This window comes from Hydra viridissima, unplaced genomic scaffold (assembly GCF_058129835.1).
Source record: "Hydra viridissima isolate aposymbiotic clone 2 unplaced genomic scaffold, HvirCarnegie_v1 scaffold_9, whole genome shotgun sequence".
Taxonomy (NCBI): Eukaryota; Metazoa; Cnidaria; class Hydrozoa; order Anthoathecata; family Hydridae; genus Hydra; species Hydra viridissima.
The window spans coordinates 14,865,295-14,992,766 of NW_028324308.1; the positions used below are offsets into that span (position 1 = coordinate 14,865,295).

Genomic DNA, 127,472 nt, shown 5'->3' on the forward strand with positions numbered 1-127,472 from the left:
AACTATTTCATGAAAGTGCAAAAGAACTTTCCTTCCAACCTAATATCTATCGTAAATATTTAACATAATATATTGGTTGGTTGGAAAGTTTTAAAAGCCAAAGTGAAAGAGTGTAAATTTTTACTTGAAATTAGTTTCTTTATTCAATATAATCTCCCTCAACTTCAATACACTTATTCCAATGATCCTAAAATAATTTTATTCCATACTTGTAATGGTTTTCTGGAAGCTCTGCAAAAGACTGATCTACGGTTGAAATAGCTTCTTCATTTCAATGAAAAACGCTTTCTCTGAATGAATTTTTTCAAGTTTCTGAAAAGGCAGTAGTCCTTTGGAGCTAAATCTGGTGAATACGGTGGATGTTCAAGCAATTTGTACTTTAATTCATTTAATTTAGCCTTTGTCAAAACACTTGTGTGAGCACGTGCATTATCTTGATGAAAAATGATTTTTTTTCTTCGCTAAACCAGATTTTTTTTTCACGAATTTTAGCATCCAACTGATCCAAAATGTTACAATAATATTCAGAGTCAATTGTTTTACCTTTTTTCAAGATAATCAATAAAATCCCTTTTGCATTCAAAAAAATTGATACCATAACCTTTTTTGCCGATCGTCCTAACTTCACCTGCTTTGGAGCTGAACAACCATCCTCAGTCCATTGCAATCAGTTTGTTGTTGTTTCAATGTATGGTCATGGTGGTTAAATGTAGGTCAATGTAGGGTGGTAGATCCAAGTCTTATCCATAGCAATAAAACGATGCAAGAAATCGGTTTTGTTCTACTTAAAACGCTCCATATTACGCGGAGAAGTTTTTTTTTGGATCTAGTTTTTGTTGAATCGTTAACGAATGCAGCACTAAATTTCCAAACTGCTTTATCATTTGCAATAATTCATATAAAATATTAAGTGCACTTTCATCTGAGATACCTATGATATCAGCAATTTCACGCTTGGTTAAACTTGGATCTTCGATAACAAGATTATGTACTTGCTCAACGGTTTCTTGCGCTGTTGCAGGTTTTGGTCGTCCACTACGTGGTTCATTTTCAACGCTTGTACGACCACGTTTAAACTCTAAAAACTATCTATGTACAGTTTGAAATGAAGGACCAGATTTCAACCTTTATTTTTATTTGTTCGTGTGACAACTTTGACAAATAAGTTTTCAAGGTACAAGGTGGGGCAGCAAGAATGAGAATATCTTGAACAATTTTTTAAAATTATATTCTCGATTGTGTATAATAATATAATTTTTTCTTTTTCAGTGTGAAAGATTGAAAAATTAATTTCAAAAGTAGTTTTAATATTAGGATCAACTATGTTCAGTCAGGAAGTTAAAAGATAAAAAATGGCAGTCTTGTTTCTTATTGGAGTCAAAACTAGACGTTTTACAGAGACTGTTGGGGTGTCTATGAGCAGTGTCTACAATGTTAAGGGCCACAATTTCGTATTTCTAAAGTCTCTCAAAACCAAAGTATTGAAAAATCCTACGGAATCCATGGGAAAGTTATCCTGGAACATGAACGTTAGCCCACGGACCATAAGAAGGCCTGTGCATACTGATTTACAGCTAAGGTCATATACAAGGACCTTAAAACACCTTTTGGCCAAAAAGTTGAAATGCAGAAAACATGAAAAAGCCAAAAAATATTGCGTTACCTGAAGCTACATGGACCAACTATAAAAATCTGATGAAAAAATATTTACTGTTGATGTGGTTTTAAACCATCGCAACGATCGGTACATTGCTAAGTCACCTTCTGGTGTGAAAGGAATCTTTAGAACCAAGCACACAGCTTAAGTTATGGTTCTGGAAGTTGTGGCGTCTGATGGAAAAAAAATGCCTCTCCATTTTTTTCAACCTGTTGGAAAAGTGGGAGCTGTAGTTTGTTATAAGGTCCTAAGGTACAAAGTTTTGCCAAGACTGAAGGTGAACTACCCTAACGGGATAGTTATGTGTAGATTCAGGATGATGCTCCGCCTTACATTGCAAAAAAAGTGTAGAAATTCTGCACTTTTGACACTTTTGCAGACTTTTGGCCAACCACCTTCTGGCCTTCTGGCCCTGACTTGACTCCCCTGGACTATGGAATTTGGGGCAAATTGGACACTCAATCAAAAGAACATCCCATCTTCGTATCGATAATCTTAACCAAGTATTTAGATTAGTATAAGACAAAGTATCTAGGGGCTTCATTTTGAACAGTTGCAACGCCTTTAGATAGACAACATAGGTGCCCATATTTAGGGCCATTAAGAAACATTTAAAATGCTTCTTAATGCCCCTAAAAATATTTGTTAAAGATATATTTATGTCATTTGGTTGGTTATTGAAAATTAAATTATGTATACTGTTTTTGATTTTCTAAGTTTTGCTGCCCCACCCTGTATGTCATCCAAAATTGGTGCAGCACGGATGAGTTTAAAAACTTCTCATAAACTTCTTAAATAATTAGGCATTTAAAGAGAAAAGGTTTTTTGTTGCCATGGAAATTTAATAAAAACTGAATTAACTAGTTGTTCTAATTTTTTGTTTAGTTACTTCCAAAAGCACGAGGAGTAGTTCGTCTGTTGTACTTACGCGGAAAATAGGTCGGTACTCCGCTCCCCTTTTACAGTTGCTATCATGAACTGAGACACTCTCCTCGCTAGCTGACAAATTGTTTTAAATATTTCTTTTGTCTTACTTCATTACAATGGTTTTTTGAGATTGAGATTTGGTCAAGCTTTGTTCATATTTATCAGTAGGTATCAAGGAAAAAGAAGTTTTGAAAGCAACAACATCAAGCAGCGTCAAAACTCCTGCCAAAAAAAAGTAATTGCTTAAAATACAACTTTTTTTTTTGTCTCATGAAAATTTATTGAAATTTTTTCACTTCTTTTTTATTTTGTTCTATTTTTTCTTATCGTTTTAGTCCCTCAGTTACTTCGTCATCGTCTTCAAAGAAATAATACTTACATAATCTCATATTCTACGAACTGCAGACTATAGATTACGTCTACAGGAACTTCGAAAAACTTGTAGTCGGAACAATAAAAGCTTTTTGAAATATAGAACGGCAGAATTTAATAAAAATTTGTCGTTAAAACTTTTAAGTAGGTATTTCTCGCAATGGTTTTTGATCAAATCGACATATTAAGAAGTAAAAGAATATTTTTAGAGCATTTCAACTTAAGTTTGGTTTTCTGCGAAAAGTTTTAATTGATTGAGCCTCAAAAAAACTCAAAAAATGAGATTTTTAAAAAGTTATGGATTTAAAAATTTGTATAAAAATAATTTTAAGTGGAAAATTGTTCCTATATTAAAGTATTTTTGAACACTTTTTGTGTAATTTGCTTTACATGATAAAATGCTACTACTGCAAATAAAACGGTTACTTTAACTGTTGCACTTGCAGTCATTTTGCAGCATATCAATATGGTATCGAGCCTGTGAAATTGGAATTTATTTTATTTATATATTTACATTCAAAAACGCTTTGGAATGTGATTAAGTTTTTAAGAAACATAAAGATACTTCTGTTTGTGAAAAAAGGAATGTGTAAAATAATCCTATTCAAGCTTCTGCTATAACGTTCGTACTACTGTTTTCATCAGAATGTGGTAGATACTAGCGCGCTTCTCGCGTCTCTTGCGATATGCTTGTAGTTTTTCGTACTTTTTGTACTTTTTTAATTATTTTTTCTTTGACTTTGAACTTTCGGGAACATCATGTCAATAGTCTATTTAGCACATCTAAATATCAGACACTGCTTTAGCTTAGCAGCAATCCAACGACAAACCCCCTCGTCAGGCTACTTCTCCAAACCCGAAAAACGTTTTAGATCAGTAAAAGAGATATCTACTCGTTCCTTATCGCTCATCTACCACTTCGTACACAACTCATCCCGCTAAGCATCCAAAGAAAAAAACTCGATAAAAAAGGCACATATTCGATTTTCTTTGCATCATTCTTATTTTCTACTCGCAAACCGTCGTAGACTACTTTAGCGTCACTTTGCAGTATTACAGGACAGAATACAGTCAATTCAGCGCCTTACTTCTCCGCAACCACCTTGGCTAGCCTGAAGCTCGCAACGAACAAAACGTTGCAGTTCTACATCTTCTCTTCTCCTAAAAACTCTTCCCTACAAAAGTTTCATGTTCAACTTCATAAAAATATAAGTTCACAAAAAAAAACCGCTCAAACTATATTTAGAAATATTTTTTGTTAACACAAGGATACTACGTAACGTAAATTCTTTCTACCACTTGATAAGATTGCTTTCGCGTAATTCAATTACAATGCCTTATGATAATTTGAATTTTAAAACACGAAATTCTTACCCTCAGTTTCGATTTTACTTAGTTATAAAAGAAAGTTTGAGGCTTTTTTTTTTTTGAAGTCAAGGATACGAGACTTTTTTTAAGTTGTTCGTTAGTTTAGCAAGTATTGATTTGTTTCGAAATAAAATATTAAGAAATTAAACTATAGGTACCATTTTTTTTGGGCGATTTTTCCGAAAATTGGTGGAATTTCATGTTCTTAAGAGATCAATAATTCGAGAACGATACAAAACATCATCTGAAAAACCAAGAGCGTTTAAATCCTTAAATTAAGGGCTTTTCAAAAATATATAGTTGAGTCGTTTTTAAAGTTTTAAATTTTCGGTTGACCACAATAGTGGCTTAATTGACCACATTAGTGGCTTAATGTGTTTGTTTTATCTTTGTTTAAAAAAGGGTTTCTTATTTGGCCTATAGAATTAAATATTCCTTTTTTTGGACGGCTTTAATATTTGTTTGGTTAGCAGATTTTTTGGTTTTTGTTTTCTTATTTTTTATTTCATGGCGAGTAATGGTAAACTTAAAAGTGCTTTAGGAATAACCAATTTAGATTTAAACAACAATTTAAATTTAAGTTGTCGATAAGCTCTAGTTTGAATCATGAGGTACGAAGTGAGTTTTATGGATGAATATTTACATTTTTTTATTCACATGGGTTGTTTTGATTTTATTGGTTATTTTTAAAATCATTTTAATTTGTTGAATGGTGAACTTTAAAAGTGAAACTTAAATTTAAAAATATTTCTTCATATTTTAACTTAAGTTTTTGCTCGATTTTCTTACTTGATATACGAGATTTAGCTCTATTTTAAGTTTGGATTTTGCTGAGTACCTTTTACAGTTGGAGCGTTTTAATTTTTTTTTTTTATTGTTAACTTTGTTTGCTGTTTGAATTTTATTTATATTTATTTTAAAAATAAAAAAAAATCGCTTTGAAATTAAATTTAAAGAAAAATTTTACCAAATATTAAATCTTAAAGTGCGCGAAAGATTTGATCAGCACTGTAGAAGTCATTGTAAATTCATGCAATGGATTGATATCGTTACGAGATGACATAGCGGAATTGCTTACAAGAACCCTAGGTATGTTAATTGGATTTAAATTGGGTGATCAACTAACAAATGTGGGAACATAGAAAATTTCGCGAAGCTTTTTGCAAGTTTAAACGACACTGAAAAAAAAGGTTCATATGCACTTGTGAGTTTTTCAAATTTTAATGCAGGACGTTTTATTTTCCAACTTTGTTCTTTTTATAAGAACAAAATTAGAAAATAAAACATTCGTTGCATTCCGAAGTAGAATGATTGGATGAGGCCATACTAATCCTGATTTCAACAGTATTGTGTTTGGCTTCGGGGATTTCGCATTACTCTTTTTACAGCTTTTAGATACTTTTTGAAAGAAAAATTCAATAAAGTTCCACAATTTAAGCCCATTTCGGTTAAAAAGAGTAAATCAACTTTCCTACCGATTTATACAGGGATCGAGTTTGTCAAACAACCACGAGAGCAGAAGAAATATCAAAGTGTATGCGCATATCAAGAGAGAGAACAAGTTTTGATAACTGAGGTATAGATTGTTGGTAATAGTATGTGAAATGTTACTTCATTAGTGGCAGATCCGATTGGAATTTTTTTGTTGGAATTCTTCTGATTTAAAATATTATAAACTTTCTGAGCAACGTAAGTGTAAATCCGTGTCGGTTCACTAACTTTTATCTTGATACAAGTTCACTAAATCGACTTTTTAGAGGGCAAATGAATGTCCAAAAAACAAAACATGGAGAAAAACGAGTTGAAATGATCAAAACCATTTTTTAGAATACATAAATTATTTTGTGTTACAGCTAAATGATGGATATCATTTGTGATACATATCACAACTCTATCAGCCACCTAAGGTTACTTGCTTGTAAAAATATAATAAAAGATCAATTTCATGAAAGTGTGGACATTTGTTCTCTATACAGTCGATATGTTGAGAATTATTTAGATTACAAATTCAATTATAAAAATGCTTGCGTTATCTCTTAATTCCTGGAATAAACACTTTAAAAACTATTTACTCTAAGATAATTATTTGTCCGGAAATCGATTTTTAAACTGCACCAGAAAATATAAAGCGAATGAAAAGTGAATAATTTATAAAAATATTCTTCGTTTGACATTTTTTTTGCAACTTTTTTATTTTGAAGATCTGCTAATCGTCTTTGAGCGATCACTGTGAATAAGGCTAAAGGCCAAAGATCAATTTAAGATCAGTCTCCGCAAATAAAAAAGATAGGAAAAATAAAATTGCAAAGGCAGGCAATTTTTTATTCGATGACTATTTTACCGATTTACAGAACACAGTGTAATAAGATAGCCATATATCATACATGAAACACTGCAATGCGAACAGATTGCAAAAACGTTTGTGGCGTTTTTTGTTTGTTTGTTTTTTGTTTTTTTTTTGCGCTCTTTAAAGACCATATAAAATATAACCAGGCAACAAATAGCTGCACACTTTTCTCCGATTAGAAACTAGTTGTACTTTAAGGTCACGTCTTACCAAAAGCGTCAACGTGATTTAGTCCGTTGTGGAGAGTGTGTACTTTTTCGTTAGTAGAATCATTCAATATGGCTGAATTGTTCAAAAGATTCTTGTCGTTAGCTTGGAACATGTAATTCAGCGGAGATTGCTGTCCTAAGGAATTGATGCCGTTCTCTGAATGCATTTGTAGAGTATGCAAGTGTTGCATGGGGACTGTACCGGCGCCTGAGGATGTAGGCGGAAAACATTGTTGCTGTAGGTGCACCCACTCTTCCTATTTATGAAAATATCTTTAGATGAAATTAGCCCCACATGACACATTTTTACTCTTAAGAAAAAACGAAAATTTTGCATTACCTGTTTGCATTACTATTTGAAATCTTTTTATTAAAAAAAAAAAAAAAAAAAAAAAATAGGTTTATTAAATGTGTTCAATATTCTTCTTAAAAAAATCTTTGTTGCTATTGCAACAAGCAAATCAATCTTAGCTCGTTATAAAAGGTGACTATTCTAAATAGATTTGCAACATTTTGCATTACCTGTGCTTGCTCAGCGCGTGCTTGAGCGATTAATGCTTGTTGCTGACGGAGAAGTTCTTCTTCTGATATTCCCTGTAGATAAATTGCTTTACATCTTAGTCTAATATCAACATTTTCCACATCATCATTGCATTTTCATGCGTCTCATGGTGTTAATAAGTAAAAAGGTGTGCGAGTGCGCTTGTTTTATATAAATAGAACATGGAATATATATGAAGATGGAAATTGAAGCAATCAACAACTCACCTGATTTTTTAGTTTATTATTCTTCTTTCGAGTCTAAAAATTTGTAGTTTTTTTAAATCATTAACACAGCAAACAGTAAATAGACGTTTATCATTAATACAGCAAAAAATAAATAGACGTTTTATGTTGCGTAAATTTTGTGATAGTAATTGCAACCTTTACAGCAATGACGGGATATAAATAAACTGATTACCGAGAAAGTGTCGAGAATTTCATTACGAGATATCTTTCAGTATACCAATTACTATCAGTATTGCTAAAAGTGTTCGCAATCTTGCGAATAGTTTAGTGCGGAAGAAAAGTTTACGCAACATTTACGTCACATTTTGCAATCAAAGAAATAAAACAAAACTTTGGGCAAAGAAAAGTAACAGCAATTAAATGGAGAAACTCGTCATCAGCTAAAATATCATAATTTATTTTTAAGTGAGGGGCTGTTTATATGGAAAGCGGGCTGGCTCGGCAAACGAGCCAGCCCGTTTGCCGAGATATCGACGTCATCAATATTTTAACTTAATTTTATTTTGCGTTTATATGAATAAACGAGCTGGCCGGATAGCGATCCGGGCTAGTTCGTTTATTCATATAAACGCAAAATAAAATTAAGATGAAATAAGGACGACGTCGAGATCTCGGCAAACGAGCCAGCCCGCTTTCCATATAAATAGGCCCTTAAACTGTAAAATAATACAGACATTGAAAAACAGAAAACATTGCTAATATGTTAATAAAAATTTTCACGAGTCAAACTCAAACATTGCAGTTATTTTATGTTGATTTATTGCAGATGGATGATTTTGAACTCACTTCTGAAATGGCCACATGGTTATTAATCCGAGTGAAAAATATATATAACTAGTCCATGCTTTTTAAAAACTTGAGGAAGTAAATTTTTACATTTTGAATAACCAGGATTATATGGATTAATGTAAAACCATTTTTCAATCAGATTAAAAACGTAAATGAATTAACAACGATGCGCAATCTAAGTTGATTTCAAAGTATTTACATTAATTAAGCGGCAGCCTCTTCGTCCTTGTCAGTCTTCGTGTTTTTCTCCGATTACCCATTGAAGTGTTTATTTCATCACTTATTCTGAATACTTCATTTGCACCTTTTCTTTTGAATTGATGTACAATAGCGGACCCTTTTTGGAATAAATTGGATCTTTAGAGAATATAAATAATCCATGCCAAATTCCTTTCATCACATTCAAAGATTCATTTCTTTGAAAGTTAAATGATTCAAGCTTTTCTACCTCCACTGTCAACCCCCTGCTTTATTTTCTTTAAGAAATTATAGATTTATTGAGAAAGGAGAAGAAGCTTTAATACAATTTAAGACTCTTCTTGCCATAGACTCAATTAATCAGTCGCACATCTCAACTGGTACTCTAAACCAGATCTCTTTTACCAATTTTTTGAGCTGTTCCAGACTGGTAATTTGAACTTTTGCCAATTCACAGTCTATCCATTCCCAGATGTTCTCTATAGGGTTCAAATCAGGTGAGTATGGTGGTCAAGACATTGCTACAATACTGTTTTGTTCAAACCATTCCTTTGCATAATATGTACCAGTATGAGCTTTAGCGCTATCTTGCTGAACCTTTTAATCTTCATCTCTAAGCTCAAAATTATCTGGAATGAAGTTGTTTTCCAGGATATCTACATATAATCTAAAGATGATTCTATCGGAATATGTTTGGTACATACAAATACCTTGGTAATTAAAACATGACCAGATACCGATAGAGCCTCTGCTCTATTGTGATGTTGATCTAATATACCTCGAGTGGCACTTTTCATGAGCCATTCTTATAAGTGTAATATTAGATTTAGGGTTAATAAGTTCAAAATTACTTTCATCACTCCAAATTCACTTCTTTGCTTTTCATATGCAAGCCCAAATTTTTTATTTGTTCAAAGTTCTACGAACATGCTTTTGGAAATTGACATATTTCGGCCTGATTTCTTAGTAAGTTAGTCTAGGATCCTTTATAACCGACCTAAAATAGATGCTATCTTTTTGTCTAGTTGTTGCCAAAGGTCTATCAGACCTTGATTTCTCTCTGGTACCATGAAAAAGCTCATAATTAATCTTGGTGGTTCTGATGTTTTTTTCTGAAACTCCAATAAGTTCAGCTATTTTTCAATTGCTCTTGGTACCTTCTTCTTTTAGTTTTAATTTATAAATATATCAAAAATCACATCATTCAATTTTAAAAAAAAAAAAGAGTGAAAAGATTGGAGGTAATGAGGATACAAGGCTTTTTAAAAAGTGTGTCTAAACTTTTGAACAATGTAAGAAGTAGATAATTTAATAATATTTTAAGGAAATATTAACACATTGGATATAGCTTATTAAGAATCTAATTAATTTGTTTTAACTCTCTTATTTTAATTATAAATTAAATTGACTTATTACTTTATTGACTTTAATGAACTCATATATTGAAAATAATGAGTGAGTTTAAAGTTTTGAAAACTACTGTATAATCCACCACTCTTATTTGTTTGCAAAGCTAATCTGATTATGAAGTCTCAAGAATATTAATTACAATGTTTAAGTTTTGGGTTAAAGGATAAAAATAACCAGGAGTTACAATTAGAAGAGGAAATATACCAAACAAGCAAACAAAAAAGAGAGAAAACTCATTAAAGACACAAATTTAACTGGTGTTATGGAGGAGATTAACGAGTTTCAAATTTTCTTGGTGGTCTTTAGTTAGCCAAAAATTAAAAATACATTTTGTGGTAAATTAAATAAAAGTGACAAGTATATGTACCTGTGCTTGTGTTTTAAATTGCTGATAAACTCCTTCTACATCTTGGACATAGCTTTGAAAGCCGAGACTCTAAATGTAAATTTTGCCAGCAATGAACGCAATACAAGATCTTGTATAACCTCGAAGTATATCCCGCCTAAGTATAGAACTTTAATATGGGTCTCTAACATATAGTTGTAAAAATATGGATCTCAACTATATATATAACCTGATAATATAAATGTTGTTTAGCACATAAAGGTAAAACTATGATTCTAAGATCTAAAGTCCGATAATAATCCTAATATTTCAAATTATTAACTTGTAACTCATTATTATTTAATCATTTTGTTTATGTGTTAAAAGGAAAAAAAATCATATTTTATTCATACCTAAAAGGGATAAGAAATAACAGGTGTTCAATAAAAATTTTCACAAGAATTGAAGACAAAATAATTACCTTCTCCCAATTTTTTTTTATTTGCAATATTTTCTATTTTATTACAAGTATTATCTTTCTTTTAAATTTATACGACACTATATAATTTTTAGAATTTATTTCAAAAATGAGATCAAGCCAAGAAGAATTACAAAAGAGAATTTATGAATTCTATTTAGCAAATCAATCTAGTGGCAAAAAATTCACACAAGATCATTTTGAAGCAAAAAAGAAAAACCATCTAACATAATCAATCGGACTGAAACAAATTCTGAAAAAGTCAAAGGTAGTGGCCGTAAAGCAATAAAAATTAATCAAAAGAATATCAAGTGACTTAAGGACATCTTTGACCAACATGATAAACACAGAAACTCCTTTAAGCATAAAATATTGGCTAACTGCTAAGTTTGAGCAAGAGATTTTTGCTTTGCTGATAAAGGGGTGTCACAGCCCTGAGAGATCTAGCAATTAACCAATACATCTACTTAGAGCAATTGATCAGAAATTAACTGGTTCCTTTCATAGAAGAGAATCATTCTGATGACCAATATCTATTTTGGCCTGATCTGTCAAATCCCCATTAGGTCAAAACAATGGTTTTATATTTTGATGAGGAAAGTATCAATTATGTGACCAGAGCTGATAATCTGCCAAAGGTCCCAGAACTTTTTCCAATCGAGGATTTTTGAAATATTCTGAAAGGGATGGTCTACACAAACAATTGGCAAGCAAGAGATACTAACATACTAGAACAAATCATTGTTTCAACAAAATTGATATAGAGCTTGTAAGGCAATTTCAAGTCAGTTCATCCACAAATAGGAAGAGTCAAGACTAGTGGACTTATAGAAGACAATATTGAAATAAACGACTTAATACTTTATTTAATTTTTTTTTTTTTTTAATTTTTAGCTTAAATACTAAGGGAGTTTTGCCCCTTTTTATTTTTTGAAAATTTTTATTAAACACCCATTATACCATACAGTGGTGATCATAAAAATAGCACACCCCATGATATTTTCTTTTAATTGCATTTTATAGCATGATTCTACGTATTTAATTTCAATGGTATTTCTTATGATAAGTTAAAAGTTGGAATTGGCATTATTGCTTGGACATAAATACAACAATGTGATAATAAAAACTTTTGTTCTCAAATTTCATTGTGTGGATGTGCTCAATGAAATAGCATATTCTAGTGGAGAATCCCATCTATTGTTAAAAATTGGAGTTTTTCAATAAAATTCTTGAGAGAGAAATGGAACAAGGCATTGTAAATATTATTTGTTATGTACTAAAATTCATTTTTCTTATAGAAACTGAACATGGAGCAAAACAAAAATTGCTCTGTAGAAAAAATAGAAATAACTTTAAATGTTATCAGATGGATTTACCATTTCTCAAATTTTGCATCATAAACACTGAAAAATACAATACCACTGATGATAAAATTTGAAAGAAAAAATTGCCAAGAAAAGCCTCAACCCCATGTTTTCCATGGATCCTCAAATTGTTAGAATATCTGAAAATGATCCTTTTTTAACTTCTCATGAAATAAAAATCAAAATTGATGAACATGTAGTTGTATCAGCCCCAACCATTCATCATTGTTAACAAGTTCATACCTGCGTAATATAGCAAAGAAGAAACCCCTTGTTTCAAAACAAAATTGACTAAGTTTTGATGGGAATAAGTAATGATGGGAAAGTATACGTTAGGCATACTATGAAGCAAAAAAATAATCCATTGCATACTCTTAAGACGGTGAAGCAATATTAAGGCATACTCTTAGGATGGTGGGGTAATGTTAAGGTTTGGGGAGCTATGTCCTGGCATGGTATCAGTCTGCTGGTCAAAATTGATGGAAATTTGGATTAATATAAATATAAAGATATTTTAAAAAATGTAATGGAGTTGCATGCTGATGATAACCTACCTGTTACTTGGATTTTAATGCACAACATCAACTCAAAGCATACTGTGAGATCTGTAAAACCTTGGCTTAAAAAAAAATAAATTTAATGTTCTAGAATGACCTACCCAAAGTCCTGATCTGAATCAGATCGAGAATATATGGTACAATATTTAGGTAGCTTTATGAGATAAACCTCTAATTTTAATAAGTTTTGGGGGAAAATTCCAAAAGTCTGGAAGCCACTACTGTCCTACAATGTCAAAGGCTTGCTAACAGTATGCCACCAAGTTGTGCTGCACTATCAAAGAATTAAGGCTGCTCAGCAAAATATTAATGTTAGTTTTAATGCTTTGATACCTTTAAACATCTTTTTGTTAGATGTTCTATTTCTTTGATCACAACTTTTTGATGGATTTTGTTAACTTTTCAATAACCATAAAATTACTTCAGTTAAAAAAGATTTTTTTGGTTATGATTTATAATGAATAAATGGGAATTAATCAATTAATAAGCCAATTTAACAAATGATAATGACTTTCATAAAAAATAAATAAAGAAATAATATTACTTTTGTATTTGCCTAATAAATAAAGAAATTATATTGACTCTAATGAAGAAAATGTTAGGTGTAATATTTCTGTGATAACCACTGACTAAACAGTTTTGAAATTTGTAAAATTTTGATAATTTTTTTTTATTAGTTGTATAGCACAGAATATTATGTTTTCATATTTTTGTTAAAATAATCTTCATGCATTTGTTTTTTTGTTTTTTCTCTTAAATTTACTTATATACATTATTCTCTTGTTATTACATTACAATACTGTTAAAATACTACATTAAAATACTAAATTATAAAATTAAAAAAAAAAAAAGAAAATATTTCTTCAAAATAATAATTTTAAATCATATTGTTTCTCAATATCAGTACTTGATCAAGTCTTTGTTATGTAAGACACAATGCAAACAAAACTTGTGTGTTACGTTTGTGTAAACTTTTGAAATAAAATTATTCTGAGGATTCACTTTGAATACATTCTTTATGACAAAATGAACGATGGAAACAACATAGTAAAAACCAAAACAATAACACCTGTCTTCACTTTTTCTAATTAACTCTAACTTATAATTTAATTCTTGTTTTTGAAAACTATGCTTTACAATATTTATATTCTCAAGCAACAAAATGGTTATTAAATCAAACTAAATGAATCTAATATGTAAAAACACACCTCCAGAGCTGCTATAACGTGTTCTGGAGAGATAGTCTTCTTTGTCTGTTTATTACATATCTCATTCGCCTCTGATGCAATTAAATGAATGAACTCTTAAAAGAAAGATTTACAGATAAACATAAAAAACAAGACCCAATAAACAGTCTTATCTAAAATAATTTTTAACTTATTTTGATTGCAAAATCTTAGTGAATATCTGGATTTTTAGAGAAATTTTTTTAGAAGTGTAGTTCATCCAAAAAACCAATTTTTTTCAATTAGAAACTGATTTTCTCCATAAATTAATTTTAAAAAGTCAAATTTTTTATTAATATTTCATAAAAAAAAAACCCTTGCAAAATTAACATTACATGAAAAGAAAATCCTTGATTTCAAAGAATGTAAAAATATCAAACAAACTATTTATATCATAGAATATCTCTATCATATAATCAAAAAAAGAGAGAGAGACAGCAAGAACTTCATATAATTTGAAATCTACATAAATATATTTTGAATACATACTTTGAAATCTTACTTATCATTTAAATACATAATTTGAAATCTTACTATTAATGATTACCGAAAAAAATATTATAAATTAATATTAATGTTATCTTTAAACAATAAGAGATTCACAAATAAGAGTTAACATGGCATGTAACATAACTAAATAAACTAGAAGTTTAATGGAAAAATGATCAAGATTTTATGTTTCCTATGTGCTTTGAAAGAAGTAATTCATTTAGGGGAATCATAAATTTTATTTGCCTGGTGATTTTTTTTTCAGTAAGAAAAAAATTTCCACAAGTTGAAAATATTCTGTCCATTGCCCAGACTTAAAAAAATATTGGTTATAATAGCAGCGATTATATAGACACAATACAAGGTATTTGGGATTGAATATATGCTTACTAACATTTGTTATCAATGTTTCAGATTAGAACTCTTAAAGTTGTAAGCCAGTATAAGGAAGCACTTAGTAAATGTATTAAAAAGTGGAAGGCCAAAGTCCACCTAAGGGCTTTAATCATTCCTTCGCCTATTACACGTGTCAAATTGAACTTGGAGCAGGCAGACATGAAAACTTGATGGACAAATTTCTTTAAAAATATATCTTGGAAAGTTTGACCAAGTTTGTTTCCCTTAAAAGTCATGGATGTTTCAGTTTAAAATATCAGAGTCTGTACACTTCAAATTTAGGCTGTACACTTCAAATTTAGGCTGACCTGCCAGAATGGGTTTAAAGCGTCCAGTTCGCAGAAAAAGTACCCTAGAAATCTACTGAGAGCCATAGCAACTGAAGGCACACTTTTTAATAAATAGTAATCATTTGTAAACAAAATTTTTATAAATATACTTTATGATATTGATATGATATTGTATGATACTTTATAAATATCAAATTGTACAAATAGAGTAGAAATTTGTAGTTTTTTGTTTACATACATATTGAAAAAATAGTTTAAACAATTTTTCTTTAAAATTATGCAACCTCTAAAATCATTTAGTAGTCAAGTATTTTTAAAGCAGGACAGTGACAGAATATTTTTTTACTTCTAAATTAGAAACTGGATGCTTTAAGGCTTCCAAAATGTGAGCCATTAATAATTAAAATTTTTTTAGAATAGTTTTTTTTTCACTAGGGTATTATATGTTTGATCAAAATAAATAATTAGCAAAGTTGCGATATATAATACGCCATTTTGCAACTCACGGAATCATTACACAACAAAAAAACTTCAATTAAACCTGTGCAACAGTTAAGAACAAGTTCTCTTGCATCGTTTGAAACTCGTATAAATGGTACCATTTCCTTGATCATTTTGTTGACAGCCGCTAAATCAAATAAAAAGTTATTGCAATAATCATAATTAAAATTATATTTAAAGTATGATACATATGGTAATTTTGAAGTTATGGTTAGGTTTTTACAAGCACAAAAGTAGCGACTAATTGCTCATCAAAAAAAAGTAAAAATAATTCATCACCCTATTTGAAAATTATATAGTTTATAAGTTTGCATAGCCTTGTTTGATGAGTTTTAAATGAAACATTGGTATTGCTATAATAGTTATACTGTGTTGTATCTATAGTTTTGTAACCCTTTCTTGTTATCTTTTTTATAGAAAATTTGTTACCTTGTTAAATGGTTGGAAATGGTTTGTTTTGTAGGTTTATTAATTTTTCAAATAATTCTATTATTTGAAAAATTAACAAACCTACAAAACAAAACATTTGCAACCATTTAACAAGTTCATGTTTTTTTTAAACTATAATCAGACCTAGAAAAATAAAGAGACAAAAGAAGTTTTGGAGAAAACAAGATATTAAGTTCCATAGTGATGAGACAAAGAAACTGGCATGTACTGGATTTGATAGATATAGTACATGATGTGAAATGCGGTAGAAGTATGAAAGGGGAGCACTATGGTATAATTTCCATTCCAGAAAACAAATATGTTGATATGTAGTTCCAAAAAGAAATTGAGTTACTGATTTTGCCAATGAGAACCTACCAGTCTTAAAGGAAACAGAGTAAGTAGACACTTTTCAAGCAATAGTATGTGATGGAATAAACAACAATACCAGTAAGAACAATGGCATATTAGGAAAAATTGAAGAACAGTTGAGAAAACAACTACAATGACTGATTTGTCAATTACACATGAATGAATTACCATTTAGAAAATATTTTTCACATGTTGGACAAATGACAGGGCTTGCAATATCTGGTGTAATTGCTTAAGCAATTATTTTTAATCCAAAAGATATCCCATTTGTTGACTTTTTTCCATTTCTGGAAAGATGTTGATGTTCCTGATGATGGTCCATAAAGATCTTAGCACAGATCAGGGATATCTTTTGAAAGCATGTTTAACTGTGCAGGTAGGATGTGATTGAAGTCAGTACACACTATTTCTAGAGTGCACCCAGTTACCTGGGTAATATAAACCATGCTAAATGGCTCATGAAAGCTTAGTCTTACACTTGTATATCTCACAGACTAATCTAAATCTAAATCATTGCAGATCTAAATCTAGATCTAAATCATTGCAGAGACTAGTTAGTTTCATAATTAATGTCTATGGTCCTAAATGGTTTCACATAAAATGTCATAATTAGAGCATCCTGCCATCAGAAATCCCGTAAATGCGTAAATTCTGATGTGAGAAATAATTTATAAAGGTGACTCCGATGTGATGCCATGGTGAGGAATGGTATCACATCGGAGGTGCGATGTAGTCTGAGGCTGATGGGGAGAATTTCACGCACTCTCCGATATATTTCGAGATTTACGCATTATCGTTCGATATTTTCGTGTAATTTCACAATAAATCGTATTTAAAGTGTAAACTCGTAATATTGTGGTATTTGCGATGTATTTATCTATAATTACAAAATTTTCGGAAAAATTCAGCAAAATTTTGCAAGCCATCACAATCCATCTGAAAATATCGGAAAATAAAAAGATTAAATCACATCTGAGTCACCTTTATAAACTATTTCCCACATCGGAATATACGCATTTATGCAATTTCCGATGGCGGGATGCTCTAGCCGTAATAGATGTTAAGATGAGTAAAAAAGTTTCTTTTTTCTTATGAAACAGTGCCAACAACTCAACAAGCCAGATCAAGATATTGTGTTTCAAGTACTACAGAAGAACAGTTATTTTGCTCATCCTGAACATGTGTTGATAGATGCTATTTGTGATGATTTGGATGTTTGCAAGCAACCAATTAAAATTATAATCTCATCAAGACAGTGAGTGCAACCTAATGCTGTTTGCATTTTTGATAAAAATGACATCAATCTGCTGAAATATATTTTGACATGATTAATTGGGACAACTGCCAAGTAACACAGCCTCTTCTGCTGTCAAGTGTCCATCGATGACCTTAAGACATGTGAGCAACTTATTCCACCAAAATCTCTATGCCATTAACAAGCTGTTGAATGGACAATTAAAGATGTTTCAGCACCTGGTTTAAAATTCTATGGATATAAATCTTGACATAGCATGGTTGTAGATACCAAACCTATCAAGTGGATACCAAATCTCATTTCAAATAACAAGTACATCTTTCTTATTATTTGAATAGTTTGTCTGAACAGTGTTCTTAGCTAATTGTTATCGAAAAAGGTTTTTTGCTTTTTGCGCTCTCGTTTCTGGAGACTTAAAAACATGTTAGAATTTTAGTTAAAAACAGAGCAGAAAAATTTCAAAACAAATATTTTATTTGTTTTTTTGTTGCTTTCTTTTTTCAGAAATTTGTATACTTTTTTATAACTTTTTCAATTTTTAATAATCTATTTTACGTACTTTGTATTTAAAAGAGCATATAGTTAACAATAACATTTAGTTATGTTTAATTAATATTTAACTCTAATAAGTTGTTAAATTTATTACAACAAATAATTAAACAAATAAGAATTAAAACAAGTATTTATCTAAAAATATTACATATAAAAATAATAATTACATTTAAAACAATAAATATATATTACAATAATAAATTACATAATATTACAAATAATATAATAAATAATATAGTAAATAGTATGTAATAATTTAAAATCAAGTGCATTGCACAATTTTGTTTCAGCTACCAAGTTTTAATCCATTTTTAGAGTCACTCACATGTGCATACTATTTTTTTTATTTAAATGCATTTCTATACTCTCCACAATAATTTTAAAGCAAAAAATTAAGGTTATTTTAGCCTGTTTAACTTGTAGCATTACCTATATATTATATATTTATTCCTGTTTTCTATTACTTTGAAACAGTTGCACTATATTTATCACAAATGAATTTGCAAACTCATTTGATATCATACACTGTTATTTTGAAGTTCTTTTTATAACCTACCATATACATTTATTGCTTTTAGTAACTTACCAGGGACATTCGTCATCTCATATTTAATAAGCATTTTTTTAAACTAAAAATTTGTAACCTCATATAAAGCAATGCCAATACATCATACCAAGCAGATTGATATTTATTATTTATAAAATACAACTTAGATGCATGAGAAATGCATGGCTGCTTTTAATCTACCTATATGGGTATCTAGCACCATTTTATTTTTTGAAATAGATAGCTCTATGTAAATGTCAAGCTACTTAAGAATAGAAGGAATTTTATAAACCAAACAGAATTGAAGAATTAATCTAAAATTTTAAAACCTCTTGGTAAACTTAGATCGTCTTCAGGCTGTTGAGAGTTAGCTCCAGCAGCATTCGACGCTGAACTATCCGCCATTTTTGTTTTCCACTTAAGTTTTACATGGTACCTGCACTGAGCTATTGGGTTGAGTGATCGAGTAAAAGTACGCGGTTTGTAAATTTAATTTTCTTACAATTCTTATCACCAAAAGAAGTAACATTTTTCGCGAATACTATTTTTAGCGATGTTAAACACATTTTATTTTGCAAATCTTTAACTTTTGCTGAGTTTATAAATACAAAATATGATTCCTACTTTGCGCGAAAAATTATACGAGATAATTTTTTCTCTTCAAACTATTATTGAGATAATCATTTTTATCAGCAGATTTTTAAAGTTATGAGTAAATAGTGTCTTTTTAGATTTTAAAAAAAAATTATCAAAAAAGACATTATTTATTCGTATTTTACATCGTATTGGACTTTACTAATTGAAACCTAATTGAAACTTAATTGAAACCTAATTGCTAAAAGTTTGTTTTCCAGTAAGCGTCTGCGTCTCGGAATCATTTTCTCGAAATGAACCCGGGACGAGCGTAACGAGACGTGAAATTTCCCGGAAAAAAAATAACGAGACAAAGGAAAAAATTGTCCCGGAAAAAAATTATAAATCGGGGCAATAATTTTGTCTCGGAATTTTTGTAAATATAGTGTCCTTTTTTAAATAATGTTAAATTACAATGATCATTTATTTAAAAAGTAAAAACAGTTTTTTCATAAAAATATTATTTTATATTTTATGGTTAAAAGAAGTTAAAAATTTTAATAGAAATTTTCAAAGAAATCTAAAAAATGAGAGATTTTTATTTAGTAAAAATAGAGAACTTTTAATCTAAATTTAAGTCTATATTTACTTTTAAGATAATCTTTTAACTTTATATACTTCAAATGTATTGAATAAAAAAATCAGATTGATTTTTTTTGTTCAAGTTAGAAGAATTTTCTAAAATAATTAAGAATGTATACATACTTTTTTGTTTTAAATATCAGTTAAAAAATGTTCCACCGAGTACCAAGGAGATTTTTTTTTTTTACAGTTTATTACATTTTTACTTTTAGAATGTAAAGGGATTGCTGCGGTCACCTGCGGTATAGGAAGTTTTTGAAGAAATACAAATGAAAACCTTGTCTTCCGCCACTTTTTAATGGTGGTTTATTATATCAAAACAAATGAAAATGGCGGAAAACAAGTTTTTTTTGAGCTCATTGACATTTGTACTTCTTGAACTTGAGTTTTTTACTTGTACGACTTGTTTTAACATATCAAATATGGTTTCAAGGAACATATTTTTGTCATCATATGCTACTTAGAAATTTGTTAAAATGTTTTTATTTGAATAATGATTTAATATTCAAGAAGTACTATATATTTGAAATAGCATTACTTTACAACTTCAGTATTTCCTGTAATATACAAGTAACATTATTTACTTAAATATTACAAGAAACGTAATGTGATAATTGTTAAAGAAGTAATAACATAAAATGTTAAACAGTGTAAAGTGAAAAATTATATAAAGTACTCAAAAATGTTTATGATATATATTAATGATTTTAAAAACAACAACAACAAAAAGATTAGATCTTATCCCGAATATACGTGAATTAGGAGTGGATAAATTAAGATTATGGAAGGATTTACTTAATGAAATTAAATAAAACTGTAGAAATTAGCAAAGAGAACGTAAATTAAGGCTACTTTAGAAAACTAAAACAATGTGGTAGAAATTATGATTCTTTTAAAGAAAAAGAATACCAATGGCTTCAAGAAAATCTTATGACCAGTAAAAGTAGCCATTTTGGTTCTGGAAAACCCCATAAACAATGGGTGGTCTTTGGAGAGCAATGGAAAAGAGAAAAAATAAAAGAACTAGGTGTTGAACATCATGCTCTCTTGTTAGTCTCTGCAAAAAGTACACTTTTTAAAAAAACGTTTTATAGATCAAAAAAGTTAAAGACGCTTTGGATATTATGTAGATGTTATAACAATATCAGTAGTAGCAGCTGAAATAAATAATGGTAGTTTTGCTAGAAATTCATTATTAAAATTTCACATTAAGGATTAACAAGTATGCCTCGTTATGTCCCGTTAAAAAGATGTAAATTCCGGGAAATTGTAAAGCTTCTATTTTGTTCGGGACATCTCGTCTCAGAATCGTCCCGGATTTCGACTGAAAGTTGAAAATAGTATTTTTATCGCTAATCGGGACAAAGCTGTTAGGATCTTCACGTCTCGTCTTGAATAAAAAAATAACGAGACGCAGACGCTTATTTTCCAAAACTTGTTTTTCTTTCGTCACTGAATTTTTTTTACGCGCTATTTAAAACAAATTCAGTAACGAAGGAAACGTAAACTAAAGATTTATTATACGCGTGCACATCAAAACATGGACATCATTCAAACATTTACTCTAGCTTTATACAAAATTATTAAAAGATACTAAATCATATAAAAACTCAATTAGATGAAAACTTTAACTTGTAGCTCTGCCTGACGACTTGAGGTTTTGCTTTGAGCTGTTAACAAATATAATATATAAAATATACAAATGTAATAGCCTCCGTTTTACTGGATTCCATGTAGTAATATTCAGCTGTGAAAGAAGAGTTGGAGTATCATGGCTGTAAATAAGTAGTTCGTCAAACTGAAAAAAATTCTTTAAAAAGTCTGGTCTCTCTTTCTGAAGTATAAAACAATTGCGCTTTCCTATTAACCTAAAGCCTAATAATTTTAATGTTTTATTAGAAATTGCCAGTTAACTTACTAGAAATATGATATAATTAGATTGTCATCTTAGCAGGACGCGAACGTAATTTTTTAGTCATACACTCAGTGCCGGATTAAGGGCGTCTGGGGCCTCTAGGCACATTATGTTTGGGGCCCCCCTTATATACAATACATGAAATTATTTTTGTTCTACCCACTATCACTACTACTTTTGGGGCCCCTAGGCACGTGCCTAATCTGCCTAGAGGGTAATCCACCACTGCATTTACTCTACAAACCTGGATGAGTACACCCTGACTGTTGAGCCAATCACTTCACTCGCCATAACGAACCTCTTCACTCGCCATAACGAATTTCAGAGTGAAAAATAAAAACTCATTACGTAGTGTAACCAACTTTTTACTGATATTTTGAATAAAAAAGCTCCTCAAGGAAGTCTTTCACTTTTAACCTCTTTAATTTTTCCGTCTATCATGACAGAAGATGAGACAGAAGATGAGACAGAAGAATTAGCGAATAGAGTGATATCACTTTGTTATTTTTTACCTGATTCACCTGAATTACTTTACTGTAGCAAAAAACCGTCGAAATTCCTGTTAAAACATTTTTGTTGTTGATTGGAGGAAGACTAATCCAAGTATAAAAATCAAATTTCATTTTTCCAAAGAATATAGATTCAAAGCAAATTGCAGCAAATATCATAGGCAAATCAAGCGTTTTTCTGCTTCGTCCAAGATGCAACATTCCAAATGAACTGCTTAGCTTATGATCAAGCTATAAAAGTTTTTTTAACTATCTAGAAGCACCATTCTAGGGTACATCAATATAAAGTATTAATCTATATTCAGCTTTATAAGAGTGGCTGTAATCAACTTTAGACTTTAAAATTCCGCCAATGGTAAAAAGGCCTTTTCAAAGATATCAAACTAAATTTATCCAGTTCTTTTACGCTCTTAATATTCGACGGAGAAGAGTCTTGAAAACGAACAAGTTGAGGCCACAAATTAAGCGGACCGTTCTCATATGGTTCTTTTCGTTGAGGCCTTCATCAAAGTCACTTGACAAACATGGTTCACTCTAAAGTGTGGTTCAGTCATCCTAGAACTTATGGCCCTGGTTCCAGACAATGGTTCGTTATGGTTTTTTTTTAATGGTTTACTTTTTATTAGAATTATGTGTTTTGAATATGCCACTAAAATAAAAAGATAGACAGCATAAGTTTTTTTTAATCAAAACCAACTACCACATCAAATCTTGGTGTTAAATACGAAATAATTGTGATAGCCTTCTGTAATAGACTACTGTTTATTCAACATCGAATGTTCAAAATTGGAGTCTCTACTCTCTACACAACCTTTCTACACAACACATTAGCTCTAATGTTACAAAGGCAATCTAAAAAGCTGTATGGTAAAAACTGCTGGCATAGAAGTACCTTCAACTTAATTTGATACAATTGCTGTTTAATATCTAACAAAATTTCATATTTATATTCTGATATCATATTTATATTGATGATCATCAGTTTCTTAAAAAAAAAACAGTTTCATGAATGCAAACTTTTTTGTCAAGAATTCGTGTTATTGAAAAGTTATCATTTGCACCTGACTTAACTTTTTAATTTAATATAGTTTGATTACTGTATTTAAATTATAACATTTAAATTACAACATTTCTTTTAAATAAGTCATCATAGGAAACTTTGAATAGTAATCATCTTTTAACAAGCTATAGTAAACCACTTAACATAAATTTCTCATTCATTTGCCAATTAATTCCTTGTTTAATTAGGTTCCCCATTTTTATCTTAATAACTTTTCTTAGGAAAAGTTAATTGTATTTAAAAATAATTTTTCTAAAGTATTTTGATTTAATTTTTAACATCTATAACCTGCTGACTTTAAAAGGTGCAAAACTGAAATAGTACAATACAAAGTAGAGATCACAATAAAATTTTTGTGTAAAAATGTTCAACAATTCCATTCGAAGCTCTATCTTAAAACTTTTACATAACTTTAGAAAATTTTAGAAAAGTTTCAATGTGTAACAAATGCTGTTCTCACATAATCTAGTGTGTAGTTTCTATAATTGTTTTATCTACCAGAAAGACCATAATACATTAAATTTAATTCTGATTTCTATTTGTTACAAATTTAGTCGTGTATGCTCTAATGGACATGGTTTAATCAGAAAATATGGGCTAAATGTTTGCCGTCAGTGTTTTGGTGAATATGCTGCTGATATTGGTTTTAAAAAGGTATTTTATGCTTTAACATTCTTGGTTTTAGCATTCTGATTTCTGGTTTAGTTCTTGAAGTAAAACCTGTAGTGTACATTCCATGCTCTTAGGAAAAATGTGATACTAAACATTTGCTTTTTTTAATCCTATACATCCTTATTATGCCCTTTTCTTTTTTCTTTTTTTTTTTTTTTTTAATGATATTAAATCTTTGAAAGGGAAATTAGGTAGTGACGTTTTCTGTTACTCTTTGACTTTTTCTAAATATAGTTTATTTTAACCCTTGTTAGTTTTGTTGGTAGTTAGGATTTTCAAGAGGTTCTCAATAATTGGTGTGGAAAAGTTGAGGTGTTGGTTTTTTATAAAAAGGCTATGCTTCAGCCCAAGTTGTGCAGTTATTTAGAAGCTTAGAGTTAAAAAGAAAGTTTATAAATGATGTCCAGAAACACACAGCTCATATTTGACAAAAATTTGCCTAGTAAAGTTTACTTGTTAAAAATGTAAATCTCTTCTTGCTCTCTATCTAGAAATTTAAAGTTTGAAGAACAAAAATAGTGACATTCTGTTTTTATGTAAATGGTATAAAATAATAGCTTTGGTGTGAAAGTAGAAAGTAACACTTATTTGGTCTTTCTTTGTTGTTGTTTATTATAAGAATTTACATTAGAATTTTTATTTCTTATAAAATGTGCAGTATTGAATTTTATCAATGTCTTTGAATAAGGTTGTGATTTAACCCCATTATCATGGTGTTACTCCACTAGCATAGCTCATTAAAGGATTTGCACAAGCCACATGGTTCCAAAAGTATGATTAAATTAAACAAATGCCTGGGTGTAGAAAAACTAAGAATGTTAGGATGCCAAAGCTACTCCAATTTCAAATCTAATCCCATCAAGTTGATGAAGATGGCAAACAACGGCTTTCTCACAAACTAAAATGTGGTCAAATAGTTTCTCAAAAGCAAGTCCTAGTATACAAACCAAATGATACCTTGATATCTTGATGTAATGACACCTTGATCTGCAGGCTGTCAAGACCAAGAGTCTAAAGAAGGGAGTTTTTTTCTATTCTGAAGGGAGTTTTTTGTAGTTTCTGGTGTATTAGACAGATCATCACATCAGTTTTTAGTAACAATGTTTAGAGTTGTGTTATTAAGTGGCCAAAAAAAACTTGTTTTCACATGCTATCTTTAAACTTACTGTAACGACCCCTAAATTACTTAATTAGCTCTTTTTTTTTTTAAAGTTAAATATTAGAGATTTCAATCCCTGCTAGATTTATTTTAGCGTTGGCAGAAAATGATCTTTTAATAGTTTTTTTTTTTTCTTAAAAAAAAACTTACAATACTTTTACGATTAAAGCTTCTTTTTTTTTTTTTTTAAATCTTGTTTAGCATTATTTCTACTTTGAACTATTTTGAAACAGTAAAACGTTTATTCTATTTTTAGTACAAGTAATTGTGATTGAAGAACCATGGCTGTTGGGCAAAAGACTTCAAAATGCCATTTTATTTTTCTAAAGTAGAAGATATGATTGGCTTGATTAACTAAATAAATTGTTATTTATGACATTTTGCTCGTGCATTTATTAGTAAACAGTTAATAGAAGTTTGCTGCGTTCCCAAAAACATTTAGGTTCGATGGCTGGACTTTTATTAACCTCACTATCACTATTTAACGTGTTAAACTCACTGACGATCCAAAAATGACTAGTGCTTATTAAACCCAAAAACCATTAAAAATAAGTAATGGAAATTATATTAAGGTAAATTGGCTAAACTGACCAATATCTGGCCAAATCGTTCTTATAGTTTAAAAATAAAAATTCACGTAATGTTATAAATTAGTATATAAATAGGATATTTAGGGATGGATTTATTTCAGAAAAAATTTTAACAAAAAAACTTAATATGTTTAAGCATTAGTCTTTCAGATGCCAGTTAAAAAAACTTAAATTCTTAATTCTGGTTATCGGCTTGATCTAGGCATAATTTACAAATTATGTGCATTTAAACAAAAAATTTCAATAGCAGAAGTAACATTACATAAGCAAGAAACAAGAACATCAATACTCAATAGGGTGTCCAAAAATATTTGAATTTCAACTTGTAGTTTTCTCCCATTCTCCTTTACCCTAGAAATCCAAAAGTCAAAAAAATGTTTGTATCTGCATTAAAGTAGATGTAAATATTAGTTTTTGACAGAAATCGAGCAAATAATATATAGTGGAATAAAATATTTATTTAACAAGTAATTCATACGGTTTTAAGTTGTTTCTTTATCATCTCTTTTGTGAGCTTTTTTCTGTTGTCTCTTCCAGCTAGCATCACATTTTGCTTCATGTCCTCAGATTTGTGTGAGTTCACAAAATCTTGAATTAATCGAATGTTTCGCTCTGCACAATCATTGACACATACTGTTTTTCGCAAATGATATGAAACTTTTAAGACTAGGGGGTGTTTTGGTCCTCAACCCAACTCTCCACTTCAGTGGTGTCTGTCTGCAACCTTCAATAGAACCCAACTCTGGGCCCAACAAGATCAAACAGCTCAGTTGATTCTTGTATTGTTGGAAGTTGGGGTTTTCCGACCTTGAACTTTTTTGGCACATCAAACTTCAACAGTCTATTCAACATATTTACCTTTACTCCATAGTCTAAATTAGCATCAGCAAGAGCCAATAAAACCATCTCCTCAGTAAGATACCATGTGTGCCTTTGAATAGTTTTGAGTAGAGCATGTCCCAGCTCTGGATATTGCTCTTTAATATGAAACACTTCTTTAAAAGCGTTAAGATCATTGTTTGGAGCATTGTTAGTAAGATATGCTTTCAAAAACCATGGAGTATAGCAGATTCCAACAAAGAAAGAAGCAGTTCCACCATGGTTTTCTCTTCTTCATTCATGACTTTAGATATCTTTGAAGTCATTATGAGTTTAAGAAGATACAATGCATCTGCCATGAATCTTGCTTCATGGCAGGCTCCTGGTTGGTGAAGAAAGAAGTCAGGAACTTCTCCACCTAGGTAAAATACCACTAACTCACACAGCTCTTAGTAATCACCTCTAGAAAAAGTACCCAACGTAATGTTTCCTTTGAGAATTTTAATACTCAAAGGAATTTTTCTGTTCATGCATTTCTGCTGGAGCAAAGTATGTATTGATTTTCTGTTTCTCTGTTTCTTTTATCCTCAACAGTCATATATTTGTTCTTTGTTAATCATGGCTTTTTGATAGTTTTTGTCTAATTCTTCTGAAATATATTTTTTCCTTTTACCCTTTTGGTTTTTGTAGAAAAGCAAATCCTCATCTTTTGCATTCTTAGAACGAAGACGGTCAGAAGCAATCTTATCCTCAATATTAGGAACAGAAATATCAAAGAGACAGTTACGTTCCTCAATAAAATCCAATTGCATCTTTTCAAATCTAACTTCAGCTGAATTCCAGTTTAAACTGCGTAATTTTCGCATCTTTTTATACTTCTGATCTAGCTTTAGAATCTTTTCTCTTACAGAAGCTCCCTTCAATATGAAATCACCAAAACCAGCTTTTTTCCAGATTTCTATTACAGATGAAAAAATGCATCTTTTACTTGTTGAAGAGCAAGGTACATCTCTACAAAGTAAATCAAACCCTAAATGAGCTTGTGGACATGCAACCAGTTGCTTGGTTGGTTTGAATCTTGCAGATCTAAAATTAACAAAATGCATGAGCTAGATTTTAAAAAGGCAAACATGAGAAAATTCAATTCTTTTATTATTCTATCACCTTGTCGACCGGACATACTCCAGATGTCTCAATACACTGCCAACACATGGAAGTTGATTCTGTGGAAGCTCATTCAGTGGGTATTTAAGAAGGTAAATCAGCCATCTTGGGTTTTTCTGTATATTTTAGTAAATATTATTTCACAGTGATGAAGTTTGAAAAGAATATAACACAAATCTTTAACAAAAAGTTTTAAGAACAAATACAGCTCTATTTGAAATCTCAGCATGCACCAGACTGCATATTGCAAACTGCGTACACTCGTACTGTAAACTGCGTACACTCGTACTGTAAACTACGTACACTCGTACTGTAAACTGCGTATACTTGTAATATTAACTGTGTACACTTGTATGTGTTGTGTATACAGTAAAAACTGAATGCTTACTCCAATAAGCACAAGAAAATATTAAATGTAATGATCACAAGCTTTCTTACTAGGAGTAATATGCATATTGTAACAACAATTGGAATTTTAAAAATATTTATTAAATTTTCAAATTCTTCAATTTTTACATCTATCTCTTTTACAACTGTAAAACTAAAATTTTTTATATTTTTAGAATCAGGACATCAAGTAGAATGGGAAAAAGCACTAAGTAAAATTTTTTTGAAATTATGGGACACCCAAATATTCAAGTTAATATAAAAACTAAAGAAATTGTTTACAAAAAATACTTGTTTCAACGCAATTTTCGTTTTTTTTTATAACTTGAGTGGGATAAGTTATTTATATTAGAATGTGCATCTGCTGGAAAAGAAATCTTAAATGGAAAGGAATGACTTAAATGGAAAACTTTGATCGACACTTGAACTTGTTATTTCTATTTCATTCATGGCCCCATTTTTAGTGGTAATATTACCTGTAACTATTTTTTATTGAGAATGGGTTAAGAATGGCTGATATATGGTCAAGATAAAATATTAAAGAATGCTTTGTTGCTAAAGATATTGAAATAGAAAAGTCAACATCTGCTTCAATTGATAAATATTGCATTCTGCTGTTTCACAATGGTTGACAGATGCTTGAGGTTTCACAGATGAATGTTTCACAGATGCTTGAGGTAGGTCGCCTAAATTATCTAACAGGTTCTCATTGTTTTGAAAATTGAGTTCTATGTATAAAGAATTAGGCACGTAAGCTTCGTATGGGTAAATTCCACAAGCTCGATTTAATTTTATTTGGTGTAACAGAGTCATTCCAAGTCTGCTTCGTCCATCCACAAAAACTTTCTTTTGAAACTAGTGTGCCAGGAAAATTACTAATCAAATTTTCACATATTTTTCTGTAAGCTTTCTTGAGTGGGTCATATACTGCTCGATCATAAGGCTGAAGCCAGTTAGAAGTGTGAGCTGGCATTTCAAAAATATGTTACAATGTTATATTGTATTTTGTTTGCCAAAGCTACATCTAATAACTCTACAAAGTTGTGAGTTACGGCCGTCTAAGATAAGTAATTAAGATCTGTCAGAACCAATTTTTGGAAGAAATGATTTAGTAAACCAGAGAAATGCAATTCCCTACTTAGTACAACCACTGTCAGAAACACTGCATGTGTTTTTTCCGCTTTAATGTTGTCAGACATGACAAGTTTATGGGGCGATTTCGTGTATAAAAAGAGTTAAGTATATGTGATATTTAACTAAATTAAGAATATTTTACGCACATGTCGATGCAAAAGCAGATTTCACAAGCCCAACCATAACAAGAAATGCATTGAAGCCAGTATTCTGATGAACCCAACCATGTCACACCACGCACACAACAATGAGTAACTTTTTTGCTGTTGAGTTTATTAACATTCGATAAACTTGGTTCCAACGAATTTATCAACAATTTTAAAAACAAGCTGGAGAATTTCTTCTTCATTTCTTCTTCAGTATTTGATTAAAAGAGAATTTTCCTCTTCTTTGAGTCACTTGGTGGTATTGGATTGGAAAACACATCCAGAGGTTTCTTATTTTTTAGCTTCTCTTTTTTTTTTCTTTTTCCTTCAGCTTTTTAATGTTTTCAGCGCTTGTTATGTTTGCGGAATAAGGTTTTGTGTGAATTGGGTTTGAAACCTTTTTCGAAGATGGAATGATTTTTTCTTAGTAACGGGAAATTTACATCTCCTTACTAAGATTCATCATTAATTCGGAATGCTTCTCCTTTTTTATACTTGTGTTCTTTAACAGTATTACAAAATTGCCCCGCAATATTGTATTTCGACATTTAAAATATTCACCACACGCGGCAGTGAGATGATAACAGATTTATGAAAACTTACCTTAACAGTTATCGCCAAACTTCGTTTCAATCAATTTCACAAAGAAATATAAGAATGCCACAAGGAGAAAGAGTGACACGATAATTTCAATTAGTAACAGTAAACAGCAAATCATATTTAAAAGTTCCAACAACCAATAGAATTAATCACATTAAACAGCAAATTATATTTAAAAGTTTCAACAACCAATAGAATTAATCACATTAAACAGCAATTTATATTTAAAAGTTCCAACAACCAATAGAATTAATCAGCAACTATGATCAACCAACAGTCAGTAGATGATAATATAAAAGTAATAAAAATTACAGGTCAAATCTATTACAAAAGTAATAAAAATTACCCCTTTTACTCGCAATATCAAAAAGTGACGAAATTGCCCCGGTGCCTATACATACTAACGCATGCACATATAACACATAATAACTGCACAATTATAACCATGATCATTAATACACATTACACGGATAACACAATTTTCAAAATTACACACACACATAAAAACGTGTCATTTTGAAAGTTATAACCATTTTACATTTTAATAAATCTTAAAAATTATCTATGGCCAGGAGTAAATCTTTGGCAAGAAAGAAGACATTCGGTAGAAAATATATCTCAATTTTATGTTTAGAAGTTCAAAAATATATAGTTTTAATGAACATTATTCAAAACTAGCATAAATACACAACAGTTTTAACAACATTATATTCTTATTTTGTAACTTTTTTAAATTTATTACATTTTCAATTTTAAAAAGCAATAGGATTTGTAAGCCATTTTGTGAGCAAAAAGCTTTTGTGGTTAGTTGGCATAATGATCACGGGGCTAGTTGGCAATTTTTTTAAAACTATTTTGATGGTTAGCTTATCTGTTTTTTAAACAATTGAAATTGTTATCGTTCTTCTGTAATTGATATTAAAAAAGTTATTTAAGTGCAAATTTTGTTTAGGAAAAGATGATTTCGTATTTAAATTCTCGTTTTATGTTAGAAAAAAAAAAGATAAACATAAAATTAGCGATAGCCTTTAATGTCTTAAACTTTACCTAAACCAAAAATATAGACTACGATGTTTTAGTTTCTAATTATCAATATATCGATGAATTAATAGTTATCGATACATCGAGAAATAAATTATTGTCATATTACCGCATATTAAACGAATATTGAAAACAGTAAAAGTCTTCAAAAACTTCATTTGCTTTGTGAATTGAAATATTGCCTTTTTTGTAAACAGCCAAGACAGTTTGCACAAGGTATTTTCAATTTTCTATTTCTTGGTTTTTTACACTACTTTTTGATTTTATTTATGAACCTATTGTTGAAGAAAAATTTTGTTTCATTTTTCGTATTCCCGACTCAGCGTGAAGTTTTTTCTAACGCTTGAACTTCTATTTCACTTTTAAAAGAAAAACTACCAAAAATTATTTAATTTAAAAAAAGTTGACATTAAATAGCTGTACACAATAAATAAATAAAAAAAATCACGAGCCCCGACAAATAACTTTCACATTTTAATCTTATAAAGCTTTGAACGTGACTTACAGGAGAAATATACAAAAGAAATTTTTATGCTTAGCATCAAAGCGGTAATAAAAAAAATAAGATTCTTTTTAAAGAAAACCGTTGTTATACATTAGAAAACGCTAAAAAAAACAACTTGATTACTTTATAAATTTACTGATCAATATCTTCTTGATTCTTCAGTTCAAACTGACCAGGTAACGAGAATTCGTCGTTATCAATATTCTCGACTTTACTGTTTCGTATTCCATACAAGAAGTATACAAAGAAACCTGATAATTTAACATAAAATTAAAACGAATTAACATGCAAAATCTACCTTAAAAGACCAAACGTTAACCGGCATGCCTATATTTTAATTCAAACAATTCAACGTTTTTCCGGTAACAAAACTCGAATTAATGGTTTTAGACTTTAGAACCAGGCTCAGTTTTTTAAAGGAACAATAACTGTATTTGACTTTTGTTTGTTGAAAAAAGATAAAGCACAAGAAAAGAAACGAGAAACGAAAGGTGTACACTATTTTAAGGGTGACACCTGTTAGTCTCATGGTATATATTCTTTCTTGGGCGCTATAGTTAACTACATCAGACTGAAAAAAACAGTTAAGCTTAAATCAGCTTAAGTTATCAACATTCTAAGCTTCAAAGTCATAAAAAAACACAGATGATAAAATTTAAGCTGCAGTTATGAAAGAAAACTAACTTTGTTTTGCGTATCCCATCGTTTTATTATACTCTCAAAAAAAGCATGACGATTAGCGGTGGCCCTTTTTAAGAAATTTCTATTAGTATTATAAATAAAAGAGTATTTGTTGCCAATCATATGCAGATAACACTTTCTAGGATAATACTATGAATATAGTTAGATAAAAATGCAACATTTCTTTTCATAGTATTGAATTTCCTCAATCAATTATTCAGATACATATTTTGTTGTATATATTTTATTGTATATATATTTTGTTATATAAAAGTTCACATCATAGAATTTAATGTAAAAATTTAACAGTATCAATAAAAAGTTGTTTCCTTATGATTCTAACAACTTTATGACCAACAAAAATAGATAAAAAAAAAAAGAGGGAAAATTTTATACGTTTTATAAAAACTATCCCTCAAACTTTTTAAATTTTATAAAATGATGTGCCTAGGTACATAGTAAGAGCCACTGAAGCACCTACCTATAAAAAGCCAAATTCCAAAACGTATCCATGTAATTTTGCTCAACATTGACATCAAAAAACAGTTAAAAAAGAGGGCCATCACTGGAATCCATGGTATCAGTGGGACTCTAAAGACTAAATTATCTTTTGCTGTATCTCTTTTAAACAAATAAATGACAGTGACTACCAATGCAATTATGAATATTGATAAAAATAAAATAAACACCACATCCTTTCTGTTGACTTTGTGACGATAGAACGAAACAATGATGCATATTACCAGGAGCTCGATTACAATGAGAAGAACCGCAACATTGATAACTAAGGATGTGTTGTTCATGCTACAGCCAGCTTCAAAACAGTGTTTGTTAGGACTTTTCTTTTGACCTAAATTAAGATAATAAAACAGACTGTGAAAAAACATGAGAAGCTTGAATTAAATAAGAAAAGAAAAGAGAACTCTCTACCTTCATTAATTAGAAATTCACTTTCTTCATTATTATTAGATGATGATGTTAAATCATAATGTAAAATGATGACGCACACAACAACAAGGCTGTATGCCAGCAGGGTACCAATGGACATCATTTCAACAAGACCTGCTAGATCAATGACAGCAGCAAGAACACCTGAAAGATAAAAACAACACTTACATCAAGTGAAAACAGCACAAATATCAAGTGAAAACAGCACAAATATTAAGTGAAAACAGCACAAATATCAAGTGAAAACAGCACAAATATCATGTGAAAACAGCACAAATATCAAGTAAAAAATAGCACAAATATTCATGGAGCATTAAGTTAAAGATACTTTGATGAATGAAGATTTTGAAACTTACCTACAAAGACACCAGATACTATGGTAGATATAACTGGCACCTGTGTTTTTGGGTGAACTTTTGAAAGAAAATTAAATAGCAGTCCATCCTGTGACATAGAATAGAGCATGCGAGGTATCGGAATTATTGATACCATAAGCGAGCCTGTCAATAGAAATATGTGATAAATATGTTCAAAAAATCAAAATAATGAAATGTTCAAACTTTTTTAGTTTTAAAAGAAACAAGAAGCTATGATTCTTATTTATCTGTCTATGTCTATGTCTATAAGTTTACATTTAAATAGATAAGAAAAGTTTCTATAAAAAAAGAGAACTTTTTTATTTCAAAGACTATCTTCATCTAACTTGACTCTTAACACTTGTGAGCTTTTTTTTGTCAAAACAATATACCATTTATTAAAAATAACTTGAAACATTTTCATCTTCCAATATTTATTTTCTGAAGATTAAAAGACTTAATATTTCAACAGTTTCAAACTCAATTTATATTTTTAAATTTAATACATTTATGTTAAAAAAAAATACACGTTAAAAAAAAAAAAAGGGCTTCAAAGCTCATATTTGAGTTTAACAATCATGTTATTATTCGATTTTAAAATCCAAACAAGAAAAATAAAATTTAGGAATAAAATGGTCAATTGAAATTTAACCCCCTTGCCCCCCCCCCTTCCTCCAGCCTAGTTATGCAAAAAAAGTTTCTATGTTCAAGTAATATTTGTTTAACATTTGTGAGGTTAAAGCTAAATACCTATATAATTGATTTAATAAACTTTATTTGTAATATTAAATGTAACTGACATAGATTTGTGATAAAAGAGCCTATTAAGATGATGGGGTAGTAGACTAAGATCTTGTGCAATTATTTTTGACAATAACAATTAGACCATACAAAATAATTATGCAACATACTTGGTCCACGGACACCTTAACAACACAAAAAGTAACAGTCAGATTACAACTGTATGTCAAATATAAAAAAATCAGCTATTTTTTGTTTTTATTGGACTAGTCCAAAAACTACAAATGTACTTTTGTATTTCTTAACCTCAATAAAACAAGAATAAAAAGTTTTGCATTTACAATTACCTAGAAGTCCACATATTGCACCAATTGAAACAATGTATGTCATAAAATTTATTCCTTGCTGCTTAAAAGCTTCTGCAACTGCAGCTGACTCATCAAGATCTTTGTAGTTTACCATCAAAGTAACAACTCCGCTTACACCAAAGTAAGCAAGAAAACAAAACGCTGAGAAAAAAAAATAAAAAAAGATGTTACTCACAAACAATAACAAAAAAGACATGAAAAGAAACTCTTTGCAGAGCTGCACTTATTTTTGAACTATATTCATATTTCAACCTAAATGTAGAAACCAACATAACAAACAAACATTTTAAAATAAAATCAACATTTTTAAAAAAACTATAAGAAACTAATGAAAAAGTTAACAACTTAGGCAATCAATACTGAACTAAATATCACACCTCTGGAGAAACAACACCATAAATGAAGTATTTTTCATAAAGGTTTAAATGCCTAAATAATTATTAACCCTTATAATTAGTGCTTGCAATTCCAGAACTCCAAAATCCCTGGATTCAGGTTTTTTTTCATAATGGATTGAGTTGGTATCAACCTCAGGATTTTTGGATTAGTATTTTTATAAAATTCTCAAAAAATTTTAAAAATTTAAAAAGGAATTCTTGGGATTTATCACTTTTACTTTTAATAAAAAACTGCTACTTAAAAATTATTAGAAATTTTGTTTGATGCCAGGTCAGTTAGCTTATTTTTCTCACCCTAGTTTAACTATTATTGGATAATGACAGATTTTTGTTTGGATAAAATTTAAGCATTGGATTGTTAAATTGTAAAAGGTAAGTACAGTAATTTTAAAGGCAAGTAACTTTCTTATCAAATGTTTCTGCAAATATATATTTTTAAATTGATTATTAGATATATTAATTTATATATTTTATGACATTATACATATAAAAAAAATAAAAATTAAATAATCATGTTGTATACAGATTTTACAATTATAAATAATTCAGCTGTTTGTAAACATTTTCTATGGGATGAGAAAAACCAGAGCTGGACTGTAAAAATATTTTAAAAACTGGTAGTGGCTCAATAAGAGGTCTCCACATGTTATCAATCCATAACATTAAATTTGTAAGTCTGGATTTAAGCAACATTGTTGCTATAAAGATTGATGGAGCTAGTATCATGAAAAAAGATGGAAGGTTACTGATTGCTAATCAATAACTATATGCTTTCCTAACAGCATACAACAACAATAGAAGAAGATTTACTAGGCTACAATGATAAAATTAAAAGAACAACATCTTACAGAAAGGTTGAAGTTGGAAAACATATATCCCTAATAATGGACTGCAAGACAAGGTGAACAGCCTTTTATTAATGCATGAACAATTTTATCAAGTAAAAAATTGTATACAAAAAGCATTAATTGATATTTGCCCAAATCCAATTCCAAGATAATTCTATAGGTCTACCACATGGTGAAGTAATAACATTTTCAGCTCTAGTCCCTATAAAAGCAAATGTTGAAGCACTTTGTCATTGAGATGCTAGCTTGTATACAGCCAACATTGGTAGAAATTAGAATGCAGCTTTAGCGCTTTGTATCTAAGAACACCAAACTGATATAAGAGGACTTCAATGAAGGCTTTATAATGATCAAAGCAAAGTTCAAGTTGAGGGGAAATTAATTAGTTTTTTCTTCATTTAAATGTCAAAAAAGTTTGGCAGAATAGTTTCAAAGACTAAATGCTTTCAATCCTTCTGTAATACGAGCCATCACTTGCAACTGAAACAGTATTTTAAAACACTCCTTTGAGTATTGAAGTTGATTGTTAATATGGACAATCCCTAATTCACTCAGTTAGATATGATTCATATCAAAAATACAAAAAGAAATGACACATTATGATTATTTAGAAAGATCTCATTCATTTTTAATAATTATGAAACTGAAAAGTGGTGACATTTTCTTTCCACCAAACTATTCAGCATAAAAATTTGAAACTGGGCAATAAAACTTTGGACAACTTGATCTTCTTGAAATTCTTTTTCAAAACACAACAAAAACAATGTATTTCTTTACTTCTAAAATAAATCTCTTATGTTACCCTTACAGCAATCAATTGCCATTCATTTAATAAATATAAATTTGTTGTTTATTACGTTTATGTGGTTTACCTTACTGGTGGTAAAATTAATATATTATAAATAATATATAATATTTACCAAAATTTAACTAGCTTTATAGAAAAAATTCTTTAAAGCAACAACTTTTTATTACTTTTTTTAATTTGTAGACAAATTATATATAGTATTTATGTTAATATCATACAAATTATATAAATATATATAGTTGAAAGTTTCTTATAAGTAATAATACCATAAACTGTAACAAGAAGGTGAAAAAGAATGGTTGCATGTAAAAAAATTAAGAGCACACTTACTAATAGTACCAATCATACTGATTGGAATTGCTTTTGCAGGGTTTTTTGCTTCTTCTGAGACATTTGCTATGACATCAAATCCAATAAATGCAAAAAAGCATGTTGAAGCTCCAGCAATAATCCCGTCAAAGCCAAATGGAGTAAAGTTATTCCAATTCTCTACTTTAGCATAAAATATTCCCACTGAAATAACACAAGCAATGGTAGCTACATTTACAACTACACAGAAATTATTCAGTCGAGCAGAATTCTTCATGCCACATGATATGAATACTGTGAATATCATTACAACCACAAATGACAAAAAATCAATATAAGAACTCATGCCAGGAATTTTCACCTCACCAATAATAGCTAAAGTTTGATTCTTAATAATGCCACCAGCCAATGCATCTACATATGCAATTAACCCTCTAGCTACAACAGAAGCACCAATAATATACTCAAGCAACAAGTTCCAACCAATAAAAAAAGCCCAAAACTCTCCCATCGTAACATAACAATACACATATGCAGAACCCGCTTTAGGTATTCTGGCTGCAAATTCTGCATAACATAGTCCTGACAATATTGATGCAAAAGCAGCTATTAAAAAGGAAATAACAACAGCAGGACCAGTTTTGTTCTTTGCAACTTCACCGGTTAAGACATAAATGCCAGACCCAAGCGTTGAACCAATTCCAATTAATGTTAAATCTAATGTTGTTAAACACCGTTTAAGCGTCGTATCTTGATTGCTTGCAGAAAAATAAGTTTTTTTACGACTACATAAATTATGAAAGTTAATTAATGTTTTTTTTATCCACATACTTGATTGACTAAGTTTCTTGGTTAACCAATTTTATGACAACTTGGATACCTGACAAATTAAAATAAGTTAAAATTGAAATGTAATCATAGATAAACAAACTCAACAATTGTATGAGTTTGATGTATGTATGTATGTATGTATGTATGTATGTATGTATGTATGTATGTATGTATGTATGTATGTATGTATGTATGTATGTATGTATGTATGTATGTATGTATGTATGTATGTATGTATGTATGTATGTATGTATTCATGTATGTATGTATGTATGTATGTATGTATGTATGTATGTATGTATGTATGTATGTATGTATGTATGTATGTATGTATGTATGTATGTATGTATGTATGTATGTATGTATGTATGTATGTATGTATGTATGTATGTATGTATGTATGTATGTATGTATGCATACATGCATGTACTTTTTATGAAAATATTCCTAGAAAATTAAAATGAAACAAACTTTATAATAAAAAATTATCTTTCAATTTTGATTTAATTAACAAACATAATTATTTATGTTCTATATGACATTTGATTGACAGAGAAGCATAGATATCATAGATTATTTTGAGCTGTAAAAGTAGATTTAAAACTTTTATGAAGTTTACATTTATGAGACAAAACTTTTATAAAGATGTTCAAAATAGTGAGAAAAAAACAACCATAAAGCACACAATAAGTCATTTATAATATGGAATATAAACAAAATGTTTACAGCTGCAAATCATGTTTTATTAACGAGAAATAAAAAAAGTTGAATGGCTAACCATAGAATTTTATTTAACATCAAAGATTTTGGAATTGTTTATGCAAAAAATAATAATAATAATAAGTTGTAGCAAATCAAGATATTTAAGATGAAAAGAAAAGATAATGCGCTTTTATGTTTTAAAAAAAAAATTTCTCACATAAAATACAAAAAAACATTAAAAAATAAATTTTAATAAAAACAGAGAAAGAGAACAATTTTAAAGCATTTTGAGAAAACAAAAAAAGTAATGTAATACATATGAACAAATGAATTAACAAAGAAAGATCTTTGTAGATACCAATATAAACATCTTATAGTACATTACAATACATTACATGCCTAATGTTACGTCTATAGAATTAAAAACAAACACTTTTATGTATGTAAACAAGTAGTCTATCCAGTTTAGTTTGAATAGTCTGTTTTCATTATCTTAAGTGCAGATGAATGAAAACAGAACTTCTGTTAGGTTTATATGATTTTTGAAGTAGAAAAACAAACATTAAAAGGACATACATTTTGAATATGTTTAAATTTAAAGGATAATTTTAAGACTACCAATAAAGGCATTTGGCTTTTGACCTAACAGGGCTTAAAATAAGAAGACACAGTTTTCTTAAACTAAAACTATGTTTTATGACTCATGGAAAATTTTTTAAAAAAAAACATACAATATTTGTTTTCAAGGTTTTAAAAGTGATTATCATGGAAAGCAATAGTGAATTTGACTGATTTATAAAATGAAATTTTCATTTAAACTGACTGAATGACAAGGTGATGCAAAATAATTTTTGTAATGTAGTTCATGCTAAATTGTATTGCTTTAGCCAATATTTTGAAATCAGGAATTTGTAAAGTATTTATCACATTTTTTCTTTTTAAATAAGTTTTCTGTGACTTTTTTGTGCTACTGAAGCATGCTTATATCATGTGATAGCATCTTATCTTCTTTTGTTACTTTAAAAACATTAAAAAAAACATTAAAAATTTTATAATTTTATACATCAAAACATTAAAAAATTACATAAAACTTTAGTTAATTAAAGATTTTGAAATTATGAGGTACTAGATAAATTTCTATTTGCAACTAAATAATTTTTAGAGTTTGGTATTAATAATAAGATATTCAAACTTTGTAAATAATTATAGTAAATTTTGAACATTTAATATTTGGTAATTTTTATTTTTTACAAAAATTGAACACTTAAAAAAGCAGCCATAGAAAAATTCAAAAATGTCATTATATAAGTGTTGTTATATTGAAGTATTTCTAATAAGATTTTGTTATATTTCTAATTATAGTCTTCAATGCTACACACAAAGTATAGTACAGTTCTAAATGCTGAAAAACAAAGAAAACATAATAATAGGGTACCATCAAGAAGAAAATGAAACTTATCTTTTATCATATGCCCAAAATCATTCTAATTTATATATTATAATAGGTAAATTAGCTATTGATCAAATTAAATACTGAAATATTACAAAATATTGAAGTAAACTACAAGGCTTCTGAAATACTCCATTTTGACTGGGTTAGTAGTAGGTTAGACTGATTAGGGCTAGTTAACCTTTCATTCAGTAAAAATCTTATCATAGTTAATTTCACTGTTATCAACATCGTTGATCAATAACATTTTTAAATTCATTTTAATAAATTAACATTTAACAGCTTTTTCAATGGTTACCATCTTCTGTATCAGGTTGTGGATATTTTTACATGTGTTAAAACTTCACTCATTGGAAGCACTTCTTGCTTGGTTAAGATAATTTACTATTTCAAAAAACAAATTAAATGATCTATTTTTTGTCTAACTTAACTAGACTCAAGTTAAAACAGTTATCTTGAATTTTAAATGCATACATTTTAAAAATATGTGAGTTACTAAAGTTTATCATATAACAGATTTTTTAAAAAACATGGTATTAAAATTTATCATATAGTAATTATTTAACTATATATGGTTGAATAAGTATTAGTTTGTAGCTCCTTAACATATATTGAGTAGTTTACTCTTGCATTTGAATGAATTCTAAATGAAATCATCATAGGAGAACAAAAAATTTCGTGGTTAGGAATTGTGTTCGTTACCATTTAATTATCCCTTGTTTTCCTTCTTTTAACATTTTATAAGAAGATGAATCTTATCTTGATTTTATTAATCTTAGATTGTCATAAATGTTTGGTATCTCTCTTCCTACAGCCAGAAAGACATTTTAAATTATATACATATTGGGTTATATTGAATAAAATATATGTATGTGTTAAAAATAGGCTATGTCATATTTAAACTTTTCATAATGTAACCAAAATATAAAGTCAGCAAAACAATTATTTTAGTAAGTTCTTAATTATCTGATGAAAATCAATGATAAATCTAAATATTTTTTTGAGTTAAATTCTAAGCAAAGTTAGACCTAAATCTAAACGTTTTTCTTTAGGATTCAAAGAAAAACAAAAAAAACCTTACTACACTCCCACTACCATGCTTAGTCGATGCAGTGTAAATGTACCCTTTTAAACTTCTATCTGTTTCTGCAAATACGTTTTTTCAGGCGGCCTATGCGTATTCGTTTGCCTAAATCACTGCCCAAAAGCGGTAGCTTGCTTTATATGTTGTACATTTTTAAATTTACATAAAACATCAAAATTTTGTATTCAACGCTTTACCGTACACTAACTACATCGCATTTTGTTTACTTCCTGGTAGCCATTTTGGAGAACTAATCAAAGCAAGAAGCCGTTTGGTAAACAAAGTTAAGATATCGGAAAAACCTTTCAAGAAACGTTACACATTAATAAGCAATTTTAAAATTTGATAGAAAACTATTGTGATGGGGCAGTAGCAAACATTAAATGTTAGTAATTTTATTTGAGATAACTTGGTAAATGCTTAAATTATGTATGCAATTTCCAATTGTTTTATAAAATTTTATTGGAAAGGTCTGCACGGGTGGAAGTACCAAGTATAAGTCCTAATCATGATAATCTAAATTTGACTTATCTTATTTCATTTTTCAGATCAGCACATTTAAAATCTTCATCATTTTCATGTTAGTGTAATTAAATTGTTGCACTAGCTAAAAGGGTTTAAAATTTCAGTACTTGCCTACAATAGAACTTTTTATTGTTTTATACGGCCTTAGCCATTTTTGGCCTCAATAAGAAAGATGTTGTTAAGTAATCTTTTTTGATTACTTAGGTTGATCCGAGCTTAAATAGTATACAAACATTTAATCTCGAATCATTCAGTTGTAAAATGTATACAAAAATTTTTATTGTCTTTAAAACAGTTTGACGTCAGGGGTGGAAACAGCAACAGACTGCCGCACTATTCAGCGCTTTAAATATAGAAAAGGAAATATACTCATTAAAAGAAAGTCGTTCAATGTTTTGAAGTGATTTTTTCACACGTCATCTTGCATGAGATCTTAATCATTTCTTTTTATTCATTATCAAAAACATGTAAAAAGTTGACACAAAGTAAAAGTAACCACTTTGATAATAGACAAAAACTGCTGATGGCCTGTTTGACTTTAATATAATTAGCTAATTCTCTTTAAAATCTAGTAATCCAACAAAATGGACCTGGGTTCAATCCTGTAAATCTTTTCAAATTGGGTAATAATGCCTTGTTAAGTAGATTTTTCAGGTTTTTGAAGAGAACAACATTTGTTGTTGAGCTTTTCCATTTTTCAGTTGAATTCAGTTCCCATGTTTTGCCGGCAGCAACAAACTTTTATTCAAAAAAGATCCGTGTTCCAGTTGCTTTGTTGAGAGTTCAGAAAAAAAAAAGAGCTCAAAGAAGCTGTAAAAACAATTTGGTAGAATAAAAGTCAAGACGTTTAAAATTTGTTATTAAGGCCAAAGCAGGACCCACCAAATACTAAAATGTGATTTATCTTTATTTTCCTAAATGTAAAATTGTTGCCTCAATTCTTATTTTGCACTTAAAATTTATACCTAACTTTAGCAAATTATTTTTTATTTCCGCAATTTCACAGAAAGTATGAATTAAAGAATGCATCGACACATGGCTAAATTGCGAATTATCATTATTCGGGTTAACTGCAAAATTTTATCTTTGCTACTTGGTTCAAGCATTTTGTAAAACATGCCAACCTCACTGAGCATGAGTCTTTTCAATTATATCTAGATAGGCACAAGACTCATACTTTAAATCTAGAAATGATCAATTTACCTTGTTAATACAGTGTTGTCCTATTGTGTCTTCCACAGCATTGCAGTGATAGACTTCACCTTTTAGATATGGCTTTTATGAAACCTCTAACGACATATTTTATACAGAAGGGGCAGCGTCTGCAATCACTGCTGTGAATGGTTTAAAAGATTGCACCACTCAATTTTAATGTTTTGACAGAAAATGATTATGCTTCAGCACTTACAACTGGTTTTTCTCTGCAGTTAATGGTAGATAAAAATAAAGTACAAGAAGTACCTGAGCAACGAAAGCAAAGCACCTGAGAAACCATTACTCATCACACCATAGCAGATTCTAAAGATTGCAAAAGATGAGGTTTAGCTTCTAAGCTTCTACCCTCAGAGATTGTAACTCCAGTTGTTGCACAAGTTTTTAATCGACATTAACAAAATGTTTTAAATTTACGAAATCTTTTTGCGAATATATATGGATTTTTTTTTTCTTGTCTTATTTGAAATATTGGTAATAAATAAAAAGATTTTTTTAAATTTCAAAAACATAAAAAGCTCGGTAAAACAGGGTTTTTGGAAAAATGCTGTGTTTGAGTTACTATTTTGCGTAATGTTTTAGTAAAGGGGGCGGCATAAAAGTCGCTTTTGAAAGAAAAGAGATTATGGTTTTAGGGAAGGATCTAATTCTCTTCTAAAAAAAGGTATAAAAAAGATATTTATAAAAAGGTATAAAAAAGTTATTTGTAATGCCTATTAAAGCAATAACTGTTTCATACCAAACATAAAAATTAATTTTATCCTTTGAAAAAAACGTTTTTCGTACTTTTTCTAAAACCTTTTAGTACATTATTGTTATTGTTTTTTCTAAAACCTTTTAGTACATTATTGTTCTTGTTTTTCAGTTTTACAAAAATTATCAACAAAGGCATGACAAACGCCGAAATGATTTTATTAATATGATGATAATTTTAAATGTAACAATTATTGAAAGAAAAATTAAAGCCACCAAAAAAAAATTTAATGAAAGCAAAGACCACACTTTGTGAAAAGAAATTGATAAAATGCCTGATAAAAAATAGCAATATTCTGTGGTGAAGCGTCATACAAAGAAGCTAGCTAAAAACAATGCAAAAGCCATGTTATGTACAACTTACACTTACGGTTGTGATTACTATGCTTGATTATTTGTAATGGTAGTTTTTTTTATATATCTCCACGAGAGTGATCTGAAAACGGTTTTTAGTATGGTTAATAATAAGATGATACTTCAGAAAAACATATATGTAACTTGAAAACCTTTTGATTATGGCCCGTTTTATCCCACTCTTCTCTATATTGAAAATAATAGGACGAGATTTTACGTCGAACAAACTTAGGGCCTGTTTATATGGAAAGCTCTTTATATGGAAAGTCCGTTTGCCGAGATATCGACGTCGTCCTTATTGCAACTTAACTTTATTTTGCGTTTATATGAATAAACGAACTAGCCAGCTCGTTTATTCATATAAACGCAAAATAAAATTAAGTTAAAATATTGATGATGTTGATATCTCGGCAAACGGGCAGGATCGTTTGCCGAGCCAGCCCGCTTTCCATATAAACAGGCTCTTAGATTTCGTTTCTATCATAGCTTTTCATGCTGAAATATCTGCGGTATAATAGAAACAATTTCGGTATAAGACAATTAAGTCTTTTCAATATGATGAATGCAAAACGTGTACAATTGCGATTTTGTAAACAAAATATATTTTTGAAAGAATATGTTGCGATGACGAGAAAAGTGACACGAAAAAAGAAACTTCATGAGAAAATATGTTTCTTTTTCTGTTTCAACCCAGTGCAGTATTAACTGAGAATCATGAGATATATCCAAACGACCCACCAGAAGCGAAGTCCCCATTGGTTATTTGATAAAAAGTTAATGAATTACCAATTTTTATTATAAAAGTTAACACTATAAACATTTACAGGAAAGCTATTGGTGTGGCAGAAAAAACTGAGTTGGTTGGGTAATCATTACCTTTTTTTAGTTATGCGAAACTTGATGCCGAGTTGGAAAGTAATTGGGGAGATTAAAGCTTTTAAGCCACTTAATTACAACGTTAAAAAAGTTGTCGATATCGAGTTATTAAACTGGTTGACAGCTTTGAGCTATTTATAAGGAGCAAAGTTACTAAGAAAATAAACTACTTCTTTGACCTTCAAAAGTTTAAAGGTGTTTTTTAAAATTGGTATTTTCATTCTTTCAAATGGCTTCATTTTTTCATTCTTCACAACACAAACAAACTTTAGATTCTTGATGTTTTCCCGTGGAACAAAACAATTTTACAAGTCTAACGATTTTACAATGATAAGGAATAGAAAAGTCTAACATTATAATAAAATAAATCTATCTACCGAAATATTAAAAAAAAATTCTCAGCGAGAAATTTTAACAAACATGCACTAAGACCACTAATCATACAGGAAAAGAATTTGTGATGTATTTTTTAAAAATATAATATTTTAACAGCCGATGGATCAAAAATTTAAAAACCAAATAAAAAATTTTTCAGAGAGAACCTCTGCTATAGATTATACACAAAAAAATAATCCCTTGCTTGCAAACTATACAAAAATAAACCCACTTCAAAGTTAAAACATTGTAGCTTATGTGGAAAATCTTTAATGGTAAATATTGATTACGTGCAATATCACAGAACGTGTCACAAAACATCGCTACTTGATATATAAAATCCCAATATATAAATAATTTACAATCAAAAAATTAAATTATACGATCAAAATATTGTGAAATCAAATGAACACCAACGTAAAAAGGTTTGTGCCCTACTTTTATTAGGAATAGAAGGTAAAGTTTAAAGCAAAATTTGTGACTGGTGATAAAAAGGAGATTATATATAAAATATACATAATAAGTAAAAAGGAGAGGACTACTAAACAACACTATGAAAAAACCAAACGTATAACTTAGAAGAGAGATGAGCTAATTTCTCAAGATATTTTCTGCTCTTTTATTAGCACTTTCGATTCGTGTTTCGTTAGCCATTGCCTAAAAAATTAAAAGAAATAAAAGCTGAAACTTTGTTGGCTTCGTATTTTCCTTATCACCAGGGAGAAAGCAAAGTTAACATCAAATGAAATAAAATATTAAAAACCCATTAATTGAAGAAACATATCCTAGTCACCTTATCACCCAGTCTCCCTATCTGGACATTTTGTCGGTCCAATTCACTACCCATATCAATAGCCATGGACTTTAGATTAGTTAGGATTCCAGCAACTTGACTTTTCATTCGATGCAATTATTCAATAAAAATTGAAAGGTGATACAATTATTTAGTGAAAAAGAAAAAAACAAATGAAATTATATAGTGTTTTAAAAAAACCTAACAGAGATCAATGTAGGATCAAAAACGTAGAATATAAAAGATTAAATAAAAAAAAACAACATTATACCCAATATTTTCATCCATTTCATCTTCTCGTGCATCATTCGTTATACTAAACAAAAAAGTTCATAATCATAAAAACTTAGAAACTTCATAAATGTAAAAAGGTTTCAATCAAAAACAACCTTGGGTGTAATTTAACATAAAGATATTACAACTGAAAGTATGCCTGATACAAAATTTGCAGACAACAAACACAATTCATTACCATTTCTCCTATCAGCACTCATTAAAAAATACAACTTTTTACCGAGATATATATCCACTTGTAGCAGCACCATTGTTTGGAACTTTATTGTTTTTTGACTGTGTATCATTGTTAGTTGAATGTGGTTGATCTTTCCTTGTATAAGCTTTTCGATAAACATCAGAAGATTCAAAGTCAGCACGCCTTTGAGCAATACAAAAAACTTTTCATACACAGTATTCATTAGATTACAATAGAATTTATCGATATCTTAGATTACGGCCACATATACAACAATATTTAGCAATATCTTAGATATTTATACTTTAGCACCTTAAAATTCTTGGATTTATTAGTATTTTTTCAACAATTAATTATTCTTTTCATTTTTTTAGCTATTCATTTTAGAATATTCAGAATGTAAACAATACTAGAAGAAATGTGCACTATACACTTGCTGTTGTTTAATAAATCATGAATCAATATCATTTATATGTTTAGTTGAAACATTCATTTGTTCATTATTATCATCACTTAGATGCTCTAACTCTTTATTAGACACAGAACCTGAACTACTGTTGGTTCCATTTCTCAGCAAAGTTATTAGGCAAATAGAAAAATAAACTTAAATTTTTCTAAAGTTTAATTTTAGCTACTTTTAAACATTTCATTAGCTGAATCTTTTGATTGTCCAAAGCATGCCCAGTTAAAACATGGATAAGAGATGATAGACAATAAAAGAATTTAAAACTGAATTGATTGCTCATGGCAACAGTATTACTTAAAAATGTTTTTTTATCCAGTATAAATGAGAGGTCACACGCCCTCTGATTATCTTTAAAATATTAAGCCAATCATCTATAAACTCAATTTCTTTTTTAACTAAAGAGGAAAAGATTCTCTGAGTGTATTTTAAAGTATATTTTAAAATGAAATAAAGCAGTTCATTCTGTCTGTTTTAAAAATATATTGATCAAAAGAAACTTAAGATATTAAATTTAATGCTCCATTTATATATATATATATATATATATATATATATATATATATATATATATATATATATATATATATATATATATATATATATATATACACAAGCATACTCCAAAAAAAAAATTCTTGTTTATTTTATGGTACCATTTTGTTGGGTGACAATAATTATGTATAAAATAAAACTTGAGGTGGATTTAAGAATGTCTAGATGTTGCCAAGCACTTGGAATTTATGTTTATATTCAGATAGGACTAGCTCTTCGCAAGAATACCACAGATGTTTCTTTCACAAACAGCCATTTAAGAAATGCAGTCATTTATTTCACTGTATTGAACAATGGACTTCATCTAGATCATTCAACATTGCTAAAGAAAGAATCAGGACTGGAATTGCCTGATATCCCTTAGTGATTAAGACCTGAATTACAACAAACTAAATAATAAAACTTACTTCTTACAACTGCAAACACAAAGTCCACAAAACTTCTCAAGTCCAGTGAGATTTTTTTCAGCTTCCTTCATACCAGCATTAATATCATCTAAATTCTCTTCAATGCGATTTAACTTCTCACCTTGCTCATCCAAAGCAACCAATGTTTGTATACCAGTATCTTGAGTCTAATAAGTAATAAATAACTAAGCAACACATTTTAAAGTTACTTTGAATGATTTGAATTTGAGCTAAATGTTCTACAAGGAAATATAAACAACTTGTTTTTTACAAATGAATATTTATGCCACTATTGCTATTATTACTATTAAAGATAAAAACAAAATACCGCATATACTGTTATAAACGATTTTGAAATAAATTTGGCTAAAAGATATTTCCAGACTTATGGTCTCAGAGAAATAAAGCATGTAGATGTTTTAAAGATCATTTAATATACATTAAATATAAGTATTCAGTTGTTGGGGAGAGCAAAAACCTATAGGAATGAAAATCACATGACTTATAATTTAGCGTAAGATATTTGATAGTACTTAAACATAATGCTTTTTTATAATTTTAAATTTTTATAGACAGTTTTGAAATAGACAAACATATATAGCTATAATATAATAGTTTTTCATTTTATTACTTTAAAATATGTTTTAAAATACAACATTTCAGCTTATTTAGCACAATCTTTAAAATCGTTATCAAAACTAGTCCATAAAGACAACTCTTGGTGTTTAATAAAATGAAAAAATCTTACTTCCTCAGCCAGTAATAGCATTCTTCTAGTGCTTTCCAAAGACTGGAAAAAATAAATAAGAATTGACACACACAGGCTCGCATACACACCCATATATGTAAATTGTAAGATTTAAGTAGGTAAACAAATATACATGCACATAAACACACATAAACACACACACATATAGTAAGCATAAAAAGGTACCTCATTTGTTACTTCATCTGCCCTCCTTTGCATGCGCTGCAATTCCATTCTCATCTGTTCCTCTTCACTTGACATTTTTTTATGATAGTTTAACTCTTTTAACTTTTTTTAACTTGAGAAATACCAACTCAGTGAGGTTGACAGTTGCAATTCATTGACAAGGTCTTGGAACTATTAAATTCTAAACTTAAAAAACTCATAATTACTTTTACCACTAAATAAACCTGCTCATACACACAAAAAAAGTATGTAAGGCTAAAAAAAAAAAGATTACCAAAATTAAAATTGATAAAAGTTATCAAATCTTAAACAAGTGATTGAATAGAGTTGCAACATAAGTTCCAGGTACAAAAGCACAGGACAAATAAAAAGAGCTCCAAAATCGATTAAGACATTAAGTGAAATAGACCTTTAGTTATGTACAAATTTAAAGACCTTTGAAGACAAGGTTTAAAATTATTATTTTTTAGTTTATTAAACTCAAATATTGCAAAGAGAGATTATTTATAGATAAAAACATTGTCTTACTGAAGAATATGATGAGAACTGGGAAATCATAGCAAAAAAAAGTTGATGAAAAAAAAAAACCAAAATAAGATGGATCTCTAAAAGACCTTCAAATCAGTGAATAGGGATGAGGCTATCAGTTTGTAAATAAACCCATAAGAAGAGAACATGTTACATCCATCTCACTGAAAAGGAACTTAATTTTGAAGGAAAATCTAACCATAGGTATTAGCCTTATATGTATTTCTTATCTTTTGTCATATTTTAAAAATTATTCTTTAAGTTAACTATAATTTTAATACAAAATTTTAGCCATTTATTTAAATATTTTCGAAAACAACAAATACTATTTCATTCATAAGTGAAAAGGTTAAAAATAAATACTTCATGAATATTTGTATATCTCTTAATCCTTAACATATCTCTAAAAATTATTATTAAAAGTTATAGACGAGTTATTTCACTTATAGACAATAAAAATAGACTACCCTTTTTAAAAGTATAATGCGTAGAGATACGAAAAATACGGAGATATATTAGGGGATAGTTTTCTGATGTACTTTGCTAAGAAAAGCTGAAAAACGGAAACATCTTAACTTGACATCTTCACAAGTGAAACTGGACTGTGAAGCTAAACTGTGAAGCTAAACTGTGAAGTTAAGATAATTTCTTTTGGTTCTTCAGTTTTTCTAGTTTAGTAACGAAGAAACAACTTGATAAAATGATTTTAAATATTGTCTTATTTCCTCTTTTTTTAGAAAATAGTTATATTTTAAGCAAATCATGTGGTCGCTTTAGTAATAATAGACAAATTGCTGTCATTACTTAGTTAAATTTTAACGTTAAACTCCAAGTCGAACTCCTCCCTAGATCAGCCCACTGCCCTTACAAAATATCTCGAGCCCTTATAAAAGGCTTAAATAATAGAAAGGGTAAGGTTAAAATTTAATTGAGTTTGTCTTAGCGTAGATTTTTATTTTCCGCGGCAGGAAAACATTTTACCAGAAAGACAAACTTGCATAACAAGTTTAGAAATAAAATTTACACAAATTAATTGAAGGAACAAACAAAAAAATCTTAAAATCTTTTTTAAAAAAATCGACACCCTTTTTTGTTCTAAGGAGTAGCTCATGTAAGAAGTACTACAGAGAGGAAACCACCCTTTTCATTCGTTGCACATTTAAGTTGTACTACAGGGAGAAACTGTCAATCTTCCTTGAAAGTACTTTTAGTTCAATTTTTTTCGTTCACCAAAATTATTACTTCTATTCCTAAATGAATTAAATATATACAATCGATGTATCGATTAATCAATATTCAATAAAACTATTTGACCTGTCACGTTCTGGTGACGGATTAACAGTTAAGACGAAAATTGGGGGGGGGGGGGAGGGGAGGGTGGCTAAGAGAACATCATTTGTTTTAATTGCAATTTAAAGATTGTTATGCAAATTAAAATTTCTTGGTAAATTTTTTTACTTACTTTTGGCAAGGGCCCAACTTTAAATTGTTACGAACCGAAAACAAAAGACATCGTCGCCTATCCCGCTAGCTTCGCCACTGCTACGTCCATGTTGCTAAGTAACACTACTTAACGTGAATTTTTATTGACGATTTAAAACAATTCAAAATCTTTAAGTTTTCGTAATTAATTAAATAACAGTAGACAAGTAAATCGCTGATATAATGCATTTATATATATATATTTTTTACTTTCAGTAATTTGGCTTAATGAAACTTACAAACACGCATAAATGAGTAAATTTCTTCTTTTATATTCTTTAATCGAAAATAACTTGGAACATTGTGTCATAATTCAAGGAAAAATTAGTAAAGTAGCAAAGATTAGTCGAATATTCAGAAACAATGTAAAAAATGAGAAAACTCAATACAATCCCAAAGCAACACTTATTCAATTTTATAAGCATCAGCATTTGGTTTTTCGGTTTTTAACGAATATTAATAAAGTACAAAGATACATATATCAATCTTTTAATAAAAACCAAAGTTTCTGAACTTTGAACGTCTAATTATACAAGTTATTTTAAATTAAATTTTTTTTTTAAGTAACTTTACACAGAAGCTTTAACATTTTGTTCGTTAAAAGCTGCAAGACCAAACGCCGATACATACAATTTTAGCGATTTTAGAAAAACATTCTCGTTTTTTAATAAGACTTTTACAACTTACTAAAGACAGTATCGAAAGGAAGCATCAAAGCTACTTATATCCTCACTGTTGATAACTCCCCTCATTTTCTGTTTCCACCCATGCAAACAGTTCTAAAGTTATTAAGTTATGCTCTTTTGAAGCCTGCGAAACTTTTCTAAGAAAATTGAAATTTAAAATTCCAATATTTTTAGATAATTGAAAATTGTTTGTTAATTGAAATTACCAAGTGCTAAACAAGAAGCTCTACTAAATAAGACGCTCTCGTATACATCAAGCAACCATGATTTGTGAATAGCAAACATATAAGTAAGGTATGTTCAAGGGAGCCAGATTTTAAATTTTTTTAAATAAAACTTTTTTCTTTTTTTTTTTTTAACAAAATTTATAGAATATTTTCTGGAGTGCGAAAAATCCTGCAAATTGCTAAAATCAGATAATTTTCCTATCCTCCGAAAGTTATCCAGGCTTTGAGATCGGAGATGAGGTTTAGAGATAATACATATTAAAATAATCGAAACTGGGGTAATTTAAGACTTAAAAGCGAAACCAACAGTCACCTTATACTGGCTAAATACACGTATTGCATAACAGTCAGCAATTGAAAGATATTGTGGGTGGACCTCGTAAATTGTGGGCGAAACTACAATGCACAGAAAAAAGCACCCATACAAGTAGAAAGTGTCAGAGATTTTAAACGAGATAACTATCGTGACATATCAGGATATAATAATCAGTTTTTTAAATGGATTTATTATTGTCGCGTATTCTACTGCGAAGATTTCTATTGGTAGAATATTTATAAAATAACTTGGCAAAAAATTATAAAAAAAAAAATGGATAAAAAAAAGATAATTTAACAGTAATTTTGTTAATAAAAAAAAAAATCATATAAACTACGGACTATATTAAACGTAACTGATTCATATTTAAGATAATTGCTATATTGGACTTAGTTTTTAAAGAGAGAATCGAGTTAAATCTTTTTTTATAAGTTCAATTCAAAACGTTTAAGCATCAGCTAAACAATTTTTTAAACAACAGCATTGAAAAAAACAACAACATCGCCACACAAACAAAAAAGGCATTAACAAACACACCGTGTGTTCTTGGAGGTAAATGCAGTAGACAGCTAACTAGTACACGAAAAAAAATCAAGTAATCTGATTTCTTGTAAGTTTTACGATTTTGTGATCTTTTCATTTCATAAATGAATATTTTATCAAACTCTTCTTTAAACGTTGTTTTAGAAAATGATCGGTTTTAAATCCTTCGTGACCATAGCAACAATCCTTCATACATACAGTAGAGCAGAAGATGTACAAGAGGGTAGCGAACTGCTGAATTTTATAGAAAATAGTCAAAAGTGTATTTTAACTGGTTATGCGATGGAGATTTCCGTCCATGGATGTGCGGTTTCTACTTTAGATATGAACACGTGTATTGGTGCTTGTATGTCTACACACGCGCAATACGAAGTTTCACTCAATGAAGTAAATACATATAAGTTACAGCCAATAACGAGATGCTGTAAAGTAACAGAATATGAACTGGTGACAGTGGCATTGAAATGCGTTGAAAACAGTAGTTTTTACGAGAAATTACATCAAGTTCGTAGCGCCAAAAAATGTTCTTGCTTAAAGTGTGGTTGAGTGATGTATTTTTGATACATTTGATGTATTTAAAGAAATGAACACATAAAGTTTAATAAATAAAATTTATACCAACTTACAAATAAAATAAAAATGTAAATAGATAAAGAAGTTTAAAAAGCTTTCTCTTGATTTTTCATACTTTTTCAGGTTTTTCAGGTTTTTTCATACTTTTTCAGATAAGAATTATTTTTTACTAAGTCTTCCTATTTGTTTGCAATGAGTTTATTAATATGAAAGTTTTAAAACAAAAACCATTGTGATTATCAATAATATACAAAACAAAGGGCATCATGATTATAAACAATATTATTGTGAGTTGCTAACTATAAAATTTTTAAGATTTTTGAATTATTACATTCAAATAATTACAGTATCAGATGAATTATAACAACCTTAAACCTGATAAACATTTTACCATAATTTCATGTAATGAATAAGATTTCTTATAAATAATCGCCCCAAGGATATAATCTCATAAGGAAATAATCCCCCGAAAAAGAAAATTACTCTGACTTACTGTACTCTTCTTCCCCCTCCCCCTTATAACTTTCACTTATGAATGAAATAGTAACGCTATCTCCAAGCCTACCTCTAACATAAAATAGCGTAACCTAAAACCTAAATTTTAACAATTTTTTTTTTTTGTGAGCAACTTTTTACCAGGGGATTTGTTTACTTGTTGTTCAAATGTAGGACAAAATATTGGTTGTATTAAGTGAAAAATACAATCAAATTCGCTATGCTATTGATCGTCATTAGTGAACTGAAAATTTTGTTGCCTTTTAGATTTTTGTTAAACTTTGAATTTCAAACTCTGAAATATAAAAAAAATACCAATAAGGCATTCAACAGTTTCTTAACATCAAAATGTAACTAAAAATGAGCAAAAGTAATCACATTTTGATAAAGCTTAATAAAATGCAACAACAGTTGATATGTAAAATAGAATCAGTGCTTTTAACTTTCTTATAGGTAATTTATAGTCTTTTGTAAAGAAATTGCGATTGATGAGGTCTTTAATTTTTTCATGTTTTCATGTTTGTCTACATAAAGTAATTTGATGAATTTCGAAAAATTAACAAAGTTATTCGTTAGATTTAAAAATTTTAACGCTACAAAATTTTTAAGTCATTGTCTAGTATCCGGAATATAAATCAGATATATTATGTTCAGCTTGTAATAGGTTGAGTATGCTAAAAATTTCTAAAGATAAAAATTTCTAAAGAATGCAGTAAATATTGCTATGGATATGAACAACATAAAAAATTGGACAGCAACAAATCGTTATTATTTTTTGTGGGTTCAACCAATTGAATCTCTCTTTAAACGAAAACGTAATTATGAGGTTTAGTTAAACATTGTTTTCCATAACTTGGTAAGAAAAGTTTCAAATTGAAGTCGTGAACAAAACGAAAAATCAAAAAAAAAATCAAAAAAAATTGGTCAGACATAAAACCTATTACTATTCGAGATGATGAAACTTCAAGAAGATGATACTATCTAAAAGTTGATTTTTCGTAAATGCCACGACAAGAGTTTTACTCCAGACGTGATGTTGACAAATTGTTTTGTCAAGATTATCTTATCTGACGACCAATCTGTTGATGTGGCTCCGAAGCCCGACGTACGTCATAACCAAAACTTTAAAGAGCCAAAAGTACAAGAGATCAAGAGATGCCTTTTTAAGGCATCTCTTGATGCCTTAAAAACAAGAAACATTTGCCACTATATCAACAGTACAGTGCTCTTCAGTTATTCTGGCCTAAATTTATATCAATCCATTTCTCTAGGGATCCAATTTCTTGTTATGAACAAAACCAGGTGACACTCAAAAGTCCAACTAACACAACAGAACTCTAATGAGGTTACTCAGCTGCAACCAACATATAATCCTTCAAAAATAAGTTGACAGTAGCTATTAAAAATATTTTGTCAAAAGTTGTGCAAGGTCTGAAAGAAAGTATTCTCCATTTTTGTTCTTCTTTTTTTTTCTTTTTCAACTTAACAAATTAGGTGAAAATAAAAAAAAAATTGAAAATAATTGAAAAATAATTAGCCAAAAATAAAAGTTATATTTCAATCAACATCAAATTAGAAGTTGATTAATAACTGGAGTTATCTCATCACCTTATTCTTATAGATAGACGGAGGGGGCCTAGAGAAAATTTTGTTCAAATTTTTTTTGAATAACAAGGAGCTTGCTTATTCAATTTTTTTTTGAATAACAAGGAGCTTGCTTATTCAATTAAAAGAGCAACTAATCCGATGTTAACATCAGCAAACCTAAATAGTATCCCAACCACATAAAGGTCTGTATGCAATATTCCCTAAGATATTTCAAGTTGCAAACATTAAATGATGCATGGCTTGGACCCTTACACTACGAAATTTTTCTTATAAGTTGAAGAAAACATCACGTAACTTGAATATAACATCACGTATGTAAGTTGATCCGCAGATCTTAAAACAAAATTTCAGAACCAATGTCCTCACGACCTTTGAATTCCTCGTTAGTAATACTCCAAACTGGATTGGTATGACAAGGTTTTGCTTCAAATCTGACATGTGGATAAAACCATCTCCAATCAAATTCCTTACTGTATTTGCAAACGGTATGAAATGGCGGTATGTCTTTCATATAATAATTTTTTTTCTCAATTTTTTTCTCAAAACTTTCAGTTAGAATCCAGTATTTCAACATTTGTGTTGGATAAGCTCCGTGTAGAGCTAAATAATTTTGACAAATGTTTGATAACATAAACTTATCGCCCATAAATGCTGTTGCAGCGTGTATAACACGTTCGTTATCTAAAAAGTATGTGACATTTAGTTTACTGTCCTTAATCCATAAGGCTACTGCTTGATCTCCATACGGATGACATTGTAAAGTTGTGTTTAGCTTAGAAAGAGCTTCGTCTATTATATCTCGTGTTAAAATCATCCAACCTTCGTCTACTCTAACAACATGTTCACGACAATGAATGTATCCCCAATACAGACCTTTATCTGGTCTCTTTGGTAGTTCATACAAAAGACGATCCAGACATAAGAAGTAATCGTCATCAATTCGAAGGAAATATTTGTAACTGTATTGGCTAAACCAACTAACCATCCACACCAGACGCAACCCAAAATTATGTCCGCCTGAAAGAAAAAAAAAAGTTATATTAATATTTTAGGTCCAATAATAATGCTAACACACATACATAATCTGATTATGGGTATAAAGGAATTATTTTTCACAGTTGTGTTAATTTTATATGATACTTTTGCGTTATATATATAAGCAAGAATCACAATCGATCATACAGCAAAAACCCATCTATATACAAACCTTTAAACGGCATAAACACCATGTCTCCATTTATATCGTTTTCGATTTTTATTTTCGTTTTTGTATCGTTACTTGCACTATCGATAGAATCTGTAAAAAATTTGCACACTACAAGTTCTTCTCTTTCTGTGCAAATTTTCAACCAGCTAAAGCGAATGGCGCTTCTTCTGTTAAAATCGTTCAACTTACTCATAATACCAATGACCAGAATCTTTTCTTTAACTGCTTCTGAGTGATTAACACAAATTTCATCTCGATGTGACTCCGGATAGAGAATGAAACGAGTCATTACATAAAAGACTGCTAAAAATGTTATGGTTTTCGACAAACACCATTTCATTTTGTTTTATTTTAATTCGAGATTAAAATCAATGCATTTTAAACAAAACTCTTGAAATAATTCAGATAAAATAAAATAATATGTAATAATTTGTAATAAGGCAAAAAGAAAACTAAAATAGAAACTAACAGTTGCTTAGTTTTATCTTTTACAATTTTTACGTTTTTTAAAAAAGTCAACTTTCAGTTGAAAGAACCAAACAAAAGAGTTTTTTTTGTCTAACGTTCGACACTTAAAACATTTCTTTCTTATTCTTTTTGCTCCTTGGAAACAACGCTTTCAAACGTTTAAAGAGTTTTTCGACATTTAAAGTTCACGATTAAGTATGCAGAACTCGCGGAAAATACACTAATACGCAGGGCTCGCGGGAAAATACACTAATATGCAAGATTCACGAAAAAATACACTTACAGGATACCACTATCGGCAAATTGAAAAATTTGTTTCAATTTTACGATTGTTCATTCGTTTGATAAATTGTAATTTACAAACAATAGTTTAATTTAATACTCAGATTAACAAGCATGTAAAATATAACTTAGTAAATACAAAGTAGTAATACATTAATTACATTTCATAGAAAATTAATTTAGTGTTTGTAAAAATTATCTATTAGTTTAATATTTAAAAATGACTAATTTTTATTGAAATTAATATTGCAAATAACTTGTTGAAATTTCATTTTTGATGACAAGTTAATTAAAAAGCTCAATTTTTTATCAACCTACAAAAATCTATAAAACATGTTGAATTTTAGTAAATTTAATCTCCATTAACATTTGTGGGTTTATGGGGTAACGGTTATGGAAAACCATAAAAAAATTAAACTGAAAGTTATTCTAAAAAAGCTGTTATAAAAAAACAAAAGGGTTGGTTCTCTTCAAGAAATATTGTCAATAAATTTGCAAAACAGGCTTTTTAACTTGAGCCTTAATTATACGTAACTTTTTGACAAGTTCTGTTTTAAAGAAAATCTCCAATGCTTGTTGAAATTCACACTTCTTGATAAACCTATTACGTCATACTCGCAATATAAGTTTTTGAGAAACATTGTTAAACAATACGCGTTGTTCCTTAATATAAAAATGTAATTGTAAATCACATGATTATAAAGTTATTATCTGCTAAATTGTGCGTAGCTATAGGAGGGTCAGGTGGGGAGGGAAAAAGTTATCTTGAAAATCTCGATAAGTGGAGGGGCGGGTATTGAGGTTTCACCTCCAGGATGAGGATGTAAGAATGAACAAGTATACAATAATAATTATGAGGAGGACTCCTAGCGGGTTTCTTCACGAGCCTGCTCTTTAACATGTGAGCACAACTCTTACAAATATAAAAATGGTTATTGCAATATTTGTTGTATATATACAATAAACAATTGTTGTTAACTACAGTGTTAGCAACTTTAGTAAAAGGTAAACCCTCATTTGGGTCTTACGTAACAATGATATAACAATGTTAGTAATTAAAATTTGTACCAAACAATAATTCACTCTTTTCTTAACTTTTAAAAGTTTGTAAAACTTTTTGGTCTTATTAGAATTAAAAAGTTGAAAATATTGAGTTCGTGATATTTTTTGAACATGATAAAATTAACTTTGTTCTAATCTTAAGCTAGAAACAATAATTTATGGGTGAAAACAGTTTGAATTACAAATTATGAGTTTTTTTTTTTTAAAAAAAAACTATTAATTCTTGTTAATGTTCATTTTGTTGTAAAAACCACGAAAATCAAAAACATTTCTGATTGTTTCTATAGAAGTGAAATATTTGTAACAGAACGTTTATAGAACGTTTTATTTCGCGATGGCGAATAGGAACATAAAAGTCGTGATACTCATAGATTCAATGCCCTCGGTTTGTTATCAAACGTAAAACCCTATGGGATCTTTTTTTTTAAAAAAAGAAAAATTAGCATCGTTTACAAAATTTCATTCTAACGACTTAACAAGTTATACATCTTCAATGGGATTGGATTAGAGAATTTATTAGCATGCGTGCACTCAGCTATTTGTATGCACTAGTTATATGGATTAATCAAATTCAATTGCACCCTTAAGAGGTCTTGCTACGTTAAGCCAAATGAACATATTTTTTTCTATAGATGGGTTTGTTGCATCTCATAGAAATCAACTCGAGTCGGATTTGATTGATCTATTCATGCGATAAACGGTAGATATGATAAATGAAAGTAGACAGATTAATGCAGTTGGTTGTAAAAAAAAATCTTAAAACTAACTTCCTTTAATTAACTTTGCTGTGCTGGTCTCATGACACGAAACATTTTTAAAAAAATGATCGAAAATGCATTATTGATTACAAATAAATCTGTTAATTGTGTTTCATTGTATTAATTCCGATATTATCCGTGATACACGTTCACTTAAACAAAAAGATCTCTTTAAGATGAGTTAGGTTCCTTTGATGTGATTCAAAGATTATGCTCAGCGAAACCGTTAGTATTAACATGTTGACGCTAATAAGATTTTCGCTGCCGAAAGAACTTTGATGCATTACGCTTTTTTTTGGGAGATATATAAGTTTATATATCCTTTTACTAATAAAACAGGGGCGAAAAAACCAAATGCATAATAAAATGCCTCAGATCTCTGCTGGAAAACGTTTTTTGCGTTTGCAAAAACGTTTTTGTCTACATTTACATTATGGTTTATAAACTTAAGAAATACCATTTAAGAATAGCAGATGAGTATGACAAATTTTTGCTGATGTGGGAAAGAGGTTATCTACTACAATAGCCTGCTAATTGTTACAAGAATCTATTTTTATCTGATGGAGAAACAATTTGTCATATGTAAAAAGTGGCCTTACACATTTAACCATCAAACACCTAAGTCCAATAACAGAACTTAACAATGCCGAAAATACCAACTTCAAAAAAAAAATCAAAAAAGATAACACGTAATACAAACATCTTATTATAGTAATACGCAAAAATACTAGCTGATTAAAAAAAGGCACGATAATTATATAAGAGTATTTTAAGATTGTAAAATAAAGTCTTTTTTTGCATTTATTTACCTCCATTATATCTAATGCAACAATAACAAAAAGAAATTTATTAAATTTTAGCAATATGAAGCAAAATTTAGAATTAGTTGAACAAACAGGTTTAAAAAAACACTTTCTTTGTCTTTTTTTGTTAAACTTTATTTATATTTGTTTCCTGCTGACATTTTTTTCTTAATAAACGTATTTCAGCAGTTTGAGTGAATTAGAGAGGTTTAGCTCGTGCATTTTTACCGCTCCCCAGGGATTCTTTTGGATAATTACAACACTATACCCCTTGTAAAGACCGGAAACTGAGGAATCTTTTAGTGGGATGCGTTTATAAAATTTCCTTGCCTCAAGTGTCTGAGTTAGTAATTTCGTGAGACACTATCAGATGCTTATACTTCAGATTAACTATTATATATCTGCTAAACATATATAAATAACTCCATGTCATTTCTTATTGATGATATATTAAAAAAACCTTCCAAGAAAGACAATGATGAAACAAGTCTAAAAGATATACCCTACAAACTTACATCAGCAGGTTTGACATTTTAATTAAAAGAGTTAAATATTGCTCTGTATTAAATATCCTTTAAAATTATGTTGGTAAATATTTGTTCTATTTTTCATAAGAAGATTTTTTCTTTTCTTTTCAGACACTTGTGATTGGTCTGACGATAGTGATAACTACGGGGTTACAAAGAAAAGAAGAATTCTTTTCTCAAGACAGCAAACATGGCAGTTGGAAAAAAATTTTCAAATACGTCCTTATATGTCCGCACCTGAAAGAGAAGCTCTTGCTAGTAAAATTAATTTAACTCCGACTCAAATTAAAATTTGGTTCCAAAATCACAGGTAATTTAAAAAACTAATACTGAATCTATAATAAATACAACTAAAATAGTTAATAAACATAATAAAAATAATAATAAATAAGCAAAAACAGCAAGAGACATGTGAATGAGAAAAGATAAGAGAAAATATATTTTTTATTATTTTAGCATTTTTAACTAAAAAAAGCTTTTTCTATGCTTTTTGATATATCAGTTACATCAATGTTATATGCTAATCGCTTCTATTATTTTTCTATCTTTTTTTTGCATTTTTTTAAAACTGATATAGTTTCCTCTACTAAAGTAAATTACTCATTGCATTAAATAATTGCATGACGAATAAACTATGGGCGAACTCTTAGGTATTATTTGCAGTTTTGTAAAATTATCGCTAAACATGAAATTATTAAAAGAATAATTAAAAACCTTGACAACAAGTTATAAACAAATTTTTATCGATAAAGATAGAGATTTTTATCGATAAAGTTAGAGAGATTTTTATCGATAAAATAAAACTAGGATGCAGAAATTCTTGAGAGTAAAATTTTGTTATCATTTTGAGACGCAATTTTATGTTTTTTCAATAAGCTTTAGTTTAAGATTTTTAATGAATCATTTGGGAGATATGTTCTAAAAATATTCGTAAAAGGAAATATTCTGCACAGTATACAAACGTTGCTGCAAATAGATTTGAACTCTTCGTTCACTCGATGCGGGATCCTTGTTGACTGGCATTTAAACTAAAATTAAAACTAGCTTAGATATGAATTTCATTTAAACTTCACTCAGCTTCTTGGTAAGCTTTTCTTCAGCCTCAGCCTCTTGCATAAGTTTACAAACATGGCGATCAAGCCTAGTTACGTATAAGCTAGTGTAAATATTTAGTTCATGTAATTCTTATATACAGTTATTTGTTTCTATATAGTTATATATCTACTAAATGTCATTATTTGTTTCTCATAATCATGAGCCTTTATCACAAAACAAATATTTTAATTAAGATTGTCTTTAATTTTCTCTTTAACTTTATGCTTCTAAGGATCTCAAGCTCTCTATAATCTCAATCAGCCTTTAAGGAATCTTGTTAAGTATTATGTAATGGCTTGTATTACTAAAACGGATTTATTTCGCCTTTTATTAGCATAGTAATTTTTTTATTTTTTCAATTTTAGATACAAGATAAAAAAAGACATGAAAGACGTCTCAAAATCAGAGTGTAAGAGTTACGAACAAAATCATCAAACAGACTCATCTTACTTTGAAAAAATTAATCATAGCTCACTTCCTCTTTACAGCAAATATATATTTGAAGGGAAGTTTCTCTATGAACAATGTAAATTCAATGGTGAGTTAGAAAAGCGAGTTCAAGAACATCTACAAAAAAAATATTTCTTCTCTGAATTTTGTAATATGCCGGCAACTTGCGATAGGAGCGTGATAAACAACCAAATCAATAAAGTAACATATGACTGTCACCAACGTTACCCATATAACAAAGGGACACTTAACTGTTTCCATCTAATGAAATGTTACGAAAAAAGACACAGTTTTGAAAAGTATTTAACGAAGGCTCCATTTACATCACAAAATATTTTATTTAATTCATAGTACTCCCGAGTTTTTTAAATTTTAAATAGTCAATATCATTTTTTTTCTAATACTTATATTTATAATAATTTATTAAATTTTTTATAAACTTTAATTTTTCTGTGATCAATGAGTTGTTTATAACAAGTTTATTACTTGAACAAGCTATGCTGTTTTGGAATCTGAAGTAGAAACCAGTCCGAAATAATATCTGGACTGGTAGCTCTATATATCTTGCTATAATATTTAGAATTAAAATGAAAAATCGAATGGTAAAATTTATTTAAATACTAAATTACCATGAAGAAACGTTTAAAGAAAACTTAAAAAAAAGTTTTTGTTTTGTTTTGTTTTCAATATCTTCCATTAACATCACACAACGCTTAACAAATCTAAACAAATATATTCAATGCTTACATGTGGTTCCCAGTGGTTCGCATTGCGAAAATAATACAAGAAGGAGGATAGTTGTCTGAAACGGAGCGTTAATGAAAAAATTTAATGAATTTTTAAGTAACTTTTACCCTATCTTTGATGTTGCTTTTATCTAGCTGAGCTACAACCCACGCAGTGGCGCGCCACTGCGCAGTTTATACTCGATAAAAGCTTTCCATTTCTCTTTGAAGTTTTTTTAAAACTTGTTGGATTAAAAAGACCAGTATGTAAGTGTGTTGAGATTTTTTCTTATTTTGATAAATAAGACGTTGATTATGAACTGAAACAAAACTTCCTGATGAATCAACCCAAACCAGAAGTTGAATATGAACTGGAACTTCGCTACAAATCAACTCTTCGCGAAGTTGTTTTCGCTGTCAACCATAAAAAGAGTTGCCTTCATCGGAACAAAGACAGATTATAAGTGAAAAATTAAAATAAGTGAAATATTATAAGTGAAATATCTTTGTACTAAAGCAAAAGGATTTTTTTGTCATTTTTCTTTTCTTATACTTGACTCAATGAAAAATTAAAACTTAATCGTTGAATCGTTTGAAATCAAACATTTGAATGGTTTAAAAAAGTTTCTTGTCAGAGAATATTAAAAGATTTTAAAGATCAGTTACCGAATATGCTTTGGTCATTTAGTGTTAAACTCCAAAATTAAGTTTTTCCCAATAATTAAACTTTTGTGACACCAACGTGAAAAGGAAGCTTTTAAAGCAAATATTACGGACCACGACTTTGCATTTTGTTAATGCAAAGTCGTGGTCCGTAATATTTGCTTTAAAAGCTTCGTGACGTGCGCGATTAGAGAGGTCTAAATGTTGAATATGGAATTTTTTTTTTTTTTTTAACGATAAAAAAAAAAATTCCATATTCAACATTTAGACCTTTCTAATTGCGCACGTCAACATTGATACTGTCATCCAATGAAAACAACTTTCAAACAGTTAAAAATGCAAGAGTGAACCGTATTATCGTCAGCTTTGATGCGACCCAAAGAAAAGCAAAATCTTTTGATAAACATTTTACAATAATTAAACTTTTAAAAAATATGAAACTGATAGATCTAATCTGTCTAATCTGTTAAATTGATAAATCCAATCTGTGCAGGGTCTTATTTGACCCTGTAGAATATTTACAGCAAAACTCTTTTTTGGCTTTAACATATCGCTTTTTCAAAGGGATATTTCTGACATCTTTTAAAGAATTTTAAATATTATTAAACTAAATTTGATAAATATACTGTTAAAAGATGCTAAAAAAATTTAAAAACTTATTAATATTTTAAATTATTTTAAAAATGTTCATTATTGAACTTTACCTTGGCGTTTCTTAGAATATTCTTGTTCTTCAAGCTTCTAGATAGTTTTTTTTTTTTTTTCTTTTTTTTTTTTTTTGCGGCATCGTAAGAGCAAGACGTGTTTTTGAAAAAATTTTCAATATGGAAGTTACAATGAAAAATATTGAAAAACTAATAACCAACAAACTGGAAGAACAAAAAAAAGGTATTCTTAGTGAAACTATCAACCTTTTAAAAAAACAGGAAAAGATATTTAGCGATATCATAAGTGCAAATCTAAAAATATTAACAGATCGGCTTGACAAACTTGAAAACGAATTTAATAAAAGCAAATCGAATGTTAAAATAATTGAAAAAGACATCAACGATATAAAGGAAAGCATCAACTTTCAGGAAGAAAATTTCTTAAAAAAATTATCGGAAACAAACAGTCTGATGGCTAGCGAAATTAACAATTTAAAAAAAAAAAATATTGACCTTGAAAATCGTTCACGCCGTAATAACCTAAGGATTGATGGCTTATCTGAGCTGCCCATGGAATCTTGGAATGACTGTACAAAGAAAGTTAAAGATCTATTTAGAAATAAACTGGAAATCTCTGAAGACGTAATAATTGAAAGAGCTCACCGCATTGGAAAAATAAATGAAGATAACTCTCCAAGAACTATAATAATTAAACTACTAGACTTCCAAAATAAAAATAAAATCTTAACGCTATCAAAAAAACTCAAAGGAACCGGAATATTCATTAATGAAGACTACGCGAACGAAACGATGGAAATAAGAAAAAAGCTATGGGAAGATGTCAAAAGATTCCGAAAGGAAGGTAAATTTGCTATAATCAAATATGATAAAATATTCGTCAGAGATTTTCGTAAATAACTTTAATTTTAAAAAAGTACTTAATCGAGATATGTGAAATAGTTCTGTACATTTTTTATTATGCTAGCACGTTTTGATTTATCGCACTTTACGCTATGACTGACGCAAACATAAACAAAACAATAGATTTTGAAACGCTGCGTTTCAATGCCTTCGAAACTGCTAATAATATTTTACTAAACGATTTTTACGACTCTGATGCGCAAATTTTTCACAGAAATAATTTTGATTCGAAATATTTTGAAACTGAAACTTTTAAAATTGAACTCGAAACTTTAAAAAATAGTTTTACTGCAATACACATAAATATAAGAAGTATAAATAAAAATTTTGATAAACTAAAACACTTTCTAATAGATTGCAATTACTCATTTAGTATGATTTGCATAACCGAAACGTGGTGTTCTGATGAATTACTTCAAACGAACACAAATTTTCAAATTCCAAATTATAAACTAATATCTTTTGAAAGAAAAACAAATAAAAGGGGAGGAGGGATCGCAACGTATATCCGAAATAATCAAGTGTTTAAAGTAAGACAAGACCTCTCTATCTCTGATACTGATAGTGAAGTCTTTACTATTGAGATAACGGGTAATAAATCAAAAAGTATTATAATTTCCACTTGCTATAGACCTCCAGAAGGTGATATAAATAAATTTACAAATTTTTTTAATGAAATCTTTCTCAAAATAAATGATAAGGGAAAAAATATTTTCTTTATAGGGGATTTAAATATTAACAGTTTAAACTACAAAGAAAACGCTGATACTAAACTCTTTTTTGATAATCTGTTTCAATTGTGTATCCTCCCAATCATCAACAAACCTACCCGAGTAACCCCAACCTCCGTTTCTGCTATAGACAATATATTAACAAATACATTTCTAGAAACCTCTTTAAAAGCAGGAATTATCAAAACCGATATATCAGATCATTTTCCTATTTATTTTTCATTATCTCAAGATCTAAAAACCTTTAACAATACCAAAACCAAAATTTATAAAAGAAAAATCAATCAAATCTCTATCAAAAATTTTAAAGACTCGCTATCTATAGTAAATTGGGATGGAGTATATCAAGAATGTAACCTTGGACACACAAACTCCGCATACAATTTGTTTATTAATATTTTTCTAGACCACTACAATAAACATTTCCCTGTTGAAGAGAAAGAAATAAAGTTAAAACATTTAAACTGCCCATGGATAACTAACGGGATTAGAAAATCATCAAAAACAAAACAAAAATTATATATCAAGTTTTTAAAAAACAGAAATGAAACTAACTTAACTACATACAAGGAATACAAAAATCTGTTTGAAAAAATTAGAAAGAGTTCTAAAAAAATATATTATTCAAAACAACTACAAAAAAGCAAAGGTGATATTAAAAAAACCTGGAACATATTGAAAGAAATAATAGGTAAAAACCATACAAAATCAAATGATTTACCTGATAAAATTATCGTTAATGAAACTGAATATATCGACAAAAATTCTATCGCTGAAAACTTTAATAGCTTTTTTGCAAACATAGGCCCTAACATGGCTTCAAATATTCAATGCCCTGATATCTCCTTCGAAACCTATATCACAAACCAACATCTCTGTTTAAATATTTTCTCTGGACTAAACCATGAAGAACTAGAAATTGCAAAAAACTCACTTAAGACGTATAAGGCTCCTGGGATAGACGACATTTGTAGCTATATAGTTGTAAATGTGTTTTCAGTGATAAAACAACCAATATATGAAATATTTAAATCTTCAATTATTACAGGATCTGTACCGAATAAATTAAAAATAGCTAAGGTAATACCAATATTAAAAACCGGAGATTCATTTACACTAAATAACTACAGACCAATCTCAGTTCTACCTGTATTTTCAAAACTTTTGGAGAGAGTAATATACAATAAACTGTATAAATATCTAACAAATAACAAAATCCTAAATGAAAAACAGTTTGGCTTCCAAAAGCAACATTCAACCGAACACGCAATTCTAGATCTTATTAATAATATAAATAACTCCTTTGAAAACAAAAAATACGTCCTTGGAGTCTTTGTTGATTTATCTAAGGCGTTTGACACAGTAGATCACGCTATTTTAATTAGGAAAATGGAAAAATATGGGATAAAAGGTGTTGCACTAAACTGGTTCAAAAACTTTTTACTAGACAGAAAACAATGCGTTATTGCTCATAAAAAAAAAGCTTCAAAATTACTCAAAATAAAATACGGTGTCCCCCAAGGTTCCATTCTTGCACCTCTCTTGTTTTTAATATACATAAACGATCTTCCTAAAGCCTCGAGTAAATTGGATGTCATAATGTTCGCAGACGACACTAATTTATTTTATGCATCCTCATCCATGGCCTACTATATTACACGGCCGTATATGTTACATTTTAGAGGCCGATTCTAAGAGGCCTATTTATAAATAAGATGGCTGCGCAATTACAGAGAAAAAACATATCTCATGCGAAATAAATGTAATATTACGAGTACAAATAAAAAGTATTCACAGAAAACTGGCATTTTGTGTTTTCATACCAGCGATTTATGTATATATAAACATATATATCTATGTATATTATATATATTTGTGTCTAATATACATTTTTATATCTGTTAATAATACATTTAAATTGACAACAACATTGGGAATTTATAAAGAAATCACAGGTTAAGGTTTATGTTCTTTTATATATTTTATCCATTTCTATGTTTTATCTATTTATAATATTTGTTTGTTTTTTTAACTTTACTTTTGTCTCTGTCTACTTTTAAAACTTTTAACAGCATCTTTTCTTACAGTGGCATTGATAAGGTTCTGCTTATTGTTAAAAAAGATATTAATTATAATTTTAGAAGCAAAGTTAAAACCCCATTCTTTGTGTAAATCACAAGTAAAAGTAATTGTTGGGAAGTATTTTGATAAAACAAAGGTTGATACTTCTTTGACATTAGCCCCTTGTTTAGTTATTAAATTTGAAAGTTTATCTAAGACTGCAAAACATCCACATGTAAAATCTTTGAGTGAAAGTGAAGGTACAGTAAGACCACCTCTTGAAAGTAATTGTAGATATGGACAAATAACTATATTGTTTGTATCTGTAGCTAGCATAGATTTGCAATAACTGCATTTGCTTCTTTTTATCAATTTCTTAGCTATATAACCAGCAATTGTTGTTGCAACCTCTTCTGTATCAGGTAAGAGAGTTGATTCAGATATCTCATTTGAGTTTAAATCTAATATTTCCAGTAATTCTTTATTATTAGGGTTATTATGGTCTTTCTTTAGATCCTCTTTCCAAAAATTTACATTCTCCTTAATTAAAGACCGACATGCTAAAATAACTTCTGAATGTTGAACTTCTACTAAGCTTACTAGAAATCTCCCCCCACTCATCTGTCTATATTGTGAAAATCTACGCTCTATTGGGTCACTTTGAAGTCGTGAAGTGAGCACATACGAATATCCTTCTTCAATAAGCTCATCTATAAGTAAAGCTTGGGAACGCAGAGTTGTGATAAGAGCAGATGATGTTTGTTTTGATAGTGTAAAATATGGAGATTTCTGCCAAAGTTCAATCCAATTAGCAAGTTGCCTAAAAAAAGTTGTTTTACCATCATCACAAACAATTGCATTACCAAGTTTATTTGGACTAAATTGTTGTTTAGAATTTGAAATAGTCCACCATTTTTGAAAAATAGTAAGAAAACCAGAAATGTCTTTTCGTTCTGGAAAATAACTTTTAAAACTTGCAATTGTTGTTTCATCAAAAATGGACAGTGCAAGAGAAACATTTTGCTTTCTGTTACCAGGGTGAAGACTTTGATATGTGATTTTTGGAGCTTTTCTTAAATTACCCTGAAGTTGCTCATCTTTAGAATGTAGATGATGAAAATCTCCCCAAGTAATATAACCAGCTGGACAACTATAAGAATCATCCTTTATATTGTATGTGAACGATGGAAAGACAAATTTTTTACAGTGTAATAAATTATTTCTGATATTTTTAACTAAGTGAACACTATCATAAAATAAGTATATTTTATTATTCGGACTATCAGGATGATGAATAAACAAACTTGATTGGTTACCAAATTTAGAATGAAGTAAACTAAATGCAGTTACATTTGCTTGATGATTGTCAGTAACAATTCCTCGAATTTTAAAACCAGATAGAGAAAGAGAACTAATAGAATCTGATATTTGATCTGAAAGCCATTTACCACTTATAGTAACTTCAGGTATTGCTTTTATAATAAAAGGAATAGATTTTTTTAAACTAACTATCATAAATGCAACAACTCCTTTGTACAGAGTACCCTCGTCATTTGCACCCACATAAACACCACTACAATATTGTGCTTGTTTCTGAAGATAAAATTCATCTACAATTAGTATTATATCTTCATGTATTGAACCTTTCTCAAGCAGTATTTTAGCACCCTTTATTGCATCAACTCCACCTTGTTTTATTTTATTCAATAAAGAAATTGAAGGTAACGGAAAAAATTCAAGTAACATTTTATATGCTTGTTTAGATGTATATCTTAATAATAAAGCATGTCTAATCATATTGGCAGAATACTGTGGTTGACCCTTGGATTTATAGTATATTCGACTATTTATTTCATCAAGAAGCATATTTCTATTAGAAGAAGCAATGATTTTTATGTATGAAGCAAGATTCTCTAACATACTCAAACAAGTTAATTTGGCATTATGACCTTTAGTTAACCATGGAGGAAGTGGAACATTATTTCCTTTATATTGTAAAGCTACACATAAACAATTGTCAATTTTTATTGATTCAAGAATTAAAGGAAAATGTGTAATTGGATCAAATACTAAACTATAATAAATTATACAATTGAGATGTTTTTTAAATTCAAAGCCTTCTGGTGAATGTTTACTATTTAACATGTTCCAGTCAGTAATTTTATCATTTTTAGAAAAAGAACTAAGTTCATCTTCTTGATAAATCCGAGTTTTAGGTGGTCTTCTCATAGCAATAGGTGATGGTAGTGTGGAAGGACGTTTTAAGCACTCACTTGAAAAAATTTCAGGAATAGGATCCAAATTCCAATTTAACTTGCATTTTACACCACGGATAATGTACTTTTCATTAAAATGCTTTTCACACAAAACAGAGTTAGGTGAAGGCATCCAATCACTACGGTTTACAAAATGAACCCAATAATTTAGTAACTCTTCATTTTTTAAAGGAAAATGAAAAGAAGCAACTTTTTTATCTTCCAAAGAACTGATGTATCCAGTTTTACAACCATATGCAACACACTTGTTAACCATGATATGATTTAACTTTTTAAACTTTTATTAACTTTCTAAAATAGCTATATATATATATATATATATATATATATATATATATATATATATATATATATATATATATATATATATATATATATATCCTTTTTAAACCAATAATCTTATGCAAGTTTAATATTTTACACTTGCAATTTTACACTTTATCACTTGTAGTTGTGTCATTTACTTTTTTTGCGCAAATAGGCCTCTTAGAATCGGCCTCTAAAATCTTACATATACGGCCGTGTAATATAGTAGGCCATGCCTCATCTATTACAGAACTTTATGAAACTACAAATACTGAACTTGAAAAAATAAACAGTTGGTTAAAATCTAACAAATTATCGCTAAACACAGAAAAAACCAAATACATTCTTTTTCATCCTAACTTTATAAAAATACCTTCCGATTTACCTTCGTTAAATATAGATAATAAAGTAATAGAGAGAACCCGAGCAACTAAATTTCTAGGGATACTTATTGATGAGAACATCTCTTGGAAATCACATATAGATATTTTAAATACTAAAATATCAAAAAACATTGGTATCCTTTACAAAGCAAGTTCTATACTGTCTCCTGATAATTTAAAGTTCTTATACTTCTCGTTCATACAAAGCTACTACATATACGCTAATGTTGCATGGGCGAGTACACATAGATCCAAACTAACCACACTATATCGAAAACAAAAACATGCTGCAAGAATAGTTTTTAATAAGGATAGACTCTCGCATGCTGAGCCACTATTAAAAAATTTGAAAGCATTAAATGTATATCAAATCAATATATTCCAAAATTTGTTATTTATGCTCAAATATAAACTTGGACTTGTTCCTTCTCACTTTTCAAAGAATTTCTTTCAAAATAGCAACAATAGATACCATACTAGAGGAACGGGAAACTTCAAAGTACCTTTCCAAAAAACTACTCTCTCGCGCTTTTCTATTTCGTACCGTGGTCCTTGTCTATATAACAAATTATTATCCAAAAATACCCAACTGGAAAAATCGAATAACTTAAATACTCTGAAAACATTATTAAAAGATCTTATTTTAAACACTAACAACTTTATGAACTTTTATTAAGCCTAAAACATTCAAAACTATATATAAAACTAACTTTGTTCCGAAACCAATATCAACTCTAATAACTCTAAAAACTGTAAATAACTCAAAAACAAACAACAACAACAACAGTAATAAATTATATTATTTATCAACACTAATAAATAAATAAATTTTTATTTATCAACACTATATATTAAAAAACGACTTTATATTACCTATTTAGCAAATCGTGTACCTACTTATATTTATGTGTATTGTAATAAAATTAAAAAATTAAAAAAAAAAAAAAAAAAAAAAAAAAAAAAAAAAAAATTTTTTTTTTTTTTCTTTTTTTTTTTTTTTTTTTTCTTTTTTTTTGTTTTGTCTGCATTCTTTGTTTTTTGCATTTTTACTTTCATTCTGTCGAAACTGATGACATGATTTTTTAAATATAAATTTATTTTAAATTGAAGTATCCAAAAATATTAATAACGCAAAGCGGTTTCTTGATGACAAGACCATCGGTCTTCTGCAAGTTTCCCGCGTTCTTTGAAGTAATCTAACACTTTACAGTTTTATTTCATATAATATTTGTTATAACGTAATCTTGTGATTTTTAACTATACTTAAACTGTAAAGATTGTATTATATATTACGAGTTTATAAAGATTAAAGAACAAAAAAATAAAAAAAAAAAAAAAAAAAAAAAAAAAAAGATATCTATATCCCTCAAGCCTTTTAGGGACCTTGTTGACTCGATTGTTTTTGTAATCAAACTTCGACGTGTTTTAATCTGATCTGCTGTAATTTGTGTTCACATAACTTTCAAAGATTTGAATCCCTTGCCTGTAAATTTGGAATTGAAGTGATTTATGGGGACTCATTGGAAACATCAAGACTAAAACATCTTCTGAGTTGCTACAAACTGAGCCTATGATCAAATCTGTTGAACCTGTGTAATCTCTGATGATTCTCCCATTAAAATGTACACCAATGGGCTTAATAGCCTCCGTGATTTTTGCTTTTAAGTTAGTGACAGATCCTTTGTTCTGCAGTCTTAGATAGCACAACTTTGTTATTATTCAACCAGACTGCTACAGCGGATGCAGTTAAAGCAATTGTTTGATGGGGACTGATGCTCATACTAATGGCAGTTTTGGCAATTTTTGATAGAATATCCCTTGACACGATTAAATTCCGTTCAGGAGACTTCCTTCTGTGGAAGCTCAAAAACCATCATTATCTAAACTTAGTTCACTGCTTTTTGTGTTTGATGTCAAAGTTAATATAAATCTATAATATTTAAATATTATATATCGTATCTAGAAGATTAGCATTAACAAACCACGCAACCTCTTAATCTTAAATTTTAAGGCACAAAAAACACAGATAAGGTTTAGATACCATGTAATACCATACCAATAAAATTTCTGACAAAATTAAAATTACTGTTATTGCATGGAATTTAAAAAATTAATTTAAAATTATTATAATTGCATAGAAACTAAAAGAAGAGCTTTATTTAAAGGCATATTCAGGTAGGATGTAATAGATCAACTGTTTATAAATATATCAACGATGTTAACATGAAATTTTTTGTCAGTTTTCGTAAGAAAGGAAGTGGTCGTAAGCCTAAATTCAACATTAATAAACAAAAAATCTCTAAATCATCCAATCATAAACGGAAGATGCCATTCAGAGAATTCCAAAAAACTAGGATGTTCAAGATCAACAATAAAAAATATATCAAAAGATCTGAGAAAAAAATTCAATTTATACTCACTACGAACGGAATCAAAGCAACAATCTGAAAAATGATTTACAAAGGTTGTTACCATGCCCCTTGGAAATATTAAACCTGTTGACACCACTAACCTTGATTAATCAAATGAAATTTTTTTATTTGCTGCATTTTATAAGGATTAAAACAAATTGAACAACTTCTTTGAAACTTTTTATAGAGATGCTGAGATAAAAACAGTTATTATAGAGATGCTGAGAGATAAAAACGCGAAGACCGATTTTTTGTTCATGTTTGAAAAGAGTGTCGATGTTTGAGAAATCACAGGTAAATAACAGAACTTTTAAAATGATTTTGTCTCTTCACGTTGCTGCAATTTTAAGTTAGGTTTTCTCTCTAAATTGCACAAATATTTCTTTTACGATAAAAATCCATATTACTCTGCATACTAATTGTTTAAGTAGATGTAGCAAAGATTCCGTTTTCATAACTGCAAAAATATTTCTTTTACAATAAAAAAAATTTATACATTTCATTAGATAATTATATCACAGATAAAAAATTTATGCTTTAGCTAGAAAAATATATTCTGAATCAAAGATAAAAAAAAAAATAAATTATTCTGAATCTTCATCGACGACATGTTTGAACTTGCTTAGAATCTTTTATATCAATATTGGTTCGCGTGCATACATAAAATGCACATACGTCATAAAATGCACATACGTCATAAAATGCACATACGTCATAAATGCATACACAAACAATGATGAAAACTAATACCTTAAAGTCAATGAAAAGAGTTTGTAGAAAAAAAGAAAAATGAAATTTACAATACTTTATCTATTTTAGAAGAAAAACGTTGCCTGCATAAAAAAAGAAAATGTCAGGAGATAAAGTTTTTTAAACTTTCACCGCTATTATTATTATTTATTTTTTTTTTATTGTTTAATAACGCCATAAATTTAGTTATTACTTTGTAAGACCTGCAACAAAATTTCCGTTGTTCAACTGGTGCTCAGCTTTACTGTAGCGTATGCCATATGCAAAGTAAACCACGAGACCTGCAAATTTAATGTTTTTAAGAAATCTTAAGACATTAGTTGGCACCAAATTAATTCTATATTTAATAAGTAGACACTTACCTATTCCTAACCATACCACAAAACGTATCCACGTTAATACACTGAGCATCGACATCAAGTAAATATTGCAAAACAAAGCGAAGACTGGTATCCATGGCACTAGTGGCACTCGAAAACTTAAAGTGTTTTTACAAGGTTCTTTTGTTGACAAAAATATTGTTGTTGCAATCAAGGCAACACCAAGTACTGACAAACAAATAATAAAGCCAATATGTTTGTCAGAGATTTTATGACCAAAGAATGACAAGATGATACATATTCCTATTAGTTCAATTAGAAGTAGACTGACAATAATGTTAATTATCAAGGAGATGTTTTTTGTAGAGCATCCCCTGTCTAAACAAGATTCTGAACGGGAGGATACAGCGTTCTCTATAATCAAAAAAAAAAAAAAATTTTAACAGAGAATATAAAAGAAAAATGCTTCAAAAAATATTGCATTTTTAACAAAATCACTTTTTATGAATATAAAATGTTTACAAATCCAACACTTTAAACAATTTAACACTTTGTCTATTTTTCTTACATCTTGTAGCTCTTTTTATTTCTTATCAAATATTATTTTACATTTTCATGAGAATCTGCTATGTAAAACTTATGGAAATAAGTAGCAAACAAATGCTACTGGTTTCCATAAGCACATTCAAGCAAACACATAGGAAGTTATTCATCAAACTTCAAAAAAAAAAAAGATGAGTGGAGATCACAGACAGGGAGTATTAAACCTAATCAAGCCAGGTCCTTCTAAATCCACAAGAGAGGCAAACTTCAAATCTCCTACAATCTAGAAGAATGTAGTTACAAAAGAGTGGCCACTTTAAGATCAGTATCATTTAGTAGTTGATCATAAGATCATTACTTTGATTGCCACTGAGGTTGTTCAGTTTTGCTGATTCAAAAAAACTTAAAGAGATTTATGAACAGAAAATTTACCAAAACCCACAATAAAACATTCAATGACTTTCTTAAAAAAAAAAAACTCCCTCAACTCCACAAAAGGAGGGGAGGGGTTATGCATCAAGTCATGGAAAAAAAGCTCATGGACCTTAATCAGGTTACTATTACCACAAGACATCTAGGGCAAATGAGTCATGCATGTCTGTGACATTACATGTCTTACAAGACTATAAAAAAGTCCTAAAGAAATTCATATTGAAAGTGTGCATATTCAAAGAGTGACACACTGGTGTCAACATTTCAAAAAAAAGAAAAATACATAATAAACTGTGTTGTTGATCATCAAATATAGTATGTGCTCTAAACAACAGTGTGTCTTTAACAACAAATGAAGAAGGCTCTGTCACATGCAGAGATAAAAAAAACAACTCAACACTGCACTGCAAAGGTTGAGGGTACCCAAGAATTAAAAGGAGCTTTTCATAAAGCCAGCTTATTCACTACATTGTAAAATTGAAAGATGCTTGTTCCATGTAAGATGTGATTTATCTTGAAATACCCTTCACAGTAACCATTAGATGGAAAAGTCATTATGACAAGCTGCCTGCCATGCTTCATCTAAAAGAAGCTGAATAACACTGTACCTGCGGATAAATAGTTCACACTACTTGAAGATATTGTTCCAGAGATAAGATCAGTTAAAGAATTATCAGCTTTTTTATCGTCAGACACAGAGATTTGACATGACATTGAGCAAAGTGATGATAAAATTATCTAAAAACTAATTGACAACCACCCTACAACCAAAGAATACTTTTAGAATTCATCATAACCTGTCTTAAGCTCCAACAGTAATAATGCTGGTGATGACTGATGCTGATGATACAGAAATTGGGAGGAAGATGAGTATAGAGTTATCTTAGTGATGGAGAAGGATAAGCAAGAAACTCCTATCAGGCACTGGGAAGTCCAACTATGAAACTGGAAATGAACAAATACCAAAAAACAAGAAGACCTTAAAATGGAGGTAATACTGACACTATGGTATGCTGGAAATAGTATTCAACTGAACTGCTTATCCTTTCAAGTGTTGCAAGATCATGGCTGATAACTCCACTGATCTCTTTTTCATCTAAAAAGGGCATTTTGCATTTGGTTCTGGTCTGTCATCACTGTTTGTAGATACAATCTTGACAGTGACAAGGCAGATAAACATGTTCTTGTAATGCAGAGTTTATGAGAACCATGTCATAAAATGGCCAATGGACTCAGAAAGTGAAAGTAAGAGCAATATGGAACATGAAGCAGACTTGTCAGGGCCAACATTTGTAGAAGAGACTCCTCAAATACCAACAAAAATACAACAAAAGAAAAAACAACAAATCACAGATACCCAAAGTCTTCTAGATGTTATAAAAAAAAATATTAAACCTCCAAAAAGCTATCTTGTATTTTGTTTATAATAAACTTACAAATTCAAAATTTTATTCTTATTGATATCAAACATGACTATGCAACCATGTGATACCATATGATTCTTTTTATTATCAGTATCGTGCGGTATGGAATTTATACTTAATTGATAATTGAAAAGTTATTATCATTAGTATATAAGCAATACCACACCAAACAAGACTCTTTTAGTATTGGCTTACACAATTCCAATTATTTAATGCTTAAAAAAAAGTCCAAAGCTAATATTAATGTTTTGCCTGAATTAAGCAGAAAGAAATGTAAAAATCAGTGCAAGATTTGCAGCAAAATTCTTGACACAACTGAGTAGTTGCTTAGAGAAAATCAGAAAGATTGTTAATGTTTGCTGTTCAGATCAGGGAGCATATATGCTTTATGCAAATAACTTCTTAATTGAAGCTTAACAATAAATCAATATATACTCTAACTGAACATGATGATAAAATGGATTATGTTCTCTGCAATATAAATGATGGTGAATCTAATACCATTGACAATGATGATGAAGACAATGATGATGAAGAACATAATGACTTCAACAATAATATTTTACTAATCAAAAACGGAGTTGGCAGCAAAAAAAGTCACTGAGTAATACAGGTTAATACTTCAAAGATTTGCTTTTTTTCAAAGGAGCTCAAGAAAGTCATTTAGATTGATACTCAAAGAAGCCATGCAGTACATCAACCCTTGCTGAGATTCAACATGTTTAGTAATTCAAAATTTCAAGACAAACAGCTCAAAATTAGCAAATAGGGGCTAATAAATTGAAGCTGGTATGAGATACCTGGACTAGTTTATTATTGTACAAAAGTTCAATTAATTCTAATGCTTTTTCATAGTTGACTTGGTATATTATTCAGTGTTTAAGTAGTTGATGATAGTGATGCAAGACCCTGCATTAGTGTTGCTTTGTTGGAAACTTGTAGAGCAAATTATGTTTACTCTTTATCTTTAATCAACAAAGCATTGTATTCTTGCATCAGCGCAACTCCTTCCTCTACAGTGTCATTGACTATGCATAGCTCATGAACAACCACCTCTACCTGCAGGTCATCTGTATTTGTCCACCCAAGTTTCAGGATATGCTTCCAAGGAGTTTGGAATGGTGAATCTCAAAGAAAAGATGGATGATCTTTGCTTTAACAGGTAAGCTTTAACAGGTACAAATCATTGGCTGGAAGACAGCATAAAAACCATGACCTATACATATGCTCTAATACCAAACGCACAGACTTAAATCAAATATCTCCACAGCTGCATTCTTTTTTTCTATCAAAACAAGTAAGTTTTCTCATTTCTTCACTTGAGATCTCTCCTTCTTCAGCAAACAAACAACAACACCAGCCATTGAGCCTTACCTTCTTTTCTTTTTCTGTGCTATCAAGAATTCTCTGTGTTCTACAACTGTGGTCATGGCTAAGGCATCTTGATGCGTTATGTCAAATAGTTCATTAAATGTTTCCTTTAAAGCTTTCTTTGGCTACTTGGGTTGCCATCCTTCTTCCTTTAGTCTTTTAAAGACCTTCCCACTTTTCTAACAACTCTTCAAGCTGTTCAGTTATATGATTGATGCAACAATTTGGCCTTATCTCACAACTGAATAGTCTCATTTGTAGCATTAATAGCAGCATCATGCTTGATCTTTGCTGATTTCAATTGATGAAGGTAAATAGCCAAAATATCTCTAATGGAAACAACATTGTACTACAAAGAGCTTCCTTGGTTGAACCAATTATAAATACATCATTCTTGCTGTGAACTTGCCATAGCCTTAAAAAGAAGTAACAAGAAAATGATGTTGCACTCATCATGGTCATATACTTTAAACAACGTTAGCAAAATAAAATGTTTTTTTCTTTAACTAATGTCTACAAAAACTAATTAAAATAATTTTCAAAAATAGAGCTAATAACTAATCAAATTAATAAATCGAATTTAGCATTACCTGATGATTGAAGAAATGAATATATGAATGAAGCACTGCACCTTTTTCTCCTTGATTTAACATATTTTCATCTTACAACCACAATTAAGAAAATTAATTTTTTCAATGACTTCAGAATATTTTCAAACTTTAACAGCTTTGAGCATATCCTAGACATATTCTGATCATGAATTTCTTTTGCAGGAATTTTTTTAAAATTAAGTAGAATAGGATAGGAGAATGGGAGATAAAGAAAACAAATTTTTTTCTTCTTTTTTTGCTTGATCTCCATAAAACAAAAAGATTTTATTGGAGTGCTTATAGTCCAATTTTCAATGAGAATTAACAGCAACAAAGTTGTAACAAATATAAACAAATTTTTTCATATATTACATACAAACAATATTTTTTTTAGTAAAAGATTCAGTCCACTTATAGAATCCCAGAGTTGTAAAATTGCCAGGGAAGCACTAAGTCTTCATGAATATATTGGTAGGAAAAATTGTGTGAGTTATCAAGCATCAAGTTATGAGGTTTATTTAAAATTAGCAAAGCATAAGAGCTAAAAAAAAAAGTTGAACAATTACTGGTATGAAATGTGAGATTATCCCCCTCATGGCTTGAGTTGTTCAAAATTTTTGCAAGTTGTTTTTAGAGAAGCCTTCTCACAAGTAAAAGTCAGAAGAGATTTTTCTAGATTTGGCCTAATCTACAATCTATAATCGTTTTCACACTTGATTGTTGAAACATTTTATAAATTTTTGTTGTTAAGAACTTTAGATTTAATCAAAAAAAAAAAAAATTATTCTAAGTTTACTTTGCTTAAACTTATTTAAAAAAACACTGAGAAGCTGAACAAAATATAAATAAGCATAAATAAATTCTAGAAAACAAATTTTCACATGAATAATTATGTCATCATTTCTCAATAAATTTTTAAATTTGAGTATGATTAGCTCATTTTAATGACTGAAAATTTTTCAAAAAAAAAAAAAAAAAAAAAAATCAGCCGTATTTTTATTTGAGATAAGTTGGACACAAGTCAGCTAACACTAGTTGGGTTGGTGAAGATGAAAGTCCAAGAACTATAGTAAGATGCAACCAGCTTCAGCTGAAAAACATGTTCTACATCTTCTTCAAAACAACAGGTGTTGTTCATTTGGGTTATGGGTGATTCCAATGTGAAAACATCCAGGGCATGTAACCCTAAGTCTCAGATTTTGCTGATTTTTAAACCACTTAAAGATTTTAGTAAATTATGAACATCCTGAGAATTTTATCATCTATTTTCAATGGGCTCCTAAGATACAGCTATTTTAAGTTTGCTTCCAACCAACAAAAATCTGCCATTTTTAAAAATGGTTTTGGTCCTAGTTTCTGTTATATGAGTGTTGGAAAGCTGAAAATTTGTACCTTTACATATTTTGGGCCAACGAATCCAATGAAACAACTTAAAATATTTAAAAATGAAAAAAATGAACACAACACATAAAATGTAAATGTTTACCACAATTTTACTGGGGCGAGTCCAATTACAAAAATGCAGATGTAGCTTTTTTTTTTTTTTTTTTTTTTTTTTTTTTTTTTTTTTTTTTAGAATTTGTCCTGAATAGTTAAGTTATAGTTATTACAAAGAATTGGAGAGTGGTCTTTTCTAAAACGAAAATAAAAACATGGTCAAATCTACTTTTATTTAGTGCTTAAAAACAGATATTTTGATAAATTAAATGAGAAAAAAAAGGGTGTAATTTGACAGTTTTGTAACTGAAACTGTTTTGGCAACATCAAACTGTTCTTTTAGTTGTTGTTGACTAGCTGTTTCTGTTTTCTTTGTAATTTTATAGAATCTGATCCTAAAAAATCATAGTTTCAAAGGGGGAGATTATACAAATGCAGATGTATATCGCAAATTTAGTAGTTTTTTCCAGAGGTTGTATTAAATAGTTTAGTTAAAGAGTTATTACAAAGAATCAGATTGCGGCCTTAAAACAGAAATAAAAACATCTTCAAATATACTTAAATTTATTACTTATAAAACATAAGTTTCATATTTATCAAATTAAGACAAATAAACTTAAAAAAAAATAATTTAGGTTACAATGAATGTATTATACAGGCAGATTTTGCAGAGAACTATCAATTTGTTATACAAGATGAAATACAAAGTTATCATTGGAATAAACAACAATGTACACTACATCCTGTTGTTATATATTTTAAAAAATTTCTAAAACAAATATTCAGCATGAGTAGTTCTGTTTTTTTTAAGTGATGACAATGATCATGATACATGCTTTGTGTATGAATTTCAAAAGAAAATTGTAGAGTACATTAAAGAATATTTAGTTGGTATCAATAAAATTTGTTATTTTTCTGATGGATGTTTTGCTCATTATAAAAACTATAAAACCACAAGGAAGATTTCAAGATTACAGCTGAATGGGTATTTTTTTCAACCAGCCATGGAAAACCCACTTGTGATGGCATAGGTGGTACCATTAAAAGAATAACAAGAGCAAGTTTGCAAAGATCATTAGAAAACCAAATATAAACACAATCTTATTTTGTAAAATTACCAAAGAAGCAGTTAATTCAAGGTAATAGAAACTAAAGGAGCGATTGAAACAGGAAAAACTGTTCCAGGTACCAGAAGTTATCATCATTACATACCCATTTCAAAAATTGAAATTAGTTATAAAAGAACAAGTGAACATCAATGTGTTGACAGATTTATACTGTCAAAAACAGTAATGCCTGATGTTGTAATTGTACTAAATCTAAATGATTGTGTTGCATCCAAGTACGATTACTTTTGGTGGATAGGCATGGTTACAGAGATAGATATTACTACAAATGGTACTCAAATTAAGTTTATGCACCCTCATGGTCCTTCTCAAAACTTCATTTGGCCACAGAGAGATGATATCTGTTGGGTACTATTGTAGAGTTTAATTGCAGTAATCAAAGTCCCAATAACAAAATCAGGGAGAACATATAACATTGATGTGAATGATTATAACACTATAAATAATAAATATTTTTGAGTTTTTAATTCTTAAATTTTGTATATTACTATTGTTTCTTGAACTTCTTTCTAAGTGCTCTATTTGTTTTGGAGCCTTTTTTTTTTAAGTTTATTTGTCTTAATTTGATAAATATGAAACTTATGTTTTATAAGTAATAAATTTAAGTATATTTGAAGATGTTTTTATTTCTGTTTTAAGGCCGCAATCTGATTCTTTGTAATAACTTTTTAACTAAGCTACAGTGGAGAAAATAGAATTAGCCTCACCATGTACTGATCCAATATTTTGTAAATCTGTAAACAAGTTTGTGCGGTACATCTTTTGTATCCACACACATAATTATTGTTACAAACAACAACTTTTTAGATTATAATATAGTATAATTAAACTGCAGTACATTTGATAAAACCATAAAATTTATAATACTTGATATTTGCGGTAACAAATAGAATTAGCCTCATCAATAATTATTTTCAGTTTACTTGTATATTTTGATCTGGTGATACGCATTTGTAAGTTTTTTATTATTATTTGTAAGTTAAACAAAGACTGTGAAATCAGTGCTCATAAAGTTTTTAACATTTGGTTTTTGATACCTTAATTTGAAATGGGGCGTGGTAAGCGTTTAACGAATGAAGAATTAGCAGTAATCAAAGCATACAAAGATACAGGCTTATCTAATCGGGAAATTGCAAAGAAAATTAAAAGATTTCCAAAAGTGGTTAACAATTACTTCAAGATTGGCGTTAATTATGGAGCTTATAAGGGAAGTGGTGGGAAACGTAAAATTGATAATTGTACTAAACGAGTTATTGTACGTGGTGGTGCTGCTCAGCACATGACTGCATCTCAAATTTGTGCTGATTTACAATTACCTGTATCTGTTCAACGTGTGAGACAAATCTTACATGAAGATCCAAACACAGTTTGGAAAAAGCATAAACCAAAACCAAAACTTACTGCTCGTCATAAAAAAGTTAGATTACAATTTGCGAAAGAACACATGTCTTGGCAAGAAGAGTGGCATCAAGTTCTCTTTAGTGATGAAAAAAAGTTCAATCTAGATGGTCCTGATGGCTATCAATATTACTGGCACGATCTTCGAAAAGAGAAAGAAACTCGGATGAGTCGTAACTTTGGGGGTGGAAATGTAATGGTTTGGGGGGCTTTTTCCTTTGCTAGAAATCTTCCACTGGCATGGATTTCAACAAAAATGAATTCACAGGACTACATTGACTTATTAGAAATAAGTTTACTTGAACATGGTGAGGAATTGATGGGTGAAACTTTCACTTTCCAACAAGATAATGCTACTATCCATAATTCAAAGCTTACAAAAGCTTGGTTTAGAGAAAAAAATATTCACGTAATGGAATGGCCCGCACGTAGTCCAGATCTTAACCCAATTGAAAATCTATGGGGAATACTTTCTAGAAAGGTTTATGAAAATGGTAAGCAATTTGAATGCACCTTGGAGCTGAAAACTCATATCAGAGAAGCTTGGAATGAAATATCTATAGAAACTATCCAAAATCTTGTGACTAGTATGTCAAACCGCATATTTAAAGTTGTTAAAAATTCAGGAAGCAATACTAAATACTAAATGAGCGTAAAAACAAAATATTTTCTTTATTTTTTGTATATAACATAAATGAGGCTAATTCAATTTTCTCCACAAATTGAATACTTTAAATTTTTTTTCCATTTGTAATTAATTAAACATACCAATTTATAAACTTTTTAGTTGTAGTAGAAGTAATAAGAAATAAAGTAGATTTCATAATTGTTTCACTGCGATTTTTGTTAAATTAGAGCAAAAAATAAAGGTGAGGCTAATTCTATTTTCTCCGCTGTATTTAATACAGCCTCTGGAAAAAACTACTAAATTTGCGATATACATCTGCATTTGTATAATCTCCCCCTTTGAAACTATGATTTTTTAGGATCAGATTCTATAAAATTACAAAGAAAACAGAAACAGCTAGTCAACAACAACTAAAAGAACAGTTTGATGTTGCCAAAACAGTTTCAGTTACAAAACTGTCAAATTACACCCTTTTTTTTCTCATTTAATTTATCAAAATATCTGTTTTTAAGCACTAAATAAAAGTAGATTTGACCATGTTTTTATTTTCGTTTTAGAAAAGACCACTCTCCAATTCTTTGTAATAACTATAACTTAACTATTCAGGACAAATTCTAAAAAAAAAAAAAAAAAAAAAAAAAAAAAAAAAAAAAAAAAAAAAGCTACATCTGCATTTTTGTAATTGGACTCGCCCCAGTAAAATTGTGGTAAACATTTACATTTTATGTGTTGTGTTCATTTTTTTCATTTTTAAATATTTTAAGTTGTTTCATTGGATTCGTTGGCCCAAAATATGTAAAGGTACAAATTTTCAGCTTTCCAACACTCATATAACAGAAACTAGGACCAAAACCATTTTTAAAAATGGCAGATTTTTGTTGGTTGGAAGCAAACTTAAAATAGCTGTATCTTAGGAGCCCATTGAAAATAGATGATAAAATTCTCAGGATGTTCATAATTTACTAAAATCTTTAAGTGGTTTAAAAATCAGCAAAATCTGAGACTTAGGGTTACATGCCCTGGATGTTTTTACACAGAATCGCCCTTATGTTAAAAAGGGAGACACCATTACTAACAAATACTATCTAAAAAATTGTTTGAAACCTCTTATATGCAAAATAAATAAACAAAGACTTAAAACAAGCACTCAAAATTTCAAATTTCTCCATGATAATGCTCAACCCCATGTGAATCAAACCATCATAAATTGTCTAAACCAAGCTGGAATTACAATAATTTGCCACCCACCATACTCGCCAGACTTAGCTCCATCCAATTATTGGCTATTCCAGTTGATGAAAAAAAATCTTGATGATGATACTGACATCGAAAGTAAAAAAACTCCCATAACGAAGCTACTTCAAAGTATACCCAAAGAAGACTAAAAAAATGTTTGACAAATGACTTGAAAGGATGCAACTTTGTATAGATAGCGATGGACATTACTTTTAACATTTAATAAAACAAAATTTAAAAAAACTCTTCTTTTTTTTTTTATAGGGGAGTTCTACGAACTTTCTTAACGACCTAAAAATTACACAAAAATATAGTTAACTAAATAAAAAAAAGTAAACATTTTTTTTCTCCTCAAAAAAAAAGGTTGAAAAAAATTTCAACCTTTTTTTTGGAGAAAAAAAAAAAAGAAAGAAAGAAAAGAAAAAGATAGTTAAAGGATTAATATAAAAATATTTTATATGAAAATGTTAAAAAGAAAATATTATTTTCATAATTGATTTGAAAGTATTACACTCCAAAAAATGTAAGATTACCTTCCTCAATAAGCTCCTTTTCATCTTCTTCAACGTTGTCTGAAACTTCATAGCGCAACAGAACAACACACAAGACAACAATACTATAGGCTAACAAAGTACCAATAGATAACATTTCAACTAGTTCATTCAAATCAAAGATGGCTGCTAATATTGCTAAAAAAACATTTTGAAATAATTGAAATCAAATGATTGAAAACCATTTTGTTGGAAACTATTTGTTTCCAGTTAAAGCTGTGAATCTTGTGCAAATATTGTAACAGCTTCGTACAAATAGCAGTTGAGTATATTATAATTTGCCTTTAGACGCACCTACAAATATACCAGAGATTACAGTGGATATAACTGGAACCTGTGTTTTTGGATGAACTTTTGAAAAAAAATTAAACAGTAACCCATCTTGTGACATAGAATAAAGCATACGGGGTACAGGCATTAATGATACCAAGGTTGTACCTGAAAAAAAGATTGCAAATTTAATTAAAACTTGATATATACTATATATCCTTCACATAAATTAAAAATTTATATATTTTATAAATACTTGAATTTCTAATACAATTGAAACAATCTAATACAATTGTCTTCTTTCAAAAACCAATGTGCACTTATGAAATTTGGAAAAGAAATTTAGGACACAAACTATATTTGAGTAAGTTTTGTTAAGAACATTTTAACCTGTAATCTCTGTTCTATTTTGTGAGTACTGAGTGTTATATTTTGTGATTACTGCAGGTTCTTTTTTGTGATTACTGAATGTTTCATATAGTGAGTGCTGCGTGTTCTATTTTGTGAGTGCTGCGTGTTAGGAACATTTAAACCTGTAAGTTTCTATGTAATCTAATTTCAAAAAAAAAATACTGCTTTCTTTGCTTGAAAAATTTATAATTTTATAAGTAGGAAAATCTGGCTGAACCACTAAGTTTTAAAATCAGAAAAAAATCAAAACTGTTAAATAATGTACTTCATTATTCTTTTTTTTTTTTACCAGCTTGATGGGCAGCAAAACAGGGAAAATGAAAAACATTGACTACTTGTTGTCATCTTGCTTTCCAAGTAAACTTTCACAAGAGCTGATAACAAAACACATTGATGGTGTGTTAACAGTTATATTGATGATATCACTGTAAATGCTACTATTAGTTATACTTAAATTATTTATGAAAAGTTAAAATTTTGTCACAACATCTTTTTAATAGATTTTAGTTAGAGAATGGAGTTTACTATATAAATAAATCTATGTTGAAAAAATATTATTGAAATATGTTAAATGAATAAAAAAAACTCCAGAAAGATTTTGGGTAACATAATATTCACAATTCCATGTATTTTTTTAGTTATCCCATAAACTTCTTAATTATTGTTTTTTTTTTAACTAAGGGTCTGCGTATCATTTCATTTCCATATTGTGTCATCGTAATGATTATGACATAATATCATTATAAAAATTTTAACTGGTATTATAGTAAGTTTAAATCTTGATATAACTGGAACTCTTGTCATTTCAATGATTTTTTTTTCCGATATCATATTGGAATGATAACGATATGGAAATGAAACGATATGCAGACCTTTAATAGAAACCATATGCAGCTTTATAACTTGATACTAATTACATATGATTGGTTAACTTATTTTTATACCAATGATTGGTTAAGTCTTTTTTTAAACCTATGACTAGTTAACACATTTAATAAACTTGCTATATACTGTGGTGTGACCTAACAAAGTCCTATGCTTTAAGAAAGTCCTAATCTAAGAAATGACAAGTTTTGCATATATAAAATAAATATTTAGAGAAAAAAAAAATTAGTTACTTTAACTAACTAGATATCAAGTTAAGATAACTGATTTATTTCCCCCAAATGTTTATTTTACATATACAAAATTTGTCATTTCTTAAACTAAGACTTTATTAAAGCATAGGACTTTGTTAGGTCACACTAAGGTACTTTTTCAGTTTATTCCAATAATAATAATAATAATAATAATAATAATAATAATAATAATAATAATAATAATAATAATAATAATAATAATAATAATAATAATAATAATAATAATAATAATAATAATAATAATAATAATAATAATAATAATAATAATAATAATAATAATAATAATAATAATAATAATAATAATGATAATAATAATAATATAAATAATAATAATAGTAATATAAATAATAATAATAATAATAATAATACAGGCCTTCCCAGGAGAGGCGTGCGGTCGATCGTTTTGAGTGACCACGCATACATATATATTTTTTGAGAATTTGGCCACGGTTTTTTAGCATATATTAATGATGCATTTTTAAAAAGGCGCTGAAAAAACCTAACTAATTTGTCGTATTATTTTATTATTTTTATTCATAATTTATTTTTATTATTAATATAAAAATATGAACATAAAAATGATATATATATATATATATATATATATATATATATATATATATATATATATATATATATATATATATATATATATATATGTATATATATATATATATATATATATATATATGTATATATATATAAATTTTTTTTTCTTATTACAATTTTTTTTTCTTATGTCTAGTAAACATAAAAAAAAAATATATTTATTTATATTTATTATTTATTTATTTATATTATAATTATTTATAATATACTTTTAAGTGTTGATTTTTTCAGCGCCTTTTTAAAAATGCGTTATTTTAAATATATGCTAAAAAAGCGTGGCCGAGTTATCCAAAAAAAAAAAAATATCCGTGTTCACTCAAGGCGTGCGACCGCACGCCTCTCCTGGGAAGGCCTGATAACAATAATAATAATGATGATAATAATAATAATAATGATGATAATAATAATAATAATAACAACAACAACAACAATAATAATAATAATAATAATAATAATAATAATAATAATAATAATAATAATAATAATAATAATAATAATATTATTATTATAAGATCTTACCTAAAAGTCCAAATGTTGCACCAGTCCCAATAATATAACTCATAAATTTTATTCCACTTTGTCTAAAAGCCACAGCAACAGCTGCTGATTCATCAAGTTCTTTATAGTTAACCATTAAAGTTATTGTTCCACTAACTCCAAAGTAAGCAAGGAAGCAAAATGCTAAAAATTCAGTCACAATTAATTTCAACAGATTAAAAATAAACTCTAGTTGTATTTTGTAAAAGTAAAAGTATTTATCAGAAGGGAAGGGAAAGGAATGGAAAGAAGAAAAGAACTCCTCTCCTAGATCTCTCAATTCAATAATGATTGACTAAAATATTAAACATATTAACAAAATTTATTTCATTTTTATTTTTTTTGACTAAATGATGATTTAAACTGGCAACACACAACATTAACTATGAAAGTATATATATATATATATATATATATATATATATATATATATATATATATATATATATATATATATATACAATAATACATAAATTTAATAATATATTTAAAATAAACAACTCATTAATACCAATAAAGAAAATTAAATATCATACTTATAGTACCAATCATACTGATTGGAATTGCTTTTGCTGGGTTATGAGCTTCTTCTGATACATTTGCAATGACATCAAACCCAATGAAAGAGAAAAAGCATGTAGAGGCTCCAGCAATAATGCCTGAAACTCCATATGGTGCAAAATTACTCCAGTTATGCCCTTTTGCATAGAAAAGTCCCACAAGTATGACTCCAGAAATTGTGAGTATATTCATAGAAACACAAAAATTATTTAATCTGGCAGAGTTCTTCATTCCACATGATACAAATATTGTAAAGATTATTATAATGGCAAATGAGACAAAGTCTATATATGGACTTATACCAGGTACATTTATTTCACCAGTTATTTTTATTGTCTCATTTCTAATGACACCACCAGCTAAAGAGTCAACATATGCAACTAAACCTCTTGCCACAACAGCAGCACCGATGATATACTCAAGCAGCATGTTCCAGCCAATAACAAAAGCCCAAAACTCACCCATTGTAACATAGCAATACACATATGCGGAACCTGCTTTAGGTATTCTTGCTGCAAACTCAGCATAACATAGCCCTGATAAAATAGAAGCAAATCCAGCTATAAAAAAAGAAAGAATAATAGCAGGGCCAGTTTTATTCTTTGCAACATCTCCAGTTAGGATATAAATTCCAGATCCAAGAGTTGATCCAATTCCCATTAACGTCAAGTCAAATATAGATAAACATCGTTTAAGAGTTGTATCTTGGCTGCATGCAGACTCGAAGGTCTTTTTACGGTTACATGTTTTATAAAAAGAGACTAATGCATTTTTTATCACCATTTTGTTTGTTATGGTCCTAATAAAAGAAATAAAAATATATTCTATGACACCTTTTAAAAATGATTTAATAGACATTAGCCAATAGAATAACAAGATTCAGTGTCTAGATACCTGCTGCTATCAGTGAATCTGTCTTTAATCTTAAATCGTAACTGTGTTGTCTTTACAGTTCTTCATACAAACCATTACAATTAATGATTGATCACATAAAAAAGCAAAATTAATAATTCATATTATTTTACAATAATTTCCAATAAAAAAGCTTTTTTGCAAATAATATGCGACGTAAACACTTAAATAGATGGGTTTCCTTACAAAATAAGTAAAACAAAGTAAATATCATTAGAAAGCAGGCAAAATTTAGAATCCAAAAAAATAATTAAGAAAGTAAAAAACTTTATATATATATAGTTATTTATGTATATATAAATAACAAAAATATAAATATAAAATATCCGAGGCGCACATATGTGCCACAGGTCAGAAATTTAAGGTTTAAGTTTACTATCCGAGTACCCCAAAAATGTTAACAAATATAGTAAGTGGGGCATCTGGACACTTCATTTTCATATTTAGAAAAATCTGGGAGGTATCACATTTTTAGAAAATTGACATAGAAAATCTGCTAAAAAGTCATTATTTTCGTACTTAAAAAAACTAAATATACTGACAGAAAGTTGAAGTTTATTTAAAAAATGTTCATATACCAACTTTTCAAGGTCTTTAATTTAATATTTATACATAAACATTATTAGAATACACAAAGTTGGTCAAAAAAACATTTTTTATTAAATATATTTCTTTTTGACTACGCATTTTTATTTTTATTTTATTATAGATACCTAATATATAGAATCTATGGCTCCTCTGCTCTCTAAGGAGAAGAGAGAATACCATTTTAAAAGAAATCATGTACTTTTTCAAAAGATCATTTGCTGTTGCTGCCTTGAAAAGAACAACAAATGCGTTCCAGTTAATAAAAATTTGGAAGGTCTGGTTCAAGTTTTCTGTAAGCCTGAGTTTTCACTTAAAGTATTTGCCTACCCTACAGGATTATGCCCAGGTTGCAAGAAAAACTTGTATCTCTGTAAGGCTGGTAAAACTATTGCAGACACAGTTTCTTTAAAATGGAAAAGTTCTGATTTGTCTAGCTTGCAAACCTCTAGAGATTGCTCAGTATTATGCAGTATATGCAGTCAAGGAAGAAATAGATTATTAAATAAAAGTATGAAAAAGGGAACTAGAGCAACACTGAAACTTTGCCAAATATGTTTATGTGAAATTGCTAAAGGTAAACCCCACAAATGTTCCCCTTTAAAGAGTAGCACAAATCTTTCTGAGAGTATTTCTAAAATTTCTAAAAAAGTAAAAGAACAAGTAGCTTCTTCCCTTCTTAAAGAAATTTATTCTGATCAAGGGCAAAGTCTAGGAGCTCAAGCCATTCTCAGAACAGGTAAAATATTGTTAATAAAAATAGCTGTTATGTACGTTCTTAAAATAACAGTTTATATTATATTAAGGAGGTAAAAGTATTCATATTACACTCGGTACTCATAAAAAAGTGACCAGAGAAAGATTCCTTATAATGAAGTAGAAGTTTTGGTAAATACCTTAGGACTTAGTCAATTAAAGTCAAATGAAATGTTAAAAACTTTGAGGAGAAGCGGTGTAAAGTTTGAGTCAAACATGGAGAAAGCCCTGGATGAAAAAAGTAAACTACTTTCCAACTTTTATGTCATTGAATTATTAGGCTTTCAAGAAAAAGAAAATGATAATGACTATGCTACAGTGAAGAGACACTTGGTATATATTGAAGATATTACAGCATTTCTGGATTTTGTAATGAAATATCGAGGGCAGGTTCCACAAAAAACATTTGTAAAGGTTGGAATAGATTCAGGTATTTATATTTAATTTATTTAATTTATATTACTTATGATATTTTAATTATCGTCTTTTTGGAAACTTGTTTTAAAAAATATTATTTGTACATATTTATATACAAATATGTATGTGTGTAAGTATATATATATATAATAGGTGGAGGATCACTGAAAGTTATAGTAAATCTGTTTGATCCAACCAAGGACAGGACAGAAGATAGCAACTCCTTAGGATCATACTCAGGAGCAAATGCGTCACTTGTTTTAGCTTATTGTGAAAGGGTAAGTGAGAATCATTCTAACATGACAATGATTGTGGAAAGATTAAAGTTGCATGAATGCAAGTACTCATTGGCTTCTGACATAAAGTTAATCAACATATTGCTAGGAATTTCGGTGTGTTTGTTTTAAATAATTTTAAGATAATAAGACATATCATGGTAAAAACTATATTAGGAAAAGGTTTTTTTACCCTACAATATATTTATAAATTGAATTATAATATAAAATTTTAGGCTCATGGAGGAAAGTATGCTTGTGCATGATGTGAAGGTTCTTCAGAATTATTTGCTGGAGAGTTAAGAACATTTCAATCTTTGAATAATTACTATGAACTGTATTCATCTGCAGGATCTCCGGTGAAAAGAATGAAAGAATATAAGGTATAAATGAATATGGTATAGAATATAAGGTATAAATGAATATAAATAAATATATTGTAAATATTTTCGAAATTTATCATCCATTACCATTTTATCATTTTAAATAGGATAAAAAAAATTTATTTCCATATATTTAGAATGTCATTAATCCTTGTCTGCTTAAGATAGAAGACAAATCTCCAAGTATAATAAGAGAGATTCCATTACCAGAACTTCACCTTCTGATGGGATTTGTTAACCATGTGTTACAATCTATAAATTTGTTAACCATGTGTTAACAATCTATAAATCCAGGCCAAAGTTGCATTTACAATGCAACTTTGGCCTGGATTTATAGATTGGGTCAAGAGCATTGGATGCCTTCGAAAAGGTTACCATGGAGGAATATTTGAAGGAAACACATGTAGAGAGATACTTAAAAGTTGCGACAAACTTGAGTTGATAATGCCTGTTGAACTGTATCCTCTCTTAGAAACAATGAGAAAATTTAATAAGGTTGTTCATGGTGTCTTTGGCTATAAACTTGACCCAAACTATTCAATTTTAATTGAAAGTTTTACACAAAGCTATAAGGATGCGCAAGACTATTGCAGAGAGGTAATTGCTGTTTTCTTTACCCTTTGTATTTAAAACCAAGTTATTGATAAACATATTTATAGTAAGCTTTTTTAGTTTTTAGGTAAACAGCTCACGGTTACTTGGAAAGTACATGCTGTAACAGCACATCTGGAAACATATGTTGATTTGAGTGGCCTTTCCCTTGGGCAGTTTAATGAGCAGACATCTGAATCTTGCCATTCCAAGATGAAAAGTGTAATAAACAGGTTTGGAGTCTCACAGTACAGCAACAAACATAAGGAAAGAAGCAAAAGAATTGCTGAAGTGTTCAGTTCAAATAATTTATAAGTTATTGAACATTAATTGTACATGAAAACATAAAAATTATTGAAATCTTTAGTTAAAAAAATTTGTATATTTATTCAAAAAGACGTTATAAATATATTAGTACAAACAGTTTTTGAAATATTTTATTTATTATTTATTATATTATTATTATTTATATATATTAGGTTATTAGACATACAATACTAATATTTTACTATATTACAATACTAATAAATTATTTATATACTATCAATATGTTCTACTTTACTAAGCATACTATGTTCCTAATATTTAATATGTTCTAATACTATGTTCCTAATATTAACAATAATTATTTATATACTATCAATATGTTCTACTTTACTAAGCAAACTATGTTCCTAATATAATTCAAGCATATCTAAACCTTTTTCACCAACTTAGATATATCTAAGTGCTGTCTAATGAAGTTGATGTGTAAATACAAAATTTAAGAGCATAAAATCTTGGAATATAAAGTTATTTTATGGTAATTTTACTGTTCCGTCAATATATTTAGTTTTTTTAAGTACAAAAATAATGACTTTTTAGCAGATTTTCTATGTCAATTTTCTAAAAATGTGATACCTCCCAGATTTTTCTAAATATGAAAATGAAGTGTCCAGATGCCCCACTTACTATATTTGTTAACATTTTTGGGGTACTCGGATAGTAAACTTAAACCTTAAATTTCTGACCTGTGGTGCGCCTTCGGCACGAAAGGGTTAATGAAGTATTAGTTTGATGTAGAAGATATTATATATGCTGTTAATGTTTAAAGGAAGATAAAAATTCTGATTTTCATATTAACAGGTAGGGCTGGTAATAATAAAAAAGAAAAAATAAGATATATCTACAGTATAACTGTATTTCATTATAAAAAATACTCTAAATGAAATGAATTTAAATATTCACTTACAACACAATATCAGTTTGCCAAATTTTAGACGGTTGCTGAAGTCATGTGACTGTTGTACGATAGTTATTGATATTTTATATTGCTTCGGTCATTGACAAATATTTAAATTACTTGTTTAAAAATCAAATAAGGCTTATAGTGCAACTCGGCTCATACAAATAGTTATGCATCAAGAATGCTAAAGATATTGCTAGTCAGAAAGTTTTTCACTTTTCTAAATGTATATAAGGATATCGTATCTACCTTTGCAGGCTTATCGAGATGTAAACAAGGCCCAGGCCAATTAACTCTAGTGGGTCTCTAGAGCCCAGGGGCGTTCTTAGGGGAAGTTGGGGAGGGGGTTCTGGTTCTTATAAAAGTTTTTCACTTTTTGATGATTTTATTTAAGTCTTGAAACAACAGCTAGTTTAACAATAGTCACCTAGTTTAACAATAGTCACCTAGTTTAACAATAGTCACCTAGTTTAACAATAGTCACCTAGTAGGAAATTTGGGTGAGTTAGAGATTTAAGTAAGAATCAGCGTTTGGTTTTTCGATTTTAAACGAAAATAATGAATAAAGTGAAAAAAAATAATGTACAAATTTATTTGCACTTTATTCATTATTATTCGTTTCATTATTATTTCGTCACGGTAGTATTTGGTAGAGACCGCCGATTCGTTACTGTTTATCGGTTTGCGGATTGTGCACCGAATTATCTATGCTAAACGGTTCAAATTACTTACGGATTGATTTGATCCGAAAATAATGTATCGGAAAACAATTCGTTAAAATTTTTTCGGATTATTTTTTCGGATTGCAATCCGATTCGATACTTTCGGATCGGATTGCAATTCGAAAAACTTTTTTCGAATTGGAATCCGAACCGATATTATTTTTACGGATTTATACGGATTCAGAATAAAAATGCTTTTGAAATAAGATTCATTTTTATTCATTTATAATATTCAAATATACAATGAAACGAAATGATTTCCTTGTTAAGAAATAAAAAAAAGTCAAAATCACACTGAAAGTTAATCATTTTCCAAATTCATTTCCTGGCCACACAATGTCTTGAATTTTACTGAGTTGCTTAGTGTTTTTTTTCATATATACCAACATCTCAACCTTTGAGATTGAAAGATTGGTTCTTCTAGAGCTGTATATATTCCCTGCTGTTGAGAAAACTCTTTCAGATGTTGATGATGCAGCAGGTATACAGAGGTTTTTTCTGGCCAGCCTTGACATTATTGGGTAAATATACTGGTTTTGTTTCCAGAATTCCAGGACAGTTGTATTTGCTAGAACTGGTTTTGAATTCAAATACCCCTCAATTTCAGCAGAAATGGCTTTCTTGGTGGCATTTGGAAATAATTTCGATTATTTTAGTTTTTTCTTTACATTTGTCTTAACAAAAAATGATATTTTTGAGGCATGCATAAAGCTTTCAATAAAAGAACTAATTATTTAAAGGTTATTTGCCTTAATTGTTGAAATGAACGTAACAATTTTTCAAACTAGTTTTTATCTCTATTTCTATTTTTATTTCTGTTAATATTTAAGTAGAAGAAATATAACAATATAAATTTTATCGGACCAATCCACTAATTGAAGCAATCCGCAAAGCGAAATAATTTGCAAAGGAATTCGATCCACAAAAAAAAAAAAACCGCAAAAATTCAGTTTGAAATATTCTTAACTTTTAAATCAAAATAATATAATAATGGCTTACCGTAATAAATGTAAGTGAAGAATAGTAGACTTGATCTGTTGAACGAATTGTTGTAGGTTAAGATTTCCAAATAGGACTGATTGAAAATAAAAAAGAAATCCACTATTTATAGGACGCGCACATAATAAAAATGTAATTTATTGGACCACACCATTTAATGGTGACGCGATCGGATTGTAATTCGTATAATTCGCTAAGCGAACTAAAGTTAAATTGATTCGTAAAAATTTTTCGGATTAATAATCCGAACAGCAAAGAGAATCCGAAAAAAAAAAAAATCCGCTAGTGGTTCGTAAAAATTTTTCGGATTAATAATCCGAACAGCAAAGTGAATCCGCAAAAAAAAAATTCGCTTGTGGTCCGTAAATTAGTTTTCGGATTATTAATCCGAAAAATTTTTACGAACTGACTGTTTTAATCCGCAAAATAAGTCGGATTGGCTTTTTGCGGATTTTACGAATCGAATCGGCGGTGCCTAGTATTTGGCATTAATAACGCCCTCAATTTGAAGTATTTGTTCTAAACGATCACAAGAAAAGTGATCGTTTAGAACACTTTTCTATTGGTTGGTATGGTGTACCGGGGGTCTTCTCTTGCTTTTCGGACCTCTAACATACTTCATACGATAATCAAATAAAGTACAAATTTATTTTGTTAATCCTTTAAGATAAAATCAAGTTTTCTAAAGTTTATTAAAATAGATATCTTTATGCGTTTATAACATCCAGGTTTTTTAGTGTGACATGTTTTTACATAACATAAGGTTTGCAAGTTATCACAATTTTTTCTGAAATACTCTAACTTTTTGTATGTCTAAATATACAAATTCTTTTAAATTAGATTTATTTTAAATAACTTAAACAGAAATTTTTATTTTATTTGTTATTACTTGTTAAAAATCAAAAAACCAAACGCCGATGTAAATAAGTATTGACGAAACTTCTAAATAATGTTAAAACAAAAATTATTCAAAGGTTTTAATTGATTTTTTTGAAAAATGTTTTCTTAGAAAACAAAACTTTATTCCGTCACTTTTATTGCATTACTTTTATTACGGTGGCCTATGGAGAAAAGTTCTATTTGGAAAATTAGATAGCTAAAAATTCTTTGTTATTCACATTGATATGCTTTTATATCATGAATGAGAGCATGCATAAATCAAAAACGTCAAACAACACGGGAGGGATAGGGAGCACTTTTTGAAATTGGTCCTCCCTCACCCTTCCTAAGTAAAAACGAAATTAGGGGAGACCGGGGCTATTTGGCTACAGTTTTAGTTTTTGAGCTCTGTGCATTTCTGTGTGAAATTTTTTTAGGATATCAAACTGCACTTCAAAAGAATATGAATTTGGCAAGCATGTTCAAGTGTCAAACATTAAAAAAAAAGGGCCTCCAAAAAAGAAAAAAATATGTACCAACTTACTCCGGGCCGGGGTAAGTTGGTACATTTTTTTTTCCTTTTATATGGTGTGCCAACTTACTCTCAGGTTAAGTTGGCACACCTTATAAAAGGAGGCAAGTTTAGCAGCATTAAGCATATATTTCAAACGCATCTTTTATATGAAAAGTCTTGATGATTTTTATCCAACAATATTTTTTGACATTAACTTTTATTGCTCTTGAGTCGATCGAATAGACTTTCCCTCTATAAAAATAGCATCAACAACATTTTTTGTAACATTTTTAGAATTTACATGCCTGTCTACTTTTTTTTATAATTTCTCATGTCTGTAGGTCTGTAGTGTTGTATACCTTAAGTGAATTTACGGCTTATGCGAAAAGTTGTAAGTTGGCACATGTTGCCAACTAGCCCCACGATCATTGTGCCAACCAACCCCAAAAACATTTTGCTCACAAAATGGCCAAAAACGCGAAATATTGAGAAACACAAAATGTGGCTGGTTAGAGTGAACTATACAACACTTTCATCTATTTGAGTTTACTTGTAGTTAATGCTATTGCTTTTTAAAATTGAAAAAGTAATCAAGTTACAAAAATTACGAAATTAGTAAAAAAACACAAAAATCGCTATAACTTCTGTGCGCATGCGCATATAGCCGTAATACTACACTGAAAGATGTATTAGTTAAGTGGGAAGATTCCATGTGAATTTTGGAAATTTCTGGTGGAAACTTCCAAAGTTGAACGCAGTGTGTCAACTTACCCCTGTAGCCAACTAGCCCCGGTCTCCCCTACCACAAATTACGAGGAAAAGTCAAAAATTATATACACTTTCGTTTAATCAATATATTTAACAACAACAACAATTACAAAAAGTACAACATTTTTCTATATAACTACTTTGCTTTTCAACGCAGTTGTTCTATCAGTCAACAAGCTTTCATATCAAGCTTTCAGTCAACAAGCTTTCCTCTCGCCGAGGAGAATGTTTTTGGTTGGTCCTGCAACCATTGATGCATCGTTTTATTACACTTTCATCCATATACCATACTTAAGCAGTTATAAACCATTTTTTAACGCTCCAAAGGTATTATAGTTGGAAGGGGCGAGATCTGGGTTGTAGGGAGAGTGTTCCAGCACCTTAAGACCTATTTTCTTAATGATTTAAAGGGTGTGAGTAGCCATGTGTGGGCATGCATTGTCAGTAAACTGCCTTGAAACCCATCCCTGAGACTTTATGGAAGCCAAGTTCATTATAGATTATTTGAAAGGCAGAGTCAAGCGTCTTCAATAGTATCTCGCCATGATATTCCTTCTGACCTAACAAATAGGAAGACGGCTCTTTGTTCTTCCTTGGTGAAGCATCCATATTTACACTGTAACAACACAAAACTAACTGGCGCTATTAGTTTCAAATTTTTATCATGTGGCCACAACTACCAACTATTAACACGCCTACTTAGAACGCAGTTTGATAATGCTAAATATGTGCTCTAGTGAAAGTGCGTATAACTTGGCCTTGTGTATATTTATGTCACAATGTATATTAGCATTCCACGCCTTAATATCTCAACACATCACATTTCCCTCGTCATACTTTACTGTACCTCGCATACAACTTAATTTTCATGCAAGGTACTACAAACACGTATCGGCTCCGAGGAACATTTCTTTGATCATCACTTTTAAAAGAAACTGATTTTGATTCATCAGACCAGAGAATCTTTTTCCAAATTTCCAAAGGCATTAAAAAGTATTGTAAAGCAAATTGTAATCATCGGGCAAGTTTTCAAAACTCTTTTTTTTAGTCTCTCATTTAAATGTTTGATGGAAACATATTTTCTCATAACAAGATTTATCTCTTAAATAAAAACGTTGTTTAACAATATTTCTTTACATTTAAGTTTATTTTTACATTTTTTTAGTTAACCTTCAAAAAATCAATAGATCATGAATTGCATCTTTTTTTTTTTAGTTAAATAAAAATGATGTCAAAAAAATTACACTTCAACTTCATCAAGAGTATGAAAAGTATGCTGTTCGTATAGTTATGCCTATTTGTAAAAATTATAGTTAAATTAAATTAGATCTAGGCAAAATTTATATACATTTTTGTAAAAATAATCCTTTACCGTTTGATTTTTTCCTCACTCTGTTTACACGTGGGACATGCTCCCCATTTCATTCATTTTAGCAGTGACAAATAACAAATAAATACGTCCAATTGTTTTTAACAAATAAGTACGTCCTTTTGTTTTTTACAAAAGACATCGGTAGTCTTCCCGCTGACAATGTAATCACAGGAAAAAAAGAGAACTTTCATAGAAGATCGTATGATTATTAATCTTTTTTATCTATGTATTTTTGACAAAATAAATAACACAAACAACAAAATAACATATAACAGAAATAAATATTAATTCAATAAATATAGGATTTAAAAAATGGCGAATTTTTTTATTTGTGCGCAAATTTAAGGAAGAATGGCGTAAAATAATAACCTTTAAGTAAATTTAGAGTAAAAAAATGAAGAAAAAATAGACCAAGAATAGTTAAAAAATAAGTAAATTGTTCTAAAGTAGAAATTTGTTGCACTGGACGTTTATCTAATAATATAGATTTGAACATTTCAAAAGAACTTGCTTATTTTCACTTATGCAGGATTAGTAATTGTTATTAATTGATAGAAATACTCAGTTTAATGAAGTTTAAATTGCATGAATATTTGTACAAAAATCTGCATTCAAATGCTAAATGTAGGGTAATTCTCACAAAATAATTTGTATTACATTTTGTGAATTCGGGTAATCTTATTCACAAAATGTAATACAAATTATTTTGTGAGAACTTTACAAAACCGAGCACAATTTAACAATGTCTTCACATTTTTTTTTAGCTGTAAAATGAATTCTTTGTGGACTTTCATTTCATTAGACGAAAGGCTTTAAAACGAATATCATTCTTCACTGAAGACGTAGTGATTTTACAGCAACAAAACGTAAAATAATATTAAATAGGTGATGTTACTTGTAATATACTGCGTAGATGAAGAATTTTTGAAACCGATAAGAATTTTAGTAACCATATCAAAGGGAAAAAAGGGAAAAAAAAAAAGTTTGTATAAATGTTGTGCATTTAAAAAATTACTTCATTTAAAATCAACTTCTAGAAAGAAGCTGAGTACCAAAAAATGCCATTTACAGTCAACAGTTACCTTCTTTTATGTAAGCAAAAAATAACGCCAAGGTCAAAAATCGACTGTAATTCTGTGTATTTTATTTGCAAAGAAATTATTTGAGCGGTCATCACTTCAAAACTCTGACAATAAATTAAATCGCCGAATAAAATTACAATTTAAGAAAACAGTTCTTTAAAAAATAATATACTATATCCTTCAAGACGAGTTAATGGTTGTAAACAACGCTTAAACTAATAATAATAACGACAGCAACAACAACAAAAATAATAATAACAATAACAACAAAGGATCCCTTTTCCAGCGGCGCTTCATGACGTCCGCAAAATATTAAAAAAGAAAATTTGATTTCAATTTTGTTTGTAAAACGAGCGATATAACGCACATAAAACTATAACAACTTTAGCTATAAAAAAATTCTTCGCTATACTAGACCGGTAAAAGACTTTCGTCATTTTCATGATCACTGGAATCAATATCCGCTGCATTAGCCATACCCTAGAAAGAAATATAAATTGCATTGTTACTGTCATTCATTTACGACACAAGTTCCTAATTTTAAACTTACTTTATATGTGTTAGCTTGCTCTTGTCTTCTGCAAACATAATCGCACCCATCCTAAGATAAAATAAACAATTTTTCTTAAGTTACTACATATTCAAAGTTAATAATTCCTTTGATAGGAGTTAAGTTAACAATTAGATAGGAGTCAAGTTAACGATTCATTTGATAGGAGTAATTATTTAAATAAACTTATAAATTTAGTACACAAAAGGAGCGTAATAAACTTACGGCAGACGCATTTCCAACCTTCCTCCAGAAATTAAAGTTAGGGATCTGCTCATAGCCTTTTGCACCGACAATACATCGTCGGTAAATAAAGCCAAATACTAAATACGCAGCAGCTATGCTAATAAATCTATAATTACAAATAAAGTATGTTTATATTTATGTAAACATACTTTATTAATAAAAAAAAAAGCTCTAAAAAAGTAAATTAGCATTTAGAAAACTAGTAGTAAATGTTACAATAATTAAAGTAATTATTACAATATTTTAAGTAATTATTACAATAATTGCTGTTAGCTTTAAACTTGTTAAAGACAAAAAACAAGGAAACATGCAACTTACATGATACAAAATAATTAAAATAATTACTACAACTATTAAAGTAATTATTACAATAATTAAAGTAATTATTACAATAATTGCTGTTAGCTTTAAACTTGTTAAAGACAAAAACAAGAAAACACGCAACTTACATGATACAAAATATGGCACCTGCGCTTAGTTTGCTGGCTTTAACAAAGTTTGAACAAGCACCAGGATGATTGAACTCAAAAAGTATATAACATGGAGTGTCTGTATGAACATCTAAGTCCTTGGCACTGTAACGCCCTTCTTCAATAACCTTTAACACTGGTTTCTATAGGAATAATAACAAGCAATAGACTTTAGCAAAATTACAAAATTACAGTTGAAAATAAAACGTAAAAACTGATCACCAGCAAAAAATCTTATTGTAAAAACTTCACCACATGTGGGATCTTTTTAGATTTTTGTGAATGCTAAAACAATTTCATTCAGTAAATGACAAGAAGATTTAAACCTCTCCGTCTTCTTCACAACGTAGGATTACCCATGCATTTCTTTGTTTACCATTACAATGACCTTTTTCGTTATAGTTATCACCATGTTGATACTTCACCAACAAAACATCTTCTATAAAAAGTAAAAAGAATTTTGATATAAAAATTTTTTTACAACATTTTATAGATTTACCATTGTAGGTGGGCTCCTGGAGGGGTGGGCTCCTGGAAGGTTCTAACAAATACAATTTTCAGATTCATCACTTTACCTATCTTATTTTTCATTCTCTACAGAATTCTTATGTTACTTAATTTTTTCTAAAAGTCACAACCTACATTTTATTCAGTATGTTTATCAAATCAGTTTCTTACTCTCTTAACTTTATGAGAATCTTGCTAACTCGAACATAAGTGTCATAAATGTTGTTGGAGTGTTAGAGACAAACCATTTTGAGAAACTGAGTTTTTTAAATACTTTTTTTTAATTTGCTAATAAAACAAGTAGATTTACAACCAATTTGCTAATAAGTTATAAAACAAGTAGATTTACAACCAATTTGCTAATAAGTTATAAAACAAGTAGATTTACAACCAATTTTACTAATAAGTTATAAAACAAGTAGATTTACAACCAATTTTACTAATAAGTTATAAAACAAGTAGATTTACAACCAATTTGCTAATAAGTTATAAAACAAGTAGATTTACAACCAATTTTACTAATAAGTTATAAAACAAGTAGATTTACAACCAATTTTACTAATAAGTTATAAAACAAGTAGATTTACAACCAATTTGCTAATAAGTTATAAAACAAGTAGATTTACAACCAATTTTACTAATAAGTTATAAAACAAGTAGATTTACAACCAATTTGCTAATAAGTTATAAAACAAGTAGATTTACAACCAATTTTACTAATAAGTTATAAAACAAGTAGATTTACAACCAATTTGCTAATAAGTTATAAAACAAGTAGATTTACAACCAATTTTACTAATAAGTTATAAAACAAGTAGATTTACAACCAATTTGCTAATAAGTTATAAAACAAGTAGATTTACAACCAATTTGCTAATAAGTTATAAAACAAGTAGATTTACAACCAATTTTACTAATAAGTTATAAAACAAGTAGATTTACAACCAATTTTACTAATAAGTTATAAAACAAGTAGATTTACAACCAATTTGCTAATAAGTTATAAAACAAGTAGATTTACAACCAATTTTACTAATAAGTTATAAAACAAGTAGATTTACAACCAATTTTACTAATAAGTTATAAAACAAGTAGATTTACAACCAATTTGCTAATAAGTTATAAAACAAGTAGATTTACAACCAATTTTACTAATAAGTTATAAAACAAGTAGATTTACAACCAATTTTACTAATAAGTTATAAAACAAGTAGATTTACAACCAATTTGCTAATAAGTTATAAAACAAGTAGATTTACAACCAATTTTACTAATAAGTTATAAAACAAGTAGATTTACAACCAATTTTACTAATAAGTTATAAAACAAGTAGATTTACAACCAATTTGCTAATAAGTTATAAAACAAGTAGATTTACAACCAATTTTACTAATAAGTTATAAAACAAGTAGATTTACAACCAATTTTACTAATAAGTTATAAAACAAGTAGATTTACAACCAATTTGCTAATAAGTTATAAAACAAGTAGATTTACAACCAATTTTACTAATAAGTTATAAAACAAGTAGATTTACAACCAATTTTACTAATAAGTTATAAAACAAGTAGATTTACAACCAATTTGCTAATAAGTTATAAAACAAGTAGATTTACAACCAATTTTACTAATAAGTTATAAAACAAGTAGATTTACAACCAATTTTACTAATAAGTTATAAAACAAGTAGATTTACAACCAATTTGCTAATAAGTTATAAAACAAGTAGATTTACAACCAATTTTACTAATAAGTTATAAAACAAGTAGATTTACAACCAATTTTACTAATAAGTTATAAAACAAGTAGATTTACAACCAATTTGCTAATAAGTTATAAAACAAGTAGATTTACAACCAATTTTACTAATAAGTTATAAAACAAGTAGATTTACAACCAATTTGCTAATAAGTTATAAAACAAGTAGATTTACAACCAATTTTACTAATAAGTTATAAAACAAGTAGATTTACAACCAATTTGCTAATAAGTTATAAAACAAGTAGATTTACAACCAATTTTACTAATAAGTTATAAAACAAGTAGATTTACAACCAATTTTACTAATAAGTTATAAAACAAGTAGATTTACAACCAATTTGCTAATAAGTTATAAAACAAGTAGATTTACAACCAATTTTACTAATAAGTTATAAAACAAGTAGATTTACAACCAATTTTACTAATAAGTTATAAAACAAGTAGATTTACAACCAATTTGCTAATAAGTTATAAAACAAGTAGATTTACAACCAATTTTACTAATAAGTTATAAAACAAGTAGATTTACAACCAATTTTACTAATAAGTTATAAAACAAGTAGATTTACAACCAATTTGCTAATAAGTTATAAAACAAGTAGATTTACAACCAATTTTACTAATAAGTTATAAAACAAGTAGATTTACAACCAATTTTACTAATAAGTTATAAAACAAGTAGATTTACAACCAATTTGCTAATAAGTTATAAAACAAGTAGATTTACAACCAATTTTACTAATAAGTTATAAAACAAGTAGATTTACAACCAATTTTACTAATAAGTTATAAAACAAGTAGATTTACAACCAATTTGCTAATAAGTTATAAAACAAGTAGATTTACAACCAATTTTACTAATAAGTTATAAAACAAGTAGATTTACAACCAATTTGCTAATAAGTTATAAAACAAGTAGATTTACAACCAATTTTACTAATAAGTTATAAAACAAGTAGATTTACAACCAATTTGCTAATAAGTTATAAAACAAGTAGATTTACAACCAATTTTACTAATAAGTTATAAAACAAGTAGATTTACAACCAATTTGCTAATAAGTTATAAAACAAGTAGATTTACAACCAATTTTACTAATAAGTTATAAAACAAGTAGATTTACAACCAATTTTACTAATAAGTTATAAAACAAGTAGATTTACAACCAATTTGCTAATAAGTTATAAAACAAGTAGATTTACAACCAATTTTACTAATAAGTTATAAAACAAGTAGATTTACAACCAATTTGCTAATAAGTTATAAAACAAGTAGATTTACAACCAATTTTACTAATAAGTTATAAAACAAGTAGATTTACAACCAATTTGCTAATAAGTTATAAAACAAGTAGATTTACAACCAATTTTACTAATAAGTTATAAAACAAGTAGATTTACAACCAATTTTACTAATAAGTTATAAAACAAGTAGATTTACAACCAATTTGCTAATAAGTTATAAAACAAGTAGATTTACAACCAATTTTACTAATAAGTTATAAAACAAGTAGATTTACAACCAATTTTACTAATAAGTTATAAAACAAGTAGATTTACAACCAATTTGCTAATAAGTTATAAAACAAGTAGATTTACAACCAATTTTACTAATAAGTTATAAAACAAGTAGATTTACAACCAATTTTACTAATAAGTTATAAAACAAGTAGATTTACAACCAATTTGCTAATAAGTTATAAAACAAGTAGATTTACAACCAATTTTACTAATAAGTTATAAAACAAGTAGATTTACAACCAATTTTACTAATAAGTTATAAAACAAGTAGATTTACAACCAATTTGCTAATAAGTTATAAAACAAGTAGATTTACAACCAATTTGCTAATAAGTTATAAAACAAGTAGATTTACAACCAATTTTACTAATAAGTTATAAAACAAGTAGATTTACAACCAATTTTACTAATAAGTTATAAAACAAGTAGATTTACAACCAATTTGCTAATAAGTTATAAAACAAGTAGATTTACAACCAATTTTACTAATAAGTTATAAAACAAGTAGATTTACAACCAATTTTACTAATAAGTTATAAAACAAGTAGATTTACAACCAATTTGCTAATAAGTTATAAAACAAGTAGATTTACAACCAATTTTACTAATAAGTTATAAAACAAGTAGATTTACAACCAATTTTACTAATAAGTTATAAAACAAGTAGATTTACAACCAATTTGCTAATAAGTTATAAAACAAGTAGATTTACAACCAATTTGCTAATAAGTTATAAAACAAGTAGATTTACAACCAATTTGCTAATAAGTTATAAAACAAGTAGATTTACAACCAATTTTACTAATAAGTTATAAAACAAGTAGATTTACAACCAATTTGCTAATAAGTTATAAAACAAGTAGATTTACAACCAATTTTACTAATAAGTTATAAAACAAGTAGATTTACAACCAATTTTACTAATAAGTTATAAAACAAGTAGATTTACAACCAATTTGCTAATAAGTTATAAAACAAGTAGATTTACAACCAATTTTACTAATAAGTTATAAAACAAGTAGATTTACAACCAATTTTACTAATAAGTTATAAAACAAGTAGATTTACAACCAATTTGCTAATAAGTTATAAAACAAGTAGATTTACAACCAATTTGCTAATAAGTTATAAAACAAGTAGATTTACAACCAATTTTACTAATGTTTATATTACAATAATATTATAACTTTTACAATTTATCTAAACATAATTTAGCAATCATACTAATGATGCTAAAAATGATGATAATGATGTTTAATAAAAGGCAAGATTTATGAAGTCATCGCTTTAGTTTAAAAAAAAAACAAAAAACAAAAGTTGTGTAAAAATAAAACTTTATTTAGTTATTACATCCCTCTGGTAGTAGAAAGAAATTTTGAGATTACAGAATACCAAAAAACAAAGCTAAAAAGTGGTTCAAAGAAAAGTGATTCTTTTTCCCACTTAATAAAGGTAAACTTTTCGTGGAAGCACTTTTTGCTTAACTCTGTTCGGAAAAAAAAGACTTCTGTTATGCGTGTGCTCACTTGTTAGTGGAAAAAAGTAAAATTTCATTTCAATAAATTAGGAAGACTAAAAGGATGTTTCAAACGTGGTTCATCAGATTTTTAAAAGCAAAAATTTTTTCCCTCAGTTTTGTTTTTAGAAAGAACATAGATGAGGAAAAAAAAAGATTTATTAATGACTAGCTTTCAACCTATGGACTTCCCACACACACACACACACACACACACACACACACACACACACACACACACACACACACACACACACACACACACACACACACACACACACACACACACACACACACACACACACACACACACACATAAATGTACATAAATATAATTTGTTCCAATTTCTAAAACTGTTAACACAGACATCTTAAAAAGAATCTCAAATATTCTGCAAGATTAGGAAACAATTTTATTTTCAAACAAAACCATGATCCCAAGCATAAGGCATAGAAAACACAATGGTTCACTAAAAATGCTGCAGAAGTGATGGAATGACTAACACAGTTATCAGACTTAAAACTAATTGACCTTAAGTTTCAGAGTTATGACGTTTAGAAAAATGAAACCTTGGATGCTTGGGATCAAATTGATTCCATAAGAGACAAAAAAATTTGGTAAAATCAATACTAAGACATAGAAAAATAATTTTCTGCATGAACATTTTAAAACTAGTTATTCTGTCCCTTATTTCTTTTTGTTAAAATAATTATGATCTGAATTAAAATAAAGTTTATGTAAATATGATGCAATATCAAAATTAAAAGATTGCAAATAAAATCATTAAAATATTATACTAACCCTTATGATTTTAACATTTTTTCAAAAAAAAAAAAGTATGAACATATCTTTTACCATGTTTTTTTTTTAAAAAAAAATCTAAAAAACTTTTAGTCCATTTACTTTTTTGTGCACTGTATATGTATGTATGTATGTATGTATGTATGTATGTATGTATGTATGTATGTATGTATGTATGTATGTATGTATGTATGTATGTATGTATGTTAGAGCATCCCGCCATCGGAAATTGTGTAAATGCTTAAATTCCGATGAGAAATAGTTTATAAAGGTGACTGATATGATACGATGGTGAGGAATGGTAACACATTGGAGGTGCAATGCAGTCCAAGGCCGATGGGGAGAATTTCACACACTCTCACGCATCTTTGTACGATATTTTCGCATAATTTCACAATAAATCGTATTTACAGTGTAAATTAGTAATATTGTGATATTTCTGATGTATTTATCTATAATTACGAGGTTTTCGCAAAATTACAGCAAAATTTTGCAAGCCACCACAAACCATCAGAAAATATCAGTATAATTATTATTACATGTAAAAATTAACTTTATGTAAGTAATTTTTACATGTAATATGTTATTTTACTATGCTACTTTTTAAAAAATGAATTACTTTTAAATGTAAATATATTTGATAATTTAATCTAAGTTATGTAAAGTAATATTTGTTTAAAAGTAACTTTTTTACATCAAAGTAAGTAAAATCCAAATATGCACCTTTGCTTATAAACCAATGCATTGCCATTGTAAATATCGTACAAGATTCCTGCTGAGTCCGATGGCGGGATGCTCTAATAATTACTGACACACTAAATTACATAAAAGATTTAAATATAAAAACTTACCACCGCCAACCAAGATTGAGGAATTATCAATCTTGCCTATTATTTTTGTTGAATTCTTGACTCCATTGACTTCTGTTTGTATAACTGCAGGAGAGTTTATTTCACCACAAAAATTCAATTTATAACTATATTCTTCATTAGAATTGCCGCCTCGTAAATGTACATGAGTGGCAGTCAATCTAAAAAAAAAACTGCTCCCATAAAACTTTAACTTAGTAATTTAGAAATATAAGAATTTTCAGAAAGTAAGAAGAAATCTTTATCATCTAGGAAATTAAAGTAAATACTATCAGTTGAAAAGAAATTTTAACTCTTTCCACTAGTAAGTACCTTTTCTATTACAGATTTCTTATTACAGAAATTTAGAAAAACTAATTTACTAAGTGTAAACATAATGTAATGTAGAAAGAAAAGACCCCCAAAAAATATATGCACATAAACCAAGTTTGCTTGGTGAAATTGAAGATCACAGTCCTTCTAACAAAGTAGATAAAACTATAATAAAAGATATAGATACTATAGAAGATAAAATTGATTAATTAGAGCATTGTGGAAAAACAATCACAAGTATAAACAAAGATCTAATGTTTACTATTAATAAGTGTTGTTTGCATCACAGAAACATAATACATATGAAAGAACCTCTAGAAGAAACACAATTTTAAAAGGATTTAGCAAATATAAAACAATGAAACAGGCTATGAAACAATTCAGAGTCATTTACAAATAAATTTAAAGATATCAGCAACTCAATAACATAATTTAGTAATGGAATATTCAAACCTAATAAAACCACAGATAATGTTCATTATTGAGACTAATTTTGCTTTAAAACTCAAAGTTCTATTCATCATTTTTAGGGTGCACACAAACACCTTAATTCTCTTTTAAACAGATTTTTTTTGTATGAATTTGTTTCATTAGTTGAGAAATCTTAATGAGAAAAAGTTAGTGTAATTCTTTAGTTTTTGCAGCATCTTTCTGGCTTACAAAACTTCTTACCTGATTTGATTGACACACAGAAGTAGACATTCAGGGAGAAAGTTGTTGATGATACTTCAGACAGCCATAAATGCAGTCAATAGTGCAGGATCATCTTCATTCTATGTTGCTAATGAGCCTAGTTTAATATGTAGAGGCTCTTAATTACTATTTGACTTTTAAATAAACTGATAATCCATTTAAATCTTGATTGTAGACAAATGATATGTTAAAGATTTCTCTCTAAGCAATTAATTGTAATAATAAGGAAAGAATCAAAATTTGTTCCGCACAAATGAGCAATTTTTAATTTCAAAAACCTTTTAATAATTTCAAAATTTCTCCTAAAACTTTTTTTGTAAAAAGTTAGAACTACAGTAAATTGATTCTTCTGATGAGTTTGAATGAGTTTTCGAATTATAGGAGCTCAGTATTTACTTGTAAATCCTGACAGGACAGTAGAATTTATTCAAATTAAATGACTTTTTGAATTATAGGAGTTTGAATTATGTGAGTTCAACTGTATATTTAACCATTCCAAGGTAGATTTATAACCTTGGTAAGAATGGATTTCTATACATTTCAGATTTAAATCTTTTAACAAGAGCTTTGCTTTAATAAAACTAGGCATATTGAAAAGACATACAAGGATTAACAAACAATTTTTTAATATTTTTTAATCCTTGTTTCTCTCTTGATAATTATCAAATGGGACATTTAGTTATTTATTAAATTGGTTACTTTGGTTTGTTTACTTATGTAGATTTACATGCATTTGAGATCAAGACATGCTTACAAAGACATGCTTACAAATTAGGCTCCATTTAAATCAAGTTTAACCCCTCTTAGTTGATATTGACTTAATTTGTTTGGGGTTACATTTGGGTTTTTTAATGATAATAATGTGTTTGGGGTCCATTAGACTCCACAAAAGTAATTAAGGGTGATAACCTATTTGTACTCACATAATCATTGCTAAGTAGATTATAGCATTACATCCATCAAGAAATATATACATTCTAATGTGTTTTGTTATCAATTTAATATTGGAATCAGGTTAATTGTCTTCTTAAATTAGTCTTTTTAAAGTCAATAAAAATGAAAATTTGAGCCAAAACCAAAAAGTTGGCTTTTCACTTTTGGAAATTAATAATCTACTTGTTATTTCTTTGTTGCTAATCCAGGAACCATTGTTCATACCTATTATCTACCATTTTATTGTTTTGCTTACTGCTTTTGGACCATTTCTTTCTTGACTTTCACATCTTCAAAAAACCTTGTGTCACCTTATGTAACCTTGATACGAAATCTTAAATGTGACTAAATTTATGCAACTTTTTATAGAAAATGATCAAACTAACCTTAATTAATAAAACAGTTATAAATAATCATCAGTTTGAGAAGAAAAAAGGATGGAGATTAGTTTATAACTTTGTGTACCATCAATTAACAAAACCTTTCTTGATAAAAAAAAAAAAAAAAAAGTATTGAAATACTTGTTAGTGGCATAATGTGAAGAGAATTTTTTTTTAACCTGCACAGAATTTTTGTCAAGGATACAACACAAAACAAAATAATTAAATAATGATTAAAAACAAATAGAGAATGGAGTACAAACTCACTCATTATTATCTTTGCGCACAGCATTGAATCGCTCTATAATTTTATAATTGTGTCCTGCTTCTCCAATCCATAATGGACAAATTGTATTTGAAAGACAGTTATGAAGTAGTAGAATCAGGAAAAAAACGGAAAATTGATTCATATCTAATGTTAAAAAAACATGTATGTGTGAGTTTGTATATATATATATATATATATATATATATATATATATATATATATATATATATATATATATATATATATATATATATTACATTAGGCATTTTAATACAAACTCATACATACATTTTAACATTAGATGCATGCATAGTTTGTAGATACAAAAATATCAAATATGTAAGTGAACAAAAAATAAGTATTATTACTTACTTAAACTAGTTTACTTTAACTATTAATATGTATGAACAAACTGCTAGGTTAGAAAGTAGACAATCTTTAATTATACCAATCAATACCTATAGCTTTATTTGTTAATAGAACATGCACTACAATTTTCTATAGATTAGGTATAACCATTTACATTTAGTAGTTTGTACTATTTTCTACTTTATCTACTTAGTGTAAATAAATAAACTGTTTCAGTTTTATGTTTTTTTTATCAAAGTACTGCATTAGTCAGTGTATCTTTAACAATAGTTTTAGCTTCACTAATAAATTGGAATTTTAATTTACAATAATCTTTTCGCGGTCACAGATATTATGCAAATCCCAAACCCCTAATGTTTCACAATAAAAGCCCTTGAGATAATAGAAACCATTTCACCATCTTGTCATGTTAACATCAGCTGATGTCAATACTTCAAAAATGCTTAGATGGATTTATTTCTTGTTTTTTTTATTTTGCTGATTATGCTGTAATTGCGACATTCGTTATTAAAATAAATAGCATGCCTTGGGCAATTTTTATTTTTGTAAGTTAGATTTACCTTGGTACTGTAATTACCTTAATTCATTTCGTTCCTAGCGTTCGTTACCAGGATGGACAGCAAATCTTGAAAATTGAATTTTTTAAACCAAAACAGAAAAAGCCAATATCTTATCGGATTGTTAAATATTGACAAATTACAGTTGTAAATGATTCTATTTTAGATTACATTATGTAGTATTAATATTATAATATTAATGTTTATTAAACAAAACTTTTTAGGCCTTCGCATGAAAGGGTGATCAGGTACTATAGAATGCTGACCTAAATTTCAAGAAAAATTAATTTTTCTGATATTTAAGTTCAACCGGGCAGTTATTTGATTATGCTTTATAATTTGAGTAGGAAAACTCCTTTAGGAAATCATTGTTTTTTTCGTTATTGAGTTTTTCCTTCTATGCCATTCCTTCAAAGGCATTTGCTTTACCAAAGTTGATTGACTGTAAATAACAACATGACCTTATGATTTATATTTTTTTGTTGGTGAAAGTCTAGTATATAAAATAATAAAAACAAAATTTAGTTTTTCCAAATTGTTCTAAATCCAAAGTTGTGGATTTAGAACAATTTGGAGAATATTAGTCTATAAGGTAAATCAAGCGTTTTTCAATTTTATTAACATATCAAAAAATTTGAATCAATTTAATCTGGCCATCCAAGTGCTAAGGATGCGCCTTTATGATAAGTATTGAGATAACGGTGGTAATAAGTTTCTTAAGGTTTGCAAGTAGTTCGCGGTATCGTTAGAGCTTAAATTCCTTTTTTGCACAAAAAGGAATTGTTTCTGCTCTGGCGCATCATGTTATACTACCAAACCGTAACTTTAAATGTTAAAGGACCGTTAGTGCTGATAAATTTAGCTTTATACTCTCCCCCAGATATTGCGACTGCACTGGAATACTACGCTATGGTCACGACTACGCTGAAGTAAACTATGCTGATATTCCAACAAATATATCTCATGATAATACATTTATTAATTTATTTTTACATTTATATAATATATTTATATTTATGTCATATTACTTTATGATTTATATTATATTATATATTTATATTACATATTATTACTATTTTTACATTTGTATTTTTTAAATTTATCCCACGATGTGATACATTTATTCGAATAATTTTGGTAACAAACGTCGAAAGTAGAACGCTGTTTATTTTCGAATAAGCAATTGGTATTAACATGCGATCGCTAATTTTTTGCAGATTTAAAATGACAGAACCCCTTTTTTTTTACCAAAAATATAATAACAGTTTGATTTTTTCATTTATTGAATTAAAATTTTCAGGTTTTTTAGTGTTAGTTTTCTGTTTTTTTTTTGTGTTTTTTTTTCAACTGGAAGATGTTTTGTCTTTGAAAGCCGTTTTACAAATTTTATGTTTTTAAAAAGTTGATCGAGATTATTGCTTTACAATGACCCGATCTTCGGTAAGGCAACTTTCAGATATGTTTGGTGGGTTATCAGCTTTGCTACAAAACTAATCAGCTTTGCTACAAAAAAAAACGCGTTTCTCATAAAGGTACGAAACCAAGGTTAATTGAAATCGGTCAAAAATACGATTTGAAACCGAAACATAAGCGCCGATGCTTACTTTTTAAAATCCAAAAATCTTTAATCGAGGGACTTTCAGATAAGTATAGCGGTTATTAGTTTTTCTTAACCCAATATGATGTCGTTTGATCTGATTAGAACAAATATATATTATTTCATCTACTTTTCGGTATGAAAGATATTACTCTCTTCTTGATACACGCTTTTGAACAAACACATTCATTGATTCGAGGCTTTGCAGTCGGCCGATATTTTCCCTTAACAGGAGTTCAACATCTTCTAACATCGCTCAAATAGAGGTCTCACCGTCGGATTATGTTAGCAATGGTGTTTCTATGAATTTTTTGGTTTAAAAGTGTGAAACATGAACTGTTTGCGATCGGAACAATTTTCAGAATAAAATTCTTAAATTCTCTTATTTGTGGCTCTTGTATAGAAAACGTTTTCCAATAATTTAAATAAAAATATAACGAACTATGTTTTGAAGAGAGTTAAATTTAGGGATGGCGCTTTTACTTACTTTTTTTTTACTTACTCAAGTAAGTAAGCCTTTATGAAAAAGTAAATTGCGTATATAATTGTAAGCGTTTAAAAAAAACTTAAATTTACTTTTAAAAGTAATTTACTTTTCTAAAACAATTTTTATTTTGTAAAGAAAGGTGAATTTACTTTCAAATGTAAGTTAAATGTAAGTAGATTATATAAAAAAGTAATTTACATTTACATTTAAAATTGAGTTAGATGGAAAAGTAGTTTACTTTTACATTTTAAAGTTAATTACTTTTTTAAAACTGCATTACATAATATAATTTTACCTCGAAATGTAACTTACTTTTACATTTAAAAAGAATTTATTTTTAAAAAAATTATATTACAGTTAGAGTGCGCCAAGTTCCCGTATTTACGGGAACTACGGGAGCGGGATCCTGTTCCTGCTTTTGGTATTTAAAATACGGGAACGGGATCCTGTTCCCGTAATAAATAAAATACGGGAACAGGAAATTCCCGTTCCTGTTCCCGTACGTCATTCGATGTTACGGGGTTTTCCCGTAATTATTATATTATAATATATAATATATATATATTTATATATTATGATATAATATATATATATTATATATATATTATATATGTAATATATATATTTATATATTATATATATACATATTTATATATTTATATATTATAATATATATATTTATATATTATAATATAATATAAGAAATACGGGAAAAGCCGTATTTTTACAAGTTTCCCGCATTTTACCAAGTTTCCCGCTTTTTTACGGGATTCCCGCTATTTTATGATTTGCGCGCATATATTCCCGTTTATTTTAAGATTTTAAGATTTATGTTATAAATTTGGTACTAATACTAGGAACAAACTACTATAACTATAAGGTAAATATATATAAATATTATAATAATTTAAAATTATAATTAGGTTTAAGACCTAATTATAATTTTTTTAAGTAGTTTACTGTCTTCGTTTCTTTGCTAACTTTCTTCTTTTCTTTGCTAACTTTCTTCTTTTCCTTACTAACTTTCTTCTTTTCTTTACTAACTTTCTTCTTTTCTTTACTAACTTTCTTCGTTTCTTTACTAACTTTCTTCTTTTCTTTACTAATTTTTTCTTTTCTTTACTAATTTCTTCTTTTCTTTACTAACTTTCTTCTTTTCTTTACTAACTTCTTCTTTTCTTTACTAACTTTCGTCTTTTCTTTACTAACTTTCTTCTTTTCTTTACTAACTTTCTTCGTTTCTTTACTAACTTTCGTCTTTTCTTTACTAACTTCTTCTTTTCTTTACTAACTTTCTTCTTTTCTTTACTAATTTTCTTCTTTTCTTTACTAACTTTCTTCGTTTCTTTACTAACTTTCTTCTTTTCTTTACTAATTTCTTCTTTTCTTTACTAACTTTCGTCTTTTCTTTACTAACTTTCTTCATTTCTTTACTAATTTTTTCTTTTCTTTACTAACTTCTTCTTTTCTTTACTAACTTTCGTCTTTTCTTTACTAACTTTCTTCTTTTCTTTATTAACTTTTTTCTTTTCTTTACTAATTTCTTCTTTTCTTTGCTAACTTGCGTCTTTTCTTTACTAACTTTCTTCTTTTCTTTACTAACTTTCGTCTTTTCTTTACTAACTTTCTTCGTTTCTTTACTAACTTTCGTCTTTTCTTTACTAACTTCTTCTTTTCTTTACTAACTTTCTTCTTTTCTTTACTAACTTTCTTCTTTTCTTTACTAACTTTCTTCGTTTCTTTACTAACTTTCGTCTTTTCTTTACTAACTTTCTTCATTTCTTTACTAATTTTTTCTTTTCTTTACTAACTTCTTCTTTTCTTTACTAACTTTCGTCTTTTCTTTACTAACTTTCTTCTTTTCTTTATTAACTTTTTTCTTTTCTTTACTAATTTCTTCTTTTCTTTGCTAACTTGCGTCTTTTCTTTACTAACTTTCTTCATATCTTTGGTATCTTTCTTGTTAATTACCTTATTTTCCTTTGAATATAAGTTATTAGTTAGAATTAACCTTTTTTCCTTTTTTTTTTTTAGGTACATAGCTTTTATTAAAACTCCCCTGTGTGTCTTCTATGTTGTAAAAATCTTCTATGTTGTAAAAGTCTTCTATGTTGTTAAGTTAATAAATTTAAAAAATAAAAAAAAAAAATAAAAAAGAATCCAAAAAAAAACAAACACCTAAACCAAAATAAACCACAAAAAAAACAAACAAATTATATAACCAGGAAAAAAAAAGAAAAAAAAAAGCAGGAAAAAAAACCAGGAAATATTAGACGTTCCAGGTGAAAAACGGGAACAGGAACGGGATTTTCCCGTTCCCGCTTTTTAAAATACGGGAACGGGAATTCCCGTTCCCGTTTTTTTCCAAGTCCGGGAAATGAATCCCGTTCCCGGAAATTCCCGCTTTCGTTTCCCGGAAAACGGGAATTGTCACAGCCTAATTACAGTAATTGTAAAAAAAAAAAAGCATTTTAAAATACATTTTAAAAAAGTTACATGCAATCAAATGTAAATAAAATTTACTTATGTAATTAGTTTTCCTAAGTAGACATGTGTTATTTTATAACTAAAATGAAATGGCTATTCAAAGTAAATTACATAAAATTACTTTTGATTACTTAAGTTTACATTTTAAATAACTTTTAGTTACCATTAAAAGTAATCTATACTTAAAAAGTAAGTAAATTTACTTTTGGTCAACATTTTCTCTGAAAGGATATTGTATGAGAGAGTGAAATGCAGTGAAACAAAGCTTGCAGTAAAGCATAGTTATTTTAATTTGGGGCAACAACTGGTCTGAACGGATTTAGACTTTTTTTCCCTGTCACCTTTAAAATATCAATAATCGACTCCGATCCATGATTATATTGGCAATTAAAACCATTCCTAGCGCCGGAACAATTTCGCATTTGCTTTGAAACCATTGTTAGAAAAATTGAAAAATTTTACTAGTCTTAGGCTAGAACAATTATCTTTTTGAAAATTTTCAATGACGGAACGTACGGAATTCAGACGGTATCAAGAAAAATATCCTCCTGAAAAAACCTCCCAGGAAAAATGCCTAAATAGTTTTTTTTATATACTTAGATACGCTTTACTGTCATTTTATCTTTGTATCAGCTTTTTTCCTGATACCGCTTTTAATGTGTAAATTTTTAAATTTATTTGCTGCATTTTTATTTTTGTTTTATCGACAAATTTCTTTGGAATTAGTGCAGCGGAGTGTACATTTACATCGACTGATTGTTAGGGAGAACATGCACAAAATAGTACACACAACAACTGACGGTTAGGACTTGGGGGAGGCAATCTTTTCATTTAAACAAAAGCTTTTTGTTTTTTTTTTCTTTTTCTTTTATTTTTGGGGGAGGGGGGATTTTTTCCAGGGGAATTTTTTGTCAGGGAGATATTTGGGTGGGGTTCTCGGGTTTCTTTCTTAAACCAATTTAGAAATAGCCTAAACATAGTAGTAAGGAGAAAACGCATTTACCCTGGGAGACACCCGTTTAGGATGAAGAGATTCTTTGAAAGGCAAATTTATAAGTAGTTTTTTTTAAGGTTTTATGTATAAATGTTTTTATTATTTAAAATTTAAGGAGGGACACTAAAAAGAGTAAGGGCATATAAAAACAGATTATAATAAGGCTATTAAAACTGGCCAGCATTTTAGCTTTCTCGCCACATAAATAAATTTTTTGGAGAGATAACTATTATCATATCGACAAAATTATAATAGTTATCTCTCCAAAAAATCTCCTTTTAAAAATTTTCTTGTTCACTTATACCGGATAGTTTTCCAAAAATATCCCTCAAATATCGTCATTAAAAACCGCTTTATCAAATTCACAGGTAAAAAATATTGAAATTGTTTAATCTGTAACGCCGTTGAACGTTCGAGCTCTTTCCGTAACGGAATTACAATTATAAAGTTGAAGATTTTTTCTGTAAAGGTATATATATCTATATCTATATATATATATATATATATATATATATATATATATATATATATATATATATATATATATATATATATATATATATGTATATGTATGTATATATCATGTTTTGTTGGCGTGTAGAAAAAAATAATTTTTTGACAACCAATTTAGTAAGCGAAAAAATATCTGCTTCGAAAACTTTTTACTTATTCGGTTTCGGCCAAAATTTCTGTTCAAACCACTACCAAAATGACCCGAAACTTTTGTGAGGAGATTTTTTTTAAGTTTAGATAACTTGTTCTTAATTCAGTGTGATCATGACGTTTTCCTAATTGTAATCGTTTGTGGGTAAATCAATTTTTAATTACGACAGTTATAGCAATTTTAATTAAAATTACGTTACATAACTGATTCAAGTTACTATTCTCAAATCATTCCTTAGGCGAACTTCAAATATCAAAATTTTTTCACATGTTCTACTTTTTCTTTAAGTATGTTAGAAACTCGTTTTCGATCGTTTAATTACCTTATGTTCCATAAATCCAACTATTCTGTATGGGACTTCAAAGACATAAAAATGATTGAGGAAACTAATTAAATTAAATTACTATCAGGGTCTTTATTTACGATTTGAATCTGAGACTTCTCGTAAACAAGGCAAGCACCATATTAATTTTGTTTAAATTTTTCGACAACAATGACTGGAAAAAAAGACAAAAAAAGAAAATTATCTAAAAGACCTTTATTTGGAAAGCAAGACTTTATCAACATACATCGCCAGAAATGTTTGTCTTTATCTGAAACAAACACGCCAACTGTTGAAGCAAGACGTCTATCTGGTGACAATATTACATATTCAGGTATGTTTGTAAATTTTATTTAAATATTAAGATGAACTTGTGAATGAAAACAGAAAGGTCAAAGAAATTAAATGACCCAGAATAATTACTTGCTGTACAGTCATGTATTTGTATCAGCCTTTAATTTGCGTTGATACTTGAAATATGTTTTTATAAACTATTGTTTGTGCTGTAGGTTCGAACTCTGATACCGACGATGATCAAGTTATAAAATCAGTCCGTAAAATAAAAGCATTGCCAATTAAGACCCTATATTCATTTGTTGCCAACACAAATAAGTATGTTTGTTTGATGTGCCCGGAGAATGGAAACCTTGTGTGTGGGCCTGAAACAAATTTGCGAAAACATATTTTCCATGTTCATAAAAAATCTGAGTACCTTTACGATTCTCAAAAAAAATTACTCGTTCAAGATGAAATAGATGAAGCCGTAATAAATTACATTATTCAAGATGGCCGTCCTTTTAACGATTTTCATAAACCTGGTATGCAACGCCTTCTAAACATTCTTGCACCACTTTACAAACCGCCTCATCGAAAGACAATAGCAAAGCGATTGAGAAAGCAATACTATCAATACAAGAACAATCTTAAAGCTAAACTTAAGTCAGTTACCCATATTGCTCTAGCAACCGATTCGTGGAAAAATAGGGTTGGATCCTATTGGCTTTGCATAACAGCGCATTATTTAACAAAGAAGTTTAAATACAAATCAAATATAGTTTGCTTTCGTAAATTTTACGGAAGACAATTAAGTAGTAAACTTACAGCATTCGTGCAAAAAGAAATTACTAAACTTGAAATTGATACTAAAGTTATTTCAATAACAACAGACAATGCTGAAGACATTAAAAAGGCGATGGGATCTATAGCTTTACGGCTTTCATGCGTTTGTCATAACTTAAATCTCGTTTTAAATCATGGAATAAAGTTGTGGGCTAAACCATCACAGAGCTTATTAGATGGCACATCAGATATCGAAGAGGATCTTATTTATTACAATAACTACAATGAAAGCGATATCGAGTCTAATGAAAATATATCGTCGGACGAACAGCTTGAAATGTACGATGTAAACAATCAAGTAGAAAATGCGTGTACTTTTGAAACGGAAAACGTGAGCTCGGATGATGATAAAAGTAGCGAGGAGGAAGAAGCATCTACAGATAAAACTGTTAATCAGTTATTTAACTTTTCATCCATCATTTTATTTAGGTTAAGAAAAACTTTAGCTCTTGTTAAAAGGTCTTCAATATTGCAATCATTTGTTTTTGATGAGGTTAAGAAAGAGGAGCTAAAAATAAATAACTTATTGTCAGATTTTCATGTACGTTGGAACTCAACTTTTTTAATGATTAGTAAGATAATTAAAGCTAAAAATGTTTATAATAAAATTACTATAGATCCTGGTACTATCAATGGGTTAACAGAAAAACAAGTTAGTAAACTCAAGAAACTAAATCTGTTATCAGAAGATTGGAAGGTCCTAGAAATTTTACACTATAATATTGCGCCATTCTTTGAAGCAACTAAACTTCTCTCTACTAAAAATTTTCCAACACTTTCGTCGGCAAAATTTGTCCAAAACACGTTAATGAACTTTCTTTTAAATGAATCTTCAGCTAAATGTTTTCTATCGCAATCGTCTTCTTTGGTCGAGAAAGAAAACATGTTACGAAGCAGTCTTCTCAAGTTTATGAAGGTATACTTTATTGAAAAGATATCTCCAAAACAAAAGTTACAAACTTTACTGGCATGTTTCTTTGATCCGAGAACTAACGAATGTCTTACAGAAAAAGAATATCAGGAAGCAGAAAGTAAACTGTTGAAAACATTTTCGAATACAATGCTCCGACAATATCCTCGAAGGTCAACGTTTGTAAACACTTGTTTGCATAATGACCAAAATCAGCCGAGAAGTGGTTAGTTATAAAATATTATTTGTTTTTAAATTTAAATATATTTAAACTTATATAAATAATTTTTTAAAGTACTTTTGTAAAAAGATTTGCATATTGACAAATATTATTACTCATTTTCAAGATTCACCTGAACAGTCTGTGAACAACAAAAATTGATTCGCTAAACTTGCAACATTGTGCGGTGTCAATCTATGCATAGAAAAAACACAATCAAAGCGAAATATCAAAGAAGAGTTGTCTTTTTTCAATTACGCTTTAAAGCAAAAAAATTGGAAATTTGATGAATTTTGGTACAAATATGAAAAAGATATTCCAATGTTAGCTTCTAAAGCAAGAGTGTTTTGTACTTCGCCTGCTAGTTCGGTAGGGCCAGAATCCTCATTCAGTGTTGCTAACTTTATTCATCGAAAAGAAAAATGTAACATGAGCTCAAGAAACTTACGTCACTCAATGCTTCTTAAAGAGAAGATATGATTAAACTTACTTTAAAATTTGATATTTAATGTAACTCAGAATGGAAGTAATTCACTTATATAGTTTGTATTTTATATTTTTGATAATTTTTATATTTCACTTATGTAGTTTGTATTTCATATTTTTATATTATGATGATGTGGAAGAAATTTTATACATTTTATTATGAAATATGTCTTTTAAAAATGCCAATGCGGGGTTCGGCGATTTGACAAATCAAAAAAATTGTGCGATTACTTTAACACGTTATAGCGTTTGTTTTAACTATCAGTTGTTTGTTTTTTTTTTAATATATTATTTATGTAGTTCCTAAACATTTTAGCATTTGCAAACAGGGCCGTGGCTAGGCTCCCCCACACCCCAGCGATTTATGGGGCTGTTTTTTATTATAAGGAGCATTTTTTTTTTTAAAGTTGTATCTAATAATGGATATTTTTTGAAGATTTATTTGGCTATGATACTACGGGTTTATAAAATACGTTTCAAATGGGACTTAGCGATATGGTTAATTGCTGCCTTTTTCTTGCTTCAGCGATTGATTTCGTTTATATAATTGTACATTTTATTATATTCTTAAACAAAAGCAATCAAATCTTATTTGGCTCTTAATTTGCTTTTAAAGTGTCAAAATTTTAGTTGTAATTTGTTTTAAAACACTGACTAGTTTTTTGTTTTTGATTCAGACTTTTCATACAGTTAGACTAAATTGGTCTGCATTTTACAATCATTTTCTAAATTTCGAATTAATATTCAGCGTGGTTCTTGTTAATAGCGTTAAAGTGGTTGTTGTTATTCAGTGTGGTAGATAACAACAACCACGATGACCAAAATGAAAATTATTTGGGTGCAGAAGCTTTTACTAGAAAGTCTATCGGCCTCCGATGCCCCTGACGAAAATCGTTTTTAATCAAATAATTTATACTTGATTTATAATTTTTGCAAAACTTTTTGAAAGGTCCATGTCCCACACTAAACATATTTGATAATGCGTTAAACAAATTATGAAATATGTTTAGGGACGTAAGAGTTGATTAACGGCTTTAATTGAATTTTTTCAATAACTAAAGTTTTCACAAAGACGGAATATTTTATTTCCTAAATAGAATATATTTTTTGCGACAGAATTGCTTACTGTCATTATGAGGTTTTCTCTCTCCGCATAAAAATATACTTTTTGAAAAAATGTATTTTGCACTAATTAATCTTTAAATTGCTTAATAATGTAAAAACAAACGTTGAACTTTCTTCCATTTTTTCTGGCGACAGGAAGCGAAAATTTGCGCCCACCCCCACCCACCCCCCTTCCCTTTGGCGGCCGACGCCAGTTAAGAAGTGGAAACCACTGAAGGCAACCTTTTCATCTTTTTGCATACAAAATAGCTTCTGACGGCAACCGCCAGTGGTTTTCACCTTTTGGTTGGCGCCAGCCTCCAAAAAAAATTTCCAGCAGCGGCCGCCAATCGGAAGGCGGAAGCTACTGTAGGCAGAGGCAAAAACATTCTACCCGCAAAAATATTTTGGGAGGCGGACGGCAATTCTTTGCACCTCCAAAAAGCGTTCGTGTTTCGGCATAATCTTACTTTGCCGCCGGAAGGGATTATTAACGCTGATGCGTTATATCACCATAAAAATAATGTTTAATCAAAAAGCGCAATATAAAGGAAGTTTTCGAAAAAGTGCGCTCCATCGGAAAAGTGACGTAGTCAAGGATTGGCATGGATAGGAAGCAACCCACCGTGTTTATCAAACTTGCCCCTAATTTACAAATTACAAAACCTTATTTACAAATTACAAAACCCCTCCACAAAAACGGCCCGCATACATGCAGAATAATTCCTAACATTATAACCCAGAAGTACCCAGAAGCAGGCAATTCTCCTTAATACGCTGTTTTTCTTACCAATCAGTATGTTAATACAACATAAAATGACTTTGTTACTTGATAAAAGTAAATAAAATAACTTACTTTTTACTTACTAAGTAAAGTATAGTATTTCAATGAGAAAAATTTACATTTACTTGTAATGGTAACTATTTTTTCTTTCAAATAGTTTTTATTTAAGTTGCCTGTATTAATTTTTGTTACTTTTACGCATAAAAGTAATTTCATATTACGTAGCTGTATTCTCTTACTTTTTAAAGTAAATATGACTTTTTTAAAATCTTATATTTACGTAAGATCACTTTCTAAAATAATTTACTTTTACATGTAAAAAGTAAATTATATTTCGATACAAACTATTTGAATAAGTATAAATCTAAATTACTTTTTAAAGTAAATTACTTTCACACGGCTTACTTTTAAAAGTAATTTACAAAAAGTAAATAACTCTTTTATGTAAACTACTTTTACTTGCAATAAAAAAATAACGCATTTTTAATAAGTTTTTAATAAGTTACGCATTTTAAAATTAACTTTATGTAAGTAATTTTATATGTAATATAATGTTATTTTTTAAAAAATGAATTACTTTAAAATGTAAATATATTTCATAATTTAATCTAAGTTATGTAAAGTAATTTTTTTTTTACATCAAAATAAGTAAAAGTGCCATCCCTAGTTAAATTTGAGACAAGAATTAGTCAACTCTTAATTGAGTCAAGTTAATTACTTAAAAGCCAACACAAAAGCGTAGTGGTTATACTTTACTGAAGAGATAGCATTGGACTTAACGTTGAGTTCTATAGACCCCGTCTTTCAAATGTAACAGCCAGTATACAGGGCCACTAACGGTTAAAAGGTAAGTTCATACCTAATGAGTTATCATCAGGTCTGGACTTGCCTCTAAGTTTCTAATACTCTTCTATACTCACAGCTTGTTATTGGTGTTTCAGATATTCTAAGTTTAATGCAAGGTACTCTTCTCGTGTAGGTAGCCGTAAAAGTCCGCGTTGTTTTAAAGTTTTTAAAAGTCCGTTCGATAATACTTCTACCTTAAAAGAAGACATAGGAAACGGTTCGGCTCAGAGGATCTCGTACAAATAAGAAGATAAAGGAATGATAATATAATATATAAGAAGATACAGGAATAATAATATAAGATATAGCTTCGATTGTATCAGAAGATCTCACACAAATATGTAATGAGCTTTACCATAAGCAATTATTCTTAATTCTTTTACTCTTCACGTGTAAAAAAAAGGCTCGCAGTTAAAACTCTTATAGCCTAAAATAGGGACTACTTCTCTAAAAAGATTCAGTATGCTTCTTGTTTTATTTTATTGATTTTTGCCGTTTATTGAATAAAACTTAACGTCATTAGAGTTTCACCTTTCGCTGTTGATGCCTTGAATCTAATCAATCTTTAAAAAGTATTAACTATTTTAGCTGTTATTCGAGCTGAATTAGCAACTAGTGTATTATTTTCTTCAATAACAAACATCTTACTTACATTTTCTTTAAAGAAAGTTTATAATCAAAAAGGTTCCTGCATAACCACTTTTTAAAGGTAATAAAAAGGGTCCCCCACTTTTTTAAGCTTGACACAAATTTTTTTCCCAAAACGTTACAAAAATAAAGGTGAATTTTTTACATGTGCTGAGAGGAGTTATCAATTTTGTATGATTTCTTCGTTATCACTTTGGTACAGTCTGATACCTTTTAATAAACTTGAATCAACATCAAGTAAAAAATCAGGGTCTAGTTTACTAACTACTGATATTAACTTGTTTCCAGCATGAATTAGCTCATTTTTGTTTTCACTTCCTCCACAAGTGCAATCTTGGCCAATTAAAAGAACAAGTACCAAAAACGAAGTAATAAGTAATAATATAATGACGTTTTTTTAGTATCCATTTCTTTTCTTTTTTTTTTTTTTTTTTACACGCACTCTTTATCACATCAAATGCAAGCTTGCATGGAAAGGTTGATATACTATGTAAATTGAAAGCTGATTGGTTTACAAGATAACGAAATTCTCATAGTTCAAAGTATATATAACTCTACTTTTAGGGGATTTCAAAAGTAGCTTTTGATAATTTTAAACCAAAACCCTGTGATTCTTGGTATCATGTAAACCTTCCAAGGTAAGTCAGTATACATACAGCAGTAAACATTCAGCATAAATTACGTGAAACTAATTGCTATAAAAAAAAGGTTACGTGAAAAATTACGTGAAACTAATTGCTATAAAAAAAGGCTACGTGAAAAATTACGTGAAACTAATTGCTATAAAAAAAGGTTACGTGATAAATTACGTGAAACTAATTGCTATAAAAAAAGGCTAACACTCATTGAGAGTATACAAGAGCTAGATATTTTATTAAACGAATATTTCCTATAAATTCCCAAGCCTTTATCAAAATTGTGTAAATATAAATATATAATAGTAGTTTTTGATGTAAGTATGGTAATTGTTGCTGCCTTAACTCTAAGCAAAAATTTAAACTTTTGTAACCTTTTCAGTATATCAATTTTTATTACAAGCTGATTTTATTACAAACATGATTTTTACAAGCGTTTACGAGATAATAGCATTTCTATTCAAGGTACTGCAAAATTATACAATCATTTAGTAACATCTTTGAGTTATCGTTTGATCAGAACAATAACAAAGTTACTCTTCAAATGAGCTTTGAATTTGCTTCAAAATTTCCCCTGAATAAAGAATTTAAAACAGAAAACACTAAAGAAATCAAAAAGGTATGTTTAGATAAGTATGTAGTCATTCATGGCTTTCTGGAAATGAAGAATTGCTGTTAATGCTAGATTCAAATATGACCAAGGCTGCATTTCAACTTCACAAAAATGCTGCAATTGCGAAACAGTGTAACCTGTATCCTTAATTTAATACTATAAAATCATCAAAATTTTTTTTCTATGCTAACGAAATGATTTTTACTGACTTTTTACTGCGAATATACCACTGCTAAGCTAATGCGACCACACAGCACACAAACATTGCCAAGTTCAAATTGATTTTATATGTGTGATAAAACAGTGAGAATTGGTAGCTTTTTAATATAAAGCGGGCTTTGATAACTCTACTGGCCTAATCATATCCAAACAGAAAATCCCTGAATTAAAAAAAGAAGAGCCGTTGTTTGTAACTTGCTTTGTTCCACTTTGAACAATAACTGATATTGGAGAAACTGTTACTTGGAGCAACCCAAAACCTTTATCTATTTTACATTGTCGACCTTTAAAATTTAAATTTAAAAAAGAACCAGCTAATTTAATAATCAAAGAAACCATTTTGAAAGATGATATCTCTCACATTGTAAAAACTGGGGTTAAGTTTTCTTATGGCAAAGTCCACACTGTCTTATCAAATGTAACAAGTTCCAGTCAATTTAGTGGTATATGTGAATGTTCACCAAAAGATATGAACAATGTTGATAATAATACAAAACTTCCATATTCACTGGATGGACTGCAATACAGATTATTTACGCTTCATGCGTTTTAAACAACAAAAAGTCATAATACAAAACATATTCCAACAAAAAATGGGACTTGTTGTTGACTAACCGAAATATCGAACCGCGAAGATCTAGTCCTACATGTACTATTGTTATAACATACCTCAGAGTTATACATACATACATGCTTCAGAGTCTTCACAAGACTTTCATTCTTGGACAAGAAATAACAGGACGTCTGGTTTTGCCAATTTGTCAATTTAGCGAAGAAATAAAGAACTCTAATGTTGTAAGAAGCATTCGCGTAAAATTTCAAGAATGAAGGTTTGTGAAGGTGTTATGAAAAGACTTTTATAATCTGATCCAGTTATTTCATCCAATAGAAAGAATATTTCATGGATATAAAAAAAAAAAACTTTCTCCTGAATTTGTTTAAGTTCTTATTTGCGAGATAAAACCATTTCTTAATTTTTTTTTATGTAGTTTTTTAAGTTTTACATTTTATGTAGATTTTAAGGTCTTAGCAATAAATATGCAAGATGGGCGCTTGATGTTAACTTTTTATGGTTTGTATTCTTAAATTACAACAATTCTAATAAAAAAAACAACAAACAAACAAAAACAATAAAATAAATTTTGCACAAAACGAGATTTTAACCGGCTGCATAGTGTGTCATTTTAACAATCTAGAAGGAAAAAAATTCATTTTTTCAACTTGTTTCAAAGTGTTTATTTGTTTTGTATTCCGATAGCAGATAGTCCATAGTGTTTAGAAACCAAACTTGATTTTTTTGTAATTTGATGTAGCTACTAATTAATTCTTCTGAGTATGCGCTAATTTTTAAAGTCATAGAACGTAGTTTTGACAACAGTAATTCAATACTTTTAGTTATTGTAAAAGTTTCACTTCTGAAACTTCGTCTTTTATCGTTAATGTTTTCAGCTTTTAACGAAAATTCTTTTACAGATTTGTAGAATTCTTTTAAGAAAGTTAGTAATTTTATGTCAAGTCATAAAGATTTTT

At 28.8% G+C, this 127,472-nt stretch overlaps 14 protein-coding genes and 1 pseudogene across 30 annotated transcripts in view; 8 read left to right on the top strand and 7 right to left on the bottom strand.

Annotated features, from left to right (window-relative positions):
* The window catches only part of LOC145186011 (serine/threonine-protein phosphatase 4 regulatory subunit 4-like), a 17,359-nt gene extending 14,035 nt beyond the window's left edge, over positions 1–3,324 (top strand). For 7 of the 11 annotated variants that reach the window (XR_016455340.1, XM_090096955.1, XM_090096957.1 and 4 more), the window contains exons 23-25: positions 2,543–2,596; positions 2,750–2,819; positions 2,920–3,324. Coding sequence is in view for 8 of the 11 variants with exons in the window: in XM_090096955.1 (XP_089953081.1) it covers positions 2,543–2,596; positions 2,750–2,819; positions 2,920–2,956 (161 nt within the window). In the remaining 3 variants the exon portion in view is untranslated. The remainder of the gene's footprint in view (positions 1–2,542; positions 2,597–2,749; positions 2,820–2,919) is intronic. The other 4 variants (XR_016455341.1, XM_090096958.1, XM_090096952.1 and 1 more) reach the window with 2 other exon arrangements.
* Positions 3,325–6,625: 3,301 nt separating this feature from the next.
* On the bottom strand, positions 6,626–19,317 carry LOC145185813 (protein Dr1-like). The gene is made up of 7 exons (XM_090098390.1): positions 19,177–19,317; positions 15,733–15,819; positions 13,999–14,093; positions 10,434–10,502; positions 7,649–7,681; positions 7,403–7,474; positions 6,626–7,137 (listed from the first exon to the last, which is right to left on the bottom strand). Exons 1-7 carry the CDS (start codon positions 19,250–19,252, stop codon positions 6,871–6,873), a joined length of 699 nt encoding a protein of 232 aa, XP_089954516.1. The 5' UTR covers positions 19,253–19,317; the 3' UTR covers positions 6,626–6,870.
* A 3,594-nt stretch (positions 19,318–22,911) lies between these two features.
* On the top strand, positions 22,912–25,755 carry LOC145185405 (small ribosomal subunit protein uS14-like). The gene is made up of 3 exons (XM_090098409.1): positions 22,912–23,072; positions 24,101–24,200; positions 25,634–25,755. Exons 1-3 carry the CDS (start codon positions 23,011–23,013, stop codon positions 25,640–25,642), a joined length of 171 nt encoding a protein of 56 aa, XP_089954535.1. The 5' UTR covers positions 22,912–23,010; the 3' UTR covers positions 25,643–25,755.
* A 1,618-nt stretch (positions 25,756–27,373) lies between these two features.
* On the bottom strand, positions 27,374–29,407 carry LOC149884231 (uncharacterized). Its single transcript, XM_090098724.1, has 2 exons — positions 28,254–29,407; positions 27,374–28,210 (listed from the first exon to the last, which is right to left on the bottom strand). Exon 2 carries the CDS (start codon positions 27,890–27,892, stop codon positions 27,374–27,376), a length of 519 nt encoding a protein of 172 aa, XP_089954850.1. The 5' UTR covers positions 27,893–28,210; positions 28,254–29,407.
* Positions 29,408–31,642: 2,235 nt separating this feature from the next.
* LOC145186068 (high affinity cationic amino acid transporter 1-like) lies at positions 31,643–41,557 on the bottom strand. Of its 4 annotated transcripts, none has more exons than XM_090098397.1 (8): positions 41,285–41,557; positions 38,541–38,634; positions 37,242–38,100; positions 34,837–34,998; positions 33,749–33,892; positions 33,375–33,536; positions 32,926–33,294; positions 31,643–32,014 (listed from the first exon to the last, which is right to left on the bottom strand). In XM_090098397.1, exons 3-8 carry the CDS (start codon positions 38,047–38,049, stop codon positions 31,896–31,898), a joined length of 1,764 nt encoding a protein of 587 aa, XP_089954523.1. In that variant the 5' UTR covers positions 38,050–38,100; positions 38,541–38,634; positions 41,285–41,557; the 3' UTR covers positions 31,643–31,895. The 4 variants fall into 4 exon arrangements, with proteins under 4 accessions (XP_089954523.1, XP_089954524.1, XP_089954522.1 ...); XM_090098398.1 differs by lacking the exon at positions 38,541–38,634 and adding an exon at positions 40,906–41,011; XM_090098396.1 differs by lacking the exon at positions 38,541–38,634.
* A 3,717-nt stretch (positions 41,558–45,274) lies between these two features.
* LOC145186071 (synaptosomal-associated protein 25-like) lies at positions 45,275–50,304 on the bottom strand. The gene is made up of 7 exons (XM_090098408.1): positions 49,007–50,304; positions 48,821–48,862; positions 48,073–48,239; positions 46,690–46,830; positions 46,447–46,491; positions 46,176–46,275; positions 45,275–46,039 (listed from the first exon to the last, which is right to left on the bottom strand). Exons 1-7 carry the CDS (start codon positions 49,079–49,081, stop codon positions 45,974–45,976), a joined length of 636 nt encoding a protein of 211 aa, XP_089954534.1. The 5' UTR covers positions 49,082–50,304; the 3' UTR covers positions 45,275–45,973.
* Positions 50,305–54,124: 3,820 nt separating this feature from the next.
* On the bottom strand, positions 54,125–57,165 carry LOC145185718 (uncharacterized). Its single transcript, XM_090098403.1, has 2 exons — positions 56,672–57,165; positions 54,125–56,481 (listed from the first exon to the last, which is right to left on the bottom strand). Exons 1-2 carry the CDS (start codon positions 57,009–57,011, stop codon positions 55,799–55,801), a joined length of 1,023 nt encoding a protein of 340 aa, XP_089954529.1. The 5' UTR covers positions 57,012–57,165; the 3' UTR covers positions 54,125–55,798.
* Positions 57,166–60,371: 3,206 nt separating this feature from the next.
* LOC145185714 (uncharacterized) lies at positions 60,372–62,693 on the top strand. Its single transcript, XM_090098407.1, has 3 exons — positions 60,372–60,567; positions 60,683–60,881; positions 62,032–62,693. The coding sequence occupies exons 1-3, from the start codon at positions 60,471–60,473 to the stop codon at positions 62,465–62,467; spliced, it is 732 nt and encodes a 243-aa protein (XP_089954533.1). The 5' UTR covers positions 60,372–60,470; the 3' UTR covers positions 62,468–62,693.
* Positions 62,694–64,328: 1,635 nt separating this feature from the next.
* LOC149884232 (uncharacterized) lies at positions 64,329–66,083 on the top strand. Its single transcript, XM_090098406.1, has one exon. It carries the CDS (start codon positions 64,329–64,331, stop codon positions 65,067–65,069), a length of 741 nt encoding a protein of 246 aa, XP_089954532.1. The 3' UTR covers positions 65,070–66,083.
* On the top strand, positions 65,165–67,498 carry LOC149884233 (uncharacterized). Its single transcript, XM_090098394.1, has one exon. It carries the CDS (start codon positions 65,165–65,167, stop codon positions 67,496–67,498), a length of 2,334 nt encoding a protein of 777 aa, XP_089954520.1.
* Positions 67,499–73,688: 6,190 nt separating this feature from the next.
* On the bottom strand, positions 73,689–107,331 carry LOC145186069 (cationic amino acid transporter 4-like). 3 transcript variants are annotated; one of them, XM_090098402.1, is made up of 9 exons: positions 107,142–107,331; positions 89,469–89,649; positions 88,550–89,373; positions 87,996–88,157; positions 85,342–85,485; positions 85,030–85,185; positions 74,353–74,724; positions 74,184–74,271; positions 73,689–73,990 (listed from the first exon to the last, which is right to left on the bottom strand). In XM_090098402.1, the coding sequence occupies exons 3-9, from the start codon at positions 89,355–89,357 to the stop codon at positions 73,984–73,986; spliced, it is 1,737 nt and encodes a 578-aa protein (XP_089954528.1). In that variant the 5' UTR covers positions 89,358–89,373; positions 89,469–89,649; positions 107,142–107,331; the 3' UTR covers positions 73,689–73,983. The 3 variants fall into 3 exon arrangements, with proteins under 3 accessions (XP_089954528.1, XP_089954526.1, XP_089954527.1); XM_090098400.1 differs by lacking the exon at positions 107,142–107,331 and adding an exon at positions 93,725–94,001 and having other exon boundaries at positions 89,469–89,528; XM_090098401.1 differs by lacking the exon at positions 107,142–107,331 and adding an exon at positions 93,723–93,968 and having other exon boundaries at positions 89,469–89,561.
* LOC149884234 (uncharacterized) lies at positions 90,075–92,902 on the top strand (annotated as a pseudogene). Its single transcript, XR_016455832.1, has 7 exons — positions 90,075–90,810; positions 90,878–91,257; positions 91,398–91,636; positions 91,756–91,902; positions 92,040–92,144; positions 92,197–92,499; positions 92,575–92,902. The product of XR_016455832.1 is annotated as an uncharacterized LOC149884234 (transcript).
* Positions 100,088–111,797, bottom strand: LOC145185636 (cation-dependent mannose-6-phosphate receptor-like). The gene is made up of 8 exons (XM_090098405.1): positions 111,254–111,797; positions 110,881–111,025; positions 108,278–108,456; positions 101,647–101,759; positions 101,300–101,463; positions 100,830–100,956; positions 100,605–100,655; positions 100,088–100,534 (listed from the first exon to the last, which is right to left on the bottom strand). The coding sequence occupies exons 2-8, from the start codon at positions 111,021–111,023 to the stop codon at positions 100,466–100,468; spliced, it is 846 nt and encodes a 281-aa protein (XP_089954531.1). The 5' UTR covers positions 111,024–111,025; positions 111,254–111,797; the 3' UTR covers positions 100,088–100,465.
* A 6,166-nt stretch (positions 111,798–117,963) lies between these two features.
* LOC149884235 (uncharacterized) lies at positions 117,964–121,536 on the top strand. The gene is made up of 3 exons (XM_090098926.1): positions 117,964–118,692; positions 118,868–120,613; positions 120,735–121,536. The coding sequence occupies exons 1-3, from the start codon at positions 118,530–118,532 to the stop codon at positions 120,767–120,769; spliced, it is 1,944 nt and encodes a 647-aa protein (XP_089955052.1). The 5' UTR covers positions 117,964–118,529; the 3' UTR covers positions 120,770–121,536.
* A 3,352-nt stretch (positions 121,537–124,888) lies between these two features.
* Positions 124,889–127,472, top strand: part of LOC149884236 (uncharacterized) — a 6,760-nt gene continuing 4,176 nt past the window's right edge. The window contains exon 1 of the mRNA XM_090098389.1: positions 124,889–127,472. This exon is cut by the window's right edge and continues 1,376 nt beyond it. The gene's annotated coding sequence lies outside the window, so the exon portion shown is untranslated.

What these genes read in the sequence shown, in the direction of transcription:
- LOC145185714 (XM_090098407.1), top strand. Translation starts at nt 60,471, where the DNA reads ATGTCATTTCTTATTGATGATATATTAAAAAAACCTTCCAAGAAAGAC. An exon ending in CTACAAACTTACATCAGCAG is followed by an intron (nt 60,568 to 60,682) that starts GTTTGACATTTT and finishes TTTTCTTTTCAG; the next exon opens with ACACTTGTGATTGGTCTGAC. An exon ending in ATTTGGTTCCAAAATCACAG is followed by an intron (nt 60,882 to 62,031) that starts GTAATTTAAAAA and finishes TTTCAATTTTAG; the next exon opens with ATACAAGATAAAAAAAGACA.
- LOC145185718 (XM_090098403.1), bottom strand. Translation starts at nt 57,011, where the DNA reads ATGAAATGGTGTTTGTCGAAAACCATAACATTTTTAGCAGTCTTTTAT. An exon ending in GGTGTTTATGCCGTTTAAAG is followed by an intron (nt 56,482 to 56,671) that starts GTTTGTATATAG and finishes TTTTTCTTTCAG; the next exon opens with GCGGACATAATTTTGGGTTG.
- LOC145186071 (XM_090098408.1), bottom strand. Translation starts at nt 49,081, where the DNA reads ATGTCAAGTGAAGAGGAACAGATGAGAATGGAATTGCAGCGCATGCAA. An exon ending in ACAAGTGGATATATATCTCG is followed by an intron (nt 46,492 to 46,689) that starts GTAAAAAGTTGT and finishes TTTTTTGTTTAG; the next exon opens with TATAACGAATGATGCACGAG. An exon ending in TAGGGAGACTGGGTGATAAG is followed by an intron (nt 46,040 to 46,175) that starts GTGACTAGGATA and finishes TTAATTTTTTAG; the next exon opens with GCAATGGCTAACGAAACACG.
- LOC149884235 (XM_090098926.1), top strand. Translation starts at nt 118,530, where the DNA reads ATGACTGGAAAAAAAGACAAAAAAAGAAAATTATCTAAAAGACCTTTA. An exon ending in TGACAATATTACATATTCAG is followed by an intron (nt 118,693 to 118,867) that starts GTATGTTTGTAA and finishes TTTGTGCTGTAG; the next exon opens with GTTCGAACTCTGATACCGAC. An exon ending in CCAAAATCAGCCGAGAAGTG is followed by an intron (nt 120,614 to 120,734) that starts GTTAGTTATAAA and finishes CTCATTTTCAAG; the next exon opens with ATTCACCTGAACAGTCTGTG.
- LOC145185405 (XM_090098409.1), top strand. Translation starts at nt 23,011, where the DNA reads ATGGTTCACTCTAAAGTGTGGTTCAGTCATCCTAGAACTTATGGCCCT. An exon ending in GGCCCTGGTTCCAGACAATG is followed by an intron (nt 23,073 to 24,100) that starts GTTCGTTATGGT and finishes TTACAAATTTAG; the next exon opens with TCGTGTATGCTCTAATGGAC.
- LOC149884231 (XM_090098724.1), bottom strand. Translation starts at nt 27,892, where the DNA reads ATGCATTTTGTTAATTTTAGATCTGCAAGATTCAAACCAACCAAGCAA.
- LOC149884233 (XM_090098394.1), top strand. Translation starts at nt 65,165, where the DNA reads ATGACTGACGCAAACATAAACAAAACAATAGATTTTGAAACGCTGCGT.
- LOC149884232 (XM_090098406.1), top strand. Translation starts at nt 64,329, where the DNA reads ATGGAAGTTACAATGAAAAATATTGAAAAACTAATAACCAACAAACTG.
- LOC145186069 (XM_090098402.1), bottom strand. Translation starts at nt 89,357, where the DNA reads ATGGTGATAAAAAATGCATTAGTCTCTTTTTATAAAACATGTAACCGT. An exon ending in TGCAACATTTGGACTTTTAG is followed by an intron (nt 85,486 to 87,995) that starts GTAAGATCTTAT and finishes TCTTTTTTTCAG; the next exon opens with GTACAACCTTGGTATCATTA. An exon ending in AATCTCTGGTATATTTGTAG is followed by an intron (nt 85,186 to 85,341) that starts GTGCGTCTAAAG and finishes ATGTTTTTTTAG; the next exon opens with CAATATTAGCAGCCATCTTT.
- LOC145186068 (XM_090098396.1), bottom strand. Translation starts at nt 38,049, where the DNA reads ATGTGGATAAAAAAAACATTAATTAACTTTCATAATTTATGTAGTCGT. An exon ending in AGTATCTGGTGTCTTTGTAG is followed by an intron (nt 33,537 to 33,748) that starts GTAAGTTTCAAA and finishes TTTATCTTTCAG; the next exon opens with GTGTTCTTGCTGCTGTCATT. An exon ending in TGGAATTTGGCTTTTTATAG is followed by an intron (nt 32,015 to 32,925) that starts GTAGGTGCTTCA and finishes TTAAATTATCAG; the next exon opens with GTTTCTTTGTATACTTCTTG.
- LOC145185813 (XM_090098390.1), bottom strand. Translation starts at nt 19,252, where the DNA reads ATGGCGGATAGTTCAGCGTCGAATGCTGCTGGAGCTAACTCTCAACAG. An exon ending in CGATCTAAGTTTACCAAGAG is followed by an intron (nt 15,820 to 19,176) that starts GTTTTAAAATTT and finishes TATTTGATTTAG; the next exon opens with CGGCTGTCAACAAAATGATC. An exon ending in AATTTAAAACACAAGCACAG is followed by an intron (nt 7,682 to 10,433) that starts GTACATATACTT and finishes ACAAATTTTTAG; the next exon opens with ACTCGAAAGAAGAATAATAA.
- LOC145185636 (XM_090098405.1), bottom strand. Translation starts at nt 111,023, where the DNA reads ATGAATCAATTTTCCGTTTTTTTCCTGATTCTACTACTTCATAACTGT. An exon ending in CTCAATCTTGGTTGGCGGTG is followed by an intron (nt 101,760 to 108,277) that starts GTAAGTTTTTAT and finishes TACTTTTTATAG; the next exon opens with AAGATGTTTTGTTGGTGAAG. An exon ending in GTTGTGAAGAAGACGGAGAG is followed by an intron (nt 101,464 to 101,646) that starts GTTTAAATCTTC and finishes TTATTCCTATAG; the next exon opens with AAACCAGTGTTAAAGGTTAT.